We start from the raw sequence: 132,833 nt of genomic DNA, 5'->3' as shown, positions 1-132,833 counted from the left end.
TGGGCAGAAGACATGAACAGACATTTTTCCAAATAAGACATACAGGTGGCCAACAGACCCATGAAAAGATGTTCATCATAACTTACTATCAGGAAAACGCAAATCAAAACTACAATGAGATATCACCTCACATCTGACAGAAAGGCTAACATCAACAACACAAGAAACAACAGATGTTGGGAAGGATGTGGAGAAAAAAGGAACACTTGTACACTATTGGTGGGAATACAAACTGGTGATGCTCTGTGGAAAATAGCATGGAGTTTCCTCGAAAAGTTAGATATAAAACTACCTAAGATCCAGCAATTTTACTACCTAGTATTTACCCAAAGCATACAGAAACACTAGTTCAAAGGTTACATGCATCCTCTGTTTATATTAGCATAATTTAGAAAAGCCAAATTATGGAAGCAGCCCAAGTGTCTATTGACAGATGAATGGATAAAGAAGAGGTGGTATATATGGAATATTATTCAGCCATAAAAATGAATGAAATCTTGCCATATCTGACTGCAAAGATGGAGTTAGAGAGTATAATACTAAGCAAAATAAGTCATTCAGAGAAAGATAAATACCATATTATTTCACTCACATGTGGAATTTAAGAAACAAATGAGAAAAGGGAAGAGAGAAATCAAGAAAAAGACTCTTGGGGTACCTGGGTAGCTCACTTGGTTGAGTATCTGATTCCTGATTTTGGCTCAGGTCACGATCTCATGGGTCGTGGGGTCAGGCCCCATGAAAGGCTCCATGTTCAGCATAGAGTTTGCTTGGGATTCTCTTTCCCTTTCCCTCTGCCCCTTCTCTCCATTCGTACTCGTGCCCTGTCTCTAAAAATAAATACATAAATCTTATTATTTTTAAAAGAAGCAGACTCTATTTTTTAAAAAGATCTTATTTATTTATTCATGAGAGACACAGAGCACGAGAGAGAGGGGCAAAGACACAGAGGGAGAAGCAGACTCTCTGCAGGGAGCCCGATGGGGAACTTGATCTTGGGACTCCAGGACCACGCCCCGGAACCATGCCCGGAGCTGAGGGCGCCAGTCAACCACCCAGGTGTCCCCAACAGACTCTTAATTATAGATGATAAACTGATGGTTTCCAGAGGAGAGGTGGTGGGGGGGATGGGTGAAATAGGTGATGGGGATTAAGAAGTGAACTTGTCCTGATGAGCACCGGGTGATGTACGGAATTGTCGAATCACTATATTGTATGCCTGAAACTAATAAAACACTGTATGTTAAAGAGTAACATCTTTCATTTGCAAAAAAAAAAAAAAATCCCATTTGAATGCAGCCTCACAACAGTAAGAATGATCTGTTTTAACCTTTGCCAGTCTGATAGGGAACAGCCACATATCAGTGTTGGTATGTATGTATGTATGTATTTATTTATTCATGAGAGACAGAGAGAGAGAGAGAGAGAGAAAGACAGAGACTTTCTGTCTCTGGGAACAGCCACTTATCAGTGTTGGTATGTATGTATGTATGTATTTATTCATTTATTTATTCATGAGAGAGAGAGAGAAAGAGACATAGAGGGAGAAGCAGGCCCCTTGCAGGGAGCCCAATGTGGGACTCAGTCCCAGGACCCTGGGATCAGGCCCTGAGCCTAAGGCAGACGCTCAACCCCTGAGCCACCCAGGCGTCCCTCAAGTTTTATTTATCAGTGCATCAGTTGATGGACACTTTGTTGTTTCCACTTTTTGGCTCTTATGAGTAATGATGCTATGACCATTCCTGTACAAGTTTCTGCACAGATATATTTTCAATTTTCTTTTTCCTTTTTAATATTTTATTTATTTATTCATGAGAGACACAGAGAGAGGGCACCTGGGTGGCTCAGTGGTGGAGTGTCTGCCTTGGGCTCAGGTCGTGATCCTGGAGACCCAGGATCTAGTCCCACATCAGGCTCCCAGGGAGCCTGCTTCTCCCTCTGCCTCTCTCTCTGTGCATGTCTCATGAATAAATAAAATCTTTTTTAAAAAAAGAGAGAGACACAGAGAGAGAGGCAGAGACATAGGCAGAGGGAGAAGCAAGCTCTCCATGGAGAGCCCGGTGCAGGACTCGATTCCAGGACCCTGGGATGACCACCTGAGGTGAAGGTAGACACTCAGGGGCCCCAAAAAGGTGGTTATATTAAAGCAGGGGGACAGGACCCCTGGGCAGAAAGAGCTGCTGCCCTGGGAAATTGAGGAGCAACTGATTATATACTTTGGGTTGGGGGAGGTAAAGATAAGAGAAGTTTCAAAAGCACTTTCATATGCTAAAGAAGACCCACAGGATACCAGAGGCCTTGCTATTGTCAGATTAAGGTTGTTTTTCCCTCTAGCAAGACATTAACATTAAGACAGTTGAGAGCATCCTGGGGGAATGTTATAGTCTGCCTGCCTCAAGTATTTGTCAATGGGCTACAGGTTACTAAAGACATTTACATTTAATCTATACTTCCTTCTGCCTTCCTTTCCCACATCAATAGAATTCACCTGTGAAGCCATCTGCTCCTGGGCTGTTATGACAGGATTTGTTTGTTGGGAGTTTTTAGATTACTGATTCAATTTCCTTGCTGATAATTGCCCTGTTTGAATTTTCTACTTCTTCCTGATTGTTTTGGAGGTTGTATGTTTCTAACAATTTATCTATTTCTTATAGATTGTCCAGTTTGTTGGCATACAGTTTTTCATAACATTCTTTACGTTAGGGAGCGGAGGCCATTTCCTCACGCAGATGCACAAGTCAAAGCGTTTTCCGTGCGTGGAGCCTGCTTCTCCCTCTGCCTGTGTCTCTGCCCTCTCTCTCTCTCTGTGTCTCTCATGAATAAATAAATTTAAAAATCTATATATATAAAAAAACAACAAATACCCACCATTTGCTTCGACATGGATGGAACTAGAGGGTATTATGCTGAGTGAAATAAATCAGTCTGAGAAGGACAAACATTATATGGTCTCATTCATTTGGGGAATATAAAAAATAGTGAAAGGGAATAAAAGGGAAAGGAGAAAAAATGAGTGAGAAATATCAGAAAGGGAGACAGAACATGAGAGACTCCTAACTCTGGGAAACGAACTAGGGGGGGTGTGGAAGCGGAGGTGGGCGGGGGGTGGGGGTGACTGGGTGACTGGCACTGAGGGGGGCACTTGATGGGATGAGCACTGGGTGTTATTCTATATGTTGGCAAATTGAACACCAATAAAAAAAAAAAAAAAGAAAAGAAAAAAGAAACCCAGCTGTAACCCAGCTCGGGGTCCAAGCCCCTGCTCCGCTGTGTCGGGTATACTGGACCCAAGCTCGAGCTTGTAAATAAACCCTCGTGAGTTTGCATCGGTGTCGGCTCCTTGGTGGTTTCTCGGATTCGGGATCTTGGGCACAACATTTGGGGGCTCGTCCGGGATCCAAGAAACCTCCAGGACCCCATCCCGAGGGTTTCACGCGTCGTGCGTGCACTCAACTTTTTCCACCTTTTGCGCGCATATTTTCTGAGAGCTCTAAACTGTACTGTACCCGTAGGAATTCCAATCTGGATTGGGTCGGCATTGGTTTAGGCGGACGCGCTGGCGGGCCATCGACCGGGGGTCTTGAGGAGACGTCCCTTGTCCCCGCCTGGAGGACGGGGTCCTCATCTGTAAGGAGGGCCCGCTGCCAGCCCTTCAGGTTACTTTGTTTGGTCTCCGCCGCCGCCTGGAACGTTGTCTGTTACCGTGTTCTTGTTAACTGTTTGCAGGTTTGTCTGTGTTACTATGTCCTTGTTAACTGTTTGTGCATTTGTCTGTGTTGTTGGGTCCTTGTTAATCGTCTTTACTGTCTGTGTCTTGGTGTGGATTGGGGACATAATGGGGGAGACAGAAACCACTCCCCTATCTCTTATGCTCTCTCACTTCTCGGATGTTAGGAAAAGAGCTCGTATTCTGAGCATAGACATACAGAGGAAGAGGTTCCAAATTTATTGTATATCAGAATGGCCAACCTTTGGCGTGGGATGGCCCCAGGAAGGAACTTTCCACCTACCTATTATCTTACAGGTTAAGACCGTGATCCTCAGGGACAAACCGGATGGCCACTCTGACCAGGTGTCCTACATCCTGGCCTGGCAGGACATGATCGAGAATCCTCCTCCTAGGCTAAAACCATTTTTACCCCCCAAAGCAGGACCCACAGAGATTCTAGCCCTGTGGAAAGCCAAAAAGGAAACCGACTCTATGCCCGAAGCACCCCTTCGTCCGGTCTTCCAAGATTCCTCCCCGGAGGACCTGATTCTCCTGCCGCCCTCCTGGGCATCCCTCCCCGCTTCCGCCCCTCCATTGGAGGCATTGGGGGCTGCAGAAGGGGCGCCACCCCTCCCTGACGAGGGAGTCCCTGTGCGTGGGCCAGCAGCGGGGACATGTGGTCGGACCCACTGGACGGCCCCACCTCCGAATGCGCGGCCGGCCGACTCCACCGCCCTTCCTCTCTGTGCCATGGGCCCCCCCATAAGACTGGCGAACAGCTAATGTTATATTGGCCATTCTCCACCAGTGATTTATATAATTAGAAAACCCAAAATGCAAAGTTCTCTGATAATCCGAGAGATCTAATCGGGCTTTTAGATACTGTTCTCTTTACCCACCAGCCTACTTGGGATGACTGCCAACAGCTCTTGCAGGTTCTCTTCACCACCAAGGAAAGAGACCTACCCGTTGTTAGGTCGGGATTTGCTCACCAAGATGGGGGCACAAATGCTTCCACCTCGAAGGGGCAAAAGTCCTAAACAAGAAGGGGCACCCAAATCAGGTGCTTGTCCTGAGTTTAGAAGACGAATATCGTCTCCACCAAATGCCCTCAGTGCCAATGACTGACATTGACCGTTGGCTGCAGGAATTTCCCCAAGCGTGGGCAGAAACTGGGGGAATCGGGCTGGCCCAGCATCGACTGGCCATATACATAGACCCTAGCCTGTCAGGGTCCGCCAATACCCCATGCCTCTAGTAGCACGAAAGGGAATCACACCCCACATATGGCGACTACTGGACTCGGGCATATTAAGGCCCTGCCAATCGGCCTGGAACACTCCCTTGCTGCCGGTTCAGAAACCGCACTCTACGATTACAGGCCAGTCCAGGACTTGAGGGAAGTCAACCGGCGAGTAGAGGATATGCACTCTACGGTCCCAAACCCATACACCCTCCTCTCCACCCTGCCTCCAGACAAAACTTGGTATACAGTATTAGATTTAAAAGATGCATTTTTCAGCCTGCCTTTAGCACCCAGGAGCCAAGACCTCTTTGCCTTTGAATGGACGACCCTGAGAAAGGCATCAATGGCCAGCTCACCTGGACTCGACTACCACAAGGATTCAAAAATTCACTGACCATCTTCGATGAGGCCTTACACGAAGACTTGGGTGAGTTCCGTTCCGAGCACCCTCATTTGACTTTATTACAATATGTAGATGATATCCTATGGCAGCGGAGGACCAGGACACATGCCTGCGAGGCACCAGAGACTTGCTCCAGACCATAGCGGCCCTAGGATACCGGGCCTCAGCTAAAAAAAGCCCAGATGTGCAGAACACAGGTGAGCTACCTTGGGTACAAATTAAAAGATGGACAAAGATCGTTGACAGATGCACGGAAGGAAACTGTCTTAAGAATCCCACAGCTGCAAACCGTCCGCCAGGTGCACAGAATCAGAACTGATCTCCAGGACCAGCCACTGCCGAATGCGGACGTCACCTGGTACATGGACGGCAGCAGTTTTGTCCAAGAAGGACTCAGATATGCGGGGGCAGCCGTAACCACGGAGTCGGCTCAACGGGCAGAACTGATCCCACCCGCCAAGGCGCTGACCATGGGGGAAGGTGAACGAATCAACATCTACACTGACAGCAGGTGCGCCTTCGCCACCGCTCACATCCTTGGAGCCCTTTACAGGGAGAGAGGGCTTCTGACAGCAGAGGGAAGGACTGTTGAAAGCAAAACGGAGATTCTTGAACTCCTAAAGGCCCTCTGGCTGCCCAAGGCCCTGGCCATCATCCACTGTCCGGGGCACCAAAAGGCAGACACGCCAGTAGCCGGGGGAAACCGGCGAGATGATTTAAAAGCAAAAGAGGCGGCCCTTCTGGTGACCCAGGTCTTAGCTACCACGCTACCTGATCCGGGGGCACCGACCCTGCCTGACACCCCCAACTATACTGACACTGACTTACACTGGATCAAACGCTTGCCTCTGACCCAGTGCTTGCGTGGCTGGTGGAGGGCCGCAGACTCCAGCATCATCCTGCCAGAGGAGCTAGGACGGCGTGGCCTGTCCAATGCGTCGGAGTACTCACATGGGGACAAGGAAGATGGAAGACCTCAGACGACATGCAAAGATCACTATTAAAGACTCTGGAGCAAAGATGGAGCAGATCGTGGCAGGCTGCCACGCATGCCAGTTAACTAATGCCACCGCCCATGCATCTAACCTGGGCACCCGGCTCCGAGGAGACCGCCCAGGAGCCTACTGAGGTAAAACCTGGAAAATACGGGTACAAGTATTTACTAGTGTTTGTAGATACCTTTTCAGGATGGACAGAGGCATTTCCCACCAAACATGAAACAGCACAGACTGTGACACAGAAACTGCTGGAAGACATCTTACCGAGGTATGGTTTTCCTGTTAAGACTGAGTCAGACAATGGACCAGGATTTATCTCTAAGGTAACACAGGGAGTGGCACTAGTACTTGGGGCAGATTGGAAATTACATTGTGCACATAGGCCCCAGAGCTCAGGACAGGTAGAGAATGAACAGAACATCAAAGGAGACCTTAACTAAATTAGCCCCGGAGACTGGCAGAGACTGGGTGACTCTCCTCCCCTTCGCCCTATATAGGGTGAGGACCTCCCCATATAAGATGGGACTGACCCCCTACAAGATCATGTTCGGTCTTCTTCCACCTATTATCCCCAATTTAAAACCTGAGGTGCTTGCTGAATTTGATGATCACCAACTCCTTTTCTCCCTCCAAATGTTACAACAAACCCATGAACAGGTGTGGCCTAACCTGAGGGCCCTCTATGAGACTGGGCCACCCCCGGACCCCTATTGATACCGGCCAGGTGACTGGGTGTACGTGCGGAGATACCAACACCAGACACTTCAGCCTTGCTGGAAGGGACCCTACATCATCCTGACCACTCCCACCACTCTCAAGGTCGACGGGATTACTCCCTGGGTCCACTACACCCACGTCCAGCCAGCTGACCCACATGCCATTCTCAGGGACTTTGTTCCAGAATGGAAAGACCAACCAGACAAGGACAATCCCCTAAAGCTAAGACTGCATCGTTCTCACTTACCCCACTAATGTTGCTTATGCTCTGTCCTCTTCGTGCCAGAACCAATCCCCGTTAGCCATTTAAAAATGTGCACCTAGGGACACCTGGGTGGCTCAGTGGTTGGGCATCTGCCTTTGGCTCAGGGCGTGATCTTGGAGTCTGGGGATTGAGTCCCATATCATGCTCCTCACAGGGAGTCTGCTTCTCCCTCTGCCTATGTCTCTGCCTCTCTCTCTGTCTCTCATGAATAAATAAATAAAATTTATGTGCACCTAAAAAAAGAAGTGCACCTAATTCAGCCTTGCTTTTAAAGTCTTTTAAGGTTTAAAAAGATAGGAGCATATTAACTGTAGAGAGGCTTTTGCAAGCAAGGGGGGTTATGCCTGCCCCAAATGAGGAGTGTTGCTTCTTTACTGACCACTCAGGAATAGTCCGGGAATCTATGGCAAAAGTCAGAAAAGGTTTGGCTAGACATAAATGGGAGCGAGAACAGCAACAAGGTTGGTTTGAATCATGATTTAATCATTCTCACTGGCTCACTCTGAGACCAGCCTGGACCCATGATTGGGTCCTTCCTTAGGTTCCTCTGAGAAGGGGAAATGTGGAGGCCGAGAAAAATTAAGGCCATCCCACCTAAAGTTTAGCATTAACACAAGTACAGCCATCTTAGGCCCCTGGGAATAAGAACTGAACTTTATGGGAAAAACTGCAGATTGTCCTAGGCAGGGAATCCCATATCGGAAAGACAATAAAGCTCAGAATGCCCTCGGCAGAGAATCCCATATCAGATCTTAAGAAACTCCCCCACCCCTTCCCCCATATTGGAATGGAAAAAATTCCTCCACCCTTTTAAAGATACCCTAGACCAGCCCATAAGAAACCCAGCTGTAACCCACTTCGGGGTCCAAGCCCCTGCTCTGCTGTGTGGAGTATACTTGGACCCAAACTCGAGCTTGTAAATAAACCCTCGTGTACTTGCATCGGTGTCGGCTCCTTGGTGGTTTCTCGGATTCGCAATCTTGGGCACAACAGTCAGGACCATCCTGACCTGGTGCTGATTTGCTCCTGTTTGCTCTGGTTTTGCCTCTGCTCTGGTCCCTAAGGATTCGTTCACTTGGGTGCCCCGGCTCCTGGTTTGTGTGATGAGGACAAGAAAGGCAAGAGAAATGCAGCTAAATATAAATCCCCTTGCAACTTGCAACCTCCGGACAAACACCTGAGATGTGAGTCCTCAGGATAGGATCCCCCAGGGAACTCATGGCTTTTTTTTTTTTTTTTGTAGAGGCCTTTTTTTTTTTTTTTAAGATTTTATTTTTTCACGAGAAACACACAGAGGCAGAGACATAAGCAGAGGGAGAGGAGAAATGAACAAGGGGTGGTGGAAAGGGAGGTGGGTGGGGGTTGGAGTGACTGGGTGACGGGCACTGAGGGGGGCACTTGATGGGATGAGCACTGGGTGTTATGCTATATGTTGGCAAATTGAAATCCAATAAAAAATTTAAAAAAATAATAAATTCAAAACAAAATAAGCAGAGGGAGAAGCAGGCTCCATGCAGAAAGCCTGATGCGAGACTCCATCCCTGGACCTGGGATCATGCCCTGAGCCAAAGGCAGACGCTCAACCGCTGAGCCACCCAGGCATCCCATGTCCTTTCTTTAAATCTTGCTATCCAGGGATGCCTGGGTGGCTCAGCGGTTGAGCGTCTGCCTTCAGCTCAGGTTATGATCTCGGGGTCTTGGGATGGAGCCCATGTGGGGCTCCATGCTCAGTGGGGAGCCTGCTTCTCCCCCTCCCTCTGTTCTCTCTCTCAAATAAAATCTTCAAAAAATTTTTTTGTCTCAAAGTTTTCATGGGTAATTGTTAAAAAAAATACAAGTAGGTTGAATAAATAAAACAGTTGAATGGATTTTTAAAGTACACTGGTATAAAATTCAACTTCTGCATTCCTTTCTGTTAAAAAGACAAGGTTGTGTGGGTTGTTGGTCTGCTCTTGATAAGAAAATGTAAATAAAGGGTCTTTTTTCCCCCCTCTTTTATCTGCCCAAGAAAACCAAGCATCTCTGTTTTGTCTTTATCAGGTCTTTGATTACTTGAGAAAGTTAAAACTTCTCAATGTTAAAAGGAGCTCAGTTTTCCTAACAACTATATAGATTTCTGTAGAATCCCTTATTGCCACCTTGGTAAATGTAAATATTCATAATAATCTGTAATCCTATTTAGGCATGTGCTTTAAAACCTTCTGAGGGGGAGCAGCCCCGGTGGCTCAGCGGTTTAGCGCCACCTTCAGCCCAGGGCCTGATCCTGGAGACCCCGGATCCAGTCCCTTGTCGGGCTCCCTGCATGGGGCCTGCTTCTCCCTTTGCCTGTGTCTCTGCACCTCTCTCTGTCTCTCATGAATAAATAAATAAAACCTTTAAAAAATTAAAAAAAATAAAACTTTCTGAGGGTTTTGAGAAACCTCCCTGAGAGATGAATTATAAATAAAATCTTTTTGGACTCATTAGGCATGTTTATTTGGTACGTTATGTTACTCTGGAAGCACTGTCAAACAACTAATGATAACCCTTACATTGTGTTTTTTGGATAAATGCTATAACTATTCTAGAAATTATATGATATTCCTAAAGTTTATTTTATTTTGTTATTTCAATTTTTTTCAATTTCATTTTATTTTAAGATTTTATTTGTTTAATTCATGAGAGACATAGAGAGAGGGGCAGAGACATAGGCAGAGGGAGAAGCAGGCTCCCTGCGGGGAGCCCTATGTGGGATCTGATCCCAGGGGGATCATGCCCTGAGCTGAAGGCAGACACTCAACCACTGACCAGCCCAGTCATCCCCCTAAATTTTTTTTTTAAGATTTTATTTTTAAGTAATCTCTACATCCAACATGGGGCTTGAACTCACAACCCAGAGATCAAGAGTTGCATGCTCCACCCACTGAGCCAGTCAGGTGCACCAAAATTCCTAAAGTTTTTGTATGTTCTGGTATAACGTTGTTACCTGACATTCTAATTACTGAAGTGTCATGTGTCACATAAATAACCAGATTTCCTTGTTGGCTATATTATATTGAACTCAGATTTTTTTAAAAAAAGATTTTATTTATTTGAGAGAGAGAGAGTGGTGGGGTGGAGCAGAGGGAGAGGGAGAAGCAGGCTCCCCACTGAACAGGGAGCCTGATGTGGGGTTTGATCTTGGGACCCTGAGACCATGACCTGAGCTTAGAAGGCAGATGCTTAACCAACTGAGCCACCGAGGTGCCTCTCATATTAGATTTTTAACTGTGACCATTTTTTAAAAAATCTTTTGTCATTTCTAGTTATTGTTCTGCTGCCCTTGCAAAATGTGTTTTGTCCTCAAGGAGAGTCATGAAAAGGACTTTTGACAAATACAAGTTTATGTTCTTTTTTTTTTTCTTTTAAAGATTTTATTTATTTATTCATGAGAGAGAGAGACAGAGACACAGGCAGAGGGAGAAGCAGGTTCCATACAGGGAGCCTGACCCGGGTCTCCAGGATCAGGCCCTGGGCTGCCCTAGAGATTTCTTTTTAAAAGTTCCAGCAAAGGGCAGCCCTGGTGGCTCAGCGCGTGATCCTGGGGACCCTGGATTGACTCCCACATCAGACTCCCTGCAGGGAGCCTGCTTCTGCCTGTGTCTCTGCCTCTTTCTCTCTGTGTCTCTCATGAATAAATAACAAACAAATGAAGCAATTGAAAAAAATAAATAAAAGTTCCAGCAAAGCTGATTTTAAGAGATCTAGCTGGGGCAGCCCGGGTGGCTCAGCGGTTTAGCGCTGCCTTTCGCCCGGGGCGTGATCCTGGAGACCCGGGATTGAGTCCCACGTCGGGCTCCCTGCGTGGAGCCTGCTTCTCCCTCTGCCTGTGTCTCTGCCCGCCCCACCCCCGTGTCTCTTGTGAATAAATGAATAAAATCTTTAAGAAAAAAAAAAGAGATCTAGCTGGCCAATCACTATTGTTGCTGAGTTTCTATATATAATTAGGCCAAGTTTGTTAAAGCTGGACCTGATTCATGAACAAACGAGTCTTGGTTCAGCTATCATTGATGGAAATGAGAGCAGATACAGAGGGACAATGTGTTTTGGTAAACATCTTTGTAGATATTAGATTTTAATGCTATTTATTCTACACCAGACTAGATTCTGAATTCTCCTGGCTTCCTCAAATATCTGGTCATGGTCTCCAAACTCACGTTTCCAGTCTTCTTCCATTCTCTAGACTTAAAGCCATTAAAAACTAAAGCTGCCCTTTTCTTTAAAGCCCTGAAAACTAATGCCAGACAGCTGGAGGTCAGCTTCTGAGAAATTGCCATAAAACTCCTGTGTAGACTGTTGCTCTATGGGCCATTCAGAAGGATCACCAGAGGGAGACATTTGAATTACAAACCAGACAAATCCATCTGATTCCAGCTGCTTGTTCCCACTCCATCTGAGGATGCTTCAAGGCCTGACATCTAAAAAAATCTTCTCACTGGGAGGACTCGAGAATCAGACACGGGGTTTGTAGTTTGCTCCAAACGTTAACCTATATTTTTCTTTTGTTTCCATGAAAGTGCTTCTGATTGTTACCTGAGTGCTCACTCAACAAAATAGAGTCTATATGATGGTGTTTAGCACCGATTTTTTAAAATCATAATCATAAAATGTAACAGGATTGCTAAAAGATATGAATGCTCAAATTGGTGCTAAACTGTCTTTCCCTCTCTTTTAATGATCAGGACTGGAGGAGGATTTTGGTGAACTGTTGAGAATCTTTCTACTGGGCTTCTTTTTCTTATAATAATATTAATCTTATTTTGTTGTGTCTGATGCCTCTGTGCGTGCTGTGGAGACTCCTTCACTGCCATAACTTCAAGCCAACAGATGATCCATTCTACTCCAGGAGATTCACATACATTATTTACCTTGGTCTCGGCTGCCTCTGCCTCTCATAACTCCTACATCCCCAACTGACCAATGTTGACCCACACGGAGGGACATTTCTACACCTCTATTCAGCAGGAAGAAGTTATACAAGATAAGACCTTCCATTGTCGGCAACCTTAAAGACTAAAGGGTCAAAATTGTTCAGGGGAGAAAATGATGAGAACAAAAGCAAGAGAAACATAGCTTAAATCTCCTTACAACTTGTAGCTCACTGATAAATACCTGAGACATTCAGAGAGTGAATGGAACTCATATCTGCCTTAATGTTGATTTTTTAAAAGTTTTTAAAAAGATTTTACTTAGAGATAGGGAGAGGGAGAGAGAGAGAGCGTGCATGAGCAAGTAGGGGGGAGGAGCAGAGGGAAGAGGTATAAGCAGACTGAGGACAGATCCCAACTGGGGGGCTTGATCCAACAACCCTAAGATCCTGACCTGAGCCAAAATCAAGAGTCGGATGATTAACCAACTGAGCCACCCAAGCGTCCTATGTTGATGTTTTATTAGAGACTAAAAACAACCATATCTTGGGGTGCCTGGGTGGCTCAGTGGTTCAGTGTCTGCCTTTGGCTCAGGGCATGATCCTGGGGTCAAGTCCCATATTGGGCTCCCTGCAGGGAGTCTGCTTCTCCCTCTGCTTATGTCTCTGCCTCTCTGTGTCTCTTATGAAAAAATAAAATCTTAAAACCACAACCATATCTTAATAGCCCAATCTCCAAGGTTCTGCACACCTCTTGTTCAGCATAGAGAAATTCCTTAGAAATTAATATTACTTCTAACCCCCTCCCTCCACACACTTAAATGTATACAGTGACTCCTCGCGATCACAAGGCAGCTCTTTCTGCCCATGGGCCCTGTCCCCGTGCTATAATAAAAGCACCTTTTTGTACCATAAAACATCTCAAGAATTTTTCTTGACCATTGCACTTGGTAACCCTGTGCCATGTGGACAGATTTTGGTTTTCAAATTCAATACTCAGTGTGCCAAGCTCACTTCCCCAGCCCCTGTATTCCCTTTAACTCCACAATTCTGTCTGGCCTTTTGGGATACAGATCCTGCCCCCCACTCCTTGGTTGCACCCTTGGGGTGGGTAGGGGAGGCTAGTGTGGCAGACTGTGCCTGGAATCTGCATGCCCACCTGTTGTGCTTTCAGAATTCGGTTGCCTGAATGTATCCCGTTGTGATTTCAGGACAAATACCCACACATATAGTCATGCATGGTTGGGGTCAAAGGAATCTCAGCCTCAAGGTCAAATCACAATTTTTCCCAGATGAAGACTTTTGTTTTCCCATTACAGGCAGACTATTTCTAAAATTTTATTTATTTTTTAAAAGATTTTATTTATTCATTCATGAGACACACACACACACACACAGAGAGAGAGAGAGAGAGAGAGAGAGAGAGAGAGAGAGGCAGAGACACAGGCAGAGGGAGAAGCAGGCGCCATGTAGGGAGCCTGATGTGGGACTTGATCCTGGGACTCCAGGATCACGCCCTGGGCCGAAGGCAGGTGCTAAACCACTGAGCCACCCAGGAATCCCCATTTCCAAAATTTTAAAGTGTTCATTGCATCTTGAAGTAGAGGAGGCTTTGTTGTTATTTCATCCAAGCACCAGGAGTATGGTGAACTTGGTGGGCTCTGTGAAACGATCTGTTCAATTTTAGATAAGCAAGTAGCACCGTGCAATTTGGCCACTAGATGGCAGGAGTGTTCAATATGAGCATAACAAGAAACTGGCTCAGAACACCCCAAGTGGTCGCTCTGGCGAGTCCCAGGCCAAGCAAGAGGAATTGACCTAGGTTTAGTGAAAGGAATTCCTCATGTATGGGTCCTCCCACGTCTATCTTTACCTTGATAATGGCGTTAGCAGGTGTAATTCTGATCCAAATGGTTCCCACACTGGTAAGTCTATCCTGTCTACATCCCATCTCCACATTTAAGAACCTCCTCTAAGGAAAACCACTTTAATTAGCAAAGGAAATCGCAGATTTTTTTTTTTAATGGAAACATAAGGCAAAGACAGAAACTCTACTTTTGTGGAAAAATGTTTTTCAAAAGAAGTCTCTAGGAATCCTCAAGCAAATTTCCTGAGCTCATGTGATTTCAAGCATGAAGAACTAATCCAAAGTTTATTCACAGCAATTATGCATGGTTTGTATCTTAAATCAGATAACCTGGGCACCTGGGTGGCTCAGCGGTTTAGTGCCGCCTTTGGCCCAAGGCGTGATCCTGCAGACCCAGGTTCGAGTCCCATGTCGGGCTCCCTGCATGGAGCCTGCTTCTCCCTCTGCCTGTGTCTCTGCCTCTCTCTCTCTCAGTCTCTTCCCCTCCCCCATGTGTCTCTCGTGAATAAATAAAATCTTAAAAAAAAATAAATCAGATAACCTATTCTCAATCATTCATTCATGTAATCTCCACACCCAACATGGGCTCAAAGTCACAACCCCAAGATCAAAAGTCATGTGCTCTGCTGACTGAAGCAGCCTGGAAAGATTTCTTTGCAGTGGCAGATGTCCTATGGTTTTTCTAGACTAACTTGTGCCTGCTGAGATTTTGATGTGCCTTTGGTCAAGACAGTGTGAATTTCTTGTCCAAATTCATTTCCTCAAGTCCCCCAGCAGTTTATGCTGTGGACTTACCTCAAGGCTTTGTGAATCCCCTAATGGTTGCCATCTTGCTCTTAGATTGAAGGATACCTATTGTTTTCCCTTGTTGAAATAATCCTTCCTATTTCAATCAGACTTAACTGTTTCCGGACACTTGTGCACAATTCCTGAGACTTATAAGGACCTTCCAAAGCTCCTTACTTTGTAGATGAGCTCAGCCACAAACTCAAATGTTGTGGCCCACAAAGTCCCACCTGGGAAATATCTGGAGTCTCTCACACCCCAATCTTCCACCTAGCAGGATGAGGACAAACTAGAGGAGCTCAGAATGCAGAATAAGCAGTTTCATCTGAGAGAAGCTTACCAGAGATCCCAGAGTCAGCAAACTGAAAGGGCTCCATGGGTTACCTTTTTTTTTTTTTTTAAATTTATGATAGTCACACACACACACAGAGAGAGAGAGAGAGAGAGAGAGAGAGAGAGAGAGAGAGGCAGAGACACAGGCAGAGGGAGAAGCAGGCTCCATGCACCGGGAGCCCGACGTGGGTTTCCATCCCGGGTCTCCAGGATCGCGCCCTGGGCCAAAGGCAGGCGCCAAACCGCTGAGCCACCCAGGGATCCCTCCATGGGTACCTTCACTGGCATCTAGGTGCAGGCTCCTGGAAGCAGGCTCCATGCAGGGAGTCGGATGTGGGACTCGATCCCGGGTCTCCAGGATCACACCCTGGGCTGAAGGTGGCGCTAAAGCGCTGAGCCACCCAGGGATCCCCCAGTGCACTACTTTAAAGGATTTTAGGGGCACCTGGGTGGCTCAGTGGTTGAGCATCTGCCTTTGGCTCAGGTTGTAATTGAGTCCTACATCGGGCTCCCCATAGGCAGCCTGCTTCTCCCTCTGCCTATGTCTCTGCCTCTCTGTGTCTCTCATGAATAAATAGAATTTAAAAAAAATTAATATTTTAAAATGGCAATACCAGCAAAATGTGTGTGTGTCTCTGTCAACAGAGTGTTGTGGTCAAATCTCTGCCATTGAGGATGATCTCATGGAGCATTTTTGGTGAAATCCATTTTTATCATGGTTATCTTCTTAGACAATGGCAACACATCTCAAGGTCTTTTAACTCACTAGGTTCCTGGAGAGGTCAGGACATCTCTTTCTTTCTAAGCCATCATGGACTAACCTGAAATCACCTATTTACTATTGATGTAAAATATCCTCTTTATTTTTTAAAGATTTTATTTAATTATTCATGAGGGACACAGAGAGAGGCAGAGGGAGAAGCAGGCTCCCTGCCGGGAGCCTGATGCAAAACTTGATCCAAAGACCCCAGGATCACAATCTGAGCCAAAGGCAGATGCCCAACCACTGAGCCACTGAGGCATCCCAATATCCTGTTTTATATTTTGTCAGCTGGTAAGTGCAGGCCAGGGCAATTCATTTAGCCATCTGAACCGATTTAAGTTCCACGAGAAGCTTATATTTGAAGGAGAAATTTAAATCTCTGATCACATATCCTGTTTAGCAATTCTTAGTTTTCCCTTTTGTGTTTGAACCATTAACATATAGAACTACAGCAGAGTTATTTGCAAGTGTTTAGAAGGCCAGTCCGGGTGATTTCCTAAAAGAGATAAGCAATCAAGGGGTTTTCCTGTTTCAGGTAAAGGAAAAAGCATAACTGGGTTTGGAGCATTGCTAGCATTGACGGTGTTGTGCCAAGTAGAAGGCAGTGGTATTTCTTAGGGGGCCAGGTGACTAGCCGAAAGCTAGTGAGCACTTTTCTTCCATTGAGGATGTTATACAGCACCAAGAAGTATTACATTTAGTGAAGATTTTAGAAGCTTACTAAAGTTTGACATATTTTGCTATTGCTGTCATAGTTGACAAAGTGGCTACGTCCTGGTGGCTGGATCTAAGCAATAGGCCCCTGGTGAGTCCTGTGTACCTGAATCCATACCCACAATGCCTCTCTATGCATATTTGGAGCAAAAAAAGAAGAGCTGATTTTGAATCCAGGATCCTGGAAACATTTCTAGCAGACAGTCACCACATCAGTCTTTGTGCTGAAACCGAGTATGTTTTAACTTGAAATGTATTTGGTCAGTGAAAGATAGAACCACCATATTCTAGGGGCGCCTGGGTGGTTCAGTGGGTTAAGCGTCTGCCTTCAGCTCAGGTCATGATCCTGGGGTCCTGGGATTGAGTTGAGCTTGGGGCTCCCTGCTCAGTGGGGAGCCTGCGTCTCCCTCTCCCTCTGCCCCTCCCCCTGTTCTTGCTCTGTTTCTCTCAAATACAATCTTTGAAGTAAAAAGAACTGTCATATTCTATTCATGCATAACTCACACGGGAGTGAAACTCTTTTGTCACATTTATCATCATCATTACGACATTTGACAGGAAAAGGCTCTTACAGGGGTTTTGACTTAATTAAAAGTCAGAAAAATGTATTCTTATTGTCCTTTTTTTTTTTTTTTAAAGATTTCATTTATTTATGAGAGACACACACAGAGAGAGGCAGAGGCAGAGGGAGAAGCAGAGGGAGAAGCAGGCTCCAGGCAGGCAACCCGATGCGGGACTCGATCCCGGTCTCCAGGATCACACCGCGGGCCGAAGGCGGCGCTCACCGCTGGGCTACCGGGGCTGCCCGCAAAGGACATCTTAAACATTTATTATGTATTCTGAATCTGGAGCCCAGATTTGGGAAAGGCAAAATCAAGAATCGCTGTTGGAGACAAGGTTTAAGTATCTAAAGACAGGAAATGTTTCGCCAGCCCTGCGAAACCGTCCTAGAGGATAGCGAGCTGGAAAGCGGCAGGGGGCGAAAGCAGCAGCAGCGTCGCATATTCGCCAGGAGAGGGAGACGTTCGTTCACTTCAGGATGCGGCCCGCGGTCCGTCCGTATCCCCCCCCCCCCCCCCCCCCCCCCCCCCCCCGATGCTGGCGGTCCACGCGTTGGCCCAAGCTCACGGAGAACAAGGCTTAGCCCGGAGTGCCAGGCCAGCTCCCATACGTGAGGGGCTATTTCCGTTTTTCATCAGGGATATTGGACTGAGAAGACTGTATTGTAAGTCTAAGCTGCCAAGCCTTACAAGGGGCCCCTTCCATGAAATCTAATGAACACAGCAGAGTTTTTTATTTTTTAAGATTTTTATTTATTTGAGAGAGAGAGGGCGAGCGTGCAGAAGTAGGGGGGAGAGGGAGAAGCATATTCCCCATTGAGCAGGGAGCCCCATGTGGGGCTCAATCCCAGGGCCCCGGGATCATAGCCTGAGCTGAAGGCGGACGCTTAACAAACAGCACCCAGGTGCCCCCGCTGCACAGTTTTGAAATAGGACTTTGAAACCAGGAAATAAGGATGGGTCACATCTGTACCTCAAAAAGGAATACGCAGGATTTTTTTTTTTTTTAACACCTACCTGGCCCTTTTATCTCCAAACTTGTCAGAAACTAATCATCATTTCACATTGGGGATTTTTTTAAGATTTATTTATTTATTCATGAGACACACACACACACACACACACACACACACACAGAGAGAGAGAAAGAGAGAGAGAGAGGGAGGGAGGGAGAGACACAGGCAGAGGGAGAAGCAGGCTCCATGCAGGGAGCCCGCGGGACTCGATCCAGGGTCTCCAGGATCATGCCCTGCACTGAAGGTGGCGCTAACGCTTAGCCACCTGGGCTGCCCACATTGGGCATTTTGCTATGACCACCACCACCACCTGTAACTTGTACACGTTCTGTCTACCACTGTCAAAATGCATACTTTCTGACTTTGTGCTCCTACCTGATACAAACTCCCGCTGTTATATTTTACTTTGTGTTAAGTGTTTGTGTCCCTGATACACAACTAGAGTGCTCAAGAAAAAGTATGTGTTTCATTCATCTTATACAAGCCTTAGAGTGGGTCTCTATATTGTTTATTAATGAAAAATAGTTTAACAGTAGCCTGAACAGAAAATACAACTTTGAAAACTTTTCCATCCTCGGTAAGTACATTGAATAAAAAGTGGTGAAAGAGGAAGACTAAAGTCCTAGGTTCTTCACTGAGGGACATTTCATAAAGTGAACAAGATCTGAAAAATTTGGGGTGCTTAGGTGGCTCAGTTGGTTAACCTTTGGACTCTTGGTTTCTGCTCAGGTCATGACCTTAGGGTCATGAGATCAAGCCCTGCAGCAGGCTACACACTCAGCAGAGAGTCTGCTTGAGATTCTTTCTCCCCCTCTCCCTTTGCCTTCTGCTCCCACTTTCATGTGTGCATGCTCTCTCAAAATAAATAAATCTTAAAAAAAAATCTGAACAATTCCTCCTGAGTCACTGCAGTTCCTAACATCTGGTGTTGAATGGTTTTATACAAAAAATCTTGCACAAATACTGTGTTTCCCAGTAAGTGGTTGTCATCTCCATTCTTAATTTTTTAAAAAGATTTTATTTATTTATTCATGAGAGACACACAGAGAGAGGCAGAGACACAGGCAGAGGGAGAAGCAGGCTCCATGCAGGGAGCCCGGCGTGGGACTCGATCCCGGGACTCCAGGATCAAACCCTGGGCTGAAGGCGATGCTAAACCACTGGGCCACCTGGGCTGTCCGAGATCTACCCTCTTAATAAATTTTTAGATTGGAAGAAAACATTTGCAGATGACATACATGATTGTAGAAAATCCCAAAGAATTTACCAAAAAACCCCACTCCAAATCAAATACTTAGGTATAAACTTTAAGTGTATGGACTTGGGGCACCTGGGTGGCTCAGTGGTTGAGTGTCTTCCTTCGGCCCAGGGTGTGATCCTGGGGTTCTGGGATTGAGTCCCACATCGGGCTCCCCATGGGAAGCCTGCTTCTCCCTCTGCCTGTCCTGTGTCTCTGCCTCTCTCTGTGTGTAGAGACACAGAGAATAAATGAATAATCTTTTTTAAAAAAAAAGGCTACTAAAAAAAAAAGACAAGAAAAGCAGTTCTTGGTTTCAATTGCATAACCCTCATTAATTTGAGAATCAGCATTCCCTTTTAATGTTCATTGGCTAATCAGTTTTTGAATTGGATAATCAATTCTTTTGCCCATTTTTCTTAATATTTTAAGTTATCTTGACACCCAGAGTGGGGCTCGAACTCACAACCCGAGATCGACAGGATCCCTGGGTGGCTCAGGGGTAGAGCGTCTGCCTTTGGCTCAGGATGTGATCCTGGAGTTCCAGGATCGAGTCCCACATCAGGCTCCCTCCATGGAGCCTGCCTCTCTCTCTGTGTCTCTCATGAATAAATAAAATCTTAAAAAAAAGAAAAAACCCAACCCAAGATCAAAAGTTGCACACTCTACTGAATGAGCCAGCCAGGCACCCCTACCCATTTTCTAATTAAACCTTTTCTTTAGCAGAAGACAGGTCTTAAGCCGGGTTTATCCTTACCAGGTACTCTGGTATATGTTTGCAGAAGACTTGCCTTTTATTTATTCATTAAAGCTGTTTTTATATTAAGAAAATTAACCTATCATATGGGTAGTATGGGCCAAATGTTTGTCTCCCCCAAATCTTATCTCCCAGGTGATAGTATTAGGAGGTGGGGCCCTTAGGAGGTACTTAGGTCATGAGAGTGCAGCCCTCGTGAATGGGATTAGTGCCCTTCTTAGAGACCCCACAGAGCTCTCTCACCAACCCCATGTGATGTTACAAGCTAGAAGATGCCTTCTATGAACCAGGAGACAGGCCCTTACCACGCTGCCAATCTGCTGGCACCTCAATCTTGGCCTTCCCAGATTGCACAACTGTGAGAAATAAATTCGTTGTCTATAGGCTATCTAGTCTGTATTTTGTTTTAGTAGCCCAAAGGGACTAAGGCTATGGGACTAAACTGCCCCCCTCCACCTGGTCATCTATATTTTGACTGTGCTTATTGTATTTATTTGTACAAGTTTTTTTTTTTTTGCAAAAGCAGAATTGTCACATTTTTATTTTTTAAAAAAGATTTTATTTATTCATGAGATTCAGAGAGAGAGAGAGAGGCAGAGACACAGGCAGAGGGAGAAGCAGGCTCCATGCAGGGAGCCTGACGCGGGACTCGATCGTGGGACTCCAGGATCATGCCCTGGGCCAAAGGCAGGCGCTCAACCGCTGAGCCACCCAGGTGTCCCACATTTTTTATTCTTTTATGTCTTTGGGGTTTGTATTATACTCAGAAAAATCTTTCTTACTTGAGCTATACAGTATTTTACACTATCACCATGCAGTTCATCAAAGGACTGTATTACACATTACTCATTTACACAAATCCTTAAAATGGTACCATGAACCACTTGCTGTCAACTAGGGGTGATTCTGCCCCACAGGGGACATTTGGCCACGTCTAGAGATATAATTATTCCACATACTGGGGCTGTGCTACTGACACCTAAGGGGTAGAGGCCACAGAGCCCAGCTAAACCACCTGCAATACACAGGACAGCCCCTTCCGGCTCCAGCAAGGAATTATCTAGCTCCAAATGGCGATGGTGAGAAGGTTAAGAAAACCTGCCATAAACAATCTCCCCTCACTGGTTATTTGGATCCCTCATTGTTTAGGTCTTCTGTATATCACAGAACATTGAAAAGATTGAGTGAGATGGGAAAGAAGGAAAAGGGGAGGAACAGATAAGGAAATTCTGGTAAATTAGAGAAAACCCTCTGAAGCCCACTGGGACTTTCCTTAATTCAGTCCCTGTAATTCAGCTCCAAAAGCTTAAGTTGAACAACCGTCACTTTGTACAGTACACCAGAAAAAGAGAATACTGGGGGGGGGGGGCGGAATCTGGCAGACATTACTGGCAAACCACGAAGGGGTAGAAACATGCAGAGACTAATGATTATGTAAATGCCTTTATTTGAACTAATGCATTGCTACCAGATTACATCACTTTTCAGAGTTAGCGTAACATTATGATCTCAGAAAGTACAGCAAACAGCTTGACAAAGCAAGAGTACATTAAGTCTTACATATGTATTTTTATTTTTTAGTGACCTCATCTCCTTGTTTTAGGTGTAAAATTAGAAAATTTATGGTATGCTTAGCATGCTTCGCCTATGTATCCTGTCCACGTTCTGAGCATACTCTCTCCTCAAAAGTGTCATATTCAACAGCATTTTCAATCTAAAGAGAGAGTTTGATGATACAGGTTTTAAAACAAATAAGCATATATTGAACCAAGTCTTTTAAGACAAAATATGTCAACTGTTTACAGCTTGGGTGTGAGAGGGCAGATGCAAAATCAAGGAACACTTTTCCTCTACCTTTAATGTATGGTTTTTACGTACTTGAAGACCCCTTAAAAAAAGTAGCAAAATCAGCAGTCTTATTTAATGTAATCAAAATATCCTTAAATGTACAAAAAAGATCACGTAGAAAGAATACTGTAAAAAGATACTTATTTTAAGATTTTAAGAATAAAAGAATACGAAAAGCTTCTATTACATTCTGCACAGCCAGTTACTTCTGCCAATTTTCAGTACTACAAAGATAAGCGAAGGATACTCCTGTCCAAATACCCTCTGGCCACAGCTCTCAAACAAGAACTAGCATCCTGGATGGAAAGCAAACTTATGGTCTAATGATATTCATATCGAATCATCTAAGCAAGTCCCAAGAGGTGGACATTCTAAGGGGTGGGGGGAAGATACACAGAAATGACAATACAGCAATGGGAAAAGTCAAGGCCAGCGGTGTAGGAGGCGGGAGTAAATGATTTGGCCATGAGTGCATTTCAGGTGTGCCTGACAAATCCGACTTTGACTCCGGGAAAGAGGAGGTGTTTCCATTAAAACTCTTTCCCCTGTGAGTTCTCAAGATGAGGAGTCTTGTGAATCACAACTATGAGTCCTTTGAATGACCAACGGTTCCTTAAGCCATGAGCACTGCACCTGGGAAGAGCTGACCTGCTAATCATACACCTGGGAGCAAGGTTGTTTTTTATTTCCATGGGTGATTTTTACACCCTCTTCATCCCCCTGCCCATCAAGCATGCAAACACGGTCATGACCATCTTGGGCTTTACTTCCACAAGGTCTTCGGGGAGAGCGTACACCCTGGCTCCAATTCTTCTAGCCATGGACACGGCATACCTATTGGCAACAAAAATCAAGATGAACCCCTTGCTAGCCAAGGACAGGAGATGAGACATCTGTTTCCTCTTATAAAAGCATTTGGCTGGGATGTGAAACTTTCACATTGAAACTTCAAATTGGGATGGTTTTACGTTTTGTTGGTTTCTGTTTTGTTTTGGCGGTCACTCTTGAGTGACATCCCATTTCTAAGCTCTGCTGTTTGGGACTGATTTTATTCACCCTTCTTCTGCAAGGAGAATTACTTTTGGAGCACTGACATGATATGAAGATGAGAAAAAATACATATAATTATCCAGATCAGCTGTACGGTCAGTGTTGATATGTTCATTGAGCACATTGAGTTTATCCATTAATAGGATAACGGATGCTCTCATGTGATCTTAAAGATGAGGGGTGGAAGACTATGTCACATGTCTGATTCCAAGCTGCTCTGGGAGATGCAGTGCAATCTTCCACACAGTCAAAGGAGGGGAGAGAATTTGGAAGGTATGTGGACAGAGTGGTCAGAACAAGGAAGACAAAAGGTCCATAAAATAAGGGAGGAAAGAACTTCTGTGTCCAGCTCAGGAAATCGGCAGGAGCATACTACAATTAATACACAAGCCATTTCTAGGGGGTTTGTAACACAAATTTGTAAAGATGATCAAGTTTCTGAAAAAGGAAGTTTTTCAGTGGGCTGATTTTCAATGTATGCTAATCAAGCTTTCATGGGTTGCCTAGAAAACCAGGTCTCACAGTCTAGGTCTTTGGTGAAGAAGAGAAGTGACAGGTGGAAAGGCCCTTCTCCATATTGCTGAAATGCAGACAACTTCCAAAGCACAGTGTCAGTGGCAGGTTAAGCATCCTGCTCATTTAGGAAGCAAGATAATAAACTCAACATATAAAAAAAATAATAAAAAAATAAGCCCAACATATGTAGGAAAGGTGATCTGTGCATGGTAAAAAAAAAAAAAAAAGCCGTAAATAATGTGTTTCAAAAGAAAGCGTGAGGCAGAAGAATATTCTTAGCTCATTTTCTCCTTGTTGGAAGTTCGTGTAGCTGAGCTGCATTAAAACACAAACTGTAGTATTTCGGTAATTCCCTAAAGCAACAGCTGATCGAGCCCCTACTATGTCAGACATGATGCTAGGCTTTTAGATATTTAATTCATTGCCAAATCTCTCAGCTAAGTATTACTGCTCACATCTTTACTGATGACGAGTCTGGGGCTCCAAGAGGTTTCCCTCAGGTGATACCATTCTTACATGGTAGGACCTGAGCGAGAACGCAGATCTGCCTGGCTACAAAGCCTGCGCTCTTGCCAGGACATTAATCGTCAGTATCATTGGTGTCTCTTACTTGGCATTATTGTGCTTGTCATCCTCTGTCAGGTTGCCGCTCTTAACAAGGTCATAGTTTATGCAGCCCGGCTGGATGGCGTCAATTAAGTCCACAACTGCCAAACTGGAGCTGATCGTCTTGTCCTAGTGTCAAAGGACAATACATCCGAGAGTTTCAGTTTGTACAGACTGGCACGGGGTTACTCATATAAAGTTGCCATACGCCCCCGCCCGTGAGTGATGGGGGTCTTGCCATCAGCACAACGCAAATTCACGCCGACAAACCAACCAAAGGCTCTCCTTCCAAATGACTGACACTTCCTAGCAACCATAATGGTTAAGAGTCAAATGTGCAACTCTTACCTTGAAACTCTGAATAGAAGTTGATTTTCCAGCTTCAGCCAATGTTCTGTTCACCCAGCTTACGATGATGTCATCATTAGCTTTCTGCCCATCTCCAAGGTCTTCCAGAACATTGAGGGTGTATCTAAACAAAGAAAGGGAAGATGAGGTTTGAAAATCTACTTCATGAGAAAGGAAATGCGAATAATAGAAAGGTGCTTTCCCTTCAATTTCTTTTCTTCCATCCTCAGGTTTGAAAGACTAAAGATTTCAGGGGAAGAAATTCATTCATTCTCTCTCTCTCTCTCTCTCTCTATATATATATATATATATACACACACACACATATATATTTATATATATAAATAATATATATTATATATAAATAAAAAATAGATATAAATTAAAAAATATATATAAAATCATTCAAGTAGCAGTGGCTCACCACTGACTGGCCCTTTGCAGGTGGTGCTGGTGGGGGGGTTTCAGAGCTTTCCCGAGCAAGCTCAGCAGTCTAGCAGGTACCTTCTCTGTACTAGTCCAACAGTGGCAATGACTGCAAAGCAGCTGTGCTTTGGCTGGTCCTCGACCATAATGAATGCTTTTCGGCATTCCAGTTGAGAGATCTTTTTCAAATGGATACATGGACTGTTCAGAATTTTTTGCTGTATTTTTATTGGCTGACACTAAACGGGGCTCACGTTTACGGGCCAGGCTTCCTATTAAAGTCAGGAAATGGGCAGCCCGGGTGGCTCAGCGATTTAGTGCTACCTTCAGCCCAGGGTGTGATCCTGGAGACCCGGGATCGAGTCCCACATCGGGCTCCTGCATGGAGCCTGCTTCTCCTTCTGCCTGTGTCTCTGCCTCTCTCTCTATGTCTATCGTGAATAAATAAAAAAGATAATAAAAAATAATAAAGTCAGGAAACGTTCACGGCTCTGCGGCCTGACTTTCCAGGAGGCGCCCCCCCCCCATCCCCGCGAACATCTAGCATCTCTCCAACCACAAACCTCTCGTGGTCTCCGACACGCCTGCCAGACACTAACACGGACCGAGTCATAGACTGTTAGGCCTGTGGGGCTTCAGCAGGTCCCGCTGTGCACCTACCTTCTCATCAGCTGCCAGACTAAAGCTAATGTCAGCGTTTGGTTTCCATCATTCAGGTCTTGCCCTCCGATCCCAACCAGGGAGAATTTGGCAGGATGCTTCCCCAGTTCAACAGCGTAGTTGCAGTTTTCTAGCTGGAACCCACAAAGAGTAAACCGGTGAGGATTTTTCGTGTGTTTCAGCTGCATGTGCGCGCGGTGCCCCGAGCTTGACCCATCAAAATCAGTAAGAGATGGTTCCTGTTCTCCAGAAGCTCAGATTCACGAGTTTTCCCAACAAAAGAAACAAACGGAGCATAAAAATGGCCTGTAATAAATGTAGGCAGCAACTTAACGATCTACCTTTTTCATGTTGGCTCCGAGTTTCGGGTATGGAGGCTTATTAACCTTATTCCAGTCGACAGGAACTTTAATTCGTTCATACAACTGTAAGATTACCAGGGCATCTTGCAGGTCACTAAAGATTTAAAAATCATTTAATCAGTGTTTTCAGACAGCTGAGCCTTTGTTTCCTTAAAAACAATAACAGTACGCCAACTAAAACATAAAATCACAGATAATACCCAAGGCTCATATTTTCTAACAGTTTGTCCTAAAGATAGAGCTAACACCATCTCATTTGCTTAAAATACTTATTGAGGGCTTCTGGTTGGCAAGGTACTATTCTAGAAGCTGGGCACACAGGACAAAAATCCCTGGCCTTACACTAGAGTCAGACACAGAGAGAGACAATAAACAAGTATATGGATAAATAAATAATTTGATTCGGGGATGTATGTAACTGCTATGAAGATAACAAGAACCAGGGTTAGGGTGGCAGAGTGTTAGGTGGTGGTCAGGGTCTGAATTAGTGGCTTGAATATAGTAAGGGAGTAAGGCATTAGAGGCAGAAAAGAATATTCCAGGCTGAGAGAACAGTGAGTACAACGGCCTCAAGACATCATGGATGGTCTACTTAAGGCATTCCCCGGTCTCTGTTTAAAGATATGAAGGATCTATTCCGTAGGGGGTTAGAAAGACATTCATACATTCTTTCACTTAACGATCATGTAAAGAAAGAAGCTGGGCTTCTGTGTATTTGGAAAATGATAATGGATGTCACCATTCAGCACTTCCAGTCAAAGTAACCAGTGTAAACTGACATCTGGAAAATGTTCAGAGCTGTAGTTCTTTCTGGGACATCCATTCACAATGTTCCTGACTGCTTAAGATAATAGTATAAAAGGCTTACGCATAGAGATGGTTTACATGGGGATTAACTCCAAGAGAATTCATCCAGTTACGGAAGGTTCTTTCTTCACGAGTTTCTCCTATTAAGAATATTCACAAAATTTATATATTAATTAAACACCTTGTATATGTGCATATAATATCAATTCATGGGTAAGATTATTTCATTTTCTTCGGCACAGATCTAGAGGTTTTCTCCAGTATGAATCTCTAAACATTCTCTCTAGATACAGGCTTATTTTTAAAATATTTTTTGAATTTATTTTAAAATCGAAGAATACATTATAACCAGCTACACAATTTAGAGGTCTATGAATTTTTAAAAAATTTATTTATTCATGAGAGACAGAGAGAGAGAGAGAGAGAGAGAGAGAGAGGCAGAGACACAGGCAGAGGGAGAAGCAGGCTCCATGCAGGGAGCCCGACGTGGGACTCGATCCCGGGTCTCCAGGATCAGGCTCTGGGCTAAAGGTGGCACTAAACTGTTGAGCCACCCGGGCTGCTCTGGTCTATGAATTTTTTATGATCTCTTCCCCCTTCTAATGCTTCCCCAGTATCTCCCCAAATCCTTATACCTCAAAAGCAACTGATGTTATCAGTTTTACATTCAAAAATTTTTTTGTGATAAAAAAAATTTTTTTTGGGGGGAGGGGTGGTCATATGAACTCTCTATACTCATGAATTTACATCTTCCCTCTACACATTTATAAATTCTAAGCTACACACGAGTACTCCTTTTCCATGCCTATATTAAAGCAACAAATTGCGTGAAACCTGAAAGCAACATTTAAAGATTTTATAGTACTGCCAGGGATGCCAAGGAATGACTGTTATATTTGTTCATTTTGAACCTTCTACTTCATGCATATATAATCTGGTATCATTCCTTTCTGTCAGCTGCCACTTTTTACTCAGCCCTTGGGTCTACTTCCAGCAGATATTTGCTAAAGGAAAGTGGAGAAGGAAACTTATTCAGTCAAAATCCTGGAATCACCACGTCCTCTGTATTTCTAGTCTGTAGACCTGCACATTAGAATGTGAGAAACCTTCAATTACCTTCCAGTAGAGTCCAGTCAATATCCTGGTTCTCCGGCTTGGTTAGTGCTGGGTATTTATTAAACAGGTTAGCCACAAAGGCTAAGTTCAGTTTGGGGTTTCCACTGACCACATCAGCAGGGGTAACAAACTGTCTGCAACCTAACTTGTCAGCCTGTTGAAGCATACTCTCGGCTCTCTTCAAATCATCTGTTTCCTGTTGAAGTAAAATAAGAAGGCATCTTTTAAAAGGCTATACTAAAAATATAGAAATGTTTCCCTACAATGATAGGCTGGATATACAATTCGACTTTCTCTTAGCCAACATATGGTGCTTATTATAAAATTGTTTTGAATGCAACAGCAAAAAAAGTTGGCCGAATTTGACTGCAGTACCTCAAAAACACCCTAGGTGGCACCAGATCGCTTAGCTCAGTATAAAACCTTTCATTGAATTGGGATTATTATGTCACTCTTGCAATAACTCCTCAAAAAGCTAAAACTTTTTAACGTTTCAATTGGACCCTAAAGAGGGTGGGAGACAGAAAAAGAGAAATTGTGAGAAAATATTTTAAAAATAATAATCAAGAATAGCAGTTTCCAAGAATTTAATTTCAGGTTTAAAATGCATATTTCAAATAGTAGTTTTCTTTAGTAGTAATAGCAATAGTAGTGCAAAGAATTTTTGTTTTTTTGGTCACTGTTTGCTTGTTTTTTAAAAGATTTTATTTATTCATTCATGAAAGACACAGAGAGAGAAGCAGAGACACAGGCAGAGGAGAAGCAGGCTCCCCATGGGGAGCCTGATGTGGGACTCAATACCCAGGACTCCAGGATCACCCCAGAGCCAAAGGCAGATAGTCAACCACTGAGCCACTGAGGCGTCCCTGGTCACTGTTTAACTTTTCCACCCAGGCAAATGCGGAGTTGCTCATTTCTGTAAAGAATACTTACCTCCAACTAATTCCTATGACTCCTCACTTGTAACCTTCTCTACCCTTACCCCATTCTATTTTCTCCCCTCTGGAAAGTCAAGTGCCCAGCTCTGGATTTTTCTTTTTAAAGGTTTTATTTATTCATGAGAGACCCAGAGAGAGGCAGAGAGATGCAGGCAGAGGGAGAGGCAGGCTCCCTATGGGGAGCCCGATGTGGGACTCGATCCCAGGACCCCGGGATCATGACCTGAGCAAAAGGCAGATGCTCAACCACTGAGCCACCGGGGTGTCCCTACCCCACCTCTCACTCTGGATTAACACAGGGGTTGGTGAAGAATTTAAGTTATCCAATCATTGCAGCCCAATTGTCAAAAACACAGTTTCTCAGGCACCCACTACTCCCACCTCCCAAGGCTACAAGTGAAAAACCTGGAGCCGCAGGAAGAACAGTGGCTTTTGGATCTTCTGTTTCTGGTGACCTACACTTATAAAAGAACAGAGTGGCACACTGGGACGTTACTACATCTACCCGCTACAGTTTTGCCCCAGGACAAACATAAGCACTTCTGTGGAACAGTGTCATGTGAGAAAGGGGTTTATAATCTTGTGGGGAAAGGAGAGATAAAGGTAAACGAAGCTTGAGGAATGTTACATTTATTTATTATTTAAAGATTTTATTTATTTGAGAGAGAGATAATGAGAGAGATAGCAAGAGAGCTCACAAGAAGGGAGGAGAGGGAGAAGCAAGCTTCCTGCTGAGCAAGGAGCCTGATGTGGGGCTTGATCCCAGGACCCTAGAACCATGACCTGAGCTGGAAACAGAGGCTTAGTCGACTGAGCCACCCAGGTGCCTCTGAATGTTACTTTTATTTTTTAAATTTTTTTTCTTTTTTTTTTTTTACTTATGATAGTCACAGAGAGAGAGAGAGAGAGAGAGAGAGAGAGGCAGAGACACAGGCAGAGGGAGAAGCAGGCTCCATGCACCGGGAGCCCGATATGGGATTCGATCCCGGGTCTCCAGGATCGCGCCCTGGGCCAAAGGCAGGCGCCAAACCACTGCGCCACCCAGGGATCCCTGAATGTTACTTTTAAATTAAACCTCCCAGCATGTACAATTTGACAGTCTTAACTTTGTCTTCAATGGGTGATGCTATCTTTAATTAGTTTAAGAACACCCCCCCCATTAAAAAAAAAAGAACAGAGTGGCACACTGGGACGTTACTACATCTACCCGCTACAGTTTTGCCCCAGGACAAACATAAGCACTTATTTATTCTCTTATTCTCATACTTCTCTTATTTATTTAAGAGAGAGAGCGCGAGAGCTCAAGCAGGGGGAGGGGCAGAGAGAGAGGGAGAAGCCGACTCCCCCTTGAGCAAGGAGCCTGATGTGGGCTCTATCCCAGGACCCTGAGATCATGACCTTAGCTGAAGGGAGACGTTTAACCAACTAAGCCACCCAGGCGCCCCTTTAATTACGTTTTTTAACCTCCAGTGAGATGCCTTGGTTGTAGAGGACTCCAGAACAATGTGTATTTATTGTGCTATGCTTGGTACCTTCTGCAGAACAATCCATAAGCCTCCAGCAGCTGGGCAATTGAGTTGTATTCAACCCTTTCTTCAGGGTTCTCTCTGAGCACAGTGATTTCCTCTCATAGAGCCTATTTTATTTCTTGTAACCTGTCCATTATTACTTTCATATTGTTTGCTTTATGCTATTTGCCAGCTTATTTTAAAATCCTTTCTTTAGGGCAGCCCGGGTGGCTCAGCGGTTCAGCGCCGTCTTCAGTCCAGGGCCTGTTCCTGGGGATCCGGGATCGAGTCCCACTTCGGGCTCCCTGCATGGAGCCTGCTGCTCCCTCTGCCTCTCTCTCTCTCTCTCTCTCTCTGTCTCTCATGAATAAATAAATAAAATCTTAAAAAAAAAAATCCTTTCTTTATTGATCTTCTTGGCATTCCTAACAAAGCATGGGTAATACTGGAATATAAGGAAGCTTTAAAATAGGAATAAAAATATTTTAAATAGTCAAATATAAAATAGTGAAATAAAAAATAATCAAATAAAAAATATGTATATGCCAAAATAACTTCAGCCCCTCCCCACACCACATTTGAAATTAACCCCAAACATACTATATTTCTAAATGTAAAGCCTCTAACTATAAAACCTCTAGGAAAAAATGTAGGAAGAAATATTTGTGACTTTTTAGGCTAAACTTTCTTAGACACAAGATCAAAGCATGATCCATAAAAGAAAAAAAATGACTAAATCTGACTTGGCTAAAATTAAGAACGTCTGTTCTTTGAAAAACATTTGAGAGAAAATATTTGCAAGTCACATATCCAATCAAGGACTCGTGTCAAAAATATGTAAAAACACTCAAAACTCGCTAATAAGAAAACAAATAATGCAATTAAAAGTGGGCAAAATGTTTGAACAGCAACAAAACATAGACGGCAAATAACCACATAAAAAATGTTCAATATCACATGTCATCATGGAAATACAAATTAAAACCACAATGCCAGATCATTCCGCACCTGATAGAATGATTCAAGTTAAAAGGACTAACCATACTAGAGTGTTAGTAAGGGTGTGGATGAACTGGGACTTTTACATACTGCCGATAGCAACGTAAAATGGTGCAACCACTTTGGAAAGTGAATTGGCCACTTCCTAAAAAAGTTAAACATACACATATCTTACTACTCAGCCATTTCACTCTTGGGTATTTACCAAGGAGAAACGAATGCATATATTTATACAAAGAGTTCTATTTGAATGTTCATAGCAGCTATATTTGTAATAGCCCCAAACTGTAAACAATCTAAGTGTTCATCAACACGTGCATGTGTAAACAAATTGTGGTATATCCATTCACCAGAATAGAATTCACAAATAAAAAAGGAAAGCATTTTATGATACATGTGACAACATGAATTAATCTCAAAATAATTATGCTGAGTGAAAGAAGCTAGATGTAAAAGGAATATATACTGTAGGGGTCTGTTTACATAAAACTCGCAAAAATTCAAACTAATGTAAGGGGAAAGAAAGCAAATCAATGGTTGCTTGGGATAGGGGAGTATGGGATGGGGGCAGGAAGGCATTACAAAGGACCATGAGAAAACCTGACGTGATCCTGGATATATAAAAATCAATCATCAATCAGGCCCTAAGGAAGGGTAATAAGGCTGAAAAAGATGAAGGACACTGACCAATAAGGAAAAAGTCCAAAAAAAAAAGGTCCCTGCTGAGCAGAGAGCCCAATGTGAGGCTCATCTCAGAACTCCAGGATCATGGCCTGAGCTGAAGGCAGATGGTTTAACTGACTGAATCACCAGGTGCCCCGAGACAGACAAAATTAACCATCATTTTTTGCCTCAACAAGAATGTTTCATGATCAACCAGGGAAGACTGAATGGAGAAGAGGTGAATCAGAATCAGTTAGTATACTGGTGCCATTTACGCAGGCATAAGGTCACTCGGCTAGCCTTCCCAGACAGCTCCTGAGTGCACAGGATGGCTCCTCATCCATACCAAGTGACCCAAAGAGTTCAGTTCTGGTAAGGGCAGTGTAAGTGGTTTAGCCAGTGTAATCTACTCAATCTGACTGCATAATAGTCTAGAAATATTGATTTTCTAAATTAGTACAGTGCATTCTGTAACTAATGGGTCCAAAGAATAAACCAGTGGATCCTAGAAACCTGAGACTAGATTGTCTAGTCCAACTCCTTACTTTATGGATGAGCAGAGTGAGATCCAATTGGGGGAAGAAATCTGTCCAAGGTCACTGAACAAATGAATGATGTGACCAGGGAACATGGTCCATGAGTGAGTCCCCAAATTGGATTTCAGGGATCAACAGTTTGTAAACACATATTCACGTTACTCTCAACACAGGAACATTAGAGATGCATATATGCATATCTAGTCATTAAATCTCTTACTGTGATTATAATCCAAACACTTGGAAAAGGTTAGTTCTCACCACTTATTTCCCCACCCTTGCTTTGAATATTCTATGCAATCAATAGAAGCCAACAGAGCCATCATTATGGAACTCACTAATAAACTATCAAACCAAAGCTAATCTTTCTGCCTTTGATTTATACCCACAGCAATAAATTTTAAATTAATGCTCAAAATTTTCAACACCATTACGTGCAATTACAAAAATTCTTGTTATTTAGAAGAAATTGGCACTATTTTTGCAAGACTGTAGAATTGAAGTGAACACCTATACTTACGTTGAAACCTGACATGTTAATATCTATCCGCGGTTCACCTTCCTTTTGTCCTTTTGGTGCAATTTGATTGAGAAGATGGAAATAGGCTTTGGAATCCTACAAATGAATTGAAAATCTCAGTGAGATCACATTGACAAAGAATGAATATATCCCATTGTCCTATGTGTGGAAGGATATTTGCATTAGATTTTGTGAGAATATATACATGGCACAAATCTCTGTCTTCTAATCTAACAGATCTTTCCCCCAGAAAAGTCCATCTATCTGGCCTAATGTCTGCCTCAAATACAGATAACTGGATTTTATCATGACTCTACAATTGATTAATATTACCAATACAATGATGCTAGTAAACAGGTAACTAGTTCTGTACCTTCACTGAATTACTGAAGTCAATAAGCTTGGTAGATAAAACAGGCAAGAAAAGAAAGTAGGAGCAGAAATCCAGGAAGCATAGGGAAAGAGAAAATAAACAAGTTATGTCATTACAAAACATAATATATACCACAACCTATGGAGAAGAGATTAGTTATGTCAAAGATGTATTTAATTGTAAATTTAAAGACATTTTAAAAATGAGTAACACTTGAGCTGGTGAGATAATATTTAACTCTGTATAACCTGAATATAGTTAACCAAACAAGTTTGGTAGTCTGCTCAGCATGGAGTCCCAGGTGGGGCTCAAATCTCATGACCCTGAGCTAAGATCAAGAGTTGGATGCTTAACTGACTGAGCCACCCAGGCACCCCTGAAGATTTTTTGTTTTTTTTTTTAATATTTTTTTTAAATTATTTTTTTTTAATTTTTATTCATTTATGATAGTCACAGAGAGAGAGGCAGAGACACAGGCAGAGGGAGAAGCAGGCTCCATGCACCAGGAGCCCGACGTGGGACTCGATCCCGGGTCTCCAGGATCGCACCCTGGGCCAAAGGCAGGCGCCAAACCGCTGCGCCACCCAGGGATTCCGATTTTTTGGTTTTTAAGCTCCTGAACTCATTCATTGTTTGAATGTTTTTACTTGGGATCCCAATACCTAGAAGTGGTGCTACTCATATGGGGGTAGGCTGGGTGAATTCAGGCTGTGTGGACACTCAACTGCACCAGTGCAAACACTTAAGAAGAGTCTTCAACACACATGTCAAGTAAGCTTCTGCCTTTAGGGGGCTGAAACTGGAGGCTTTGACTCCTTAATCCTGTTATATTGGAAGATGACCTTCCTAGTGGCAGTCCGTTTCTATTACTGAAACTTGACAGTCCAGATGGGCTATAAAGGAATGTTCCTCCTAGTAAACTCTGTAGATTATGTGCGTGTCCCAATCCCCTGGGGGAAGTCGTTCAATATGCACACCACCCGGTCCAGCCCCAAACCTATCAAATATGAATCTCTGGGAGATGCATCTTATATAAGCTACCTGAGTGAGTTTGATACATAATGCCAGAAATGATTCTAAGAACGGGGAAAAGCAGGTGAGTGAAATTCACTTCAGAGCAATTCATGAAATGCAAACCCAGATCCCATCATTGGCCAGCACAGGATCTGCCTCCCTATAATGGGGCATTACCATCGAGAAAATGCTTTCACTTCCGATCTCTTCCTAATGGTACATAAGCAAATCATAATAGAATCCTATGCACTTGAGAAAGATGGGTAAAGAGCAGACCCAGCAGTGTCTTTACTACCCTGAAAAGGGCTTCAGAGGTGAAACTGAACTTGAAGCATAGATAAATTGGAAGCCTTTTTTCACATTACTGTATAATCATTTGCTTTTTAAAAAGATTCAAGGCAGGTTCCATTTTTTTTTAAAACAATTATTTTCTTTTGTACATTTCAAATAGGTTCCAGAACTGAAAATCCATTTAAGACTGGCTTTCAAGAACACATCTAGTGCATAAAGCAGAAACATACTGGCCAAGCATATTGTGTAGGTTAAAAGATGGGGTGGGTGGGGGCCTACTGGTCTCATAATTTGGGAGCTATCCTTAATTTTCCCTGAGGAAATCAGTAATGCAAATATCCCATGACTTCCTCTCACCGCTGAACACATTGATAGGATCACGGACTGCTGTTTCCATAGCCCTGTGGGTCAGTGACATCCGGTGAAGATCCTTCAATTTGCTCCCTGTGTCCCAACACTTGGATTTTGGAGAAAGTCAGTTAATGAGAACTCTGTGAGGTTTTTGCTATGATAATTTCGGCCCCCTCTCTCTGGGAAGTTAGAGCAACCTGTGGCAAAGGAGTGTTGCCAATGCCTCCTTCCTCTGCTCGTTTTTTTCTTATTGCTCGCGCGCAGTAAATGTAACACAAGAAATATTATCAGGTCTTTGATGTGCCAGGTATTGTGGCTAGAGGGGGGGGCTTTAGTAGGAGGGCGCTAGGGCCGGCGCTGAGGTAGGAGATGCAGCTATGTGTGAACTCAATGTCTACAGGTGGGAGCAAACAATAGAAGCAAAGACAAATAAGAAAGGGGAAGGGGAATCTTGGGGCCCTTTCTTGGTCTTCTAGGATTTACTAACAGGTACCCTGAGGTCTGGGAAAGGAAGGCAAGTAGGAAGGGAATGGCCGTGGCCCACCCTTAGATACTCCATGGTTAACAGGTGACAGAATAAAGTGTTAGGACTGTAATACTTTGCTCCCTTCCCCCAGAAGGAAAGCTAGGCTTGGTGCTTGTACTCCTAAGGTTTCATCTCTCCTGAAAATCTACATCAAATCGAGGGCCAGCAAGGCCTGGTGATAAACTGGCAGGATGTTCCCTCTGTCAGCGGGGAGGAAGTCACCCACGGCATCCACAATACCCCCCCCCCCCCCCGAAAGCGTGATGGTTCCTTGCCCTGTTACCTTGATGTCAGCACTAAAGTTGTTGATTTTTTGCCAGCCCGAGTTTTCCAAGTGAAAGTTTGCCCATCTGAGCAGAAGCTCTTCCGGAGACAATTTCATAAGCTCCTCCAAAGTCTCACCATCTCGAAGTAAGGCAGCCAAGGCTATAAGAAAAAAAACAACCACCATAATATATGACAATGGTCATTACAAGTTCATTCGGTCTTTTGACATTCTGTTAGGTAACAGAGGTGCAGTAACACGTATGATCTAGTTCCTCGTTTTTAGGTGCTGATAGTCTAACAACAGACATATATTAGTAGATAATCATACAATGATTTGATAAAGACACTATGTCATGAGAATGCACAGCAAATATTATCACACTGTAATTTATTTTCTTTATTGGTCTTCACGTTCCAAATGGTAATTAAGTTACAGTTTTTAGGGACGCCTGGGTGGCTCATCGGTTGAGTGTCTGCCTTCATTCAGCTCAGGGCATGATCCCGGGTCCAGGGATCAAGTCCCACATCGAGTCCTGCATCAGGCTCCCTACTAGAAGCCTGCTTCTCCCTCTACCTATGTCTCAGTCTCTCTGTTTCTCATGAATAAATAAATAAAATCTTTAAAAAAGAATTACAGTTTTTAAACATTTTATGTCACAAGTTTACCTAAATTGTCTTTTTTTTTTTTAAGATTTTATTTATTTGGGATCCCTGGGTGGCGCAGAGGTTTGGTGCCTGCCTTTGGCCCAGGGCGCGATCCTGGAGACCCGGGATCGAATCCCACATCAGGCTCCCGGTGCATGGAGCCTGCTTCTCCCTCTGCCTATGTCTCTGCCTCTCTCTCTCTCTGTGTGACTATCATAAAAAAAAAAAAAATTAAAAAAAAAAGATTTTATTTATTTGAGAGAGAGAGTAAGCAGGGGAAAGAGTAGAAGGAGAGGGACAAGTGGACTCCCCACTGAGCACAAAGCCTGTTAGTCCCATGACCCTGAGATCATGACCTGAGCTGAAATCCAGACAGATGCTCAACTGACTGAACCATCCAGGTGCCCCCTAAATTGTCCTTTTTAAATCATATTAAAATCAGAGATTTGGGAGAGAATGTTTAAAATGGTAGAGCCTTTATACCTCACTTTTTGACTAAAGGAGTATAGAGATACTACAGTAATATTTAAGTATAATTAATTGACTCGAAGGGGTAAATCTATTTTTTTAAAAAAAATTTTTTTTATTTATTTATGATAGTCACAGAGAGAGAGAGAGGCAGAGACACAGGCAGAAGGAGAAGCAGGCTACATGCACCGGGAGCCTGATGTGGGATTCGATCCTGGGTCTCCAGGATCGCGCCCTGGGCCAAAGGCAGGCGCCAAACTGCTGCGCCACCCAGGGATCCCGGTAAATCTATTTTTTAAGGTATTTTTATTTTTTAATTTTTTAAAAAAAATTTATTTATTTATTCATAGACACACACATACACACAGAGAGAGAGGCAGAGACACAGAGGGAGAAGCAGGCTCCATGCAGGGAGCCCGATGTGGGACTCAATCCCGGGTCTCCAGGATCACACCCCAGGCTGTAGGCAGCGCCAAACCGCTGCGCCACCAGGGCTGCCCAGTATTTTTATTTTTTATTTTTATTTTATTTTTATTTTTTTTTGTATTTTTATTTTTTAATCTCTCCCCCAACGTGGGGCTCAAACACCCAACCCAGAGATCAATAATCCCACATTCCACTGACTGAGCCAGCCAGGTGTCCTGGGTTAAATCTCTTTTTTAAAGGGATATAATTTTACTTTACAGTTTCTTTTTTATTTTTTCTAAAGATTTATTTATTTATTCATGAGAGACACACAGAGAGAAGCAGAGACATAGGCAGAGGGAGAAGCAGGCTCCCTGTGGGGAGTGCAGTGTGGGACTCGATCCCAGGACCCCAGGATCAAGACCTGAGCCAAAGGCAGATGCTCAACCACTGAGCCACCAGGTGCCCCTACTTTACATTTTCTATAGCATCTAACATGTAAAAACTGCTCAATTATGCTGAATTGAATGTGTAGGAGAAGCCAAGCGTTTCAGGTAAGTTATTCCCTCAGGTAATAGGTAGAAGTGGAGGTGCCTGCATAGAGAACTGTCTAAATTTTAGCACTGTTTCAGGAATGAGTTGTGTAGTCCTGATGCTATAATTACCTCCCGTGAAATAAAAGGAGGTCCAGATTGAATGAGCACACTGACACTGCCTGATTTCTGAAGAGATCTAACACCTTCAGGGCAGCCCAGGGGGCTCAGCAGTTTAGCGCCGCCTTCAGTCCAGGGCCTGATCCTGGAGACTGGAGATCGAGTCCCACGTCGGGCTCCCTGCATGGAGCCTGTTTCTCCCTCTGCCTGTGTTTCTGCCTCTCTCTCGATCTGTGTCTCTCATGAATAAATAAATAAAATCTTAAAAAAAAAAAAACAAAAAACAAAAAAAACTAACACCTTCATCAGGCAAATTTCATCTTTCGCAGACTCTGCCTTATGCCACATCATTTTGACCCTGAGGGATTTAAGTGAGGGCAGGGCCAGCAGGTCGCTTGTCCAGGACCCTTCCTTTTGCTCATCTCCACCAAGTCAAAGGCTAGAAAGGATCGAATAGCCTGACATCTATGTATCTGAGACCTTGTCAAAGACAAGCCATTAGATGTATTACACAAGCCAATGTAATGTCATTTTGCTGTCCCCTTTTCCTCTTTGAACAGACTTCAAGTTCTTTAACAAGACAAACACCACCGTGAAGAAGGCTAGCAATGAGAGTCACAGTATTTGTTCAAACAGGTACCTGTGAGCAGATGCAAAGAGCAAGAGTGATAGTCTCAAAAGTGCAAAAAAGTCTTATCATGGATAAATGTGCAAAATAAGACTGCTGACGGACATTCTGGGGCCTTGGGAGTCCTGAGAACCCCAAATAGATGTTCCCCAGAGATAACTAGGATTGAGAGAGTGATTTCTGGAATAAAATAGTAATATCTGGAGTAGTGTTTACTGTTTTTAAGCTTTATAGGCAGAGTATCATGTAGTAGCACCTAGGACACACAGCAATCGTACTGTGTATGGCTATACATTCTACAAATCCATGATGTGATATAAAACCCCATGCTGTAAGAAGTTGAGGAAATCTTGTGACCATCAAGGGTGGGTTAGAATAGTTTGAAGAGGTTTCAATCTGTGATAGAATATAAAAGATATTCAAAATAATAGGAGATGGTGCACATTGGTAGAGCTGGGGGTGGAGGATGGGGTGGGAGTTGTGGAGGCAGATTAGGAAAGAACAGATACCCAGTCTGGGGGCCTCGAGAATGTTCCACAAACTCTCTGCGTGCGCTTTTGTGTCTTTATTGTAAAACGAATTCTAAAGTACCAGGCAAATGTGAATTACTACTAAAGAAGAAAAGTCATAATTAGACTGTTTTCCAGGATAACACTATAGCATTACCTTCTTTTAATTCTAGTTATCATCTAATCACCTCAATTAAGTGAAAGCATGACAGCCTGCATGACCAGGAAAAAATAACCAATAAATATCTTTCAAGATGACTGTGTTCCATTACCTTCATTCCTGCTTAATTCAATGTCGGCGAACAAACCGATCTTAATGATCTGCCAGAGGAGTCCCAGAACCAGATGGGGTTTCCCAGCCCGCAAATCCTCTGCACCGATGTTCACAACGTGACACCCAATGGCAGAAGCGGAGTTCAGGGCCAAGTTCAAGTTTTCCTGCAAGACAGCCAATGTACACATTAGCTTCTTGACCTTTCCATTTTTTTAGGAGTCGACTCCCTTTACTGAAAATAATGCTCAATGAGGAAATTAATTTCAGCCATACATGATCCACAGAAAACAAATTCCAGACAACAAACTCCAGACTTTGGTGTTAAAAAACCAAGCATAGCTAAAACAAGTCTCAGCCTTATTATTGTTACTGTCTTTTCCAGAATTCTGTGGGAAATTAACTTGGTATTTTTATGTGGTTTCTTTTGAAGTACACTGACACTGTCATGAAAAGAAAAGGCTGAGAGTGACTCGAGTCAGGATATCCATGTGGGTTAAGTGTTGTAGTTCTTTTTCTCTTTTTAAAGATTTTACTTTTTTTTTTTTTTCTTTTTTAAAGATTTTTTATTTTATTTATTCATAGAGACACAGAAAGAGAGAGGCAGAGACACAGGCAGAGGGAGAAGCAGGCTCCGTGCAGGGAGCCTGATGTGGGACTCGATCCCGGGTCTCCAGGATCACGCCCTGGGCTGCAGGTGGCACTAAACCACTGCGCCACCAGGGCTGCCCAAAGATTTTACTTTTAAGCAATCTCTATACCCCACATGGGACTTGTACTTACAACCCTGAAATCAAGAGTCACATGCTTTACTGACTGAGCCAACCGGGTGCCCCAAGAGTCATATTTCTTAAAATGCCTAAATGAGAGGTCTATTCCACATGTCCGAAAAATTTCTAGAAGTTGCAATCTCCACATCGCAAGAGGTGCTCTTGCCCGAGGGAAGTTTGCTATCTCAGAGTATAATATTCACTTGATGGAAAAGAAAAATGCTTCACTGCTTAAGCATGCTAATTAGTTAAGAGCTTAAATACTTTTGCTCATTTCTGCATACTTGAACACAGTGTGTAATGAAAAGAACATAGGGCTTTGGAGCTAGACCTGGATTTGAACTTCACTTCCACTGCTAACCTTGGGCAAGCTCAGGAGCCTTTCTGAGTTCCAGTTCTCCTCTGTCAAATCTGGATAATAGTTCTAAACTCAACAACTTAAGAGTTGTTGTAAGAATTAAATGGGAAGCTAATGAAGGGCAGAACTGACGGTCTACAGAATAGGCACTCACTAGGCAATTTCCCGGGAAAGTGCAAGATCACTGTATGCGTACCTGAATGATGAAGGGTGTAAGTTTCTTCTTGTTGATTGCTCTTTCATCAATTGTATCGGGGACTGAAAGGTTGATCATTTTACTGAAACAATAATTAAACAAGGAGCTGGTTTACTTTTAAAGAGCCTGCGAATATTCACAAATATTTGAAGGCTCATGACATGTCTAATGTAATCTGAAAAACTCAATGCAATATATGACTTTTATCATGTTGATCACAAAAAAACTATATGCATGAAAAATGCAATTTAAAAAAAAGACAAAAATGTTTGCAGTAGTTGGGTATTTCTGAGTTGTGGGTTGGGGCAATACTTCCTAGTTTTAATTTTTGGTATTTTCTCATTATTTTATAAGAAGCAATAATTTGGATAATGAAAAAAACCTCACGAATAAATTTTAAAAACAAAAAAAATCCCACACTGAAATTGTATCTCTTCTCGATTATACAAATTTGCAACTAAGAATGACCATTTATTTACAAGGAGGTGAATTCGTTGAGTGTGAGATTCTTTCATTCATCATATTTATTGAGAGCCTAAATGATGAGCTAGGCATGATATTTGGTGCTGCTAATTCAGTGGTGAGAGGAAGAAAGGTTCTAGTAATTAAACTAGAATCTGTGATTTATTTGGAAGAATCTCATTTGGTAAAATTTGGACTTAGATGGTAACATTTTAGATGCTTATAATACTGTGCCCCAAATATGGGATTCTGCACAGGGAAAACCATGCTTCTTTCCATGTCAATTTTTTTTTTTAAGATTTTATTTATTTATTCATGAGACACAGAGAGAGGCAGAGACACAGGCAGAGGGAGAAGCAGGCTCCATGCAGGGAGCCCGATGCAGGACTTGATCCCAGGACTCCAGGATCACACCCTGGGCCAAAGGCCGGCGCCAAACCACTGAGCCACCCAGGGATCCCACCCATGTCAAATTTAAATATCAAATCAGTAGCATCATGTGATTATCTCTCTGTATTAAAACACATGGGGGAATTCTTTAGTGTCTATACATGGACAAAATGGGATAGCTTATGCTTTTTTTTTTTTTTTAAAGTTCTGATTCTTTCTCAGAATTTTTTTTTTTTTTAATTTTTATGATAGACATACAGAGAGAGAGACAGGCAGAGACACAGGCAGAGGGAGAAGCAGGCTCCATGCACCGGGAGCCCGACGTGGGATTTGATCCCGGGTCTCCAGGATCACGCCCTGGGCCAAAGGCAGGCGCCAAACCGCTGCGCCACCCAGGGATCCCTAGCTTATGCTTTTTAACAGGGACCACAGTATATGCAAAATGAAATACAAAGGGGTTAGAATATCCTGACTGTTCATCTGATAGAGTTTCTGAGTGACAGAGGCTGAAGACAAATCCAGGCAGACTGATGATGGAGCATGCTCTTGGCCATCGTGCTACACTGCCTCAACAGATAGCCAGCCCATCAACTGAAAGTGTTGATGATCTTACATCTTTTCTGCCAAGACACTGTTAGCTCTGGGGCAGTAGCAAGGACAAACACATTTTTCAGAAGTAATTGGAGGGTGAGAACTGAAGAGGAGAGTCTTCGTATTTTGAAGCTATGGTGTTTTAGAAATAAGGAGACACTGACATATGTTATGTCCAACATAGTTGTCATGTTCTGCTTGCTCAAGGGATGAGAAGAAATTGGAAGCTCTCAGTGTCCTTATAAAGCAGTCCCCAGTCTAAATGACTGAGTTTTAGATTTGTATTTGGTGGTACTTTCTCAGACACACTCAGATGACTTTCAATTCTAATTATTTCCCCAGCTAAAGCTGTCAAGCACTCAGAAACCAATATATCAATTATGTGGAAGGCTGTTTTGGAAGCCTGGACACAAAATCAACTAACGTCTTACCAAAGCACAATTCCATCACCAACAGCTTTGAATAGGTCATCGGTATTTGGGTTCATGGGTATAACATGTCTGCAGTCAGGATCATTTTCCAAAGCCTTGTTTATCCAGTTAACAAAAGCGTATTTTTCTTCCTCTAAAGTCATGTTGAATAACAAGAAATTAGTTCACTCTAGATTGACTCTAAAGCCTAAAATAATTTGTACAGTAGTGCTGAAAGTTAATGTGTCACAAACATGGGGTTCTCCTCTTTGGAAACCCAGACACTTAAATACAACATGGCTATTATGAAGTACAAAAGTAATAACAAGAAAACAGAGCAAAGGTTAACTGATCCTTAGAGAAGTTACTGAATTCTTTCAAAAATTATTACTTACATTATTGTAGAGCTCTATTACAACAAAGTCAATCTTTGTACATACTGTATAATATCTCTTGCAAGCTAACAAAACCATACAATAAATACATTATAGCAGGCACTCTAATTAGGTCATTGTGTAACACACGTGAAACTCTTACTATTACCTGAGTAAGAATGCTGTGTTCCTTCACTGGACAGCTCTGAAGTGCCTCCCAGAGCACAAATCCCTTCTTTCCTGTTGATTGCTTTGCGGAAGGTTTTGGCAATGTCACTGCTTTTTACCTCTTGGAAAATCTATTAATGAAAATACATTGTTAATTCACGTTTCATTTTACATCAGGCACAAGGATAAGCCCTTCTATCTTCTTTTATACTCCACTCACCTACATTTCCCCACACAGGTGGTGAGTGTTAAAGGAGATGGAAAACTGGGCTTGAGTTTTTAAGATGCTAACTAAGTACTACAATACCGCTACTGAAAATGAAGCCAGACAGTCAATTGCACACACTTGTCAAAAACGTTAAGTGCCACATGCATCAAATCTGCTTTAAGCTGAAAACTAGTGTGGTCCAAAGGCATAGGTAAATCTGCTAATTTTTCTGCCAACAAGTAAGGCTTTGTTTGTTCCCTGGAGAGAAAAGGCTAAAGGATCCCCCTTCTTTAACCACAATTCTTAGCACAAAGAAAGATGAAAATTTATGACTCAATCAAAAAAACCTTTTTGAGGGAGTACAATGGTTAAGAGTTTGTTCAATCAAAATTTACAGAATAATAAGGTGAAAAATGGATTAAGTTGGCAAAAAAAGAGAACTATGGAAAATAAACACAAAGAAGAGACTTTTCAAGAACATGGCTAACAAAATTAACATGTACATTCTAATTATTCAAGAGCAGGTAGTAACAAAGCAAATTTAATATCCTACCCTAACTGCCTGATTGAATGAATGGACATTCTAAAGTACTAGCTATCTCTCTGTATTTTTAAAAGATTATTTGTTTTAGAGAGAATGCACAGGTTGGGAGGAGAGGGGTAGAGGGAGAGGTAGGGAGAGAGAGAGAATCCTCAAGTAGACTGCCCACTGAGCACAGCGCCCAAGGTGGGGCTGGATCCCAGGACCCTGAGATCATGAGCTGAGCTGAAATCCAGAGTCGGATGCCTGACTGAGCCACCCAGGTGCCCCAGGACTATCTATATATTTTTATTTTTTAAAGATTTTTAAAATTTATTCATGAGAAACAGAGACAGAGAGAGAGAGAGAGAGAGAGAGAGAGAGAGAGAGAGAGAGAGGCAGGCAGACACAGGTAGAGGGAGAAGCAGGCTCCATGCAGGGAGCCCAACGTGGGACTCGATCTTGGATCTCCAGGATCAGGCCCTGGGCCAAAGGCAGGTGCTAAACCGCTGAGCCACACAGGGATCCCCCCTATATATTTTTAAATACTGGAAATGATCTAAGCCCAAACTTGTTTCTGATCTAAAGTAGTTACCTCCAGTAAAATAAGAGCAAGATGTAGCATCTTCATAAAAAAATTTCTCTAAAAGGTACACCTGGGTGGCTCAGTCGGTTAAGTGCCTGATTCTTGATTTAGGCTCAGGTCATGACCTCAGGGTCTTGAGATTGAGCCCCACGCTGGGCTCTGTGCTCAGTACAGAGTCTGCTTGGGATTCTGTCTCCCTCTCCCTCTGCCCATACCCCCCCCAACTCACACGTGCACACATACGTGCTTGCTCTCTCTCAAATAAACAAATAAAATCTTTTTAAAAAAAGGTGTTTAAAACACATAAGTGGGCTTACAGAAGGAAACGTATGACCCTAATGGAAAAGTTGCTAACAAACAGAGGAGTCAAAGGCTTTTGGCATTATTGACAGGTACACACACACAGACATCTCAGGAGGTGCAGCCTATGTTTGAAGTTCATAGACCAGGGTCACAATACCTAGCAGTTCAGGTTGTATATGTGAGACCAGAGACCAGGCACAGAGGAGAAGCTTGAAATTCAGCCCCATGTGCCATTAACCCAGCCCTGGATTCTGCATAAGACTGTGTCAGGCCAAAAGCAGAGATGGCCTTTTGATATTTAGATTTCACAGGAGAGAATCTTTTTGTCATTAATCCACTTTGTAACTGTAGGTGTTGCTGGTAGCCTCTCCTGAAGTCATGGTTTCCTCTTACCTTTCTAAAATTTTGACTTTCCTAGGACTTAGAGATCCAATTTTATTTCGGAAAATAGCAGTTAAGTTCCACAAAATCAAGCTTACTCAATTTCCACAGCTGTGATTTTTTTTCTGTTCTGTCATTTCAGAGGTAGAATTTTAGAATGGGTGTGCATGTGTCTATGTATATGTATATATTTGCATACACACGGACTACTCTAAATATTGCACATGACCAACGAAAGGAATTTTCCTCTTTTATGGCCATTATACTGACTCCAGTCAAGTATCAAATGGTGTAGAGCTGACTACTCATGAACTCTGGGTAATTTCTGAATTATCGACATTATTTTTACATACACTGATTTTTAAAGTCCAATTCTGATTTCATTTAATTTACTTTAACTTCTGAGCCAAGATCATACAACAAAATGACAACCAGCGAATATAGAAGTCTTCACTGGGATGGATTTTTGTCATCATAGCTCCCCCTTCGATAACTATATATCTGTTCAGTAAAAATGCAATATTCACTATTCTACCTCATTTGGAACTCCATTTAGTAAGACATTGTCTAGTAAATTAAAATCTGAAATGTGTGTTTTCCCTCAAGACTGGAATACATAAATCACTGGCATGGTATAAAAAAATAAAAAAAAAAGGCATCCAATATGTTACGGCTTCAGAAATGACCTATGAAAAGTAATTTTTTTTTTTTAAATTAGGACTATTTTGCCTCATGATCTTTTCCTTCTAAAAATTAGGTTGGGGTCAGCCCCGGTGGCTCAGCAGTTTAGCGCCGCCTTTGGCCCAGGGCCTGATCCTGGGGACCCGGGATTGGGTCCCACGTCGGGCTCCCTGCATGGAGCCCGCTTCTCCCTCTGCCCGTGTCTCTGCCTCTTTCTCTGTCTCTCTCATGAATGAATAAATAAAATCTTTAAAAAAATAAAAAATAAAAAATTAGGTTGGTTTCTACAATCACAAGTGCAGCTGAAAAATAAATGCAAATTTATATACAGCATGGAAAAGAGGAATAATACAAATAAGTAAAAATTTAAAAAAGTAATGTCTGCTGTATAATATCCTAATACAGTGACTTCTGTCGTTCTAGTTAAGTTCATTCTTGGGAACGAAAGCAGAGTTGCAATTAAATTAGTTTATTTTTAATTGTGTTACAAAGGTTATATGATCTTCATTTTATCTTTTTAAAGATTTTATTCATTTATTCATGAGATCCAGAGAGAGAGAGAGAGAGAGACAGAGAGACAGAGAGAGACAGAGACAGGCAGAGGGAGAAGCAGGCTCCATGTAAGGAGCTGGACGTGGGACTCGATCCCAGGTCTCCAGGATCATGCCCTGGGCCGAAGGCAGGTGCCAAACCGCTGAGCCACCTAGGGATCCCCTGATCTTCATTTTCTAAATATTTTTATTATTTTTTAAAAGATTTTATTTATTTATTTGAGAGAGAGAGTGGGTGAGAGAGGAGCTGGGGGAAGGTCAGAGGCAGAGGGAGAAGCAGACTCCCCACTGAGCAGGGGGCCTGTGCGGGCTGGATCCCAGGATGCAGGGATCCTGACCTGAGCAGAAGGCAGTCAGCTTAATCAACTGAGCCACCCAGGCTCCCCTCTAAATATTTTTAAATAAATTATTCCAGCTCAAGTTTTCAGGTTCATGGTATTTTCCTCTGTTCCTTAGATTACAAAAAAAAAAAAGGAATAACTGAAGATTTATGTATCTTCAACAGATTCACTGAAGGAAAATTTGCATTTTATTTTCTACTTTGGAGAAGAAATTGCAACAGTGGATGATAAAGCTATTTGAGTAGAAGCCCTGGCTTAACAAGCATCTCTGAAATCAGAGATAACACAAGGCCAACCGCCGTGCTAAAGTCTTCTCAATGAATCTTTTCAGAGCTGCCCGTTGTGATACTAATGAGCTCACTGTTTCATGCTGTTTTCCCTCGATGAGGAAGGGCTGGCTTTGTCATGCGCGAACAAATTCCTGGCATACACTGCTCACTCTGGCTCTCTATCTACATCTTTTCCGGTCTCTTATGGAATACATACACATATACATATACATGTTTCTTTTTCTTTTTTAAAGCTTTATCAACTTTCCAGCTCAGTACAGGACTAGTGGCCAGATGAAAGCAATCCGGAGGCATAATGACTTAAGAGGAAGGAAAGATTTCAGAAAGAATTGCAAAATATTGACTGGCTTCCAGGGTTTGAGGCTTGCTTTCCAAAGTGTTTCCAAAGTAGTACTTTTCAAATTTTTCCCTTTTTTTTTTTTTTAAATCTGTTGTAGGCCTGAGCTTATTAATAATAGGAAGAGAACACTACTTAAAAAACAAACAAAAAAACAAACAAACAAACAGAAATTACTACCCCCAACAACATCCACATAGTATTTGCTATATGCCTGGCACTGTTCTAAGCACTTTACTTATGTGAAGTTATTTAATCTGATGACATCGGTGCTACTAGCAAAAGTCCTCAAACAGGTCAACAACTTAGAACCATCGTGCAAGAGCAAATTTCTCACTGTGAAAGTTAAGACTTTAATGCAGATATCTCTGAACGAAAGTGCCATACCAGTCTTTTTAAAGATGCAGGAAAACACCCCACTATTACATTGTAGGAAAAAAAGTCCAGTCATTTCATTTTGAAATACTTAGAAGAAACAAAATCAGGGTATTACATTTAACTTTAACGTTTGAAGGTTACATTTAATTTAGGGACTCCTTTCTGCCCTATACATATTTTTCTCAATAATTAACATAAACTGATTTTGTCTGTAGGCTGCTTTGCAATTAACACCTCTTATGAAGCAATTTAAATTAAAAAAAAAAAAAAAAAACCCAAGATGCAAGAGCAGGTTTATTTCTACTTCCTGTTAATACCTGGTAGGACTAACTCCCTTCCTTTTTCACAGATAACTCAGACCTACTTGTATTTTGACCATTTTTAAGATGTCTCACTGGTGACAAAGCAGACAGAAGTGGACAGACATTTGGTCAGACACCCATCTTTCTATTTGGTCATGGTGGTATCATTCTGAAACCTCAGACAGGTTATTTTACTGTCCTTCATATCTCTTTTTTACCTTAAAATTTATTTATTTATTCATGAGAGACACAGAGAGAGGCAGAGACACAGGCAGAGGGTGAAGCAGGCTCCCTGTTGGGACCCCATGTGGTATTCCATCCCGGGTCCCCAGGATCACGACCTGAGCTGAAGGCAGATGCTCAACCACTGGGCCACACAGGCATCCCTGTCCTTCATATACAACATTTCTTGAATAGAAGGGAGCTAACTGGGAAAAGCCACTAGTCCCCTGTGTAATGGCAGGGAGGCTACTTCCTTTTTTCAGGAATCCAGGATTTTATTTTCAATTGGAAAAATGAAAGAGTACAAACATATCGATTCCTTTCAATTTTACAATGTACATTTTAACCTAAAACATCTTCCTTAATATTTTTTAAAGATTCCTTGTGATGCCAAAACAATGAGGCATGTCATTTACTTTTTAAGAATATACTAAGGTAATCAAACCTTCTCACTTAAAAGCCTCAAAGGACTCTGAAGATTCTGCGACATTTCAAGATCTACAAAATGAAATATTTCCCAAGATCATTTTTCTCAAAGACACTCTCCTAATTTTGTCCTTAATAATACTGGCAACACTGCAAAATCATAATGATTTAGGCCCATTCTTTCTAGTAGATTAAAATTCTGGGCAGTAAATTATATCAAAAATAACCAATCATAGTTAAACTCCTTCTCTAAACTGCTTTAAATTCACAATTCAACATGCACTTACAAGGGGAACACATCATACATCAGAGGACATGCAAGTGCTCATACTGCAAGTCAATTGCAACTTACTATTGAACACAGAATTCAAAACAAAAGGCTTTGCCAATAACTGAAGACAAAAACAGTGGGGAGGAAATCAGTATTTCAAAAGAAGCCAGCAGGAACGACACCATTACAATTATGACACGTCTACATTTTTAAAACAGTAGCCCTCCCCGCTCCTGTCCCCTCTCCCGCCAACGCCACCAAATGCTCTCAGCTTACTAGACATCATTATTTAGTCCATTTGTTTCTGCAATTCTTAACAGTGTTCTAAAGGAGTTAACTGTAATGGGAGAGAACATACCAGAATTTCCCTGGCTGTAGTGAGAGCTTCAGTTACCATGGAAAAGGAGGGTAAGAGTGCTAGGAAGTTTGTGATAAAGACAAGCTACTAATTACCTGTTTGTAATACAGTAAAAGGAATGCTTAATCAGATCTAGTCAAACTCAGTCTTCAATTAATAGATAAAACCACTACAATCATAAGGGTGTTGTCAACCGTAAGGGTGTTGTCAACCGAGGGAAGAGGCAACAGCTACTCCTTAACATACATCTCAAATACTCCATCAGCGACTATGGGCTGAAAATGGGGCAGGTCACCCCGGCTCAGTAGAGGGGAAAGAATCAGGCTTTGGTAAGGAGCGCTAGGCCTCTGCTTTGCAGGCACCGAGTGTGCTATGAACCCGGTGCCTGCAAGTGGTAGAATGAAGTTAGCCCTGGGCCTCGAGGAGTGTTTGATGATACTAGGGAGGAAGATGAAAATTTTAAATGCCTCTTCGAATGGACTACAAAGATGTGTTTCTACCTTTTAATTATCAAAATTATCATTCTAGGGGAAATGGTCGAGTTAAATAATACGACCGTGAGAGTCGTAACATCTTTTTAATCAGAAAGTTCAACTGGGGAAGCTTCCAAAGCTGTGAGTAAGGGTGCAACACTAAAATCTGGAAGCACCCTATTCACCAAGGGAGAGGGAAAGAGCACCTCAAGCATGGCACTTAGCACCTTGAAAAAAATGCCCCTGAATGAAGCCCTGGGGGAAATGGCTCACCTTTCAACACAGGTAGTGGGTTCTAGTGTATCCTAGCTTTGATTGGGGCAGTGTTCTCTTCCTCAGTCCGTTTGCCAAGATACTCTAATGGCTAAAAGAACTAACTGCATTCGGTGGGATGAGAGAAATTTTATTAGTTGTAACAGTATTAATGTGATACACTTAGGAACTTAATAGGACTTGTTACTGTAAGATCCTACTAGACAAAGGAACCACCCTGACTCCTAATAACGGTGGAGTTTCACATACTTACATAGACAAATTCATCGAAACTTATCTTCCCATCTTTATTCCTGTCACCATCCAGCATGAGTTTTTGAATGATTTCTCTCACTTTATATCCTGGTAATGGCATATTGGCTTCCTTGAAAAGCTCATGAAGTTCATAGTCACAGATGAATCCATTGCTGTTGAGATCTTTGTACAAAAGGAGAACAGGCAAAAAAGGAAAAAGTTTAGGTGAAATCAGTTAACCCCTTATTTTTACAATGGGAGCATTTTTCTTCATTTGAGACTCCATTCCTAAAGCCCACCTGAATACAGCATTTGCTCTTCTTTTTTTCAAATTAAGATTTTAGTTTATTCATGAAAGACATGGAGAGAGGCAGAGGGAGCGGCAGAGGGGGAAGCAGGCTCTCTGCGGGGAGCCCAACGTGGGATTCAATCCCAGGACCCTGGGGTCACGACCGGAGCCAAAGGCAACCACTGAGCCACCTTGGCGCCCCACCATTTGTTCTTCTTACTATCTGGGATCTAAGGTTGTTTAAAAGGGAAACACAAATTTTAACTTAAAGAGCATGCTTTTACATCATGTTTCCTGTATTTTAAACAGTGTATAAGTAGCTTCCCTTAAAATAGCATTCCTAATACTAACAAAGTAGAGTTGTCTAATAAATTATTTTTAAATCGCGAAGCTGACAGGTCTTTTAAAAAATGTTTAATAGACTATATACCAATAAAACACTGCCATGGTATAAAACAATTTGTACTGTATCTATTTAGGAGTTTTATGTCCCTCATCCTTCCATTAGTCTAGTAGAATATTTTATGAATTGATGCTGATTATATTACAAAGCACACCTGAGATTACGCTACCATCTTCAGTGCCATTTTTAAAAGAGCTAATGTAAATAAACATTAATCTAAGACAAATACAGAGTTCATAAAAGTAAATGCAGCCCTGAGTAATACAAATGTTTACTATGACTCTATAAATAACCTTTTTATTTTTGTGCTAGGACGGTTCTAATGGAGCATATATCTTAAGTGTTGATGATGCTTAGTCTGAAACTGTTAAAAACAGGAAAAAAAACAATCGGTAACCAAAAGCTAATTTACCGGAAAAGACGGTTAATGTCCTGAGGGATGTAGTCACTTGGGCATATTTTTTTAAATAAAGAAAACTGGACTTTCACCAGCAATTTCAAATACCTACTGTTCAACAATGCTTTTTACTCCTTAGGCCCCCACTGAATTTCCAACATAAATTGAATTCTTATGATAAAAGGATGCAATCTCTCTCTCTCTCTTTTTTTTTTTTTAAATTCAAGAGAGACACAGAGAGAGAGAGAGAGAGAGAGAGAAGCAGAGACACAGGCAGAGGGAGAAGCAGGCTCCATGCAGGGAGCCCGATGTGGGACTAGATCCCGGGTCTCCAGGATCAGGCCCTGGGCCGAAGGCAGGCGCTAAACCGCTGAGCCACCCAGGGATCCCCAAAAGGATGCAATCTCAATAGAGAAATGACTCGAGAGGACCACAGCACTACTCAAGAAAATGTACTGTGAAATCAATCTATTTGATATGTTCCTTTAAAACTGTACTGGGTACTGTTCTGGCAATTGGGGATCGGGCTTCCTGCATGGAGCCTGCTTCTCCCCCTGCCTGTGTCTCTGCCTCTCTCTCGCTCTCTCTGAATGAATAAATAAATAAATCTTAAAAAAAAGAAAGAAAGAAAGAAAAGTCCTGGTGTCCCAGAGCTCACATTCTAATAACAACTACTAAGCAAATAACATATACAGTGAGACAGGGACGCCTGGGTGGCTCAGCGGTTTAGCGTCTGCGTTCAGCCCAGGGCATGATCCTGGAGTCCCCGGATCGAGTCCCGCATCGGGCTCCCTGCATGGAGCCTGCTTCTCTCTCTGCCTATGTCTCTGCCTCTCTCTGTGTCTCTCATGAATAAATAAATAAAATCTTAAAAAAAAAAAAACACAAAAAAACCCCATATACGGTGAGACAGGACTATAAAATATATATATAATGCAATATAACATAAGTGCTGTGCTGAAAGGCAGGGAAAGGAATCATACTGGGGAATGTTTTGCCCCCCTCCTCTAGGGAACGTTCAGAAATGTCTGGAGACATTTTTGGTTGCCACAACTGCAGGCTAGGGTGAGGGCTGGTGTGAGGGAGGATGCTCCTGGCATCCCGTGTGCAGAGCTGCCAAATACCCTATAACACATATGACCTCCTCCCACAATACAGAATTATGCAGCTCAAAATGTCAGTGGTCAAGGACAGTTGCTTTGACGAAGTTGTATTTGAATGAAGACTTATTGGAGGTAAGGGAGCAAATCATGTAGTAGTTATCTGGGAGAAGAGATTTCAAGTAGACGAAAGAGCAAATGCAAAGTCTGTGATATGGAAGAGTGTCTGGTATGTTTTGAGAAGAGCAAAGATCCAGTATTAGGTGAGTGGTGTGAACAACGGAGAAGGTGAGGGATGAGGTCAGGGAGCTGATCATGTACACTCAGGCCATGGAAAGTACTTTGGACCTTACTCTCAGTGTGATCTAAGTGTCATTCATAGTAGTCAATTTTTGTCAACCATTTTTTTTTAGATTTCATTCATTCATTCATTCATGAGAGACACACAGAAAGAGAGAGAGGCAGAGACACAGGCAGAGGGAGAAGCAGGCTCCATGCAGGGAGCCCAAAGTGGGACTCGATCCCCGAACCCCAGGATCACGCCCTGGGCTGAAAGCGGCGCTAAACCGCTGAGCCACCTGGACGGCCCTGTCCAGTATTCTAATATTAAATATCCTATGTGAAACCATTTCCCCAATACTTTGAGGGCTGATGAAATTCTAGGTTTAATTTTAATGAAGTACACTTCTAGAGTCAAACAAATACTCTGAAACCTAACTGGCACGTTTAAATCTATCAGAGTATCTGTACTTCTAAAACATCATCCTCAAACTACCTCAAACTTCTGAAAATCACGAATATTTCCATCGACAAAGCACTCAATCTCCCTAGGGCACATCTTTACTTTCTTTGTTTGAATTAATAAAAGACCATATATCAAACACTTAAGTGTTTATATGTAGAAATCAATCTACGGACAACATCTGCAGTTGCTATAAAGAACAAAGTAATCCACATGGTACTGTGGCAGGATTTTAGCAACTTTTGATGAATGAAATTCTTGAGTTTAAATACACTTTTTTTCCCCATGCATAAACCAATTTGTTTCTCCCATTTTACTTTTTTTAAACGATTTAATTTATTTATTCATGAGAGAGAGAGAGAGGCAGAGACACAGGCAGAGGGAGAAGCAGGCTCCATGCAGGGAGCCTGATGTGGGACTCGATCCTGGGACTCCGGGATCACACCCTGAGCCAAAGGCAGATGCTCAACCGCTGAGCCACTCAGGCATCCCACTTCCATTTTCTTTAAAAAGTTAAAATTAGAGGGGTGCCTGGGTGGCTCAGTTGATTGAGTGACTGACTCTTGGTTTCGGCTCAGGTCATGATCTTGGGATCATGAGATGGATCCCCGTGTTGGGCTCCATGCTGGGTGTGGAGCCTGTTTAAGATTCTCTTCCTCCCCCACCTCCCCCCCAGTAAAATAATATAAATTAAAAAGTTAAAATAGACCTCGGTACTAGGGTGTAAGTGTGACATAGTGAAAGATACACAGCATAGTTGAAGGGATTCAAGTGTGAGTAATGGGACATAGGATTTGCATAAGTCACCTCTCTAGGCCTTCATTTTCCCATCTGTAAAAGGAGTCATTTGGATCAAATGGCCTCCAAGTTCCCTTTTTTGACTCTAACACACTCTGATTCTAAATTTGAGTAGCCAAGACTTCACAAACCACACATACACACGCACATTCTTTCCAAAAATATGAGGTAAAATCATAATACATATTAAAAAAAACATATACAGTACTAAAATTCTGATCACTATTATATCACATCATCTCAATACAACAGCCCTTCATTTTTCTAACTTTTAGGAAAAGCTAGCTTATTCCTTGCCACTGTCAAAACTTTGTCCATTTGGCAATTTCCGATCAAAAGATATTTTTAAGATATTTTGACTTTGGCTTGGGTCATGATCTCAGGGTCCTGAGATTGAGCCCTGTCAGGCTCTGTGCTCAGTGGGGAGTCTACTTGAGGATTCTCTCCCTCTTCCTCTTCCTCTCCCACTCATGCACTCTCTCTCCCTAACATAAATAAATTGATCTTTAAAAAATTTTAAAAATGTATTTTATTTTACACCTGAAATAACATATCTGAGGATTATTTATTTATTTATTTATTTATTTATTTATTTATTTATTTATTTTTTTGTATGATAGTCACACAGAGAAAGAGAGAGAGGCAGAGACATAGGCAGAGGGAGAAGCAGGCTCTCCCTGCAGGGAGCCCAACATGGGATTTGATCCCGGGTCTCCAGGATCGCGCCCTGGGCCAAAGGCAGGCGCCGAACTGCTGCACCACCCAGGGATCCCTCTGAGGATAATTTAATCTGTGATTGGCTCCAGTTTTTTTTTTAAAAGATCTTATTTATTCATGAGAGAGAGAGAGAGAGAGAGAGAGAGAGAGAGAGGCAGAGACACAGACAGAGGGAGAAGCAGGCTCCCTGCGAGGAGCCCAGTGCAGGGCTTGATCTCAAGACCCCGAGATCACGACCTGAGCCAAAAGCAGATGCTCAACCACTGAGCCACCCAGGCATCCCTGTTTGGCTCCAGTTTTGACTGAGCATATAACAGGTGGTTAATTTTTCCTTTTATATTTTCAGTGATATAACAGAAGCAGAAGGCAGAGATGTTTTAAAATAAATATTGGAGAACTGTGAATTCAAAACTGCATGAAACTGACCAAGGTTCCCCTCCCACCCAGAGTCTAGTCCATTTGGCAGTTTCTTAGCCTGAGGGTGGAACGGAGGTGTGTGGGGGGGGTGAGAATCAGCATTTGCGTGAGCCCTCTCTGAAATAACCTCTGTTGGGCATTAATTAGAAGACAGTTCACTGATGTGATTAAAAGATGCCAGGAAGTACCCACCCTAAGATATAAGTAATGTAAAATAACCACATGTGGAAACTCCATTCTGAAGTAAGAGTAGTAATAAACAGAAGCTGTTAGTGACAGGAACATTTTAAAGGGGCTTGCTGGAGTAAGACTTTGTCAATAACACAGCAATCTACTTTATTAGGTTGCAAATTTCTTAACAGAGACTCTTCTAAATCTTTTTATCTCTACCTCAATCCATTGCACAGTACCTTGCATATAACAAGCAATGGGAAAAAAATTTTTGGGAAAAAAATTCTGCTTCTCAACTATTAACCAGGAAAAGAATGCTCTAATCTAATGAGCATTTTAGAAACAGAATTAACAATAAGCAAAAAAACACAGAAATAGCACTAAAAGACTGAATGGCAATTCACCAGGAAACCATAATGACAGAAATATCCCTTAAATAACATTCAATCTCATTCCCTTTGTTCTAATCCTGTCCCCACCCGGCAGCCTTGAGATCTGTAATTTGGTTTTCTAAGTGAACACACCCACCAAGGAGTACCCAAGTAGACAACCCGTGCTGGTTGTCAGGTCAGGACTTCTCCTGTTCTAAATGTAGAGACCTGCTCTGACTGTATTAAGAAATACCGTGTGCAGTTGTTTGGCATAAGTGAGCCTCCAGACCAAGCAGGGTACCTACTCTGTGGCAGGCAGAGTTAGATACCAAAGAGAGAGAAATTAATCAGAGTGACTTTCTCTGGTTCTTACTTGAAACTGTGGCTTTATTTTCATTTTTTATAAAGATTTAATTTATTTATTCATGAGAGACACAGAGAGAGGGAAGCAGAGACACAGGCAGAGGGAGAAGCAGGCTCCATGCAGGGAGCCCGACGTGGGACTCGATCCAAGGTCTCCAGAATCAGGCCCTGGACTGAAGGTGGCACCAAACCGCTGAGCCACCGGAGCTGCCCGAAACTGTGGCTTTAAAATCTTTGTGAAAATAGGAGACACTTGGAATATCTAGCTATCCTCTATCTTTCCCAAGATGGGAAAAGAATCATCGATCATATACATCTAGTTTTACATATTTTAGAAGTTTTACCTACTCTGCAATTCTCCCATATTTTATCGGCAGATCTAGCTCGTACTACCTCCTGTCATCAAAGACATTTTAGTGTTAAGTACTAGTAAATTATAGCAAGCCTTTCTTAGAACTCCTAAATCATATCTTTTTGAAGACAATTTCAATTTCAATAAAAAGGCAGAGGGAGCCTAAAAAGGCAGCTTGCAATTAATTTTACAAAATCTCCCAGCTGGAAAAGTACTTGAAAGACAAAATAGGGTGCAATTATTTTTAAAGAGTTTTATGCTAATTTTATTTCCTATCCCCCGCCAAAACACACACGCGTGTGCATGTGCGCGCGCGCACACACACACACACCCTTAAACTATTATCAGAGATCTATTATGCTGTGCTTTGGAAAGCCAGAAAATGAGATAGCACAATGGCATTTTAGAAAGCTTCCATCTTATTGGTGAATTATTGTTTTTTTAAAGATTTCATTTATTTATTCATGAGAGACAGAGAGAGAGAGGCAGAGACACAGGCAGAGGGAGGAAGAAGCAGGCTCCCTGTGAGGAGCCCGATGCAGGACTTGATCCCAGGACCCCGGGATCACGACCTGAGCCGAAGGCAGACGCTCAACCACTGAGTCGCCCAGGCGCCCCTACTGGCGACATTATTATCCAGGAGCCCAAAACTGTTTGGTGGTGATCTTTTTCTATTCTGAGTTTTGACACAAACATGAGAATCTAATAACAAACTGACCCAAAGAACATAGACCTAGATTGAAAACAGTTTTAACAACTGGAAACTAACATCACAACCTTCCGGCATAGTGGCAGCCCTCTATTTTCTCATAAAAGCTGCCAATATTCTGGAACCTCCTTCTGGCTCATTTGCCACGTCTTCTTTAACTACACATTGGCATGGGGTCGAACGGGTTTTGCCATTTCTAAGACGCCTGTTTCAGCATCCTGTTTTCAACTGCCTGATAAGGTAGATACTATCACAGAGCCTGTATTATCTAGAGCGTCCTTAATCTTTCTGAGCAAGCAGGTCTCAACTTTTGGGTTCAGAAAATATGGTGGGGTAGGAGTCGACATTAACGAACGACAGGGAAAAAGAAACTGCACACCTCTCCACTGAACAAAGTTCCCACAGAAAGTAAACAGCCAAAATTTCAGTCAATTGACCAAGTGTTATTTTTAAAGAGAAATCACTACACTTAAAAAAAAAAAATCACTAACAGGCTCCCAGTGCTGCACCAGAGAAGCCTGTCTTTCGTTTTGGCTGCTGGATTCATCAGAAAGGAACCGACCGTTTGTAACAACAGATTCTCTCTGTCGCTCTGTCTCTGAGTGTGTGTCTCTCTCTCTGATGACACATGTAGCTTCACATCTGCATTCTGTCTTAAAAGAAACCCCATTATGCTCTTGTACCAAGTATTATTTTAAATGCCAGTTAACTCTCTCAACATCCTCCCCCAAGTAACCTCAAAGTAAATAAACTTATTATACAGCCATGTTCCTGCAGAAGTTTGAATCACACCAAGAATGCATATCCTTAAAAGGAAATGTTTTCCCTCCCCTTGCATCCTGTTATTTAAGCTATTTTAAGTACTTGTCTGGGGAAAGCTGAGCCAGAATTCAAGTGGTTTTGATTTTAGCTGCTGTTTTACACTGCCCATGTCCAGGTGGAATGTGGCACAATTCATTACTTCAAATGCATCTTTTGGGGTGCTGCTTCATCTTACCAACCTGACTGTAAGAAAAACCGGGATTTCCTTTGACTCCCAGGTTGTGTGTCTGTGCTGCTTTAACCATCCTTGAATCTGTCTAAATCTAGTCTTTCTTTATAAAGAGGTTGCATGTGTGTGCCCTCATCTGTAACACACATGCAACCTCTTTACTAACCCATCACGGACAGTGCTCATTAGAACCTAAAGAAGAAATCCAATCAAGTACAGATGCACATCCTTTCGAAAAGCTGGGGTCTAAAAGTTCCATTTAGTTCAACCAATATATTCCACAAAATTTTCGCACTAAAAAAGAAAGGACAAAAGGAATCTAGGTGTCTAATAGTAATGGATCTACACACGTGTGGTATGCACATATGCGATCCTGAATGCTATTACATAATGACTTAAGAGACTCAGCCAAAAGACTTGTGCAGAAGAATTTAGGTTATATTCCATCCTAAGATCTAAGCAGCAAAGTCGAGCTTTCATTAGGCATTTAATGAAACTTTAGAAAAGGCAGCTGCTAAACTATCTCCAGATGCTTAACTAAGCATGAGTTTTGCCTTTCACAGCTTATATACCTTTTTAGGTAGCTCATTCCAGCAAATAAAGAGAAGTATAATGAGTCCCAGTTAAGGGTAGAAGAGAGGTCACTACTGAAGAGTTCATCCTAAGGGGGGATCCTCAAAGGTGGAGGTCAAGTGGAGCTGAAGGTTGGGCAAGATTGGAAGGCTGAACGCAGGCGATCATACATGTTGTCTATGTATCCTTTCCCAACTCAAAATTTCCAGCAGTTTGGCCATCAGTTCCCACCTGCTGCCACTCTCCGACTTAAAAAATACACACACGCGTCCACACAAACTGACATGAACACGTTCCCACACACACACACGTGTGCTCTTGCTCTGAAGCCTACCCATCCACATTTTAGTTCTCTTATCTTCCACACCATCAAAACATGGTTTCCCTGCCATCCCAAGACTTCATCTATAATATTCCACTGATGATTAAGTAGATGGCTCAGTGAAATAGCACTAGTTAGTTATCTTTTTGGTTGGCCTATAGGTTTTATTTTTCAAGTCATAATTAAACAAATATGCACTGGTGTAGTTTTATTGAATACTAAAAGTAAATTAAACCACTGTGCTTCTTGTGGCATCATCCTGATGTGGTTTTTATGTACTACAGAATATCAAGTAATTTGAAACAACTCAACTTCCTGAGAGGAGAAAATCACCATAACCAGAATTTTTTGACTTCGTTTGGTGGGCAGCCACAAAGGAATATACCCGTGGTATTCCTAGCCATTTACAAAACCCCGTTATTCTTTTATTTCAAAAGTGCTGAATTTGTGTCTTTGTTTTTTTTAAGCTCAGTAGCAATTGCTTAGGAGAAGAAAAGTCAGATGTCAGTGTTTGCAGGAGTAAGGCCAATCTGAAAAGATTTACATTACATGAATTTATCTTTATGACAAGTAATCATCCAAATGACTTCTAGCTTCTATAACAAGATTAAATTCTCAGAAGGTAAAAGACATTTTCTAGTTGGAAAAATATTTACTTCTTAAGTGTTCTGAAAGTTTTATTTATTCTTCTGTAGAAAGAACTTACACATTTAAATTAAAACGGAAACATTATGGGGGGGGGGGGAGACAGAGCCAAGGCTTCTGCTATCCCAGTGGGAAACACTGGAAACAAATGTTGAGAAAATTAAAATAATTAAATGAAAATATACTGCTTGGAGCTTAACACTAAGCAGGTGCAGAAAGTGAGTGAAAGAAGAACTTTAAATCTTAATACTGGATTTACTGCTAGTAAAGAGAATTTCAAAGCACTATTAATTGATTGGACAAAACCTATAGTTAGTGGTAATTACAGAGATTTTCCTCACACACTATGATTTTGCTGAATTTCTAAAGAGATAATCAAGGCTATTATTGTTAATAGATGGGAAAAATCACATAATGATTTCCATATTTTGTCACAACTAAACAGAGACAAAGTGGTCCTCCCTGTCCTCCCCCCACCAATAAGGAAGAATTGTCCTTGACAGGAAAATAAGTTCTAGAGCTTGTTTTTCAAATCAGGTTTCCCTGAATGAAAAAACAAAAAGAAAAGAAAAAAAGATTTCCATAACACCTTTGACAGTTGCCTGAGGGCTCCATAAGTAAGAACTACAAACTACAAAGATTTTAAAGGAAAATAAAAAGATTCAGCCGGGTCTTTAAACACTTTTCTAAAAGGCAGACTACACACAAGCCTTTATTATGCCGAAAAAAAATTTTTTTATGTGCTACGATGTCATGGCCAAAACCTCTAGCAATAAATTCCACCATGATGAAAATCTTCATAACAGAGGCCCTTTTCGTTTACAGTTGATAATGACAAAGTCTCAGAACATGTAAATATTACGTGTAATTCCTTGGGATTCAGTCAATTAAATATTGATTGAGAACCTAGTATGCGTGCAACACTGAGCTAGATGCTGAGCAGGGGATACAAAAGAATAATATGCAGAGCAGGTAGAAATAATGGAATCCAGGATTTTGATTTACAGCATATACAACAATAAGAGTCTGCATCTCTCAGGAATGAACATGTGCCTGTTAGGGACATCAGTAAGATGTATGGTCCAATCTTGTGCCTTTGGGAATCTCTTTGTCTACCCTAACCCCTCCAAGATGTAGGATTTATTTTATTTTTATTTTTTAAAGATTTTATTTATTTGTTCATGGAAGACACACACAGAGAGAGGCAGAAACATAGGCAGAGGGAGAAGCAGGCTCCCTGCAAGGAACCCGATTTGGGACTCAATCCTGGGTCTCCAGGATCACACCCCAGGGCTGAAGGTGGCGCTAAATCGCTGAGCCACCCAGGTTGCCCAGATGTAGGATTTAAAACAAGACAGTAGTTCTATGATGACCCTCTCTTGCAGTCTAAGCTCTAACTGATTCCTTACTTCCTGCAATTTAACCCTGGTTCTTCCATGGAGACAACTGGTCAACCCTCTTCATTTCATTAAAGCTTTGAAGGAGCAATGAAACTCCTTTACTGATAACAGTATTCCAGTTCCATCAAGTCAACCATACATGAATAGCTTTAAATTTTAAAAAAGGTATTGCACACAATTATGGCCAAGATGCTTCACATGAGAACAAGGTCTATATTCAACAATAGACTTTTTTTTTTTTTTTTTTGAGGAAGCAAGGCCTTGGAGATTCAATAATGGCAATAATAAGTCCTGGTCCTTACTCCAAACTTCTAGTCATAAAGAGATAAATTAGGCTGTCCCTAACACTGAAAGAGGAGAAGGAAAAAAGAAGGTTCAAAGGATATGCAACCCTAAAACAATTATAAGGCTATTTCTACAGAGTAATGAGATTTTAAAAGCCTTGCAGCCAGGAATTCATCTGCTGTTTTCTTGTAATCAATCTCATATCAGACTGGGTAGTACTCTTCTTACAGCAAGTAGTATCTATGGACAGTTAGCAGACTGCTTTTTTTGTTTTTCATACACACAGAAAAGTGTGTTAAATTCAGGCCTAACCGCTTTTTCTACTTAGAATTCTGATGAGATTATGAATAGTCACTTTGGTGGGGAGGCGGTCATTATTCTTCCCAAGGCATGCTTACTAAATGCCTTCACAGAAAATTCTGGTCATGAATGTATGGAAATAGATAGAGACGTATACTTCCTTACTTTTCATTAATGAGATCTGCAACACAGGTCAAAGAGTCAAGCCTGATTTAAATGACAAATCATTATGATCTGACTTTATACCCCTTCATCAAGGAAATACCCAATAGTAGTAGTTTACCTCTCTAAGCCCAAGTTGACTCGTGTGAGTGCATACATCAATAATCAGTTCTTACCCTGTTTTCCCACTATCTTCTACTGATTTGACCTGAGCACTAAAATTTGGACTGTAAGTACTATAAACTGCTTCCATAGCTGCTAAATTCTAAGACATGTCCTATGAGGCTTAAGGAAAAACCAAATGGCATGCTAGGTCTTCCCACCATCTACTGATACTAAATGTAACGTGAGAAGGGAAAATGGGCTGCATTATCCAAAGGAACAGAAGAGCCATGAAAAAAGGCACTAAAGCCAAGCAAATGAGGCAAAGGTAAAACATCATCTAATGTTTTCGGGGGTCATACATCCCTCTGAGAATATGGTGAAAGCTCCAAATCCTCACCTCACAAAAATATGATACCAAGATTCACGATCAACCATTCATATAATTTTTTAGAGAATTAACCTTCATTAGGGCCAAATAAAGATGGCTTTGCTACAGCTATAAAAAATACTTACCAACTTTTGCAAAGGCCTCTTTGAGTTCATCAAGCTCATCTTTGGAAATCTGAGTGGTAGCCATCTCCTCCATTTAAAGATCTAAAGAGAAACAAAAAAAGTTTAAGACTGAAAGACTGTTGTGATGAATATAAGCATTCCCGTGAAATTTAAACTGCAAACTGCTAAAACTATCCTAATACATTCCCATATTTACAGGTAAAGCCACAGTAAAGAAAAAACACATGAGAAGTCATTATTTACTAAAAGTTTTTCAGGTAAAAAAAAATTATGTGGCCAAAAATTCAGGGACTATGTAACTGATTTATTAAGCCCTTATCTCTCTCTCTTTCTTCCTGGCTACTTCCATTTTTTCCCACTTTATTGAGATATAATTGACATGTAATATTGTGTGAGTTTAAGGTGTATACCATGATGATTTGATATACTAACACATTATGAAATGATTACTACAATAAGGTTAGTTAGCACATCCATCACCTCACATTGCAACCATTTTTTCCCATTAAGTCACTTAAAAATCATTCAATGTGGGCAGCCTGGGTGGCTCAGCAGTTTACCGCCACCTTCAGCCCAGGGTGTGATCCTGGAGACCTGGGATGGAGTCCCGCGTTGGGCTCCCTGTGTGGAGCCTGCTTCTCCCTCTGCCTGTGTCTCTGCCTCTCTCTCTCTGTGTCTCTCATGAATAAATAAAATTAAAAAAAATCATTCAAGGGATCCCTGGGTGGCGCAGCGGTTTGGCGCCTGCCTTTGGCCCAGGGCGCGATCCTGGAGACCCGGGATCGAATCCCACGTCGGGCTCCCGGTGCATGGAGCCTGCTTCTCCCTCTGCCTGTGTCTCTGCCTCTCTCTCTCTCTGTGTGACTATCATAAATAAAAAAATTTATAAAAAAAAAAAAAAAAAATCATTCAATGTGAAAACACTGATTTTCTTTAACATATTCAAATGAAGAATGCTTTTAATTACTTAATGCTGATACAGTTATCTTTTTAATTAAAAAATGAGACAATCCTTTTTACTTTTCAAAGCCTCCTTAAATGGCATGCCTACATAATCAAACAGAGTATTTTGAACAAAATTGTGTAAATAAGGACAAGCTGTAAAGCTGCACCTCTGGACCCCCCAGGGAAGGCCATTTTCGGTTCTTGAAAACACTGATTTTCAAATAGTATACTAACACCCATCAATCACTCCTATTAAAGGAGTCAACTAAAGCAACTTGAATTTCACTTTGATAAATAAATACACACAAATGTGTGCTAATAAACACATCCTTGTTCATATAACTTCTATTATTTGGGTTTACACCCTTTCCGATTTGGCCCTATTTTATCTATTTATCTGACAGAGCTGAGGTTAGCAAATTATGGCCTGTGGGACAAATCTGGACCACTGCTTATTTCTGTATGGCCCCCCAGCTAAGTATGGTGTTTAAAAATAAACACTTAAAGCCGATTCTGTAGATTTTTTTTTTTAAGAATTTACTTATTTATTCATGAGAGACACAGAGAAGCAGGCTCCCTGCATGGAGCCTCATGAAGGACTCAATCCCAGGACCCTGGGATCACAACCCGAACTGAAGGCATATACTCAACCACTGAGCCACTCAGGCATCCCTGCAGCCAATTTTGATATGGCATGTTAACTCTGAACCCCAATTAAAGGAAAGGCTGTCCCCCTCCAAGAAAGAATTCCATTTTTCTCACCAGTAGATCTGTGTTCCAAAAAAATGTACTCTATTGTTATATTTTGAATATTGTTAGCAAAAATTCATGGAAATAGTTATTATATCCTTGATATTAAGAATGTAATTTTAAAAAAATATTTTATTTATTTATTCATAGAGACAGAGAGAGAGAGAGAGAGAGAGAGAGAGAGAGAGGCAGAGGGAGAAGCAGGCTCCCTGCAGGGAGCCCAGGACTCCAGGTTCACGCCCTGGGCTGAAGGCAGACACTTAACCAAAGGCAGACACTCAATGGCTGGGCCACTCAGGCGTCCCAAGAATGTAATATTCTTGATTTTGCCTCTTGGCCCACAACATTTATGATCTGGCCCTTTACAGACAAACTTTACTAAGCCCTGTAAATAGAGAAAGGAGTCTGTTTCACAATGGGTAATCCCCAAATACAAACTTATCAACAACATTTAGACAGAAAGGCATGAAGTGCTCACTTTGGCAGCACATATACTAAGACAGAAAGGCATGAAAATGATTATGTGTTGCTCTGGGTTTGGTTTTTTTTTTGTTGTTGTTGTTGTTGTTTCTTTTTTTTCCTCAGTCTTTTTTAAGGACTTTACTTTTATAGGACACTTTTAGGTTCACAGCAAAACAGCCAGATGTACAGATTTCAGTCCTCATCCACCCCCTGCCCTCACCTGCACAGTCAATCCTGTTATCAACATCCACCCCCCAGATGGCTCTTTCCCTACAATCAATGAGCCTACACTGACTCATCATACTCACCGAAGTCCATGGTTTATCTTGGAACCTTAGAGTTCATTCTTGCTCTATACCTTCTCTGGGCTTGGACAAATACATAATGACATGTATCCCCCATTACAGTATCAAACAAAATAGTTTCATGGCCCTAAAGATGTTACCCTTTCAAAAATGTATATGCTAGGGGCACCTGGGTGGCTCAGTGGTTGAGCATCTGCCTTTGGCTCGCGTTGTGATCCCGGGGTCCCTGAAGCAGAGGCAGGCTGCCTGTTAAGAAAGGAGCCCGATGTGGGGCTGTATCCCAGGACCCTGAGATCATGACCTGAGCCAGAGGCAGCCACTTAACCAACTGAGCCACCCAGCCACCCCATTTTTTGTTAACAGTTAAAAAACCACTCCCCAACTCATTGGGACACCTGGGTAGCTCGGCGGTTGAGCGTCTACCTTTGGCTCAAGGCATGATCCCGGGGTCTGGGATCGAGTCCCCACATTGGGCTCCCTGCATGGAGCCTGCTTCTCCCTCTGCCTGTGTCTCCGCCTCTCATTCTCTCTCTCTGTTTCTTATGAATAAATGAATAAAATCTTAAAAAAAAATAGAAACAGACTTTTATTTACTTATTTATTTTAAACCATTTTATTATTTTTTTATTAAGCAAACTCTACCCTCAATATGGGGCTCGAACTCATGACCCTGAGATCAAGAGTCATATGCTCCACTGGCAGAGCTAGCCAGGTGCCCTAAAAACAGACTTTTTATTTATTTTATTTTTAAAAAAGATTTTATTTATTTGAGAGAGAGAGAGAGAGAGAGAGAGAGAGAGAGAGAACATGCATGAGGGGGTGGGGAGAGGAAGAAAGAGAGGGAGAAGCAGACTCCCCTCGGAGCAGGGAGCTGGACACCACCTGATGCCAGAACCCTGAGATCATGACCTGAGCATAAGGCAGACGCTTGACAATCGAGCCACCCAGGTGCCCCCCATAACCATACTTTTAAAAAACAGAAAACAAAACTTACTTCTGCATGAACTTTTCTTACCTATGATGTTAAAATGTCACTGAAGAGGGACAAACTTCTCAGTAGATAAGTTAGGTAAATCACCTTCCAGAGTAGTCTGAGGCTCTAGAAAGTAAAGAAAGATCTTCAGTTAGATATGAAGTAGGCATTTTAAAAAATAAGAGTAAAAAGCTATTTTTTCATATGTTAAACTGTAATCTAATGGTAGTACTTGTATCCTTTATTTTACTATTATGGTGTTAACACTCTGATTACAAAAATTCTATATAGGATTTACTCCAAATTTTCTTTATGCAAGTTTTAAGTAGTCCTGTTTTCAATACGAAATTATTAACCATCTCCATGAACTATATACCGTGTAGAACAATGGCACGCAAAGTTTGAAAGTGAGACCATCTCAGAAAATCTAAAATATGTGGCCTCTCCTTTGTCTCTAAAGGTCCTTTACAGTTTGGGTAGTTTGTACATCAGTAATGATCTAAAGTATGTGAGTTAAAAAAAAATGATTTTATTCTCATACTACCATATCCCTTCTTTATGAAAAAGCGCATTAGACAGAGATGGTTGTAGACACAGCTACCCCTCCTGTCTGACTCTTCAACCCTGACTAAACCCTTCTTCCCGTTGCAGGCAGCAAGGCTGACCAGGGCAGAAATCTCTTTCCCTCTTCTTCATATTCATCCCCAACACAGACACAACGCCTCCATCTTCACACAATTTTGCCAATATTTTAGGCATCTGTTGAATGCCTAGTTCCTGCCCTCAAAGAATTTACAATCTGGGGAAGGTAACACATAAATAATTATAATTTGACACAAAGGGAATTAGTGGCTGCAACAAGGGTATAGAAGGGAAAAGGCTCTGGAGACTTTAAGATTATTAATTTCTTTTCAGATGGACCAGGACATAAGTACTTTTTGTCTTTCCTACAAAATTAGGAAATACTTAGATCTCACAGAAATGATTTAAAGGCAACATTTAAAAAAAAATTAATGCAGATGGTAACTACACTTATGGTGGTGAGTACTGAGCAATGTATAGGGCTGTTGACTCACTATGCTGTATAACTGAAAATAATCATTGTATGTCAACTATACTTCAAAAGTGTAAATTTAAGAAATCAATATAGCATTAATAAAATATACTTTCAAGTTTTCTCATTTCTTATTTCTAATTGTCTTTTTTTAGATTTGAGAGGAAGTGCACATTTATGTGCACATGAGGAGGGCAGAGGGAAAGGGATAAGGAGACTCCCCACTGAGTGGGGAGCCCAATGCAATGCAGTGGAGGGGCGGTGTGCTGCAATGAATGCGGGGGTGGGGGGGGGGGCTTGATCCCACAACCCTAGAGTCATGACCTGAGCTGAAGTCAGATGCTTAAGAGACTGAGCCACCCAGGCATCCTCCCATCTTAACGAAAGCCTAAAGTGACTTTTCTTACACTGAAGGGGAGCAAAATATACCATCCCGAAATGTCTCCTTGACATATTGATTATTTTAGCCTGGTTAGTTTTAAGAAATAGCAAACATCTGTGAAGCTCTGAAAAGACGTTAACCTTTTGTATGAAATATTTATATTCATACAGGAAATCTCCATTTGTCAGAGCGTCTCCCTGTTCTACAGGAAGAGAATATCTAAATCTCTAGAAACTCTTACTAGTGGGGGAAGGCATAGTCTTAAATCTGCATAACAAGCTTACTGTTGTTTACCATGCTTTTCCTGGTCACCTCCTGTAACTGACTCTACACCCCCAGCATTTTCTTTTGTCTTTAGCTGAAAGTGGTATTTAAGATGGTTACTTCAGCCATTTTAGGGAGTTACTCAGTTTTCCTAGGTCTCTCCCTTGGATACAGGAGGTATGCTGGTCATTAAACTGTTGTTTTTCTCTTGTTAATCTGTCTTATGTCAATATCATTAGATCAGCCAAAGAACCTAGAAGGGCAGAATAAAAATTGTTTTCTTCCCCCAAAACACCTATGATTCACAGGAGACTTCAGGAGGCACATTGGAACATGAATAAGGGATCCCTGGGTGGCGCAGCGGTTTGGCGCCCACCTTTGGCCCAGGGCGCAATCCTGGAGACCCCGGATCGAATCCCACGTCAGGCTCCCGGTGCATGGAGCCTGCTTCTCCCTCTGCCTGTGTCTCTGCCTCTCTCTCTCTCATTCTGTGTGACTATCATAAAAAAAATAAAATAAAAAAGGAACATGAATAAAAAGAACTGGAATATGCATTTATTCCCAAAACATTTCCAGGCAAGTTGGTCCAGGATAACAGAATAGTTGAATTTAGGACTCTCTCACTTAAATAAACCCAATTTCATTTATTTAGAATTATTTGAAATAAATGCTACCCTGAAGCACCAGAGCTAAAACCAGGAAATACAAAATCAATTTTTAAAAATATTTTATTTATTTATTTGACACACAGAGAGAGCACAAGCAGGGGGAGCGAGCTCCTTGCTGAGCAGGGAGTCTGATGCAGGGCTTCTTCCCAGGAAGCTGGGATCATGTCCTAAGCGGAAGGTAGACACTTAATGGACTGTGCCACCCAGGTGCCCCCAAAGTCAAATTTAAAAGTCTCACAATAGGGGATCCCTGGGTGGTTCAGCGGTTTGGCGCCTGCCTTTGGCCCAGGGCGCAATCCTGGAGTCCCGGGATCGAGTCCCGCGTCGGGTTCCCTGCATGGGGCCTGCTTCTCCCTCTGCCTCTCTATCATGAATAAATAAAATCTTTAAAAAAAAATAAAAGCCTCACAATAGATGCTTTAGTGATAAGTCACAATAAAAATTTATTTTATTTTTTAAAGATTTTATTTATTCATGAGAGACAGAGACAGAGAGAGAGAGAGAGAGAGAGAGAAAAAGAGAGAGAGAGGGGCAGAGACACAGGCAGAGGAAGAAGCAGGCTCCATGCAGGGAGCCCGATGTGGGACTCGATCCCGGGTCTCCAGGATCACGCTCTGGGCTGAAGGCGGCGCTAAACCGCTGGGCCACCTGGGCTGTCCAACAAAAAAAAAAAAAAAAAAATAATTTATTTGAGAGAGAGAGAAAGCGGGAGAGGAGAGCGGAGGCTCAGTGGGAGAGGAAAGAAGCAGGCTCCCCCCTGAGCAGAGAGACTGATGTTGGGGCTCCATCCCAGGACCCGGGGATCATGACCAGAGCTGAAGTCAGATGCTTAAGCTTAACCGACTGAGCCATCCAGGTATCCCAAAGTCAGGTTTATTATTTTTTTTTAATTTTTTATTTATTTATGATAGTCATCAGAGAGAGAGAGAGGCAGAGACACAGGCAGAGAGAGAAGCAGGCTCCATGCACCGGGAGCCCGACGTGGGATTCGATCCCGGGTCTCCAGGATCTCGCCCTGGGCCAAAGGCAGGCGACAAACCGCTGCGCCACCCAGGGACCCCCCAAAGTCAGGTTTAAAAAAATTTTTTTTAAAATTTTTATTTATTTATGATAGTCACACAGTGAGAGAGAGAGAGAGGCAGAGACACAGGCAGAGGGAGAAGCAGGCTCCAAGCACCGGGAGCCTGACGTGGGATTCGATCCCGGGTCTCCAGGATCGCGCCCTGGGCCAAAGGCAGGCGCTAAACCGCTGCGCCACCCAGGGATCCCCCAAAGTCAGGTTTTAAAGTAACTTATGTAATGCAGGTCTTTTCCCATGATGGATTAAAAAGAAGGTTTTTTCCTCAAGACTACTTATAGGTATTTGATGGTATCTTTAAGGAAATGAAGCCATTAAGTCCTATCTTGGGAGAAAAACAGCACATTTAAATAATTCAGGAAAGCTTGTCGGGTAGGTTTTTAAAATGAAGATTTTAGATATTTATTTATTCATGAGACACACAGAGAGAGGCAGAGACACAGGCAGAGGGAGAAGCAGGCTTCGTGCAGGGAGCCCGATACAGGACTCAATCCTAGGGACCTGGGATCATGACCTGAGCCAAAGGCAGATGCTCAACCACCCAGGTGCCCCTACAATGAAGATTTTAAAAATGAAAATCTTACACATTCAAATTACAGAAACTCTATTCCTTTTCACTGCACTTTAGGGTCTTTTTCTCTCAAAGTGACTAAAACATCCTAGGCTGGGGCTTATGAAGCAAAACCGGGGATTTGACCTCATTATTGCCCTAAACACGTCGATAGTCGTTCCCACCGGGGGTCGTAGAGTGTTATAGAGTGTTATAACAGAAAGATAGAACAACTTGGAATGTGGTGGAATCAGTAAACACCAAGTGGGAGCGCAGTTCTGCTCTTTCCTAGCAGGGTGTCTAAGAACAAGTTTATTTGTCTGGCTCCCAGTCTCCCCATTTGAAAATAGCAATAAATACCTCCTTCCCCAGGGTCCTCATGCAGATTAAGGATGGCATATGTGAAGTTACCCTGTAAAAAAATATTAATACAGTAACTGCAAATCCTTGGTGAAAGAAAATGGTGGAATAAGTGAATGTCGAAGTAGTGAGAGGCTTTATAAAAATAGACATAAATCCTAGTAAGAACTTTTTAAATGGGGTCTGTGAAAAGTTTTTCCACTTGCCCTATAATTATTGACTACGGAGTATAAAGATGTCCTTCATACATAAAAATTAGAAGCCTTTAGTCAAAGTAATTTAAGAAGGATGGGCCCCATGAAACCTGTCAGCCACTCTTCACCCATGACTCAATTTGGCTCCTTCATCAAGGCTGGTTTCTAACTCCAACTTGAAGAGTGTCCAGGAGATATATTTGAAAATGCAGATTTGACTTTCAACATTTCAGGACCACTTAAAAAAATCCCTATCTGGGCAGCCCGGGTGGCTCAGCGGTTTAGCGCCATTTTCAGGTCAGGGCATGATCCCGGAGTCCCAGGATCGAGTCCCACGTCGGGCTCCTTGCATGGATCCTGCTTCTCTCTGCCTGTATCTCTGCCTCTCTCATGAATAAATAAATAAAATCTTAAAAAAAAATCCCTATCAGCTTGTCGATAGTGTCCTATTCCTCCCAGTCTGCACATTTTTTTTTTCCCATCAGTGATGAAAAGTAACAGGTAAAGAGGTGAAACGTAAATTCACCTGCTGAAGAAAAAGTTTAACCTCAGGTTCACAGTATGTGATTGGCAGGCCAAAAGAAAGTCTGACCTTTATTTATTTATTTTTATTTTTTAGTCCCCAGCCTGTCTTCCCACAGAAGTGAATTTTTTCTTACATGGGAGACAGGTGGGTGGGGGTGGGGTGGGGTGGAAGTGTGCGCGCTGATATTCAAGAAAATAGAAATATTTTCCTTTCATTTCAATGTAGCCAAATGAAATACTAATCAAAAGTAGAAGTTCCCAGGGTCCCTGCATTTTTCTGAATTCTCATCTGCAAAGCACTTTGATCTGTCCCAAATTCTGTTTCCTCCCTAGGTCTCTGCTGGCCGCCTCTATAAAGGGAAAGCTGCAGAAAACAAAACAATAAAACCCCCCAAAACAAAAAACAACAAAACCAACACAGATCCTCTCCCTAAACATCTGAGACAAAGGAAAACAGATTTTCAAAAAAAGCAAAAACAAAAACCCTTGTTTTGTCGGTTTCTTCATAAAAGGATATGGTGTATGACAGACCGACTGGGTCTGAATTCAGGGCGTCACCCATAGAGAAATCTTAGGCCAGTGAAGTCATCCCTAATTACAGAGTTTGACTAACAATGCAGCAATTATGAAACCACTCCGCCGGCTTATTTAACTACACTCAGATCCTGAACACAAATCTTTTGCTGAGGAAGGTGTACCTACAACTAACTACCTGAAACTATTAGTCAAGTTCTGAAAGGTATTTGATGGAGGGGAGGAGGGGTGCCAGTTTTCACCCCCTACAGCGATTCACTGGAGGAATGCAGCCACTGAATGACCTATTTGCTAATCTTTGTGTTCAGCAGCAGCATGTGGGACGGGAGGCAGGGCCCACACGCTGGGAATCCCATCAGTGGATAATCGGGAGTTGGTGACGAACTCTGCATTCCTTTTTCTGGCCACTGAAAGGGAGCTAGGAGACAAAGGCAGGGGGCCATTCAACCAGAGATTTGATCCCCGGCCACTAACTAGCAGGCCAGGTAAATAATGATTGGGAAAGCGAGTCAGGTTACTTGTAACACATATTTAAGCAACACATATTTTGCTTAAATTAAGCAACACATATTTAAGCTCGCATCGCGAAGGAGAGAGCAACAAAAGGTGGGCAAAATGTGGAAAACCACATTCTTTCACAATGAAGAAAAAAAAAAAACAACCAAAAACACCAGTGCCACCACTGTGTGTGAAAATAATTCAACAGAGGTCAACAGAAAGAGGTGTATGTGTCACCCTCCTTTGTCCAAACCGGGCAGCGCTATGGAACACCCACACTTCACATACTCACCTGCACCAACAGAAACTGCCGCCCTGTCTCCTCCCTAGTTAGGGAAGATAACAGCTCTAGCCCCGGGTCACATGGGTGCTCAACGCTGAGCTGAAGCTCACCTACTCTTGGCATGATTATTCAAGCTCCTGACCTGTATTTCCAAAAGACTTTCTAGAAGATTTCAACTTGACTGTCTACCATATTCACTCCCTTATTCATTTATATCTGGTCCATAACTGAAGGCTCACCAGGCACCAGGCACTGTGTTGGGTGCTGTGTTCTATGGGGAATTAGGACCCCAAGTCCCCTTCTCTCCAAGAACTTACCATCTAGTGGGAGAAACAGAGAAACCGAGACATAATAATAGTGCTGTCACGCTCTCCGAGTCCTATCTCCTGAGTGGTGGGGTGAGAGCAGTGGTGGGGGTCATGGAAGGTTAGCCGGGAAGGACTTTTGAACCTTATCTTGGAACGTTAAGTAGGAATTCCTCAGACAGACTTCACTGGTAAAGGCATTCTAGGCACAGAGATGTGAAGAGAAGATTCTATTCTGGAGGCGGAGACACACAGGGTGGTTGGAGCACTCACTGTGCCTCGTGTTTAGGACCCACACAACGGGGAGCCGAAGGTCAGGATCCACTTTCGAAGGGCTACACTCAGAATCTGGACTTGACCCTCTGGCCAAGGGAGAAGGAAGCTCAGCGAGGAGGCTTTTAGTCAGGAAAGTCGCAGCGTCTTGTCTATACTGAACTTCCTGCTACATTAGCTCCCCTTTTCAGCTATCTCCCTGGCCAAATCAGGTTTCCCTTTCATGTTCTGCAGGTTTACAAATTTGAAACTGAAGCCTGGCCACAACACACACAGGGAGGGGTGAAGTAAACAAGCAGTCTGGATTCTTCCATCATGCCCCTGATCACTTCATGTCTGGCCTATTCCGAAAGCCTTTTAGCTGGTCTAGCTCCAGTCTTGTGTCCCTCCAATGTAATCTCTACCCTGCCAGCTCTCTGAAGAGATCTATGATCGATTCTGCAAAACACAAAATCCCACCTTTCACGCGTGACACTCAAGGCCCTACATGTTTCTGTATTGATACTTGTGTAAATTTCCAATGTCACTTCCCATCACATGCTTGGCACCCTTGACTCACACTCAAGAAAAAGTCCATTTCCCAAGCAGGCCACCGTTTCTTACCCCTCCCCCATTCCTTCTCTCCTGTGCTTTTGCTGTAGTGGAATGCCCTCCACACATCTCCTATCTGCTCTTCCTTTTTTTTTTTTTTAAGATTTTATTTATTTATTCATGAGAGACACAGAGAGGCAGAGACACAGGCTGAGGGAGAAGCAGGCTCCCCACAGGGAGCCCGATGTGGGACTTGATTCCTGGACCGGGAATCACGTGCTGAGCCAAAGGCAGCCGCTCAACCGCTGAGCCACCCAGGTGTCCCTCCTTTCTGCTCTTCAAACACATCTTTGAGGATGTCTCTTCAGATTGAACCCACCTGAGATGACAATCCTCTGCCCAGTACTGGCTGTGTTTTCTTCTATAACAGCCAGCGCAGGATTTTTTTCAGACAGCTTCAATTTTAAATACCTTGTTTTACTGTCAGAGCCTAGGTACCAATGTTTGAATGGGAAAATGCAGTCACAAGGATAGCATTTATAACAAAGCTCTTTGATGGAAGAGGCCATATCCCATTCATCTTCATACTCCCAGCCCTGATCACAGTGCCTACAGACTAGATAATAATAATAATTAAGATAATATAATAATATATTATTATAAGTTTATATTACAGTTGACATTTACAGAGGACTTATTATGTAGGTGCATTCTGCTAAACGCTTTATATGCATTATGAAAGTTACGTCTCCGAAGAAACTCTATAAACTGGGTGATACTGTTATTCTCATTTTACAAAAGAGCAAACGAGCTCAGAGAGGTTGAGTCACTTTCCCAAAGTCACACAGCTCTTGAGAGGTAGAGCCAGGTCTCAAACCTAGGTCTGCTTGCCATAAAGTGGTAAGCAGCAAAATGGTATTCTCAACCATTTTGCTATGCAGCCTACTGAATAACAGCTTTTTGAATGAATTTATTTCCCCAAAAAGACTATAATCTTATTAGAGTGAAGATACGGCTTACTTATCTCTGTATTCACCATGGCACTTAGAAAAATGCATAAACACAGTGCATTTTCTTTCTCTTTTTTTAGAGAGAGAGCATGCAAGTGGAGGGGGTGGGCAGAGGGAAAGGGAGAGAATTTCAAGTAGGCTACATGCCCAGCATGATCTCATGACCCTGATATCGTGACCTAAGCTGAAATCAAGGGTCAGACTCTTAACCGACTGAGCCACCCAGGTGCCTCCACAGCGCATTTTCAATAAATATCTTCTGAATAAAAATATGTCCCACAGCTAGTGCCCACGATCATCTTGATCATGCCTGTCCCCTTCTAGTAAGCTGTAATTGCTTATGTTTAAAAGAGCTTGTCCAGGGCAGCCTGGGTGGCTCAGCGGTTTAGCACTGCCTTCAGCCCAGGGCATGATCCTGGAGACCTGGGATCGAGTCCCACGTTGGGCTCCCTGTGTGGAGCCTGCTTCTCCCTCTGCCTGTGTCTCTCATGAATAAATAAATAAAATCTTTTTTAAAAAAATAAAAGAGCTTGTCTAATCTCTGCCTGATATTCAGGTCCTCTGAAATGGTCCTACCAGACATACCTCACCAGGTTTACATTTCAGCAACACTCAGTTAGCTTTTTGATCAAAACTATCCTCCTGAATGTGTCCTGTTAACTCCTACATCAGTACCTTTTGTTTTATCCTGCCCCTTCCTCTTTCCTTCTCTCCCAGTAAGGCTCCCTTCTGTCTCTACCTCTCACACTTAGAATGCCCTCATCACTTTCCTTCTCTCCCTATCCAAATCGTACTCACCCTTCCTAGTTTAGCAGAAGCCTCACCCTCTTCCAGAGCATGTTTCCCAGTGACTCTGCCCTCTGTAGCCCTTCCTCTTCAAATCCTATAGGCTTTCAAATCTTATAGCAAAATCTGGCAATTTCATTATAGCCTTCCTCCCTTAGTTACAAAAGTGCATATGAGGCCCATCTGGCTGGGACATCTGTCATCTTAGTTGATTCATTTCACCTGCCCCCTCCTCCATATAGCTCCTCCAACTTGCTTCGAGAATATTCTTCCCCAATAAAAGGGATTCCTTCTTTCGATAAAAGCACACAGATACTTGTGTGTGCTAACTACTTGCTCTGCTAGTCTCATTTCAAAGATTGTTTATATCTCAAGAACAGAGTCTTAACTCCATCTTCCTCTTCCATACTCCCACCATAATGATCCACTGTCGGATCCTGAGTAGAGGTGTGGCTCAAAAAAAAATATTTCAACTGACTGCAGGGTTTTGAGGGTAGTGAGGATTCCCAGCATGCTCAATATCCAACCACTACTGAAACCGTCTTAAGGAAGAAACCAGAGCCTAGGGTAGTTACATGATTTTACCCAAGATGCAAAGCTGCACCACAAGTGTAAAATTAGAAGAGTGTGCGTGAGTGAAGTTAACGAAATACTCTTACTGTAAAAGCAAAAACAAAGAGGCTACACACTGCTTTTGGAAAGAAGGCTCATGCCCTTATAGTGGCTACCCAAGATCACCGAAAGTTTCTTAACAAATGTGACCATGGTACTGAAAAATATGCAGTTACCAGAAAACGTAGACAACGACTCCCTAGCCAATACTAACTTGTTTTCGTTAAAGGGTAACTTTGAATTCAATTCAACTTGAATTGAAATCACTAAAACCTATTATGGAAACATACAGAATATAGGATACAGGTTCAGTAAACACTATATACTATGGAATTCTACAAGTTCTTTCTTCAAAACATTCATGTTAAATGGGTACCAACAATAAAACACACCATACTTTTAAGAAGTAAGGACACCGGGGATCCCTGGGTGGCACAGCGGTTTAGCGCCTGCCTTTGGCCCAGGGCGTGATCCTGGAGACCCGGGATCGAATCCCATGTCGGGCTCCCGGTGCATGGAGCCTGCTTCTCTCTCTGCCTCTCTCTCTCTCTCTCTCTGTGACTATCATAAATAAATAAAAAAATTTAAAAAAAAAAAAGAAGTAAGGACACCAATGCTTACCTTTCTTGTGGCCCATTCATTCCTCTATAAGATAGGCTCATGCTTCACTGGATTTAATATGACTACATTTCACCCTCTTAAATGCTAAGTACTGTGAACAACCATTCCCACTGTATCAGTGCTAATAACTTAGTACAAACATAACCAAAGACTCAAGTATCTATGGGATTTACTTCTTATTTTAAGGATCTTTTTTTTATTTTATTTTTTTTAAGGATCTTTTTTTATATGTAAGTCATCACTACGGCACCCATAGTCGGTTTCTTTGTTTCGTGTGATTTGTTCTTAAACTGAACAATTGATTTTTCTCAAGGGGCAAGCAGTTTGGAGTTTTGTGTGCTTTCTTTTAGAAAATTTCAGCAGAGAGGCGCCACGGTAGTTCAGTCGGTTAAGCATCTACCTGCAGCTCAGGTCATGATCCGATCTGGGGGTTTGTGGATTGAGCCCCACATCTCCAGGCTCCCTGATCAGCAGGGAGTCTGCTTCACTTTTTCCCTCTGCACCCCCCCCACCTCCTCCCCACACTTCTACTTTTTCTCTCTCAAATAAATTTTTTTTAAAGATTTTATTTATTTATTCATGACAGACACACAGAGAGAGGCAGAGATACAGGCAGAGGGAGAAGCAGGCTCCATGCAGGGAGCCCAACATGGGACTCGATCCTGGGTCTCCAGGATCAGGTCCTGGGCTGAAGGCAGCGCTAAACTGCTGAGCCACCTGGGCTGCCCCAAAATCCTCTTTAAAGAAAATTTCGGTGGAATCTTGGTATAGGAATAATGAATTGTGAGAGCTTAAGTGGTTACGTGCATCTTTCTCAGTTTAATGATTTGTTGCTCTGAAAGTCAAAACAAGGGAGTTGAACTCTAAATGCCCTCCCACGTCACAGGGTCCTAGTCCTGAGAGTTTGGGAAAGGTCAGAGCAGAAAGAAAGTGGTGACAGATTTTACTGTCGATTGTCCCAGCACCTCAGCATTATGACAAATTGCTTCCGATAGCCAATGTGGAGAGCAAAGTTCTACAAAAGCAACATTCAACACGTACAGCATACTTGATTCAGTGAGGTTGTCAGGCCTAGATCTGCTGCTAATTCTACTTGATATTTCTGCCACAAACTGGTAAAACTGAACAGAGGACACGGCTAGATGACCCCAAATAAAACTGACAGCATTTTCCCATGAGGCAGTGTTGTAGATGGTATTAGGTCATACAGGATTGAGGACTCCAGACTAAAGCAACTGGCTGATGGAACATAAATCTGGCTACATTTAGAAACTATGCTTCTATAATTCATTTAGATTAAAATAACATGAACACAACAATATATTACTTCGGGTAACACAGATCATTTCAGGAACATTCGTGAAGTGACCTGAAAAACCTTACCTACTACTTCCATGACACAACGGGTTTCAAACTCCAAATCAATGGAGAAATGAACTTTAGAAGGCTCATCAGTGACCAGAGGCTAACTCTACCCCACCCCACATAGTGGCCCACCTACAAGTGCAACTTTGCCTTGGATGTATCCTTGAATGTTTAAGGAAACTTAAACATTAGCTTACTATTTAATGTGAGGAAGAGATTGCTATCTCCTGCAGGTATGCTGCTCCAACAACCCTTGAGATGTAGGAGAGAAGTATAAAGGCTTTATTAAGAAGTGCAAGGAAGTCGTCAGGCTCCCGGCATGGAGCCTGCTTCTCCCTCCTCCTTTGTCTCTGCCTCTCTCTCTCTCTATGTCTATCATAAATAAATAAATAAAATCTTTAAAAAAAATTAAAAAAAAAAAGAAGTGCAAGGAAGTAGAGATGGCTGTTACTTGCGAGGTCATGCATGGCAACTGCACAGAGTTAATTAAACTAAGCTATGTTAGCCCTCTTCTGATTTCTCTAGTACCTACAAATAATTAAGCCATCTCAAATTCTCTTGATTGCATTGTTTTAAAGATTCTATTTATTGGGGCACCTGGGTGGCTCGGGAGTTGAGCATCCAGCTCATGTTGTGATCCCAGGGATGGGGGTCCTGGGATCGAGTCCTGCACTGGGCTCCCTGGGAAGAGCCTGCTTCTCTGTTTCTGCCTCTCTCTGTTATCTGTCATGAATAAATAAACAAAATCTTAAAAAAAAAAAGATTCTATTTATTTAGAGTGCACACGTGTGAGGCGGGGGTGGGGCAGAGGGAGGAGAGATTCCCCACTGAGCAGGGGGTGGGGGGTTCCATTCCAAGACTCCAGAATGACCTGAACTAAGTAGAAGGCAGACTATACTAAACCCACTGAGCCACCCAGGAACCTCTTCTTTCCATCGTTTTAAAAGAGATGCACCACAGAGCCCTAGTTGCTAACCACTAACTCCCCCACCCCAATTCCTGTAGCCCCGTCCCCTCTCACTATAGGATGACCACCTACTTCTCTTTTTCTTCCACCAGTCTGGGAGCTCCTTGAAAGCAAAGCTGGTATCTTATTTGACTTTGTATCTTGGCTCATAATAAGCCCCTACTAAAAAATGTGTGTTGAATAAATGAACTCCGATTGAGGCAAGAAGGGAAAGCGAGCATACTTAAACATAAAGCAGGCTAAATAGTTGTCTCCTTGGTTTTAAAAATGCATAATCTATTAGAGAAAGCTGTGAACAAAATAGTCAAGACAAAATAATGTTCCCATATTCTTCACATGCAATTGGCCTATTAGCATGCTTTAGCTATTTACTCTTGTTTACTGCTTCAAGATACTACAAAACTACTCAAGATGTTTGCAGCCTGTCCTTTGAATTTAGCTGGAAGTCAAACAGAAAGGTTTTTCTCTTTTTTTCCAGGAACAGTTTTTACTTGCTACAATTTTGACAACCAAGCAGCACATTTCACCTTTCTAATAATACATACCAGGTACCAATCATGTTTTGACAAATCCATAAGTCATAGGTAAAAGTAATGTTTGGAAATAAACGTAAATAATGCTATATTTGAATGTTCTATTATGAAAATTTTCCATATACGCAAAAGGGAAAATAGTACAATAAACACTCATAACCCCCCCACCCAGACTGTACATTGATCAGGATTTCCCCGCACCCTGCTTCACCCCTTCTCCTCTTCCCCTCCCGCCCCCTTCCCTTTTCTATCTCTTTCTCTCTTGAATTATTTTAAAGCAAACCCCAGACATCTCATGGTTTTGCCCTACATAGCTCTCTTAAGAAATGCGTTCATTTTCTGGAAATACCTCTAATCTATTCTAGAATCCGGCATAAGCTAGATTCTAATTGATCTTTTTTTTTTTCAAGTACCAATATCTATGAGTCACTTAAACCCTAAAGGGTGCCCAATCCTGTGTCATTTCCTGGAGGAATATCAAATACTTCCATTTAAAGTAAATGTTTCTTCTTTTTGTACTTAATAAAAAAAGAGAGAGAGATAAGACCTTAAAGTAGTGGCTATTTAAAAATAAGTTGGTTACTTTTCCAATAATGGAAACATTCAATTCAATCTAGTCAGATTGAAGACATTCTTTACATTCTTACCAGTCAAGAGTTTACAGATATTTAAGGTATGTCCTCATCATATTCTAAAAGCCCCTCTTGATGTGATGAAGAATACTATAACAAAGCCAAAGATCAAACAACAAAGTAGCCCCTCTCTTCCTCCCACCTTTACAAAGCTAAGCTTGTATTAATTCCTTGGACTGAATCAGCACCCTCTTGGGGTACCTAGGTGGCTAAGTGGCTGAGCATCTGCCTTCAGCGCAAGTCCTGATCCCGGGGTCCTGGGATCGAGTACCCCCATCGGGTTCACCACAGGAAGCGTGCTTCTCTCTCTGCCTATGTCTCTGCTTCTATGTGTCCTCTCATGAATAAATAAAATCTTTAAAAAAAAAACAGCACATTCTCCTTTGCAAAAATCTAAGCTTGTCTATATTGCCTAAGTGAACACTGACACTTTCTTCAGATATCTGAGTAATTCATGAAAAAATACATTTGCTGCTAATGAAATTAATTAAGCTTCACATCCGAGGGGCATTTCCATTGTCCTTTCTTTTTTAAAATATATTTTATTTATTTATTCATGAGAGACACACAGAGAGAAACAGAGGCAGAGACACAGGCAGAGGGAGAAGCAAGCTCCATGCAGGGAGCCCGACGTGGGACTCGATCCCGGGTCTCCAGGATCACACCCTGGGCTGAAGGCGGTGCTAAACCGCTGAGCCACCCGGGCTGCCCTCCATTGTCCTTTCCTATGAAAATTAACATGGAAGTCAAGGACAACCTTCAGGGGCTTCTGTGCGTACACACACACACACATATATATACACACAAACACACATTATCACAAGGCAAGTTCAGACTAGTTACCATGCTTCAATTCAAACCAAAATATTATGATGTACAATTCAGAAGTCACTAGAGATACAATTTTAGCTTAGGCTTTGAGCTACGCTGAAAAACTGAAAACGTACTCAAAGTGCCTCCCACAGTGTTGCATACCCTGCTTATATGTTCTGAGATATAGTACTTGTTAACGGAGAAACACTTCTTACTTCATACACATATCAGAGGCAGATAGCTAGCTCTGCTGGAAAAAGGAGAAATATATGATAACCAATGGGTGGAAATCCCGGAGGACTTTTTGTGGGCATTGGAATGCACTATCACCACTGCATTACAATAACAGCACCAAAATTTCATCACCAATGATTTTCATGTATCTTGTAAAATATAAATAGTAACACAACATTTGTCATAAGTCATTTTATATGAGAAGAATACTGGCCTAATCATAACCTATTCTATCATGACAGCTACCTCATCTTTTCCAGAATTTTGAAAAACCATTTATGGATCAAAGGCATCAAATGCATTTGAAATTCCACTCCCCTCCACCCTGACAAGATATAAAGTAATAGCTTCTGTCATTTAAACCTCTGGGCCTCTCACTTGATAGATACAGGTATATAATTAAGATTTCAAAACCAATTTTTAGAAAGTACAAAGTTCCTAGAATATCCCTCAAATAATAAAAAGGTAGAATATAAAGACAAAATTTTAAATTCTAAAACTTCAAAACTTTTCTCTCATATTTGGTTCTCTTTGAATAAGCAAGGTTTAGAATGCATCTCCAAATGTTTAACCACCCAAACACACAGTAAGAATTTCAAGGTTTTTAAATGAATTTCTGCTTAAATATTCAATCACCTAGAAGTTAGAGCCTAACAAAATAATATTAAAATAGTTACCCTTCTGCGACGAGAGCAAACCTGTTTCTTTCTCTCTCCCAGCACTAATAGAAGGAACCTCCCACGCCCAGAAAGCCAATCTGGAAACCCAACATTCTTCTTACAATTGCAACTTTAGAAAGCAAGTCATAACACTTCCTGCTAGAAAAAGAGAACACCCTGACAAAGGAATGATACAATACTTACGAATCCTCTTCCTGACAGCCTTACGTTATTTTGCCAAATATTAATAAATTCTAATTTTACAAGATTTAGTGAAAAGTTAATTTTTAAAAATTCCGGCTCCACTGAAATCCTGCGAGAGACCACAAGGGAATTTAAAAGTTGGTTCAGGTCAAATAGCTACAACCCACATACCTATTTAGAGCTTGAACATTAGCCAAGTAACCTGCTTATTTTAGAACACATGGAACCAGCTTCTCCCAAGTGCCCAAGTCACTTGTCCATAGGAAAGTACATTACTTAGAAAGGCAAATAAAGTGTCTCAGACCACTTACGTTCTCTATTGTTCATTTCGATTTATACCTATTCATACATTTATGCTCCCTATGCTAGGCGTTATGTAGCATTTACCGCTGAGGATCTAGGTCTTGTTCTCTTTTGAAAATGTCAGCTGTTAAGTGTGGGAATTATATTTTCTACAGGCACAGCGCATAGGAACTAAGCCAATACTTGGCTGAACGGAATAATCTTCTACTCAGAGGCAGTATCGCAGAGTAGTTCAGGGCTGTGGGAGTCCTTGGGCGAGTTGCCTCAGTTCCTGCGCCTCTACATAAATTGAAATCATATCCCGGCCCATGGCAGGCGTTAGATACACGATCACTGGAATTCTTCCTATTGAAATTTGCTTTTAAACCAATCAAGCAATTCTAATCAGTCAATTGCTAAATGAAGCAACTGGTTCTCTGTGGGGTGCCTTTTAGGGGAGAGAACAGAAAATTCATAGAGGTACTGTGCTAGGCTTAAGCGACCACTTCTTTAGATTTTATTTATTTGACAAAGAGAACACAAGTGGGTGGAGGGATAGAGAGAGAGGGAGAGGGAGAAGCAGACTCCCCGCTGAGTAGGGAGCCCCATGCGGGGGGGGGGGGGGGGGCTTGATCCCAGGACACTGAGATCATGACCCGAGCCAAAGGCAGGCGCTTAACCAACTGAGCCACCCAGGCGCACCTTAAGAGATCATTTCCAATACTGACATGGGGCAAATCGATCATTTGAAAGGAAATGGAGCATGGTGCAAGCATTAGGGTCTTAGGAGTCTGCCAGACTTGAATTGTTTGACTTCAAACTACTTAGCTTCTGAGCCCTAGGTTTGTATCTGTAAAATCGAGCTAACTCCACATACTTCACAGGGTTACTATAATGATTAAAGGAGATGACAGAAATACATAAGAGTGGCTCCAGCAAGGTGCTAAGCGGCAGACCTTATTATAATCTTTCTGGGATACAACATGCATACTACCATCTGCCCTATCTACCTAATATGAATGAAAGTGAGAGAAGAATAGCCAAACTATGGAAGGAGCCTCGGTGTCCATCGAAAGATGAATGGATAAAGAAGATGTGGTCTATGTATACAATGGAATATTACTCAGCCATTAGAAATGACAAATACCCACCATTTGCTTCAACGTGGATGGAACTGGAGGGCATTATGCTGAGTGAAGTCAATCGGAGAAGCACAAACATTATGTGCTCTCATTCATTCGGGGAATATAAATAATAGTGAAAGGGAATATAAGGGAAGGGAGAAGAAATGTGTGGGAAATATCAGAAAGGGAGACAGAACATAAAGACTCCTAACTCTGGGAAACGAACTAGGGGTGGTGGAAGGGGAGGAGGGCGGGGGGTGGGGATGAATGGGTGACGGGCACTGAGGGGGGCACTCGACGGGATGAGCACTGGGTGTTATTCTGTATGTTGGTAAATTGAACACCAATAAAAAATAAATTTATTAAAAAAAAAAGAAAGTGAGAGAAAAACTCCAGTCCTTTATAAATAATAGAAAGCAAACCAAGGCATGTTCGGACAACATATTGAATTCTTAAAATAAGGTGGTAACTCTTACTGCACTCGCTTGTAAAAGGGTTCAGGATGGTCCACGTCATGAGGCAGAGTGTTCTCCTGTCCTCATCACTAACCACCATTAGTATACTCTGCATAACATTTTGTCTCCTTAATGGAAGTACTTTATTTCATTAATCACAAAAACTGCATGAAATATCAAAAGGCAACAAATCCGGAACAGAAGGAATATAGCGGCAGGAGCCAGACGATGTGTTTTTCCATCTGTCTCTGTTGCTGACTCACTCTGTGAAGCCCCTTCAACTTTCCAGAGTCTCAATATCACCGTTTGTAAAAATAAGTACAGCACTATCTGCCTGTGGCCTGCCAGGGAATATATGACAGTAAGTACTTTCCGAACACTTTAAGCTAACTGGAAAGGAGATACTCGTATAAGTTATCGTGCATCATACAGATGGGAGGAAATGAGGGTGCAATCGCCTCAGTAAGATGACAGGATCACTGTTAGACCAGAAATGTGGGCTTTTGGGGCACCTGGGTGGTTCAGTGGTTGAGCTTCTCCCTTTGGCTCAGGTCATGATCCTGGGGTCCTGGGATCGAGTCCTGCATCGGGCTCCCCCATAGGGAGCCTGCTTCTCCCCCTTTCTGTGTTTCTCATGAATAAATAAAATCTTAAAAAAGGAAAAAAGTGTTGGGTTTTCCCAGCCTTACCTTTTCTGCACCATCCTTGTCACTTCCAACCACTTAGAAGGGTCTGCCTCAAGTGCTATTAATCTCTTCAATAATAATGGTACCTGGAATCAGCTTCTCTTGACCTTCCCTTCAGAAGCCATTGGATGGAGCGCATCTCCTTGCTAGCTTCGTGAACTCCAAGACTAATCTTTGATCACAGGGAAATCCCATCAACAGCTGGTCTTTTTTTTTTTTTTTTTAAGATTTTATTCATTTATTCATGAGAGACATAGAGAGAGGCAGAGACACAGGCAGGGAAGAAGCAGAAATCCACGCTGGGAGCCCGATGTGGGACTCGATCTCAGGACTCCAGGATCATGCCCTGGGCTGAAGGCGAGGCTCAACCGAAGGCAGACGCTCCCAGGCGCCCCTGGTCATTGGTTTTAAAGTCCATTTACAAAAAAAAAATAAAAAAAAATAAAATAAAATAAAATAAAATAAAATAAAAAACAACAAAAAAAATAAAGTCCATTTACAATAGAACTTTGTAAACTGCAAAAACTCGTAAGGTTGTGAAAGTGCCAGGAATAGATGGCTACTCCCTTCAAAAATGCACATCTTCTCCTTAGGAGATATGAGGCCATTTTCTAAAAGACTGCTCTAGCGCATCAGTCGTTGAACCAGTTTTAGTCTGCGGCCCATTTTGTAACCTACATGTATCCTCATCTGAGGATGTGTGGGTGTGCAGGTTGCTGCGAGCGCCTGTGTGTGACGCCGCGTGGGAACAGAACCTGCTTTTACTGTGGGTAGTGAAAGTTGGTGTGGGAATAGGACATGGTGGCAGGAGTTGTGGAAGACAGGTCACGTCTTTTCTCAGCAGGTCACAGGATGAAAACCTACTCTGCTGCTGTATTCCAAAATTCATCATGATGAATGTTCAGGTGGTACAAATCTGTAAAGTAAAAATTCACACACACGCACCTCTGAACACACACACACACACACACACACACACACACACACACACACACACCCCTAAGAGTGGAAAGGAAGGAAAGAGGCACACCCGAAGTTTCCTGAGAGTTTCACCAACGTATCAGGGTGACTCTCATTGAAACACTGTGCTCCCCACCGCACCCATACCGAGTATATTCTTTCCATGTGTGACATATACACCAGGGCCCCTCCCACTGTGCTTAATGACACACCTCGGTAACACTGACCTATTGTCCTCTAATGAAACAGGATTTTACCCACCTGCGTGACTTATAAAGCAAACAAATAACTCCCACAGTGAGTGAAGCATCACAGCAAGGGGATCGTCCAGAAATTAACATATAGGAAACTGCTACTGTCTTTTGGACTAGATTTCAAAGTTTAGAATATTTATACCAGGAGTAGTAGTAGGTGCATGGTCTTCCTGCAGCATGGATATGTCCGTTTTAACAATCAAGCGTGTCTGGTTTATGTTATCATTCTTTTCATATTTGAGGCGGAAATAACCCACAAATATATCTTAATTCCAAGGGATGTCTCCTCAATAGTAAGGATTTATTAGCTCAGTGTTTGTGTAACAAAGTAATCAGAATCTTAAAATAGAATGTCCTATTATACATTAAATTATATACCTTGTCCTAATGCACTAAAACAAAAGGTTGACATAAATAGAAGGTAGTTTGAAGCATTCGAGTCTTCCAGAAATAGTTGAACTACAGACAGGGCAAAGAACAGATTTAAAAGACAGCTGTCGTGACTACAGTTAATACTGAATTGTGTATTTGAAGTTTGCTAAGAGTAAATCCTAAAAGTTCTCATCATTAGAAATGAGGTGTTGGAGGTTAACTAGTCTTTTTATGGTGATCGGTTTACAATATATACATATATCGAGTCATTATGTGGTACCCCTGAAACTAATGCAATGTTAATGTCAATTACATCTCAATAACACTGGGGGAAAAAAGCCATCTGTGTTCTGTTCACAGCTAGTAAAACCATACGGAACAACTCAGATCCTCTACACTTTTCTATCCTGAAGGTCTCTCATTCAAAAAAAGGAAAGAGGAAAAAGGAAAGGACTAGAAACAAGAAAAATTCAACTCAGCAATTCCTCAATTTTTGGCCTCAGGACCTGAAGACACCAAAGAGCTTTTTGATATGAGGGTAGATCTACGAATGCATTTATCATGTTAGAAACTACAACTGGAGGGATCCCTGGGTGGCGCAGTGGTTTGGCGCCTGCCTTTGGCCCAGGGCGCGATCCTGGAGACCCAGGATCGAATCCCACATTGGGCTCCCGGTGCATGGAGCCTGCTTCTCCCTCTGCCTGTGTCTCTGCCTCTCTCTCTCTCTCTCTCTCTCTCTCTCTGTAGCTATCATAAATAAATAAAAATTAAAAAAAATTTAAAAAAAACTACAACTGGGAAAATTTTAAGGCATTTATTTAAAGTAACAATAAACCATTACATGCTAACATAAGTAACATTTTTAATGAAAATCACTAAATTTTCCCCAAAAAATGGGCAGTGTATTGTTTATATTTTTACAAACAGCTTTATCATGTAACTTAATAGAAAGACAGGTGGATTTTCATGTCTGCCTCTGCATTCAATGTTGTTTTAGGTTCAAGCGTATTCAGAAAATATGGCCTTGCACAGATACACTGTTGAAAGAAGTATTTTAAGAGCCCTTTCAGATAATTATGGATATTCTTCCTTATAATGCTACAGCAAAACTTGAGAATTGGTAGCTTCTTAAATGTTGGTTGCAGTGTGGAATTTGGTATCATACAGATGAATTTTTCCTACCCTGTTACATTAAAACTCCCTGGACTACCTTGCACATCAAATGTAACAATCAAGCATTGGTCCCCTGGAACAATATTGTTTGACTAATACAGATCTTCCAAATGTTGTCCCACTTCATTTTACAATATCTAACAAATCACTTTTTAAAAAAAGATTTTATTTATTCATGAGACACACACAGAGAGAGGCAGAGACATAGGCAGAGGGAGAAGCAGGCTCCCGGTGGGATCCCGCCCTGAACTGAAGGCAGAGGCTCAACCACTGAGCCACCTAGGCGTCCCTAACAAATCACTTTCACTAAAAACACCACCAATCTCAGAAAAATCTAAGTATTGACACTTAATGGCTGATGCAAGTTTTCAAGATTTTGAATTTTTGCCTGAAAGCTCGAATTTTATCATTGGCATCAAATACTCTCAGTGGTTGCCTTGTAGTAACAGGAACACTTGGTTCATTTTTAGAAGTTTTTAAGTAATCTCTACATCCAACATGGGTTTGAACTCACGACATCAAAAGATCAAGAGTCACATGTTCTGACCGAGCCAGTGAGGCTCACTTGGTTCATTTTTTTTTTTTTTTTTTATGATAGGCACACAGTGAGAGAGAGAGGCAGAGACACAGGCAGAGGGAGAAGCAGGCTTCATGCACCGGGAGTCCGACGTGGGATTCGATCCCTAGTCTCCAGGATCGCGCCTTGGGCCAAAGGCAGGCGCCAAACCACTGCACCACCCAGGGATCCCACTTGGTTCATTTTTTTTTTTTTTAATTTTTTTTTAATTTATTTATGATAGTCACAGAGAGAGAGAGAGAGAGAGAGGCAGAGACACAGGCAGAGAGAGAAGCAGGCTCCATGCACCGGGAGCCCGACGTGGGATTCGATCCCGGGTCTCCAGGATCGCGCCCTGGGCCAAAGGCAGGCGCCAAACCGCTGCGCCACCCAGGGATCCCCCACTTGGTTCATTTTTGATGATATATCTCCCAAATACTCAGGTCTGGATAATCAGTTAACATGCCATTCAATCTTTGAAGTAAAGACAGTTTTTTTTCTTTTTTTTCAAGATTTTATCTATTTATTCATAGAGACATACAGAGAGAAAGAGAGAGAGAGAGAGAGAGAGAGAGAGAGAGAGAGGCAGGCAGAGACACAGGCAGAGGGAGAGAGAGAAGCAGGCTCCACACAGAGAGCCTGATGCGGGACTCGATTCAGGGTCTCCAGGATCACGCCCCAGGCTGCAGGCGGCACTAAGCTGCACCACCGGGGCTGCCCTAAAGACAGTTTTCCATTTTTAAAAAATGCGGCTAATTTAGCTTGCAACTCAAACAACTGCACATGTACTTTTCCTCAGAATAACCCGTGTACATGTATATACAGTAGAAAAGCTTTATGTATGTTTCCCATCTCATCATATAGAATATTAAAAGATGTATGCCCAAGACTTCAGACTTAATAAAATTAATTTTTCCTGCTTCATTAAGGACACTCATAAATGAAATGCATGTTGTAGGTTTTTATCTAACTGTAAGGGTATGCGGCATTACATACAATGACTACTAATACAGGGTGGTGGTGCTGCTGCTTTTCTTCTTGCTAAGAAGCACCACTAGTTTTACTACCATTGCTTTGGTACCACTGGTACAAATGTCAACACAGATAAAAAAGCAAATAACATCCTAGTGTCAGTATCCAAGTCATTTTGATCCCCAAAGGCTTATAGGTCAACACTTTTTTTGATAACTGGTGCTTTATTTATTAACGTTTATCATGGAGTCCTCGAATTTCAGAGAGATAAAACACATAAGGTATGTAGGTTTGGTTTTGTTTCTTTTTTAAAAAAAAAAAGATTTATTTATTTATTTATTTATTTATTTATCTATTTATTTATTTATTTATTTATTTATTATTTAGAGAGCATGAGTAGGAGGAGCAAGCAGAGAGAGAGAGAGGGAGAGAGAATTTGAAGCAGACTCCGTGCAGAGCATGGAGCCCAACGCGGGGCTCCATCTTACAACCCTGAGATCACAACCTGAGCTGAAACCAAAAGTCAGACTCTCAACTGACTGTGCCACCCCAGGTGCCCCAGGAATGTAGGTTTTGACAAGAAATTTCAAAACAGAATACAATTACCAGAATTGCATAGGTAGGTTTTCATGGGAGTTCTGTGGCTATTGAATTATGAAAAGAAAAATTAATGCATTGATATCAATTCTGAGAGGACCATTATACAGCTTATCCATTCCAAGGCACATTTTGCAGAATCAGGTTCATGTCTGAAAGACAAATTTATGATAGTGTAGTTCAGAAACTTTTAATAAATTTTTTAAAAGATTAATGGCAGGGACACCTGGGTGGCTCAGCGGTTTAGCACCTGCCTTTGGCCCAGGGCATGATCCTGGAGACCCGGGATTGAGTCCCACATCGGGCTCCCTACATGGAGCCTGCTTCTCCCTCTGCCTGTGTCTCTGCCTCTCTGTCTCTCATGAATAAATAAAATCTTTTTAAAAAATAAAAAGATTAATGGCAATATATTTGTTAAAAACTGTTTCAAAATATCCAGCTCATGGGTAGCAAATCAGATTAACAGTGTTTGTCAGATATAAACTAAAATAGGAAGGGTTTTAAAGTTAAAAAAGTCTGTGGGAAGTGCAGACATTATTACTATTTTAAAATATTAAAAACTAGGGGCACCTGGCTGGCTCAGTCAGTGGAGCATGTGACTCTTGATCTCAAGATCGTGAGTTCAAGCCCCACAATGGGCCTAGAGTTTACTTAAAAAAAAATACAAATAAAAAAATAAAATATTAAAAACTAAGTGTGGGGACACTTGAGTGGCTCAGTGATTGAGTGTCTGCCTTCAGCTCAGGGCATGATCCCAGAGTCCTGGGATTGAGTACTATTATTGGGCTCCCTCCGGGAAGTCTGCCTATGTCTCTGCTGGTCTGTGTCTCTCATGAATAAAATCTTGAAAAAAACCAAAGACAACTAGGTGTGCTATGGGGCACCAGGTGGCTCAGTCCGTTAAGTTTCAACTCTTGATTTCAGCTCAGGTTGTGACCTCATGGGTGGTGATCAAGCCCCCATGCTAGCTCCAGGCTCAAAGGGAAGTCTACTTGAGGATTCATGCTCTCCTTCTGTCTCTCCCCTCACTCGCATGCGTGCATACTGCCTCTCTTTAAAATAAATTAATAAAAACAAAAACTGGGTGTGCTATAGTACTTATGGGTAATATACGGCATATTTTAAAGCAAATCCCAAACAACAAATAAAAAGGGGAGAAAAAAGATAAAATAAGAACATCAAATATTGGGGCAGCCTGGGTGGCTCAGCGGTTTAGTGCCACCTTTGGTCCAGGGTGTGATCCTGGAGGCCTGGGATTGAGTCCCACGCTGGGCTCGCTGCATGGAGCCTGCTTCTCCCTCTGCTTGTGTCTCTGCCTCTCTTGTCTCTCATGAATGAATAAATTAAAAAAAAATTACTATAAAAAAAAGAACATCAAATATTGATAATTGTTGAAGCCGGGGGGGGGGGTTCACTATCCTATTTTACTTCATATGTTTGAGAATTTCCATGAAAATAAGTTTTAAAAAATTCCATGTGCTTATAAGAGAGTATTTAGTACACTGGCAAGCAAAAATAAAGTTCCTGGCTTCTACTAATTCACTTAGACAAATACCGAATGAGCATCCACTCTGTAAAAGGCACTGTCCTAGATGGCATCAGGAAATACAAAGGTTATAAAACATGCCTATCACACCCAAAGGGCTCACTCAGAGCGTCTGTGCCCATATATGTCATGAATTCCCTAAAATGGGTATAATGCCTCTGCCACAACTGTCCTCAGAGGTACTTACACTATTGCAAAGCACACACTGGGCCAACTGAATTGCCAGTGATCACAATGCAATTTTCAGAAAAGAGAAAGGACAAACGGCAGAAAAAGAAGATACAAAGAAGAAACCGAGAAATTAAGAAACAAGAAAGCCTCTCTGATGTTCCTGTCTAAAAGGAAACGAACAAGGGATGTGAACGAATATGGGCATGACCACATCATGTTTCCACCACAAGCCATCATCTTATTTCACTGCAGGACAGGAACCATCATGTCATATCCTTTGAGTCAGCTCTTGTACTACTCACATAGGCAAAAATAACTGAGTGATACATTCATTTTCCATGGCGAACACTAAGAATTCTAGAATCCTTCAAGTGACTGAAGGCAACATTTATAAATGCCATACGTTAGCATTAATTTCTAGGGCTACTGTGTCTTTTTCACCACCTCCCTCCACACAAACTAAGCCCATCCTGAAGAGTAAATCCACATGTCCGACTGGTAACAGTCCTCAGTTACTAAAACGTTCTGATTATAACATTAATAAATGAAAAATAAAAGCGATAACCAAAAAATCAATTATTTACTTATCAGGTTCCAGCTTAGTGCCATATATTCCAAACAAATTGTCAATTTTTCCCTATTCAAACTTCAGATAAAATGTATAAGAGTTCTCAAAGCTCATGCAATGAAAGTCTTTAAAAGCTGAGAGTGGGGATCCCTGGGTGGCTCAGCGGTTGAGCATCTGCCTTTGGCTCAGTGCATGATCCCAGAGTCCCGGGATCGAGTTCTGCATCAGGCTTCCTGCAGGGAGCCTGCTTCTCCCTCTGCCTGTGTCTCTCCCTCTCTCTCTATCTCTCATGAATAAATAAATAAAATCTTAAAAAAAAAAAAAGCTGAGAGCATTAAATGATTTAAAATTGCTGAACTGCTTCAATATTTAATATTAGTTAATGTCTATGAAGGCAGTGGTTGGTCTGCTTTGTTTACCCATCTATCTCAAGCATCTAGAACAGTGCCTGGCACACATAATATATGATAATGACATTGCATCCAAAGGGAATTAAACTCATTTGCTATAGTGGGTGATTACATAACCAAGGGCAAACTTTTAGTGCTTGCAATACGTACCAAATAAATATAAACACAAAAGGTGTCTTATCTTATCACACTGGGTAACTCTACAAAGTAAGAGGATTCCTGAGAGCCAATCTAGCAACACAAATCGTAGGTTACATCTTCCTAGTGGCACTGAATCCACAATCACATTTGAATGAAATATGAAGGGAAGGATTCTTAAAATTCTCCACTTTGAGAAAATCAAGGTACTTCAGAGAAAAGAAGTAGAATGGAAAGTATAAAGAACTCTGAATTTTATTTTTTCCCTCAAATTTACCAAAGAAAGAAAGAAAAATCTCACTTAGCTGTCAAGATACCACTGCTTCTAGTTCTCTAAACTTTAAAACGAGTACATTTCGACCTCACAAGGAATACTGAAATCTTCAAAAGAAAGAGCGGCTTTAGCATTTCCTGCCTGCCTGCCCTAGAACAAGATTAACCTTGTCAGTTCTTAGGAAGACATATAAAACCCCTTTAAATGACTAATTCAGATGAAGTGGTAACATGAACCTCTAGTTTATAAGACGCTGGTTTCTACTTGTTACCAGATGTTGCCATCACTTCAAAGTGTTAAATGCATTCATGAAGAGGTTCAGATATATTTGCATGTGAAATATTTTCTGACTTCCGCTATTACTGTGGAGACACGTTCCCAGAGAAAAAAAAATTGTTGCCTCATTGTCTAACAAAACGTCTTTAAGACTGCCAATATTTCCTATAAGAACCACCAGGTACTCTAGGTAAATCTAATTCTCCCATGTAATTCTTGCGAGCACATATATACATTTTCGAAATACAACACAAATTACTTTCGTTTCATTGGGAGTTTGTCATGAACAGCCAGCTTGAAGGTCTAAGCTTAAAAATCCACATTTTTCTGTATATATACTTTTGGAACTTTTTAGATAAGTAAACAGCCCCCAGCTTAGAGTTCCTTTACTAGGTATCATTCAACAATTGCACGAGGTTTTCTGCTTCTATCCATTCTTTTATGATTAATTTCTTTGGTTATGTTATCATTAATTTTTAGTAGCTTAATTAAAAGATTTTTTGATCTTCAGAGAGTTGTTTTTTTAAGATTTTATTTATTTATTCGAGAGAGAGAGAGAGAGAGAGAGAGAGAGGCAGAGACACAGGCAGAGGGAGAATCAAGCTCAGTGCAGGGAGCCGGATGTGGGACTTGATCCCCGGTCCCCCAGGATCAGGCCCTGGGCTGAAGGTGGCGCTAAACTGCTGAGCCACAAAGGCTGCCCTCCAGAGAGTTTAGTTCAACAACAATGGTTGCTATTTTCCACACATAATGGTCATTTGTTAAATTTAGCCCAATACAGAATCCTGAACACAATGTAGGGTTATCCTTAAGATTGGGTGCAAAAATACTGTGGGCTCATAAAGTGTCATCTGCCCATACTGCTCAAACATATGGGAGATGCCCCATAAATGTTATTAATTATAGTTTTGCTGAGATGCCCCAATTTTATTTCTTTGAAAATGAAGTTGAATCTGTAAACATTACACTACACTGGCTCCGGTTTTTAGAGCCTGAATTCTAACTGACCAGTGTTGCTTGCTCAGTATTTTACTTGGCAATCTGTTACCTGGTTAAACTAAAAAGTCTCATTATAATTCTGCCACAAAGCAAATGGCTTGTGTGGCTTTCACTTGCTAAAAATCGTATTGTTAGCAAAAAGTCACCCACACCAGAGTAACTTCATCCTTCTCTGAGTTTATCCCTCTCCCTGGTACTATGTTACCTTAGATGTTGGCTAAAGCCATTAGCAGTGTTCTTTTGATGGGGTAGACTGTCATAGGCTTAATGATTCTGAGAATTCACTGCTTTAAAGAAGGCACTTTTAAGTCTCTCATTAGACCAAATAAATAAAAACAAATGCAGATAACCTACATGTGAAAATAAGAAATTGGAATATCTGTTTATGATAAGCACCATTTCATTGCATTCTTCCTTAAATTACACTTTTTTCCCGATTATAGGGAGATTATGGGGTAGCTTGACTATTACCTAAACAAAGTTAGGTATAGGTGAGGTGGGGGGAGAAACAATGGGTGAAATCAGTGGTAGTAAATTTCACTATGATGATTATACTAAAACTGAGCCATAGGCTCTAACTTAGGGAAGTTTTCATTATTGGGAAATTAATTCTGCTAACTGTACTTATCAAGGTAGTATCCTTGGACTGTTATTTTCAAGTTCCTAAGCCTAACTACTTAATACCACATAATGTTATAGGCCACCAGTGATACATTCTGTTAAAGCAATAAAAGCCAATCTAGAATATAAACAGGATAGGAAAGATAGCCAGAGGTTTTTTGGTGCCTCCACCCTCATTAAGCAGAAAGAAGGGTGGAAAAATTTTATCTTGAGAAAGCAAGACAGAAATGAGAGCATGATCTCATTCACTTTCCCTTACCCAAAAGCAACAAGGTGACATTTTCTCTTCCATTCTTCTTCAGCCCTAATCAATTTAACAGTCCTCTTTTTTTTTTTTTTTTTTTTTTTTACACCTAAGAATAAGTTTCCAAGTGTCCTATTTAAACTAAAAAGTTTACCAGGTTCTTTTTGTAATTTTTAAGATTTTATTTTGCAGAATCAAAAATCAAAACATGAGAATGACCAAAAGTTTTAAAACTTGGTTTACTATTTGTGAATAACAAGCACATCCCAAACTTCAATACCCTAAATCCCAATGCTTTAGTGGCATATTCTGTTTTGCTATTTGAGGAAATGCATTTGTTTAAAACAACAGGAAGGGTAAACCATAATCTCCTTAAGGTAGAATAGGTTTAGGAAACTTGTACACAAAAATCTAATGGGGGGGGTGTTTTAAAAATTCTGGAAGGGCAGCCCCGGTAGCCCAGGGGTTTAGTGCTGCCTTCAGCCTGGGGTGTGATCCTGGAGAGCCGGGATGGTGTCCCACATTTGGCTCTCTGCATGGAGCCTGCTTCTCCCTCTGCCTGTGTCTCTGCCTCTCTGTGTCTGTCATGAATAAATAAAAAAATTTTTAAAAAAAATCTGGAAGTAAGCCTTCAAAAAAGTTTTAAACTGAAAACTAGATCAATGATTTAGAACCTGAAAGTTATATATCTAAATCAATCAATGTGACATTCATTTGAAAAAAAGGAAACTTCTGATTTTGGCAATCAAAAAAAGGCATCTAAGTTATGTCTGGAAAGAAATGACTAACTAATATTCTCTCAATGATTTAAAAATCAGCAGTTGGGGTCCCTGGCTAGCTCAGTCCGTGGAGTATGTGGCTCTTGATCTCAGTATCGTGAGTTTGAACCCCACGTTGGGTGTGGAGATTGCTTAAATGAATAAATAAATCTGTAAAAAAGATAAAAAATTAAAATCATAAAAATTGGGACCACTGTAGAAAATAAGACCTAGCATGAGACCACAGAAAAAATTAAATTGCCTTCCTTATTGGAATTACAATTTTAACTTAACATTACGTATGCAATCTCAAAATTCTAATTCATTAATGCAATTTCTATCAACATCCTAGCATAGTTTTGTGTAGTCACAGACCAACTTAGTCTAAAAACTTATGTGGAAACAAGCAGGTCTTGCCACAGGTAAAATATATTGAAAAATAAAGTGGGTCTGTCTGGTGTCAAATCCTATCTTGCGGCTGCAGGAATCAAGACAATGTGGGGTTGGCAGAGCAACAGACACAGAACAATGGAACAGGTCAAGGAACCCAGAAGGAGACCTACACGAGTATAGTCAACTAATTTGTGACAAGGGTGTAGAAGTGCATCAGTGAAGTAGTGGTGCTGGGGCAATTGGACAACCGTTAAAAAAAAATAATAACTTCAATCTAAACCTCACACTTTTATACAAAAATTAACTCAAAATGGGTGACAGACTTAAATGTGAAACATAACATCATACAACTTTAGAAAACAACTTAGAAAAACTCTTCCAGAACCATGTTTGGTGAAGGGGTGTTAGACATGACATGACATCAAAAAGCCAATTCATAAAAAGAAATAGTGACAAATTTGGCTTCGTCAAAATAAATACCTTTGTTCTGTGAACACCTTTGGTTCAGAGGATGGAAAGACAAGTTACAGACTAAGAGAAAATAGTTGTATACCACATATTGGACAAAGGATTACTATCTAGAATATAAAAGACCTCTTACAACTCAACATTTAAAAAAGTCCCATTAAGAAAAATAGGCCAAAGACATGAACAGATATTACACCCAAGAGGATATACAGATAGGAAAGAAGCACATAAAAAGATGTTCAACATCATTAACCACTGGGAGATGTAAAATAAAACCACAATGAGAAATCACTACACACCTATCAGAATGGCTTAAAAAAAAAGTGACAACACCAAATGCTGGCAGAGATGTGGAAAAACTGTACCACTCAAACACTGCTGGTGGGAGATTAAATGGCACAGTCACTCTGGAAAAATGTTTTGGCAGTGTCTTACAAAATATGCAACTCTCTTACAACTCAGAAATTGCACTTTTTGGGCATGAATCCTAAAGAAATAAAAACTTACATTCACACAAAAACCTGTACACACGTTTACAGCAGCTTTATTTGTAATAGCCAAAACTAGAAATGGCTCAGAAGTTCTCCAATGGGTGAATGGTTCACAAAACTGTAGTACATCTACACCACTGAACACTACTCAGCAATAAAAAGGAAGTGTTGATATAGACAGCTTGGGTGAATCTCCAGAAACTTATGCTGAGTGAAAAAAAATCCCAAAATTTTACAAATTCTGTGATTTAATTTTTTTTAAATTTTTATTTATTTATGATAGTCACACACACACACACACACACACACACACACACAGAGAGAGAGAGAGAGAGAGAGAGAGAGAGAGAGAGAGAGAGAGAGGCAGAGACATAGGCAGAGGGAGAAGCAGGCTCCATGCACCGGGAGCCCGACGTGGGATTTGATCCCGGGTCTCCAGGATCGCGCCCTGGGCCAAAGGCAGGCGCTAAACCGCTGCGCCACCCAGGGATCCCCCATTATTGGAATTATTTAGTTAACTGGCACTTCGCCCCAGATCAGGAACTGATCATGGCTCCCTCCTTGATCTCCTTCATGTCCTGCCCCACATATCTTCCTGTCAGTGAAGCCTCTGTGACCACCTGACTTGGAGATAGCAATGCCCCTCTTCCCACTCCCTGGATCTTTTTTTTTTTTTTTTTTTGGAGTTCAATTTGCCAACATATAGCATAACACCCAGTGCTTATCCCATCAAGTGCCCCCCCCTCAGTGCCCATCACCACTCCCTGAATCTTTAATCCTGCTGCAATTTTCTTCACAACACACTACCATCAAATACACTATATTATCGTTTATTTTCTATCTTTCCCTCCTAGGATGTAAGCCTCATAAGGATGGTAACCTTTGTTTGTTTCATTCAAAGTTATCATTGCCAGTGTCCTAGGACACCCCCTGACCTATAGAAGGCACTCAGTAAATATTTGTATAAATGAATGGGAATTGTGTTTGTGTGTGTGTGTAATAAGACAAAGAGGAAATACCAGCTCTGAGAGTGACAAAAACCACTTCAAAAGAAATCAAGAGTGATCAATCTCATAATGTATATCCAATATATTGACACTAGAGTTTTCAAAATCTTTTGGATACATCACAATATAGGAAACTCTCTTAAGATTAGTAATCAGGACTGCAGTTTTGTTAGTGTAAGAGTAGTCTGGACTAAATGTATGACCTAGAAAAATAATCCACCACTGTAAAGCCATTTCTAATGAATTTCCATTAGTGACAAAGCGCTGGCCGAGTTAAACCAAGCTGCTTAAGTTATAGGTGAAGTGTATCTCAGTTCCTGTCAAGTTGAATGACTTGGCATCTGCCATTTTCTTAACACTTGAAGGAAAACGCCCTTTAGTAGAAGCTAATTCAGAGAGGAAGAGGCTTTCCTAGTAAACAAAGTTGAATTCTGGATGTGGTGTTTGAATTCATGGTGAGAAACGTGATGAATTAGGTAACAGGCAACTCTACATTCCATCCCTGTCCTCAACCACTGGATGCTGGGGCAAGTCAAAATCAACTAAACCTGTCACCTCATCTGTAAAAATCAGTGGCCAGATTAGACTCTGAGCTCTTCAAACAATGTGCCATTGTTTGATTTCTCTTGGTGATACCAGTGCCTGGCACACTGTTGATAATTAATAAAGGCCTGTTAAATGAATTAAGTAATTATCTAGCAAGTTCTAAATGGCTCTCCTGGAAATTATATCTTTTCTTAGCTGAACTACAACCCTCCTCCCTCAGGGAGGCCTATCCTTATGTTAGGTACACACTATCCATAAGACTAAGGAGACTGGGGGGTGGGAGGGCACCTAGATGGCTCAGTTGATTAAACGTCTGACTCGATCTCAGCTCAGGTCTTGATCTCAGGGTTGTGAGTTCAAGCCTGGCACTGGGCTCCACGTTGGGCCTGCAGCCTACTTAAAAGAAAAAAAAAAGGGGGGGGGGATGCCTGGATGGCTCAGTGGTTGAGCGTCTGCCTTCAGCTCAGGTCGTGATCCCGGGGTCCTGGGATCGACTCCCGCATCAGGCTCCCCCTGCCTGCTTCTCCTTCTGCCTGTATCTCTGCCTGTGTCTCTAGTGAATAAAATGTTAAAAAGAAAAGACTAAGGAGACTGGGTCTAGAAACTTCTCTATGGGTTGAATCCAGAACATAATGGCAGAAGTCAGTTCTAGTATCATTAGCTATTTTGACCTGATGCCATGCAGGTGAATTGGAGGTGGTCAAGGGTGCTTGAAAGAAAAACGGATCTGAAACTAAAGGCGATGCTTTTAATCATTCTTTGATAATCTCTCATTCTCATATTACAGCAGAAAGTAAAGAATTCCTCAACCTTAACATCAGTTCCAAATATGGAACACCATGCTCTTCCGAAAACATCAAGCGTTAAGTGTGCTCAATATTATTTCTGGATGGATACACAAGGAACTAGTTCTAATGGTCAGCTCTTGGAAAGGGAAATGGAGGCTCAGGTCTGGAGCAGGAGGCTCATTTTCTTTTATGTCCTTTTACAGCTTTTGAATTTTGTTCTGTGAATGTTTCATATTTGAAAAGTAAATTAAAAAATATATTAGATGTGTTCAATAATGCTTTAGATCAGCTGAAACCACTGTGCTCAATACTTAATAGGTGTTCAATAAATGTGTATAAACAAGAAATTCTGTATAGATCTATTATGCAGTGAGTTTTATTTTACAGTGAATTTTAGAAAAGGTGATTACACAACTTGCACAGGCTTTCAATTATTCGAGTGAAAATATTACTAAAGAAAAAGGAATTGGCAACAAGGTGATAATACGCAACTAAACATTAGGAAACCAAAAATCAGCTACCTTGAGATGTAAAAATCAGTACTGCTGAGAGTCAATCAAAGCAAAGATTTACAGTAATAGAGTAGTGAGAAGTGAAACAGCATCTTGTCAGTACCACTTCTACATCATTAGCTGACCTGTGGTTAGTCATTTAATATTAGCATTGTCCATTATTCCTAATAGCCAAAAAGTGGAAACAACCCAAATGTCTATCAAATGGATACATGGACAAACAAAAGGTGGTACATCCATACAATGGAATATTTTTCAGCCATAAAACGGAATGAAGTACTGGTACATGCTACAGTGTGAATAAACCTTGAAAACACTATACCAAGTGAAAGAAGCCAGTCACAAAAGACCATGTGGCTCTATGTTCCATTCGTATGAAAGTCAGAATGTGGATACTGATGGAGACAGAAAGTAGATTAGCGGTTGCTTGAAGAATGAGGGGGAAGCTAGGGATGTAGAGGGCAGGGGAGAGTAATAACTCAAGAGCATGAAGTTTCTTTCTGAGGGGAGGAAAATGTTTAAGAATTGACCATGGTGATGATTATCCGTATCTTTGAATATGCCAAAATCCGCTGAAGCTGTACACTTTACTCAATAAAACCACTTCAAAATGTAAAAAAAAAAAAAAAAGATATATTAGTATGTCCCACTTTCTTGAGTCGAAAATTAAGCAGTTATCACAATGCAAATGCCAGCCATAACATTAACTCCTGACTATTTGTTTAAAACAACTGAACGAGAAAGAAAACCAAGGAAACCATTGGCTTAGTTTTCTTGTAGGTTCACGATTATGTATTTTATTTGGTGTGTTTCCTAAGTTACAAATTATGCTGGTTAGGTTTTCAAATTTAATCTTCATCTGTAAAGGTCATTCAAAGCCATTTCTTTTTTGTTTTTTTAAAAAAAGATTTATTTATTCATGAGAGAGAGAAAGAGAGAGAGCGGAGCAGAGGGAGAAGCAGGCTCCCTGCAAGGAGCCTGATGCAGGACTCAATCCCAGGACCCTGGGATCACGCCCTGGGCTGAAGGCAGATGCTCAACCGCTGAGCCACCCAGGCATCCCATCTTTTTCATCCTTTTAAATGTTATGTATGTATGTAGATCTGCCTTGTGCTAGGTACAGTGAAAGAATTAGAAGAATGGGGCTTCCCCTCAGAGTTCCTCTTCCTCTCTAGAAGCACAGTTCTTTCCAATGGTACACCCAGACATAGTCCACAGAGCATCTGATGCTCTCCCACCAAAATGAAATGATGATGAGATTTGGAATTCAGGCTTTTCCTGCTCATTGTAAAGTCTGTGACAATCAAGAAGTTCAAGGAAGGAAATTAAGGTGTAGGTAACTCACTACTCTTCTGGAGTCAGATAAAACTTAACAGAATACTGTACTACAGAAAGTCCAAGAACTGCAGGTTCAACTAACGGCTTATCAATGTTTCTCGGGGCTTCTGCACACATGGCTGTTTCCACAGCTGTGGCTCCAACTACAGCAGAGCTCCATGCTGTGCACAACATCTACAATTTAGTAAAGCTGGAAAGAATTTTATTTTTGTAAAAACTAAATGGGGTGTGGCTCATTTTCTTGCCAAAGGGCTATTTTATTCCAAGACACTGCTGTCTGCTGACCTTCATTTATAGGCTGAGCAATGTTCTATTTAAGTAAAATTAACTCATAGTGGGCACTGTTTTTTAGGATGCAATAATTATTGCAAAGAAATAACAATGTTTAAATTTGATTTGTTCTTAGTTTAGATTTGATTATATTGGGTTATAAATGAATGTCTTTGTTCACACAAGGTTTAAATTTAGAAATTATTTTATGTTGAGAAAGGGCCATATTTAAGTTCCTTTTCTACATGGAAGAATATTTTTAGCTTTCATGAAATCCAATATTTTGTATTTTTTGCTTCTACTAGGCTGCAGGTGTATCTTACCCACCTTTACAGTGATGGCATCTAAAAGTCTTTGTTACATATTTTTGTCGTTTTTGAATGATGAAACCATCCCACAAACTCAGTAATTAGGGCATCATCTATGTTACTATCCCTGGTTAACTAGAACTTCATCTGGAGTTTATACTATTCTCAATATATATTTGGGAACTATGGGCACATTTTAAAGTTTTCCTGAGTTTACATCTATTTATAAATGGCCTAGGGGGCGCTTGGGTGGCTCAGTGGGTTAAGCGTCTGTCTTGGGCTTAGGTCATGATCTCAGGGTCCTGGGATCAAGCCTCACATCAGGCTCTCCGCTCAGCAGGGAGTCCGCTTCTCCCTCCCCCTCTACCCCTCCCCCCCCCCCCCCCCCCGCGCGCTCCGCTCGCTCGCGCTCTCTCTCTCTCAATATATAAATAACATCTTTGAAAAATAACAAATAACTGGCCTAGAGGCCTTCTTTTATGTAATAATTACATATCTTGAGGGACTTGACAAATCCTCCTTCCCTTCCTCTTTACACAAATCTCTGGTTAGGGAAGTTTCCCATCTTTGGCTTGCACCTATGAATAGATTCTAGTTTGCCTTTTCTCCCCCCCCCCCCCAAGAGGGCCAACAAATGCTGGAACGCTTTGATTTAGGATCAGACACCAAATGTGTGGGCTGGCTTATATTTTTAAAAATGTAAATCTGTCAGTATCACTTTTTGGTGATCTACATACACTAATACTAGTTTGGTTATATTTGTTTTTTAATCATAAGATATAAATTTGAATTATTCATGGTCACATGTAAAAATGATTTCAACTGTAGCTTTAAACTGGAGACCCACAAAGTGCTCAAAATATTTGTTGAATGTGTCAGTGTCCTTCATCATTTCCTGGTTTTTGCTTTTGAAAACTTCCACTAGAGGAAACAAGGGGCATCATAAATTTAAGATTAACATGTTTTGGATTCACCCATTTTCCAAAGGCTACATGTCATCTTGGAAAGATGCTGATTTCGTTTATAACCCTTTGCCTCTCTGCATTCCCCAACACTAAGTTTTCACTATTTTCTCATCTCCTATTTTTACAAAGGTAAACTTCCCAACATTCACCTTTCTATTCCTCCTACTGCAGAAGCACTGAAGACGCTGAAGCTTTTTTCCCTCCCCACCTCCCCATCAAGCATCAACATTACCTATCATTACCTTTCACTCTGATCTAAGCTGTATTTTTTTAAAAAGATTTTATTTGAGAGACAGAGATAGTGACAGAGCACAAGCAGGAAGGAGGGGGAGAAGCAGGCTCCCAGCCCCATGCGGGGCTTGATCCCAGGACCCCGGGATCAAGACCTTCTGAACCAAAGGCAGACGCTTAACCAACTGGGCAACCCAGGCACCCCTAAGCTGTATTTGTTAGCCACAATGGGCTTAATAATGGTTTCTGTAATGTATGTATAGAGTCACATTTCCAATTTTCCTTTGAAGGCGAATTTTTTAAACTGTTAGGTGGCATATTGTCACAAAAGGATAAATTAAATGGTAAGCAGGTTTCCTAGCTAAGTCAAGAATCTTTTTCAACCTGGAACATTGTTAAAATCTTACCTATCCACAATAAAAAGCAATGGAAGGCAATATTTTCACAACACCATTAAATAAAGCAGAAAAAAATAAACTATCTGGTTTATCTGGAATAGTGATACTTAAGGAAAAAGCGTCTGAATCAGAGGAAAATAAACAGGTGGATACAGATATCTGACAAGGTCATCTAAGGGGAAACATTCACCTGTAAAGGGGAAGTATTTATTGAGTACCTACTACCGGCTATCTTCATTGTTAGTGTTCTCATTTCATTTTAGGGACAACACTGAAAACAAGGGGTATTAGCCCCATTTTACAGATGGTGAAACTGAGGTTTAGAGCAGTTACAGAACTTCTCTAATGTCACAGAGACATAAAATAGCAAAGCCCTTGGAACCCATATTTTATGCTAACATCCATTCTGACTATGAAGTATAGTTGTAGATGATCTCTCTGAAAAGAAAAAATAATGGAGATTGTAGGAATGAGTTGTCAGGTCAGACAAAAAAATTTTTTTAAGATTTATTAAAGAGAGAGAGAAAGAGCATTCACGTGTGAGTAGAGGTAGGGGTAGAAGGAGAGGGGGAGAGAATCTCACACAGACTCCCCCCACTGAGGGCAGAGCCTGATGTGGGGCTAAATCTAAGGACCCTGAAATCATGACCTGAGCCGAGACCAAGAGTCGAATGCTCAACTGACTGAGCCACCCAGGCTCCCCCAAGTCAGTCAAATTTTCTCTATCACTTCTGGGTCATCATGCTACACCCAGACCAATATGGTCCCTAGTGAGACTGGCGACCTGGGGGAAGGAGAAAAACATTAGGGAAGGGTCTGTGAAACAGCACGGGACAAGTTTTGAGAGGTACATGCAGTGTACAATGACCCATTCAAATATACGAATTATTTCTTAAATCAAGTGTTTGTAATCTGGGGAGTCACCATATACTAGAATTAGGCACAAATTAAGTAGTAGCATCAGTTTCCACCACTATTGAAATCTCTGCAGAGTTATCTAAGCAATGTGAATGAAATACAAAACTTCGAATTTATTGAGTGATCTCAAGGTAATTTAAGGGACAGCCAGCCTGAGACCTATCAACAAATATACTTAACCAACTCCAGGATTACAAGTTCCTTTACAGGGATGCCCAGGTGGCTCAGTGGTTGAGCATCAGCCTTCGGCTTGCATCAGGCACCCCATGGGGAGCCTGCTTCTGCCTCTGCCTATGTCTCTGCCTCTCTCTCTGGGTCTCTCATGAATAAATAAAATCTTAAGAAAATAAAAAAAATAAAAGTTCCTTTACGATACTGAAGGTTTATGGTCACAAATAAGCTCTGGATACTTGAACTGAGTTTTATAGCAACCTGAAATCTAAGGGCAAGTTAAAAACAAACTTGTCTCCCTTCCCCCATTAACAGTTCCGTTTTAAAAATAGACTTCCTATGATTGTATGCCCCACACGATTCTCCTTTATCCTGCTTTGCACCTGTTAAGTAGATCAGAGGAAACCAAAATATTTCCAAGACATATACTTTACCTAAATCAGCTTCAGTTTAGAGTCAAATACTATACACTATATAAAGAACAGTCCTTTTTTTGTTGTTGGAATACCACTATTTGAAATCAAGGCCTCTTTTTGCTTAAGCCAATGTTTAAATTTCAGCGATTGGCAGAGGACTTTATCTTTAAAGAGAAAAATCTTTGCAATTTCTCCTCTCAATATTTATCTCAAGGAAATAATCAGAGTTGCAAAATGGTTTTTGCCCAAGGATGTTCAGTGAAGCATTATCTACAAAATATGGGAATGCCATAAACTTGCAACAACCTGGAATTAGTGAAAGTTTTGAAATACCCATTATATGGACTATCATAGTAATTTTTAAAATTTTCAAAAATATTTGATTACACGGGTGCCTGGGTGGCTCAGTCCATTAAGTGTCTGCCTTCAGCTCAGGTCATGATCTCAGGATCCTGTGATCCAGCCCAGCTTCTGGCTCCATACTCAGCATAGAGTTTGCTTGACCCTCTCCCTCTCCCTCCTCTGCCCCTCCCCCTGCTTGTGCTCTCCCTCTCTCAAATAAATAATCTCTAAAAAAAAATACTTGATTACAAGAAAACACAGTAAGTGAAAAGAATGGAATACAAACTATATATACAGAATGATTCCAATTTTTAAAATATATAACTTTCTACACTGGAAATAGATTAAAAAATATGAGCAGGTGGTACAATTATGAGTAATTTTTATTTTCTTCATTATAAATCCTTTTATATTTTCCTCTAAAATTTTTATGATTACTTTGAATTTTTTAACCCAAAGTGGTTAAAAATATTTTAAGTATTCACTACTTAAGATAGGTTGCTAGTAGATTAATTAAATCATACATATTGACTATTATAGCATTTCCTATCGTGATCACTTCTAGAAAACACTATGCAGTCTATAATGGTAATTCTCTGACCTGAAACACAAGCCCCAAAATATCAAAAAGAATAAGAAAGGACAAAACCAGAAATACACAAGCTAGTTAAATACAGGAAAAAAGCTTACAAATTACATTAGTTTATGAAAGATAGTGTATTATTCAGTGTCAATAGCAGAAATGTCAATCTGAGTGCAACACTATGTAATTAGAGCATATAATATTCAAAGCTATTACACTGACCTCACAAATTTTATTGTAGAGAAAAATATGTGTATTCTATGCAAATTACTACACACACACACATATATAAGCAGCTTAAAAGATCTGAGTTAGATTTTCAATAAATGGGTTACAAAAATAACTTGCTATTGAATCTTTTAAACCAAAGATAGTAGAAATAAGAGATCAGACTTTATAAAAGAAATTGACCACTATGAACAAAAAGAATCCACTCTTCAGAACCAGTCACGTGATACCAGGTTATTTCAAAAGCCCTTTAACTCAGAGGTTTCTGCTTATTTCATTTTAATTCAGTACTATCACTTTACCAATGATATTTGAACAAATAATATCAAATACCCTATGATTTCACTCATGTGTGGAATTTAAGAAAATTTAAGAAACAAGTGAACAAAGAAAAAAGAAAAACGAAAAAGAAGTCTCTTAAATTTAGACAACAACCTGGTGGGGGGGGCAGAATAGGTGAAGGGGGTTAAAAGTACATTGATGGTAATGAGCACTGAGCAATGTCTAGAACTGCTGGATCACTATATTGTACAGCCAAAACTAATAACACTGTATGTTAAATCATACTGGAATTCAGTAAGTAAAACCATAATTTTAACCGACGAAATAAAAATGCATGGTAGCTCAAAGAATGAAGAGTTAACACACTGTCTTGTAATTGGCAAGATGACAATAAACACTGAAAATTAATTCAAGGTTAATGGTTTTAAGGGTGGGCATTAACTCTGACCCCTCAGCAGCCAGCTATCCAACGGGCTTCTCAAATGCAGATCTACATTAACTTCCCTTTCTGTGTTCATGAGGGCTTACCAGTTACATACCACAGATTATCTCCTCCATTAGAAGCTTTTGCAAACCTGTACTCCTCTAAAGGGCAATTTAAGGAGAAGCACTGGCTTTTTCGGGAGCAGTTGGGGCTCCCCCATTATGGGCAGTCACAAAACTATGAATGAAGTTGGATAAGCCATTGGATTCTGTAAGATTACCAACAAACACTAAGATACTGCTCAGTAGTTACTTGAGAAGAAAAACAAACAAACAAACAAAAAAAAAACGATCACAGTAATTGTTTCCAGCATTACATATAGGTTTTGGTTCTCTTGTTATCTGCCGTTTCTCCTTATTTTGCATTAGATTATGCCTGGCTCTATTTCTCCTTTGCTCGTAAAACTGGATGGCCGGAGAACATTTGCCGGCAAGCAAAAATGGGGCGGAGACTGAAGTGATGAGGAGTCTACCATTTCCGTAGACTCTTGTTAAAAGTTTTAGTGTGCCTGTGACCTACTACTACAGTACTTTGATTTTATATAGCACCTGTCTGCTGAAGAGCCAAGGCTCACTTATCCATAGCTCACTTATCCTTTCAGCATGGCTGTGACAGATTGGAAACAGATGGCTTTAATAAAGTAAAATCCAAATATGAACACAGAGAACGTGTGTGATTTACCTACAATGGCCTTTATGTCCAAACTGTAGAGGACTAAGAGCCCTTGGGTTCCATGCTCACTGCCTTTGCCAATAAACGACACCACCTCCTTCCCTCAAACAAACGGTAAGAAAAATTAAGCTTTCTCGTAATACAAAATCAGTAGGGTTTAATGTGCCAAAATCCTTGCTCAGAATGATGTTAACAGTACCTCTATACTTTAAAGAGCTAACACGAGTCATAGAATAGGCCACTGGTGACCATCTTTCTGAATAGCTACCAAAGTGCCAACGTGGTAGTTAGTTTGGTTCTGTATAGGGGCATTAAAACTTGAAAAATCAACTAATAAAACTGAAATAAGCCAGACTACAACTATCTGGGGGGGAAAAAAATCCCCGGCAAACCCAAAACCTTGAGCCATGCCCACAATTGTATAAATGAGAAGATGTATAATGTACTCAATGTGCATTATCAATATAGTAATATTTTAAAGATTATTTATTCATTTGAGATAGAACACCAGCTAGGAGGGAGGGTCAGAGGGAGAGGGAGGAGCAGACTCCCCACTGAGCAGAGAGCCCCATGGCGGGGGTAGGGGCTCGAGATCCCAGAACTCTGTGATCACCACCTGAGCTGAAGGCAGACACTTAACCAACTGAGCCACCCATGCGCCCCTCAATATAGTAATTTTAAGTAACTTTCCCCAGGTCAAACTAGGAGTCAGTCAGTAGCTGAGACGTGTAAAATTGAGCTCTTCTGAAGGTAGATATATTTTTCCCTTAGTATTTCAATTTTCACTTAAAAGCATTTTTTTTTCATCCCTAAAACATCAAATACTGACATTTGTCTTTCAAGTGCCAAGATTTTTTTTTCAAGTGCCAAGATTAAGGCAAATTAGGTATTATTAAACATACTGAATTTTTTTGACAGTGCCTTACCTTCATAACTACAGTAAGTTGGCCCAAGAGTTATGACCTTCTGAGCCTGACATTTCATGATTAGACAGTTTTTTGTATTTCTAAGCCTTAACTGTAAGCAAAGCTGTATAACAAAAAACAGCTAGTTCTGACCATTGGTGTCTGAGAACTTCCAACAGTGTAATGTATCCAAAAAGCTTTTGAAACCTCCCAACACACTGAATGTACATATATATGGCAGATCACTTTCTAGAATACTTACACAGACTCAAAACACGATCTGTTTTCATCCAAACTGTGTTTTATTAGTTTCACAGATCAAATTTTTCCCTCCCTGGATTACCTTCAACCAAAGAAAAACGATCACGTGAGCAAACATGAAACAATTTTAAAAACAGATACCTGAATTGTATATTGATAGATGATGGTTTTTAATTTTATACCAGCTACTTTTGGAATCCATACTGAACAGCAAAAAGTTTAGTGTTCGCATTTTGCCTAGGCTGAGCTCCATGAAACGGAAGAGCGGATTCCTGAATTTATCATATGTGGTAAAAATATATCAGTAAATTTCTTGGAAAGGCAAGGAGAAATGATGCCTAAAGCCAATGGAAAGCGGACTTTCTTCCTTTTCACCCCTGTCGGTTTCACCAAAAAGAATCACTTTAGTTCTCGAGTACTATGGCCAAGCTACCCCCTTCTTTTTAGTAACAATCATGCGGTTTGCCTAGGAGCAAAATTTCAGTTGGTTTCTGATAGTGCCCTGGATACTGACAGTCTGCCAGTATAAATAGTCAAGTCTAATGTGCATGTAACCATTTGTAGAAGAGATGTAATCTCAACCAAAATATTACTCACCAGTTATAATTAATCCTTCTACCCCAAATGCCATAAGCCCAGACGTTTTTAGCTATGGAATCTAAATGATGGCATCAGACTGGAGACCCTTCAACTTCAGCGTTGACTGTCTGCACTAAGTCAAGGCAGAGCATAATTTGTTTGGCTTCCCCACCCCGGGGAAAGAGAGTGGTTGATAAATTGCTAGATCTAACAGTAGACATAAGAATTAGACTCACAACCTCCTAATCTTAAGAAAAACCTGAGTTCATTAAATGATACCCCCCACACACATTAAGTCAGTAACAGAGTCAGTGGTTTTAAATGAGTGTACATTTGAAGACAATGAAATGAAATGCTTGGTCGACTGAGAGCCTAGCGATGATACTATTTTGATGTGTTAATATTTTAAAAAGAGCTTATGTCCCCATCACTTTAACCTGGTTGGATAATTTTATTCTTTCTTTGAGGTTAAGATACGTATTAGGAGTTCAATCTAAAATATATGATCACCTCACTTCCACTAGGGGGGTCTATCTACCAGTGTAGTTAACTCCAACAACTCAGGTGTGGCTTTAATCCCTCTTTGAGCAAATCTGTGCCACAAGGCTAGCCCTGAGTCAGAACTATATGCTTTAAGTAGTTCTAGTTTTTAGGCTCAGAAACCCAGGCACAGCACAAAAATGGAGTGCTCCAGTCACTCCGAGGTTGCTGCAGTAGACAGAGGGGTTTTTTTTGGCTAATGCCTACAAAGCCAAAAAATCTCTTAAATGTTCCCACTTTCATTTATAGCTGCCCTAGTTTCAAGGCTGAATATGTATCAACTGGATCCACTTTTGTAAATAAGTTTTTAAACTCCTAACCTCAGAGACTCCTCTGCCCATTTTTCTCTCCCCCACCCCGCCCTGCCCATTTCTATACTCAGCACAATATAATCTGAATATCAGAACTGCCACATTTTTCCAACAGCAATCTTAACTTGGGCCACATGGGCGAGTACTGGTCGTCACCCGAGTTGTTTCAGGGGCTTCTCATCATTCTATCTAGATACTGACAGGCAAAAACCCAACCAACTCGATTTATCAGATTTAGAATCCACTGTTTTTGTAGCTGATTTCTGATCCAATTAACTCCAAACTACAAATTACTGGTGGTTAATTTTAGTCAAGAAATGAACCACCACCTTCACGTAGATGCCTATTAAAGAGAACAGTTCATTTAGAATATAGGCCAGAACCAGGAATATGGGTAAATCCTAATTTTTTGTGACACTATCTTACGGACTATGGCTTCAAAACTATCATTTAGGGATGAAGTGGGTGTGAATTAATGGACGGCTTCCCTACCAAATAATTAGTAAGATTTTTTTTTTAATTTAGGAGAGCCACTGGGGAGATATATGTATCCCAGCACAAACATATTTCAAATAGTTATTTTAAAAACAGCTCCCGTTTTTACTTCGGATAAAATCGGAGCACCAAATTCCCTTTCTGTTCCCCTCCTCCAAATCCAAGTAGAATTCCCTGGAGTAGAGGCTAGTTCACACTCCCCCTCTCCGTTTTTTGTCGTGGTAGTTTTTGGAAAATGGGCTTCAGCCATTACATTCCAGTTTTCAAGGCAAAAGTCATGTGACCATTACCCTAGGGGCATCAGAGACTTGGGGCACGTGATGCCAATCAGCAAGTGTGGGACTTCGGCCACTTCGCTGGAATTCACTGTAAATCGCGTCTCCAGGATCAAGTTGAGGCTCCCAGACACATTGTGACATCAATAAAGTGGCGCTAAGTGCTTCTCTCTCAGGAGTCTGTCATTTCACTTGACGTTTTCAACCTACGTCGAGGCCAGCCCGGCGCTCGGCCCCATCCCCCCCGCCCCCGCCAGCATCCCGTCCGTCGGATCCTAAATGGCGAGGCTCGCCAACAGTTCTAGGCTCAGCCTGCGCCCCTGCGGGTGGGGTGCAGAACCGGGGAGCGGCAAGAAGCACCGCGTCGGGCAAGTGTCAGACAGCACTGACCCCACTCCACCCCCGCCTGGGACCAGCCGCCGTCCCGGAGCCGGGCGGTTGGAGCCGCCCGCGCGCTAGAGCGGTAGCAGCGGCGGCAGCTCTGGGACTGGCGAGAAGCCAGGGCGGGGGTGCTCAGCGTCCCCCGGCCTCGTATTAGCGCGCTTAAGTGCTGCGGCGGAGGAAAGTAAACACCCGCAAGTGCAGCTGGGGGGCGGGGGAGGGGAGATCACCCCCCTCGGGCTCCGCCTGACGCTCAGCCACCCCAGGAGCCGCGGGAGGTCCCGGCTGCCGCCGCCCGGGCCGCGCGCGCTCGCTCGCTCGCTCGCGGCTGCAGAGCGGGAGGAGCCGGGCAAGGAGCGCACGGAAGGCGCGGGGTCCGGGGAGAGGAGGACCGAGGGGTTCTGCCCCCACGGCCCGCGGAGCTTGTGCTACTGAAGAGAAAAAAGTGCTTACTCATAGGAGACGCGGCGCGGTAGCGGCGCTCTCGCCAATGGCCAGGGAAGCAAGCGGGAGGCCGGCAGTCGGAACCCGGCTCCTTCCCTGGGCCAAGGCAGCCGCTCGGGGCCCCGGAACTGGCGTGAGCCCGCGAGGTCACCCGGGGTGGGCGAGCGGGGGCCGGAGGCGTCGCAGGCTGCGGGCTCCGGGATTTCCCGAGGCCCGGGCGGGGGGGCAGGGGCCGGGGGAGGACGGCGAAGGGAAGTTAGCCGCGCCGTTCCCACTTCGGGGCCGCCGCCACGGCGGGGGAGAAGGGCAAGGGTGGGCGTCAAGGACCGCGGCCCCAGGTAGGCAACAAGTTAAGAGCAACTAGCGAAAAATCACCACCCCGGTCGTTAAGAGCAGAAAACGTGTTTGCGGCGGGCGGTCGTGGGAACGCTGTCACTCCCACCCATCCTGGGTGCGAGGACCGCTTCGGCGCCCAAGGTCCAGGACGGAAATGTCTGCAGCCCCCTCTCCGCCCCGCGTCCCCCCGCGCTGGGCACGTTCCAGCCCAAGTTCCGGGAGATGCTCTCCCCTGGACGCACGCCTGCCCTCGCCCCGGGCGCCCGCTCCCGCCGGGCCCTGCGTGCCCCCAGAGCACTTACGGGGAGTCGCAGAGTCCCGGCCCCGGCCCGGCAGCCTCCGACCGACGCGCTCAGACAACTTCTGCCTCTTGGAATCTTGGCGGCGGCGGCTCTAAAGCCAGCGCTCCCTCCCCCCGCCTGCCCCCTCCGCCCCACGGCCGCCGCCATTGGCTCGGGTGGTGCTAACAGTCGGCCTGGGAACCTGGAAGGGGATTGGGCCACGAGCCTGTCACATCAACTGGGTGGGGAGCCGGGAGAAGACTCACCGGGATGGGCACCCTGGCGGGATGGGGACTCTAACCCCGCGGCCGGAGCGGAGAGCGGTCCCTCGCGCCGGCTTCTCCCTCTCCCCGGCTACCAAGGCATTAGAAGCCCACGGTGCCTGGCTCAGTCATATGCAAAAAAAGTAAAAATTAAAAAAAAGTGGAATAGATAAATAAGTGGGGATGTTGGGAATGGGAGTTTGAGAGTCACCAAGCCCCTATTTAAGCCCGAGGGAACAGTTCCCCCCACCCCCGGAACCGCGAAGATAATCTCGGTGCAAGGAGGGACGTTACTAGTAGTTTCGTCTGCGCGGATGAGCCCAGGTGTGAGACCTTAGCGATCTTCCCTTTTCCCTTCCGGGATCCAGGGATCAGAATATGGACAGGACAAGGCTCTCAAGTCTTTGGTTTCGTGCCAAGTAAATTAGTCGTGGAGCAAGACCACCTGTCTGGTAGGTTTGTCCATGCGGAAAGGGGTGAGAGGTCGCGGTGGGATGGAGTGGTGGAAGTAAGGTCGTTCCACTCGTTCGACTGGAAATGGATGTCAATTCTCATCAATCTCTTTCCACCAGAGAAAGCTTGCAGACGTGCTACTACTTCCCGGAGTACCTCTTCTGTTTGCCAGAGTAGCTTTTCTTCTTTGCCCATGAGATTGCCTCCAGGTCAGAGCTGGCTTCTTCCATTAATACACTGGGAGGTTTCCCTCCGTATCTGCATTCCGATCCTATGGCTCACTCCAGGTCCAAAATCAGCTCGGAGGGCCGGAATCTGAGGGCATTCTTCAGGGTCAGGTCAAGTGATTGGCTTGTGGGACAGCTGTCGAAGGGAAAGTTTTAGCCCTTTCCCGTAGTGGCAACCATCTGGTTCCAGAACTGTGTCCTTGATTTTTTTTTTTTTTACAAACTTGAAATTGGTTCAGTTCCATCCCATTTTCCATGTGTTTTAGGAAAAATGCTAAACTAAGAGTGGCCTGAAAGATTGAATGCTCTAGTAAAGAGACCCCCATTTGATCTGCTATTATGAATTCCCTTGGAGAAATTAATCTGTAGTGGGTGCCAGGACTTCTTAAAGGGGAAGGTGTAGGGGAGTCCAGAGACTGCCCAAAAGGTAGATAAGCAGAGGACTTGGCACTGGGGAAAAAAAGACTTGTTAAATATTTATTAATGATTAACCAACCAGAAGGACTTATGAAAGGCACAGGAAGGTGAAAAAGAAATGAGAGGGCAATCATGCTTTCAGAAACATTACATTTCTGTTATGAGATTTCATACTGGGTCAGGTTGGGGTCACCACAAAAATATGGGTTTCATCGCATTGCTGTTAGGGTGACTGGGCAGCCGTGCACTGCCGCACACATTTACAATAGGCTCCAGAATGAGATCTCTGGCTTCCAGTAGTTGTCCCGCGTTTTGGTATGGTTTCTGGAATGCTTTGCACAGAATTTCTAGACATGCTAAATATGGTACTTTGGTTTTCTACCTTTTGCCTGTAAGTCACCCCGGAAAAGCTTCCACCTGCTTTCCGACTTAAACTGACAGACTTAGCAATAGTGTGAAGGAACTCGGCAAGCTAAGTTTTCGAGGATAGATATATTTGTCTCAGTTAATTTTCAACTTCAGTTTATTTTTCAAGTTTTGGAATTTAGAGGATGTCAAAATATTAAGAATCCTATGCATAGGCTATTTTTGCTTTCTTTTTTAATCAGAAAAGCTTATGTTGAAAGTTTAATAAAAGTCTTTGTTCACCACTAACAGTGAGGATGTAGAACTCTGCAAGAGTTTGTTGGTGAGAAGTGTCACTTTAATGCAAGCGCAGTGGTCTATAGTTTCAAAGCAGCAGGGTGCCTAAGTGGTGGCACTACTCATGGCCTCAAGAATCTCCAACAGAAAAAAACATACCTTAAACATGGAACCACCTATTTGGATTCTAGTTGAGATTCCCCCTGCTTTTTTTTTTTTTTTTTAAGATTTATTTATTTGTTAGAACACAGAGGCAAAGGGAGACACAGACTCCCCACTGAGCAGGGAGCCAGATGCAGGGGCTCTATCCCAGGACTTTGGGATCATGACCTGAGCCGAAGGCAGACAGTTAACCAACTCAGCCATCCAGGAACCTGCTAGTTGAGATTCCTATGTAACAAACTCACCAGTATAATCCAGGTAGAAGTGCATTTTGATGGATATTATTAAAATAGGCATTTTGATGTAACTAAGCTACCTTTGTGTTGCCCCAAATCTAAAAGGTCTCTTCACTGTCTAAATGTGTAATTGTGTACCAATCTATTTTAATTAATTGCTTTGTGATTTATCAGTTAATTTCCAGGAACGAATATATTTTGCTTTCATCTTATGTTTTAGTATGATAATTCTATTTCATGTTATGATATTTTTATGTTCTTGGATTGATCCTTGATTCCTTTTTTTAATTCAACATGTTATATGTGGTTAAAAATATAGCTTATATGATAATATCCATAGCAAATAGTGACATACAATTTTTCAATTGTGATTTAAAAAAATGTGATTTTAAATATTTCTCTTATCCTTAAATATTAAAGCATGAGGGTGATCTTGGTAGACCTGGAAACTTCTTAAAAATTTTTTACCCAAAAAAAATTTTTTTTTTACCCAGAATATAATAATTGCAAGTTATTTCCATTGTTTACTAAGTGAAGGTGGTTTTCAAGTTGCCAACTCAAAATGTATGCATGTATAACACATGAATGTTAACTCTGGATAGGAGTGTTAAAATATTTCTCAAGTCTCAGCAGTTACTATCAATTTGAATGACTGCTAAAACCTGCCAATTATCTTTTTTTTTTAAAGATTTTATTTATTCCTGAGAGACACAGAGGGAGAGGCAGAAACATAGGCAGAGGGAGAAGCAGGCTCCCCATGGGGAGCCCGATGTGGGACTTGATCCCAGGACCCTGGGATCACAACCTGAGCCAAAGGCAGATGCTCAACCCCTGAGCCACCCAGGTGCCCTTGCCAATGATCTTATAAGCACATTTTCATAAAGAAATTATTGTGACATGTCCAAGAGTGTTTTCACATTTTCATTTTTTAAAAATTTATTTATTCATGAAAGACACACACACACACACACACACAGAGAGAGAGAGAGAGAGAGAGAGAGAGAGAGAGAGAGAGAGAGAGGCAGGCTCCATGCAGGGAGCCCATTATGGGACTCGATCCCAGGTCTCCAGGATCAGGCCCTGAGCTGAAGGCAGAAGCTCAACGGCTGAGCCACCCAGGTGCCCCACATATTTTCATTTGTTAAAAAGAAGAACAAAAGGCCAAAAAAAGTCCAATGAAATGTCTTTACTAAGATTAGGATATATTTGATCAACAGTAAACTTCTGTTATGTAGATCCAATGAAGGTCACTATTCCATCACAAGAAATGCTCAGAATTAAACTGTTACCCTCAGGTTTCCTGTCAAATATATCATTAATGGACAATATTCTTTTAATCGCCTATTATGTTTTGGGCATTGAATTAAATATTACGTCACGCTGGGGTTAAGCATCTGACTCTTGATTTTGGCTCAGGTTGTGATCTCAGGGTTGTGGGATGTTGGACTCTGTGGTCATATGGAGTCTGCTTGAGTTTCTCTCTTCCTCTCCCTCTGCCCCTCCTCCCTCAAATAAATCATCTTTTAAAAATCAATTATATGCAACGTAGAAAAAGTATGGTCTCAACACACATGAAATTAATAGTTGAATAATTCAATAGCAAAACCAATGTAGATGAAATACTGAGACAACAATTCAAGATAGAATATACAAGGGATGCTATAGTAACTCTGGAAGGAATGGGAATGATTAGGCTGAAGCAGTCAGAGAAGGCATCTTTTGTGCAATGGTACTTGAGTTAGGTTTTAAAAGATGCATAAAACGTGATAAGGCTAAGTGGAAATGCATTCCATTTCAAGGAGGAAAGCAAAAGAACTTTGGGTGAGTTTCTGGGATTGGACTTCCTTTACAGGCTTCCACTTCTCCATCTGCAAAACAAAAGCTTTGAATTTGCCTATTATAAAGGTCCAGTGATAACATCAATCAGAAAGAAAGTGGCTTGACATCTATTTAATCCACTTCGAAGATGAAATATCTGTTATACTTCCTTTAGAGATAGTACAGACTTCTGAACCTTGTTTTACATTGATCAAATGCAAATTACAGGAGATCTTGCTTTTGGTTATAGCAATTTTGACAGTTGCTTTAGATACTGCTATGTTAGTCCCTCCCATGAAGTTTACATAACTAATTAGCACATGTCACATTTTGGTTTGGGAGGAAAAACGAACACGCCTGTAAATTACAGGGCAAGTAGGTGAGTGCACTAGCTCCCATGCATATCTTGGCTTCACTATTTTGTGTGTCTGGGTTATAAGAGCATTCTTTTGGATGGAATATTTAATCTGCATCAGAATATAATTTCAAACACTAAAAGTTTCCTATGAGAAGGGTCTTTTAAAGATATACTAGAGAGCTTTCAGAATAAATTGTAGAGCATATTTCAAAATTCATAAGGATTATCCATAATTTTCCACACCACTAATCAGGCTCCTAAAAGAAACAGTCATGTCTAGCCTATTATGTTTGGTTGTTTGATGCTCAAATGTTAGGCTAGATTTTGGTGAATTTAGGACTGTGTGAGTGCATGTGTGCATGTGTTTGTGTGTCTGGTTGTGTGTGTGTGTGGAGAGAGAGAATATAATCAGATTTTAAAATGCTATAAATATTTGAGTGTCTACTAAATATGCAAAATGTGGCTTTGAAAAGTAATTGACAGTATTGCAAGATGAATGAACTTTGAAAACATGCTAAATGAAAGAATCTGGACATTTATGTGATTCCATTTATATGAAATGCACAAGAAAGGAACATCCATAGAGACATCCATGGAGGAAAATGGGGGAGGTTCCTGCTAACAGGGGTCCTTCTTGGGGTCATGAAAATGTTCTAAAATAGATTGCAATAATGGTTGCACAACTCTAAATATACCAAAAACCACTGATCGGTATTATTTAAGCAGGTGACTTGAATAATGACTGTGAATTATATCTCAAAGCTGTATTAAAAGAGATTGACACAGGCTGTTTAAACACAGGAAACTCATACTAATGAGGATATGACATGCGATGGCAGAAAAAAGTTATTATAAGGATCTGTATTGGAAGAGACAAACTACCCTCAGAAATCAAAAGGGTTTTGGACCATAAAGGATTCTATGTCCTGGTCAAGCGTGAGCCATTGTTTGCCACTTTCATCGAAAAAGGACAAAGTACTTTGTCAATATACCACAAAAGAGAGTTACATTTTGCAAAAAACATTTTAAACAAGCCAGAAACAGAACCCAGATAGCAAAGATGATATATACCTTTTCTGATACTTTTAGAAAAGTTTAAGTACATGACTATATTGCTTTAAAGATTTAAACCGTGACAAGGTTTTAATAACTAATTGCATTTAGAAGATCTGGTCTAAATAACCAAAGGGTTCCTTAGAAAGTGTCACAGAAGTTTCATTTTGAATCAACAAACATTTCTTGGATAATTCAGGACCAAGAATGCTTTCACCTGTGTGTTTCTTTATCAATGCCATAGGGTCATACAAACAACATCTCATTTAGTAGATGGAATGAAGTAGGCATCTAACTAAACTAAGCTTTTTAAAAAGGTTTAAATATTTGGGAGTCCTTTGGAAAGAACATCATGTGAAATGAGATCAGACTCTTTTTTTTTTGTTTGTTTGTTTTTTGTTTTCCTCAATATATTTTCTTTTTTTTTATTATTATAAATTAATTTTGAGATCAGACTCTTAAGGACTATTCTGGCTCAGGTGTCAGCAAACATTCATTATCTAAAAAGGGCCAGATAGTAAATATTTTTGGCATACAGATCATACAGTGTTTGTTGCAAATACTCAACTCTGCTGTTGTAGTACAAGAGGAGCCACAGACACTAAATAAACAGGCATGGTGGTGTGCCAGTAAAACTTTATTTTTAAAAATAAGCAGCAATAGATTAGGTTTGCTGCTGTAGTTTGCCAATGGACCCCTGGCTAGTTTCCTGTGTTTGCTTCAATATGGATTTGGCATCTGGGTGTATTTGTGTTCTTAAAGGGGTATTTAAGTAAGAGTTAGTTGATGGAGCACCTGGATGGCTCATAGGTTGAGCGTCTGACTTTTGGTTTCTGCTTCAGTCATGATCTCAGGTTTGTGGGATTGAGCCCTGTTTTGGACTCTGTGCTCAGTGCAGAGTCTGCTTGTTCCTTTCCCTCTGCTCTTCCACTTGTGCTCTCTCTCTCTCAAATAAATACATACATAAATAAAATCTGTAAAAAAAAACCCAGTTGGTTCACAGCTGGAGATATGAAACAAGTTAAAATGGAAATTAGCACCCTTCCCTCAGTACAATCTTAGGTCTTCACAATCTTAATACTAAGTAATAGACAGATGGTTATATCCTACTGTCATTTCTTTTCCACTTTTCAAATTCGAATGTAAACACAATGACAAAATTTCACCAAGGGGAAAAATGACAATATCTACAGTTACCCCTTATTAAGTTCTTCAACCTGGCGGGATTTGTACTAGGAACTTTACACTTATTGCCTCATTTAATGCTAATAACTTCCACAAATGGGCATATATCCCCATTTTAAGATAAGAAAGCTAAGGCTTACAGAATAAGTAAACTTTTACGCAGGTCACCTGGCTTGTAATGCAGGAGTGGGGTGCAGGTGTGAGAGTAGGCAGGAGAGTGTTCTATCTTTGCAGCCTGTGATCAGAACCACAGTGTTACAGGCAATGTTCCCTGCTTTATCCCAAGAAATAAAGCACAGGAGCACTACTGAGTATTTCACCCTTCTTCTCATTTCTATGGAAAGTGGCTAGCCCACTAGGAGTAAATCTCACAGGTAAGCAGGCATGTTTATTACAGTAATGCCTAATCTAATGTTAGGTGTGTATAATAGCATGCATTTATTTTCATAATTCTATACAAGGTGTTTTCTTTCCACCAAATGGCACTGTCAAGTTTAAAGAGTAGGTCAGTGGATCCATGTAATAGGAATGTATGCCAATGGCAGCAGGAAGAATATAATCCTATCTTCGTCTTTTGTAATATTTGTAGGTGATGTCTAGGACTAATAATAAATATTTTTATGGGGCACCTGGGTGGCTCCGTGGGTTAAGCTTCTGCCTTTGGCTCAGATCATGATCCCAGGGTCATGGGATCGGGCCCTGTATCGGACTCCCAGCTCAGCAGAGTCTGCTTCTCTCTCTGCCCCTGCCCCTGCTCATGCTTTCTCTCTCTCTCTCAAATAAATAAAAAAAATTTTTAAAAAGATGTTTTAATATTATGAAGACTGGAAGCAAAGGGTGTTTTGAGTCTATATTCTACAGGGTTTTAAAATCTAGGATAATTTTAGTGAAAAGTTTATCAAACCAGTTGTTTGTTACAAACACAAAACAACAGCAGATTTTCAGTTTATCTGCTAGGCAGGGTAAAGACAGAGGCATAATTTATCAAATTTTCCCCCAAATACACTATTAACAGCCCAAGTTGTCTTACCTGATGAACTCTGAACTACAGGTCACACAAATCATTGTGTTTATGGGGGGGTAGTTTTAAGCAGCTGAAGCATATTCTAAGATAAGTGTTGATAAAAAAAACACCCATCACATAAGAGCACCTTGGTGGCAGAGCTCATTAAGCATCCGACTCTTGGTTTCAGCTCAGGTCGTGATTTCAGGGTCATGAGATCGCCTGGCTTCACTCTCAGTGTGGAATCTGCTTGGGTTTCTCTCCCCTCTCTACCTCTCCGCTTCTTGTGTGCATGTGCTCTCTCTCTTTCTCTAAAATAAACAAATCTAAAAAAAAATAAATAAATCTTAAAAAAAAAATCTCCCATAGCATAGAGCTGACATTTTATTTAACATAGGGCCTCTTGAAGTATCACATTTAAGTACCAAAATAATTTGATCATTAATATAGAATTTTTGTATTAGAAGAAACCTGTTTTTTTAAGATTTTATTTATTTATTCATGAGAGACACACACAGAGAAAGAGGCACAGACACAGGCAGAGGGAGAAGCAGGCTCCATGCAGGCAGTCTGACGTGGGACTCGATCCCAGGTCTCCAGGATCAGGCCCTAGGCTGAAGTCGGCACTAAACCGTTGAGCCACCTGGGCTGCCCAGAAGAAATATTATAGACCATCTCCCTCACTTTACAGATTAGGAAAACTGAGGTCCACAGAAGCAAAATGACTGGCCCTAAGTTTTGGTTCTTTCAAAGTCCTTTAATAAAGTTCCCTTAGGGCGGCACTTTTCTTTTTAAAAGAGAAAAGCACTTGTTGGCATTTAATGAACCTCCCTCTACTTGGCTTCAAGCTACCAGGACACAGGCACCCCCACCTCCCACATGCTTAATCTTCTCAATGTGTCTACTGAAGGAAGAACGTGGCTTTCACCATGACAGGCTGTTCTGGGAGCTTCTCTTTCCAAAACTTTGTAGTAGCCCATCGCACCACATCAATGGGAAGAGCAGCTCCAGTCCTGTTTTTGGCAACATTTACCTGTGTCTGCTCACTGACCAAGGTCCACAGTTTATCAAGGTTGACAGTTGGGCAGAAGCTCTGGTTCCTCTTTAAGTGGTCATGCCTCATACCGACTTTTCCACAGTAGCCTGGGTGATGTTTGTCAATGTTGATCCCGTGGTGATGCATGCCACCAACATTACCTTGGCCCTCTGGGACTTCTGGTGCTTGCCTGTGAGGCAGTGCCATGGCTCCCGTGGCCCCAATGGTTCTGGGCCTTCCTTAGTTTGGATGGCATGTCGGCAACCCAGACGAAAGAGCTAGGGTGGCTTTTTGAGGATTATACTTTTCTTTCTATGTAACTCAACTTCAAGTGTGGATTTGCAAATATGCTAAATAAAAATGCATTGCAGTGACATTGCCATCACTTGGGCCATGTAGCAGGGTGAGGTCCTTTCCAGCTATTTGTTTCCCGGACAAAGGAAATCAACAAGAGGGTACTGGCTGAAGTCAAACAGCATGCAGACTGTAAGTGGGTCTCCAAAGCCTTGCACCTTGCAGAGCAAACCTAGAGCCAGGACTGACCAAGGCCAGGCACTCAGTTAACCAAAACAAATGCAAAATCCAAGCGTTAAGGACCAACCCAAAAACCTAATAATAATAATAAGGACCAAATCTGAGTGTTTGACGAGAAGGCTGGGTAAAGGTAAAGAAAACCTGAGCTGTAACGAAGCAGAGAGATAGTTTGGACTGATATTTGTGTCCTCTAGTTAATTACCCCGATTTGAGAGGCATGGAAGGAAGTACATTATTCCTTGGGAAGCTGGAGGAAAGTATTTATATCATTAGCAGCAAGTCCGTGTCTGCAAAGAGGTCACTGGTCAGGTCATTCTGCCACACAATGGAGGGACTTCATCTAGTTGGCTTCCTTCAATCTCTTCTCTCCCCTACCTTATTGTTGGCTCTCTAAGACTCTCTTCTGTAAAAGGACAATGAAGCCCTGTGTCTTCATTAAACCTGAAAAAGAGATTCTTCATTCTTCCCAATTTATTTTTTTACCTTGATGGAAGCATGTACTGCTCATGAAAACGGACTCATCATTCTGTCTCATTGTAGGGTACAACTTCAGCAGAGCAGAAAATCCCAAGGAGCGAGGTATAGATAACAGAGTGCAAAAAAAAAAAAAAAAAAAAAAAAGAATTGGAAAGATGAAACCCAAATATGAATACCAGCCTCTCCAACCTGCCAGCAACATATGACTATGTGTTGGAGCTCCCCAGATGCACAGAATGGATGTGCAGGACTAGAATCGCTTGTTGGGGATTCTTTCTTCTTTAAAATTTGTCTTGGAATATTTAAAAATAGTAAGTAATATACATCATTCTTTTTACCAGAAATGATTCAGAACATTAAGGTCTTTCCTATGCCTAATTTTCCATTTTGAATTAAATGTAAAATTTTCAAAAATGAATCAATACTGCCATTAATATTTATATCAACCCAGTTTTTGAGTGTGTGGAGGAAAGAAAATCCTCTGAAGGATGGAACAGCTCAGCCTTCAACGTGCAGGTCAGAAAATCGGGTTAATTGAATGCTTATCAGTAATAGTATAATTTTTCCCAAATGTCTCATAGCATTTTATAAATAAGTAGAAATACACATTCAATTTCTAAAAAGGAAATTGGTGCATAATTTATAACAATGTGTATGACACATATGAAAGCATGAAATATTATATAAATTCAAGAAATGCATAACCATTAGTAGGATTTTTTTCAATTACTTTATCTAAAATGAAAGTGCAGTGCTCGGAGCTAATTCCTCTGTTTTCCGTTATTCCTATTAAGAGCCCTTAAATTAATGATAATGCTTTGGTGCACCACAGAAGTGATATATTTGCTTAAACATTAATGTCTGCAAACTTAAAGCCAACATCTTGAGCCTCAGTGCTGGGTACAATTCTTTACCATGACCACTAAGATCGGTCATTTCAATGATTGCTCTGAAGGCAAAACAGAAGTCTCATGAAGTGACTATAGGTTTGCACTACTCAGCAACTCAATCTTTTTTAAAAAATTTATTTAAAATCAACTAAAAGGGTATCCCTGGATGGCTCAGTGGTTTGGCGCCTCCTTGGGCTCAGGGCGTGATCCTGGAGTCCTGGGATGGAGTCCACATTGGGCTCCCTGCATGGAGACTGCTTCTCCCTCTGCCTGTGTCTCTGCCTCTCTCTGTGTGTCTCTCATGAATAAATAAAATCTTTTTAAAAAATAAAATCAACTAATGAACATATAGTATTTTATCAGCAACTCAATTTTTATTGCCATTTTCTTTGGTAGCACCACTTAACATAATTTTAGATTGTGTAATGAGATTTCATTTTGTGAGAAACAAGTTTTCAAGGTATATGCAGATCTTGACAATGTTTTTGGGATATGTAAACATGCAACTACATAAACACAATACAGTGATGACACAATGTCAAGGTTGCCATTTTTATTTGGTACTTTTCTCCATATGTGCTTTAGATAGCTGTTCCCTTATCATTGCTTGGGTTCTGGCATATTGTCTGGAAAGCTGAGTGATAGATATTCATGCTATTTTAAAGTAATTGCAAGTAAAAAATGGTTGCATTAAGAATCAATTTTAATTCCTTCTTGGTTTTTTTTTTCCATCTCCACATTATGGGGTCATAAGTTTCTAAAAACTTTAAAAAACTATTATTGTACCTGTTCCAGGACCTTCTTGGAAAGGCATAAAAAAAAGAATGATTTCCCTTTTTCTAAAATCAAATGCAAATGATCAGATATGTAAACCTTAACATGCAAATTAGTAAAACATTCCACAAATTTTCTGCTGCCATTTCCCACCTCCTCCCCACATTCTCTTTTATTCTAGCCAAACCAGAAATTTCATCATTTCCCAAATATGCTTCTATACCTATACAATCCAGTTTTGGAGGTGGAATGGAAAACATGTGTGTTTAGGAGAGAGTCAGAACTTGGTTTGAATCTGCCTCTTCTTATCTGTGTGGCTTTGGAAAAATCACTTAGTCTCTGTATGCCTTTGTATCCTCTTATAAAAATTCAGAGAATTAGTACTTCTGCACAGTGTTTGGTATATAGCATGCGCCCAGATCACTGTTACTGAATGAAGGATCAACTATAATGTTTACAATAGTATCGGTGGATAGTACCTCTTACCATTTCTCTTCTGTCCCCCTGTGAGTTCTGCTGTCATGTTCCTTTGTAAACTAGCAAATCCCTAACCATTCTTCAAGTCCCACATCAAATGACATGTCTTTGGAGATGATTTTTCCAGCCCCTCCAGGCAGACTGAATGGTTCTATCTTGGCATTTCCATAGCATCTTACACCTACTTCTCAGAGCATTGTGTTGCCATTGTAATCTGTCCATTTCCTCAACTAGGTGTCCATTCCCTTAGGGCCATGATTCCACCTTATTGGGCTTTGTGTCTCTATTTTCTAACAGAGTTTCAGGTATATGATAGAGCGACTGACTAAATGTTTGTTGAAAGTTGAAGAGACTGAGTTGTCTAACAGAGCTTTATTAGAACATAGGATTTGACTTTTTTTATTTTAAGGAATCTCTACACCCAATGGTGGGGCTTGAACTCAAGATCAAGAGTTGCATGCTCTACCAACCAAGTCAGCCAGGCACCCCTTGACTATACTTTTTAATTCACATATTTACCCCCCTAGACCATGAAATCTAAGGGAAGGACTCTTTCCTTTTATTTGTAACACTGAAACAGGGCCTGACTCAATAAATGTCTGTTGCATTAATGCAGGGAAAATCTGCCTTTAGGGCTCTTTCACGGATTCTTGATTTGAATAACTCTCCTCCCACCTTGCAGGATCCTTAAAATATCTGTCTTTTCATGTTTGTTCTCAGTTTCTGCTTTCTTTTGCTAAGTACCAAAAGATAGGTCTGAATTAGGTAAACTCATCTCTGCTAAGTTTCTTAGCTAACTCCTTGCTCTCCCTTCCCAATCGGTGCCTCAATCCAGCTCTAATGTAAATGTCCCAGGAAAAGATGGTATATCTGGCTTCACGACAGCCTGTTTGGGAGGAAGCAGAAATTTGGATGCATAATCCTTAAAATATCTTTCAAATTACATTGCATATGGTGACTATCCAGTGTGTTAGTTGGCCTGTCTAGCCCTGGGCAGAGAGGTGTGGTAAATTAGAGATAGTGCACCGACCTGTGAAATCTCTCGGTTTTGAACTTGTCCTTTTAAATATAGAGAATTAACCTCATCAAGTCTAATTGCCTGCTCTGAGCTCGGGAATGCTCCAGTAATAATCTCCTATGGAGCAAGGAGAAAAATCTTGCTCCTACCTTCCTTTCAGATTACCTAAAGTGACCCCCACTTTGTTTTTGTTCACCCAGCAACCAAGAAGGGATCATTTTACACACTGATTTTAATATGAAGAAGTTTGTGTTCTAGGTGGGTATTCAGCTAGCAAGTAGTGTCCCAGAATTATCTGTTTTAGCAGTCTGTCAAGTTGACCCATACAAAATTGACCAGTGACCAATACAAAATTAAGATGGATGCCTAAGATTCCTCAGTATTGTCTCCTGCAAAGCTGGTCTTTGATTGGGTGGTCAGGTATCCTAGCATGTGTCATCAAGAAAGGAGTAAGACATTTCTCTTATGATTACGATTTTCAATTCTTGAAGGAGAGCCTTTTCTGTTAAAAAAAACCCTCATAAATATTAATGGTGTTATGATGTATCAGATTGTACAAAGAGAAAGGTTTTAATCTAAGAGTCCAAATGAGAATGTAGTTAGACTAAGGATTGTTAGTAAAATTTGCCTTTTACTTTATCCCAATACTTGTCTTATCTCCCTTCGGACATCTGTTCCCAGAGACTGTCGTCTCTACTCCATATCCGTGCGTCTTTCAATTAGGGAGACAGATAAGCAGTTGTCTTGAGAATATAAGGTCACTGGCATTCCATAAGTGGATTCCAGCGCCTGCCACAGAAACAAGTGGTGAGTGTTCTCTGTCACTTGCAAACTATAAATTAATTAAGTTGACAACTTTTCCTTCTTTATGTTATGCTTTCAGAGGAACTTTGGAAATACCATTTGTTGCAGTTTCTGATTGTAATAGTAATGTGATCATTACAGAGAATTGACAGTACAGAAAAGTACTAAGAGGAAAATAAAAATCTCAACACCTAGAGATAACAGCTATTAGCACTTTGTTGTATTTATTTACAGCTTTCTAATGTGCTTATGAAATACTTTTATTGGCATTATATATAAAAATGCTGTATCTTGGGTTTTCAAAGTGTCCTTATATCTGAAACATTTTCAAGCACCGTTAAGTATTTGAAAGCATTTTAAATTGCTATGTAACAGTTTGTCACATAACTATACCATGTGTTGTTTATTAAAAAGAACATCCTTTTGTTGGACGTTTGGTATGATTCCAATTGTTCCATCTTAAAAATAATTCTGTGCTTAATCTTTGTCTGAATATCTGTTTCATTAGACTAGAATCCTACAAAGGGATTTACTAGGTCTAAGTGCATGATTTTTTTTTTTTCAAAAAACACCAAGAGGGGCACCTGTCTGGCTCAGTGGGCAGAGCATACAGCTCTTGATCTTGGAGTCATAATATTGAGCCCCTCATCTGGGGTAGAGTTTACTTAAAAAAATACACTCATGATAATAATTTTTAAATTGTTTAAAGAAAGTTTCTATTAATTTACCTGCCCACCAGCAGTATTTGAATGTGCCTGTCCATTTCACTGAATTCTCTCCCAAATGATCATTTAAGTGCTCGCTTCAGCAGCACGTAAACTAAAATTGGAACGATACAGAGAGGATTAGCATGACCCCTACGCAAGGATGACACCCAAATGATCATTTAAAAGTTCTTAATTTAATGGACAAAAATGGTATTTATCACTGGTATGTTATTTTAAGTATGCTCTATGCTCAACACAAGGCTCGAACTCATGACCCTGCGCGTCCCATGTTCTACCGACTGACCCAGCCAGGCGTCCTTATCACTGGTATTTTAAAATATTGAACATTTTTTAAAAAGATTTTATTTATTTATTTATGAGAGACACAGGGAGAAGCAGAGAGAGAGGCAGAGGGAGAAGCAGGCTCCATGTGGGGAGCCCGATGTGGGATTCTATCCTGGGACTCCGGGATCAGGCCCTGAGCCCAAGGCAGACGCTCAACCACTGAGGCACCCAGGCGTCCCTAAAATATTGGACATTTAAAAATATATTCACTAGGTTCTTGAACTTGTATCGTTTGTGTTTATCTCTGTTCCTGTTCTTTAGGATTTTCCATTTTGATTTTTGTGAGCTTTTTAATATTTCAAATCTATCATTCCTTTTTAGTGTCTATTGCAACTATTTTTCCTAGCCTGTGGCTGGTCTTTTAGGTTTTCTTATTTAGTAATGGCTTTTGAGCTTCAATTTTTTTTTCCATTTTCGTGTAGTCCAAATCTATTGATTTTTCCATTTGCGGTTTCTTCCACTGCTTATATGCTTAAAAATTCCACTCTTATGCAGTAGATTTTTTTGGTTAGCTTTAATTAGTCAGATTTATAATTTTGAAGGCAATGGATTTGTTCTACACGACTGCAAATATAGCTCTTGCTGCTCTTTGTTCTTTTTAAATATTTTCTACATAGACTTGGAAGTGTTAGTTACAAAAGTAGGAGCAGCTGTAATTCCTTTTAAACATGACCCTGTGTGGAGAGAGGGATTCTTAAGAAGTCTTTTGGAAAAAAAAAAGATCTGAAATGTTGACATTTTATGGCAGTGAACAACTGTGTTGATTGAATGTTCCACATTATTCACTTCACATTGTGTAAGAACTCTGTAACTCAAGGCAACACAACACTTAAACTGAAGAATCCCCCAGCAATTTTCACTTTGAGGATTCTCTTATTTCAGAATACCTACAACAGCATTTCTCAAAGGGTGATCTTTGGACTCCCTGCGTCACAATCGCTTATATTCCTTTTCAAAATGGAGATTCCTATGTACTCCCTCCAAACTTCCTAAATCCGATCCATGGGGGAGTGGTGGTGTCTGAGGTCTCAGAATCTGCATTTTAACAAGCATCCCAGGTGATTCTTGTGAACTCTAAACTTTGAGAATCTCTGGGCTAGGAAGGAGCATTCCTTTAAGTGGATGGGGGGGTGGGGCGCCTGAGTGGCTCAGTGGTTGAGAGTCTACCTTCAGCTCAGGTTGTGATCCTGGGGTCCTGGGACCGAGTCCCGCATTGGGCTCCCTGGGGGAAGCCTTCTTCTCCCTCTGCCTATGTCTCTGCCTCTCTCTCTCTCTCTCTCTCTCTCTCTCTGTCTCTCATGAATAAATAAGTAAAATCTTAAAAAAATAGAAGTGGATCTGTGGAGGCAAAGAATAAAATGCAAGCATGTGAGACCTTAAAGTCACAGATCTCAAGCCCGTATATGAACCCAGTAGGCAGAAGGGACAGTCGGAATGCAACAGGGATAGGTGAAAGCACTGGTCCCATTCAGCAGAAAAAAAAAAAATCACTTAATATTCTGTGTCCTCAGGCAAGTCATAACTCTTCAGGCTTCTTATCTTTAAAATGAGGAGAAAAAACACTTGTACCCAAGTATACAAGATGGTAAAGGCCAGGGGAAATATGAATTTAACATTTGTAAAGTTCATAGGTTTTGTCGTTAATAATAGAATCAGAGGAAGTGCTGGTGGTGGTCAGCATCTGGATGATGTGGTACCAGGTACCAGAGACTCAGTGTTGACAGGTATAGAGTTCAGGGTCAAGAAATCCTGTCCCTGAAAGGACTTGAAGTGGGGGTGGGGGTTGGTGAGGGGAGGGAGAGGGCAGGGCATCAAGTGAAGGCTCTGGCAGGAGCACAGGTTATAGGCAGACCCACATCAGAAGGACCAGAGCTGTCAGACTCTTTCAAGGGTCTCCGTCTTCCTGAGTGATGTGACTAATAGCCACCAAGTTCCTTCTCCACTCTCTCTTCCCCATTTAGAGCCAGGATCCTGTCAGGGTATGAGGTGAAGGTATACCCGGAAGAGGTGACCATTAAACTGGTTCATAGAATTAGGATTAGAAGCTATGGGGGTTGAGAGAAAGTGAAGGATTCCAAGAAGTATCTCCTTTTTTTTGTTGTTACAACCTCAGGAAATGAGAAGTATGTCTTCTGAACAGTCTCATTTCCTTTTTGTTGTTGTTGTTATTGTTTTTAAAGATTTTATTTATGTATTCACGAGAGACAGAGAGAGAGAGAGACAGAGACACAGGCAGAGGGAGACGCAGGCCCCATGCAGGGAGCCCGATGTGGGACTCGATCCTAGGACCCCGGGATCAGGCCCTGAGCCAAAGGCAGATGCTTAACTGCTGAGCCAGGCATCCCATCTCATTTCCTTTTTGACTTCTTTTCCCTATAGGATTTCGGTTGCCTTTCTTGCAAAGTTAATAAATTCCAGAGTTATTAAATCTCAGTGGGTAATAAATAGACTACATCACAGTAAATAGCGATATACATAATTATTTGAACCAGCCTAATGCAAACTCCATTCATTAAGTCTAGTGGAAAGAGCATGGGATTCAGTCTGTTGGGAACCACCTGAATTATTTCTGAGTTGGAATTCCCTCTCAATTTCTTACTGTTTGACCTTGAATAAGATGTCTATGAGCCACCATCTTTTACATCTAGAAACAGAAGATAAAAATTTCTACTTGAATAGTTATTTGAGGACTCGATCAGATATAAATAGTGAAAGAACCTGATGTATTGACTGGTACACAGTAAGTGCACAGTGTCCTTTTTTAGTTGGTTAATCAAATTTCAATCACTGTTTTTTTCAATTTCAGTAATTCTTATCTGATTTTCTCATATCGTGCCTCAACTCCTTGCTTTAGTCCCCATCCTGTGGGGTCCACAATTCTTTCTTGGTTTCAGCTTCCTTGCATCACCCAGCTTTTCTCATTCTCTTTCGTGTTTTTTCCTCCTTCCCTTCTTGACTTTTTTTTTTTTTTAAGATTTTATTTATTTATTCGTGAGAGACACACAGAGAGAGATAGAGAGAGAGGCAGAGGGAGAAGCAGGCTCCCTGCAGGGAGCCAGATGCAGGCCTTGATCCAGGGACCCCGGGATCACACCCTGAGCCGATGGCAGACGCTCAACCACTCAGCCACCCAGGCGTCCCCCCACCCCGACCTTGACTTCTAAGGAAGTGAGGTTCTTTTTGTTCTGGAATCTAGGGCCATTTCTCTCTAGATGGAAAATTCTGTCCTCAGCCTCCTAAGTACTGAATATGTTCTCCTATTCTACTCAGAGGAATCTCTTTCAACTAGCCTCCCACGTTTTTTTCCTGGCCCTTCCTCAAGCTTGCTTATTTTGAATCATTTATTCTGCTTTTGTATCTCCGGTTTTTTAAGCTCTCCTGCCCTCCTTATTCCAGAATAACTTTTTGTAGCCCTCCAGATTTTGTCATCCTCTTCTGGTTACATTCAAGTCTTCCTACAGATGTGAAAGAACACGCTGACCTCAAATCTAACTAATGAGGAAAGATATCCTAACCAGGCTAGAGCTTTCACCACTTGATTTTGAGCCCATGACAAAAGACTTGTTCTAAGACTCTAGAATACACTGCACTATGGTCAATACTCACTTTACCTAAACCTCTCTATTGACCCACAGGGGGCCAAGGAGTTACTGCTGAGCGCTACTCAGTTTTTAGACTTGGTCAGTGGGGGGGAAAAAATCCCAAAACCTCTCTTCTCTTTCTCTCTGCCTCCAAGCAGCTGTCAATAATAGAGCTGTAAACATCTTTTATTTTGAACTGGTGAAAAGGGAAGAAACTCCTTTCTAAGCCCCACACATCTGGGTACGAAGGTGCGAGAGTTAGTACAACCTAAAAACAGTTCCCACATTCATTTGTTTAATAGATATTTATCAAGAACCTATGATATGCAATATAAAGTTCTGATGAGAGGATTAAGATGAGTGAAATTGAATTGATTAAATGAAAGCCCGCTGGGATCTGACAGAGTGGAGACAGGAAGGCAAGCTACAAGCCGCCCCTGCTACGTGGCATAAAGGGATGAGTGTTGTGCATGGTATGAATGAAAGAGAATGTATCTTCAGAGAAGGGAGGGTTTCCTCCAGGCTGAATACCTCATGTGATTCGTTTCCCCCACTGATGGACCAAATATTTCAGGCTCAAGAAGCCAGCTGAGCTTCAGTAACAAGATTTTGAAATATTTCAAGTCAATGTAAGGAAAAAATGAAATTCGATTGTCCCAACAATGAGCATAGTGTCATTGGATGAGGGCAGCCTGTGGGCATCAGAAGACCCTGACAATTGCAGTGCTTCATCTGTAAAGCCTTCTTTCTTTTCCTCAGGTTGTGGAAATAAAATAAAAAGTCCTCAAAAAGAGCAAAGTGGAGAATTTCCAATTTTGTCCTTTAATAAATGGTTTGTTGGCATTGAATAGAATGAAAATAATGATAGGTCTTTTGCCACCACAGCATAATGACCCTTGTGGCCTTTCTCCTCACTCTGTACCCTGTACTTTAGATGGTAAACAGCAATTTGAGTGGCAATGTTGAAAAAGATTTTAACTCTCTGTTGCTTAGCAAGCATGAAGCAGACATAGAACCCACATTGTGCTCACTGAGCCAGGACAAATAGCAAGGGAGTGTTCCTTGAATTTTCCCCTGTCTCCCAAGTTCACTGAAACAAAGTCTGGTATCAATAGATATAAGGCCTTGATTGAGAAGGCCAGGAATCCACGGAAAGCCAGAAAACTTTTAAACCTAGGATTTACTGTGACACTGATATTCATACTGCATAGAACTTAGACTCTTAGTTTTGTAGGTGAAGTCATTACTGTCTTAACCTTTAGAAAAGCAATAGAAGAGTTAGATTTCAAATTCTGTTTACAGTCAAAGGAAACAAGTTATTTTTCCTACACCTAACTGTGTAAAAAGTCTATTTTTTTTAAAGACTTTTTTATTTATTTGACACAAACACAGAGGGAGAGAGAGCATACGCATGATCAAAGGGAGGGGCAGAGAGAGAAGTAGGCTCCCCACCTAACCAACTGAGCCACCCAGGTGCCCCAAAAGTATTTATTCTTTAAAGAATATTAAATTATAAAACCTGACTCTAAATTTTAAATGCCACAGATGTGAGGGAGTAGCACCTCAATAGGGTTGCCAGAGTTAGCAAAAACAAACAAACCCCCACAAAACTATAGGATGCCCAGTTAAATTTGAATTTGAGATAAACAACAAATAGTTTTTTAGTATAATTATGACCCATGTAATATCCTACAATCCTAACCTTAGGGGACATTGCTGCTTGATTATATAATATTCCAGTGAGCTGGTGAAATTTTAGGAGGCAAGTTTGCTGTATTTTTTTTTTAAGAGAGTGTGTAAGTGAGAGTGGGGAGGGGCAGAGGGAGAGAATCTTCAAGCAAGCTCCTCCCTGCTGAGGGGGGAGCCTGATTTAGGACTCAATCTGAAGTCCCTGAGATCATGACCTGAGCCAAAACAGAGTCTGACAGGGCAACCAACTCAGCTGCCCAGGCACCCCCTGGTTTGCTTTTAAATGCAGTTTTCATCTTTCCCTATTTCTGCATGTCTCCTCAACATACAAGATTTCTTTGAATGAATGGAAAGGTCTTCTCTGAAGAAGACTATTCATTTCATAAATAAATTATTTTAGGGCAGCCCGGGTGGCTCAGCGGTTTAGCGCCACCTTTAGCCCAGCGTGTGATCCTGGAGACCCAGGATTGAGTCCCATGTCAGGTTCCCTACATGGAGCCTGCTTCTCCCTCTGCCTGTGTCCCTGCCTCTCCCTCTCTGTGTGTCTCTCATGAATAAATAAATAAAATCTTTAAAAATAAATAATTTTAAAGCCTTCCACCACTCTGGAAAAAAAAAAGTGGACAAAAAGCCTCTTTTTGTCCCCTTTTTTGTGCTGTCCCAATTGCTCTTCACCTGTTGATCTGGGTTCCATCATTTAGAGTAGAGCCTCCAGTATGA

The 132,833-nt window shown here is 41.5% G+C and overlaps 2 protein-coding genes and 1 non-coding gene across 7 annotated transcripts; 1 reads left to right on the top strand and 2 right to left on the bottom strand.

Moving 5' to 3' along the window:
* Nucleotides 1-21,680: 21,680 nt before the first annotated feature.
* Nucleotides 21,681-112,086, bottom strand: PLS3 (plastin 3). Of its 5 annotated transcripts, none has more exons than XM_055338299.1 (17): nt 111,986-112,086; nt 65,996-66,100; nt 62,540-62,620; nt 50,434-50,597; nt 43,281-43,410; nt 42,759-42,891; nt 40,885-40,966; nt 39,562-39,727; nt 35,998-36,140; nt 33,160-33,255; nt 27,996-28,191; nt 26,941-27,019; nt 26,052-26,166; nt 25,711-25,844; nt 24,625-24,748; nt 24,281-24,405; nt 21,681-22,938 (listed from the first exon to the last, which is right to left on the bottom strand). In XM_055338299.1, the coding sequence occupies exons 3-17, from the start codon at nt 62,610-62,612 to the stop codon at nt 22,806-22,808; spliced, it is 1,893 nt and encodes a 630-aa protein (XP_055194274.1). In that variant the 5' UTR covers nt 62,613-62,620; nt 65,996-66,100; nt 111,986-112,086; the 3' UTR covers nt 21,681-22,805. The 5 variants fall into 5 exon arrangements, with proteins under 5 accessions (XP_055194274.1, XP_055194271.1, XP_055194272.1 ...); XM_055338296.1 differs by having other exon boundaries at nt 66,017-66,100; XM_055338297.1 differs by lacking the exon at nt 111,986-112,086 and adding an exon at nt 108,324-108,404 and having other exon boundaries at nt 66,017-66,100.
* Nucleotides 112,087-120,682: 8,596 nt separating this feature from the next.
* On the bottom strand, nt 120,683-121,024 carry LOC129518874 (60S ribosomal protein L27a-like). The gene has a single exon (XM_055339143.1). The coding sequence runs from the start codon at nt 121,022-121,024 to the stop codon at nt 120,683-120,685; it is 342 nt and encodes a 113-aa protein (XP_055195118.1).
* Nucleotides 121,025-126,586: 5,562 nt separating this feature from the next.
* Nucleotides 126,587-126,689, top strand: LOC129518915 (U6 spliceosomal RNA). The gene has a single exon (XR_008666252.1). It is a non-coding gene; the product is annotated as a U6 spliceosomal RNA (small nuclear RNA).
* The last annotated feature ends 6,144 nt before the right edge of the window (nt 126,690-132,833 follow it).

The sequence above is a fragment of the Nyctereutes procyonoides genome, unplaced genomic scaffold (genome assembly GCF_905146905.1).
Source record: "Nyctereutes procyonoides isolate TBG_1078 unplaced genomic scaffold, NYPRO_anot_genome, whole genome shotgun sequence".
Taxonomy (NCBI): Eukaryota; Metazoa; Chordata; class Mammalia; order Carnivora; family Canidae; genus Nyctereutes; species Nyctereutes procyonoides.
This window is presented reverse-complemented; position numbering and strand designations above follow the sequence as displayed.

Coding starts and splice junctions, on each gene's coding strand:
- PLS3 (XM_055338299.1), bottom strand. CDS start 62,612: ATGGAGGAGATGGCTACCACTCAGATTTCCAAAGATGAGCTTGATGAA. Junction 36,141..39,561: donor TGAATTAAGCAGGAATGAAG/GTAATGGAACAC, acceptor TTTTTCTTATAG/CCTTGGCTGCCTTACTTCGA. Junction 24,749..25,710: donor GTCTGGCAGCTGATGAGAAG/GTAGGTGCACAG, acceptor TTCTTTGTTTAG/ATACACCCTCAATGTTCTGG.
- LOC129518874 (XM_055339143.1), bottom strand. CDS start 121,024: ATGGCACTGCCTCACAGGCAAGCACCAGAAGTCCCAGAGGGCCAAGGT.